Genomic DNA, 144,179 nt, shown 5'->3' on the forward strand with positions numbered 1-144,179 from the left:
CTAGTAAAGAAGGCTCCGACCAGAGGGAATCTTTGGCTTTGGAAATTTTCCCCCACACAGCACAGGAAATATTCTGTAGTCCCAGCTGAGCCATCAGTCTGCGGGTCACATATAAGGTTGCTGTACCAGTCATCAAATCTCTAGGAGCTTTTGGATGATAAAGAATGATTCCACTGATATGAAAAATCAAAATAGTCCCTAAAAATCTGATATCTTTTAAGTTCTTTTATTGCTAGCTTTTTTTAAAACATAGAAATGAAGAGCCATATCTCAGGCTCTAGCTCCAGTATTTTGAATTCTATTATTCCTAAATTGATATTTGCACACATCATAGGAAGTTCTAAATATTTTTGAACATTTTGAACCAAGTTTGAGGTTCATTCTTTTTTATTTTTATTTTTATTTTTTTCTGCGACTGAGTTTTTTTCTGTAACCCAGGCTGGAGTGCAGTGGTGCAATCTCAGCTCACTGCAACCTCAGCCTCCTGGGTTCAAGCGATTCTCCTGCCTCAGCCTCCTCAGTAGCTGAGACCACAGGTGCGTGCCACCACGCCCGGCTAAATTTTTTGTATTTTAGTAAAGACAGGGTTTCCTCATGTTGGCCAGGATGGTCTCATTCTTCTGACCTGAAGTGATCCACCTGCCTCAGCCTCCCAAAATGCTGGGATTACAGGCGTCATCCACCATGCCTGGCCGAGGTTCCTTCTTCACAATCATTCCACTGTGATCTTATGATTCTATCCCTGAGGTCTTAGCCTCATTTTTGCTAAAGATCTAGGTCAAAGCTGACCTTTGTCTATAAAGCCATAATTTTCAATTAAGGTTCTACCTTTTTTTATTTTAGGAAATGCAAAAGATCTTTGCCAAATAGCAACTTCAGTTCATTCATTTTTATCTTCTGGGAACACTGTGATGAGAATACTTGTGGAGGTTCAATGTTGAAGCCTGCTTTGATGAAGAAAAGATATCTGTCACTCAGTGTAAACAGTAGTATGACACATATTTGCCAGCTTTATGTTGTAACTTCTCTTGAGCCTCTATTAAAATAATATAAAATAATATGTTATTATTATAGCTAATGAAAATGCATTCAGGCCTAGTTACCAGTTGTTAAAGCATTGTTACATGGGAAAAAAAGCTAAGAAAAGAAATGTAAATAAGTAGAGAGTTTGGGAACAATGCAGCTCCTGCTTTACCACTGAAAATTCTTTTACCAGGGGAATTATTTTCCAAGACTCTCTTAAAAACATTTATTCAACTCCTTCTATTACTAGGTCTCACTCTCCTTTCCATTCTTCCCAAATCCTCCTGCCTTTGTCATTAAACAACCTAGCAGTCTATACCTAATAACTTGCCATTGACTAATAGATTTATCTGATTATTCTATAAATCAGCAATCAAACAAGGACTAGGATGCCAACTCGTTTAAGTAACGTCACTTCCCATATAAACACAGAGTCAACATAATTGAACTACCAAGTATAAAAATACCTATTAGTAGTTAATATAGTAAAAATAGACAAAAATATTTTTGTCATTTCATGTCATTCAGAATGGTCTCAACATTTGTCAGTTAGCTGAGAGAAAGAAACATAAATACATTATGTATTTACTCTGCTGTTCTGTTATGGATGATGTTTATTTTTGAATATGTACTATCAGTGGTTGTTTACATGGTTAATTTCTTTTTAAAACATTTTCCCCACAAGCTTCAACTGTAGCAAAGTGACACATAAATGGACCTCTCCGCCAAGAGAATATAAAGAGTGCAAAAGATCGATGTGTCAGAAAGCTGACTTAACAGATATTCAAAATGAAATCCTCAACAAAACTCTGCATAATGCTCTCATACAGCCATCTGCCATTTTTTATAATACGAATGTGTCAATAAACATGTAAGTTTTTTTTTTTTTTTTTTGAGACGGAGTCTCGCTCTGTCGCCTGGGCTGGAGTGCAGTGGCCGGATCTCAGCTCACTGCAAGCTCCGCCTTCCAGGTTTACACCATTCTCCTGCCTCAGCCCATACAGTCATTGATTCATGTATTAAAATTTAATATTTTTATGTTTTTTGATTCGTAACGTAAAAGACAGAATTTCCAATGTTTTTATCTTCAACACTCCACTTTGAAGACATCTATCTTAGTATAACCATTAATTATCCAACATGTTTATTTTTAGAAAATAAAGTAAGTAATGGAAAAGTACACCCAATGATTTCTGTTAGGTAGTAGCAGCTGTCTTAATGCAATTGTCTTCAGACATCCTCCACAAACCACAGTGCAACAAGGTGAACAAATAAAATCACAGAAGCTTAATGTAAACAGTATAACTACGAGAGATAGATGATTGTATAAACATCAATTTACAGATTAGTTAGGAAATAACTGTCTGAAACCATTAGAGACACTCCTGAACCTGTGCCAGAATGGATCAGCAGGGAACGTCTGTACAAAAACGAGGAGATGGTAGTGGGCGCCTAGCACTGTTAAATACAGGTAAAATCACCCTCAGAAAAAGTAACACCCTGGTTGAGAAATACTGAGAATGGTTGTCCTGACAGTTATAGAATGGGCATGACTAACCTCTGCTGGATAGAAAATCAATCAGTCTGGATGGAGGTAGGGATTGCTTGAGAACAGTCATGAAAGGAATTTCTAGGGTAATGATAATGTACTATATTCTGAATAGCTGGCTAAGTAACATAGTTGTATGCATTCATAAAAAATCATCAAATGGAACACTTGATGTCTGTACATTTTATTTTACATAAATTTTACCTAAAAATGCAAATGCATATTGAACGCTACTCAATTAAAATTACTCAGAAGTAGTTAGCAATGGTATGCTTTGATTTCAGCAAGAAACCTGCTGGTAAATGAATCCAAAAAAAATGAAGATGGAGAAGAAGAAAGAAGAAGGAAGAGGAGATGGAGAAGAAAAAGAAGGAGGAAAAACGAGGAGGAGGTGGTGGAAGAGGAGAAGGAGAGGAGTAGATAAGCTGGAGTAAAAGATTGATTATGATTTTGTGATTAAGACAATATAGGAAAGCATTAACTGAACAGTCAGATTGTGGTATATGGATATTATGTGTACTTCCTTGAACTTTTTGTATGTTTGAAATTTTTTCTAACAAATTCTTGAAAAAAGTCCAAGAAAGTTTTGCATGTTACTCTATATTTGTCTGTTTAGAAACATACAAATGCTTACAATGATCAACTGTAATGAGCAATGAAAGTTTTCTACCTGAAACATAGCTTCATGGGAAAAAGGCCTTGTGCATTAGTATGTATTAATTTTAAGAAACTGAGCTCAACTCTAAAAATTGTACCACTTTCTAAGAGGATCAGCAACTTTGCAATTTTTATTTCTTTTTTATAATGATATTGTAAGAAGCCATTGATATACAAATTTATGCATTCATTTGTTTATTCACTTAATTAATATTTATAGAGACTGTTCCACATATTTTGCAAAGCACTAAGAAGACAGTAGTAAACACTAAAGAGAGAATCCCTATGTCCTGAAGAATGTGTCTGTAATGGAGAAGGGAGCAATCAGACATGTAAATATAATTAATAACTTAAGCATTCTGATAGCCAAAGGTCCCAGTGCTAAAGACATGTAACCATTCAAATAACACTTTTATCCCTATATCTGAGTTTTTACTAAGAAGGAATGCATTTAGTGCAGTAAAAGAAATAGTTCAGCAATTGAAGAGCAGCTGATATTTTCAGGCTTTGATGGTAGACATTTAGATTAGTGAATCTTCTTGCTAAGAGTTCAGCTAACTTGTGTTGGAAGCAGTCCAGCCCAATAACTATGAGCCTGATTCTAAAGGACCCATTCTAGCACTTGCTAAGTTTAGCGCCCTTACCACGTTATTAAAACTCTCTGTGCCTTGTTCCTAGGTTAAGACTTTATAATAGTAGCCACCACATATGGCTATTTGTTTGTTTGTTTGTTTTTTGTTTTTTGAGACAGAGCCTCACTCTGTCACTTAGGCTGGAGTGCAGTGGTGCTATCTTGGCTCACTGCAACCTCTGCATCCTGGGCTCAAGTGATCCTCCCACCTCGGCCTTTCAAAAAGCTGGGATTACAGGCATGTGCCACCACACCGGCTATTTTTTTTTTTTTTTTTGGTAGAGACAGAGTTTTGCTATGTTGCCAGACTGGTCTCGAAATTCTGGGCTCAAGTGATCCACCCACCTCAACCTCCCAAAGTGCTAAGATTACAGGCATGAGCCACTGTGCCCAGTCCACATATGGCTATTTGACAAAACAAATGAAAAATAAAAAAAGATTGGATTCATGTGATGTGCTTAGAGTGGTCCCTGGTCCAGAGTAAACATTCAATAAATATTTATTATTATTATTATGTGGTCATTGACTCTTTCATATGATTCTTGAAGAATTTTCTTCAAATTTAATTGAGAATGTTAAACATTGTCAGTAATCCAACAGGAAATATTATTTTACTTAGATATCGAGACTTGCATGAAGGGCATCTTTGGAGGAAAGAAGAAGGGATGTTTAGGCACTCAAAGACTGGCAGTGGTAAGAAGCCTAAAGGAAGCCTAAGACTAGTGGAGCAAATGAAGGAGACAGTATTGTATAAAAATCCCAATGCGGGCTGGAGCCTTGGTGGTGGGATGCCTGGGAGGAGCTGTAGATGCCTGGGATCCCTGCTAATGCCAGAATTTCAGTGCCCAAAGCAGGGAAAGAGCAGGGATGAAAACATATCCTATTGCCCTCCAGTGCCTCCCGTTGGCTAAACCTAAAAAAGAACCCAGCTGGTGAGGTAGCTTGGAGATGCAGGGGCTGCTTCCTAAGATCAGAGCAAGAAAGAAAAAGATGGAAAGTGGATCTGAGGAAAATCAACATAGTAACCAGCTTCCTAGATACAGATAATACCAACATCTCACAAATGGGTCACATGAAGAAATGTATCATTTTGACTGCTATATTGAACACTCCAATAACAGCAAGATAGCGATTTCTTAAGAAAAGGCAAATGTGGAAAATTCAGTGGTTATTTGCATGTCTGGGATTTGCTATGATCTTGTTGCAAAGATACACATCTGAAGATTTATATAGAGTAGATTTGGCTTCACCTCTGCACCTGTTCATTCACTTTTTCTGTCAAAAATATATTTATTGGTAGTTTTCTATAAAATATTTTATAATTAACTCACTTTCAAAATTAATATAACAACACATTTAGAAATAGAGTGAAAAGAGACTTTAAAATTTTTTAATCATACATTTTCAGCTATAATCTAAACATCTCAGTTAATCTTGCTTTTACTACCTAGTATCTAAATAATATTTTTAGGATCAGAAAAACATGTCATTTTACCTCTGCTTCTATAAAACTATCTTTTGGGAATGGAAACCTGGTACTCAGTTTCTCTCTCTTTCTCTCTCACACTTGCTCTCTGGTTTTCTTTTTTAATTCAAAAATAGATTGGGGTTATCTATAGGTAAAGTCTTTACCAATTTTTTTCTAATTACTGAAGCTTCAACTCCTAAGGCAAACTTGAAAAACCTTGAAAAAATTTCAAACATGCTTTCACTTGCTTATTTGATTTTGCTTTTCATTGTATTACACCTAGACAACACTTTCTATTTTTGTTTGCAAAAAGCTAGTAATTTTCTTCCATCATTTTCATTTTGTTTTTTAATGTGTGTGCAAGTGTCATGGTCTTACTGAGTTACTACTTAAAGTTTATTCACAAAAGAGGCCTAGGTTTGCTTCCATACTAATAACAAAAATTACTTTTTAATATTAGTATTTAAGTACAACCTGCAATTATTAAGTTAACTATTTATTTGCCTGTATCTGTGAAGAGAGGCATATCACTTTCTTGAGTGGAAGAATTAGAAGAATTATTGTCTAGATTCTTAGGGGAAAATCTCTTCTCCAATACTTGACTTTATAATTATTTCAATTTTACTTTTATTATTTTTATTGGTTTTAAATTTTATATTTCAAGTTTTATATTTGTATCCAAAAATATATGTTTCTTGTGGAAATATAGTTTGAAACTGATACATTTGAAAAAATAAAAATGAAGTAAAACGCTAAAGCCATACTCATGCACACACAAAGACTTTACCAACAATCACTTAATAAATGTTTCAGTAATTATATATTTCATAAAGCCACATTTTCACTATAAATTCTTATAACTTACATCCCAATTTATATCTGTTTACTTCTTTGTCTTTCCTTCTGGATATCATATAATTCTTAATCACCTACTCCCACTGCCAAGTACTTTTATTGATATAAAACTGGCACTAAATATATATTTTTGCAGGAGCCAATGCATAATTGAATAAATGAAAGTAGGTAATTGAATGACCAATTTTAATTTTTCTATGGGCTATTGATACTCAAGGAGATAATTCTTTGGCCTAATATTCTGTATACAATGCTCTCCCTAACTAATATATGAGCAAGTGAAGGCTAAATACAAATAGAATTCTTAAAATGTCCAAATATTAAAACAATGTCCACCAAAAAATCAGAGCACATCTCCCCCTCCAAAGGAACGCAGCTCATTGCCAGCAACGGAACAAAGCTGGATGGAGAATGACTTTGACAAGTTGAGAGAAGAAGGCTTCAGTCGATCAAACGTCTCAGAGCTAAAGGAGGAACTATGTAACCAGCACAAAGAAATTGAAAACCTTGAAAAAAGATTTGACAAATGGCTACCTAGAATAGCCAATGTAGAGAAGTCCTTAAAATAACTGATAGAGATGAAAACCATAACATGAGAAGTACATGACAAATGCACAAGCTTCAGTAACTGACTCGATCATCTAGAAGAAAGAGTATCAGTGATTGAAGATCAAATAGATGAAACGAAGCGAGAAGAGAAGTGTAGAGAAAAAAGAAGAAAAAGAAATGAACAAACCCTCCAAGAAATATGGGATTATGTGAAAAGACCAAATCTATGTCTGATTGGTGTGCCTGAAAGTGACGGGGAAAATGGAACCAAGTTGGAAAACACTTTGCAGGATATTATCCAGGAGAACTTCCCCAACCTAGTAAGGCAGGCCAACATTCAAATTCAGGAAATACAGAGAATGCCACAAAGATACTCCTTGAGAAGAGCAATGGCAAGACCATAATTGTCAGATTCACCAAAGTTGAAATGAAGGAAAAAATGTCAAGGGCAGCCAGAGAGAAAGGTCGGGTTACACACAAAGGGAAGCCCATCAGACTAACAGCAGATCTCTACGCAGAAACTCTCCAAGCCATAAGAGAGTGGGGGCCAATATTCAACATTCCTAAAGAAAGAATTTTCAACCCAGAATTTCATATCCAGCCAAACTAAGTGTCATAAGTGAAGGAGAAATAAAATCCTTTACAGACAAGCAAATGCTTAGAGATTTTGTCACCACCAGGCCTGCCCTACAAGAGATCCTGAAGGAAGCACTAAACATGGAAAGGAACAACAGGTATCAGCCATTGCAAAAACATGTCAAAATGTAAAGTCCATCAATGCTAGGAAGAAACTGCATCAACTAGCGAGCAAAATAATCAGCTAATATCATAATGACAGGATCAAGTTCACACATAACAATATTAACCTTAAATGTAAATGGACTAAATGGTCCAATTAAAAGACACAGACTGGCAAATTGCATAAAGAGTCAAGACCCATCAGTTTGCTGTATTCAGGAGACCCATCTCACATGAAGAGACACATATAGGCTCAAAATAAAGGGATAGAGGAAGATCTGCCAAGCAAATGGAAAACAAAACAAAACAAAAAAGCAGGGGTTGCAATCCTAGTCTCTGATAAAACAGACTTTAAACAATCAAAGATCAAAAAAGACAATGAAGGCCATTACATAATGGTAAAGGGATCAATTCATCAGGAAGAGCTAACTATCCTAAATATATATGCACCCAATACAGGAGCACCCAGATTCATAAAGCAAGTCCTTAGAGACCTACAAAGAGACTTAGACTCCCATACAATAATAATGGGAGACTTTAACACCCCACTGTCAACATTAGACAGATCAGCGAGACAGAAAGTAAACAAGGAGATCCAGGAATTGAACTCAACTCTGCCCCAAGTGGACCTAATAGACATCTACAGAACTCTCCACCCCAAATCAACAGAACATACATTCTTCTCAGCACCACATCACACTTATTCCAAAATTGACCACATAGTTGGAAGTAAAGCACTCCTCAGAAAATGTAAAAGAACACAAATCATAACAAACTGTCACTTAGACCACAGTGCAATCAAACTAGAAATCAGGATTAAGAAACTCAATCAAAACCGCTCAACTACATGGAAACTGAACAACCTGCTCCTGAATGACTACTGGGTACATAACGAAATGAAGGCAGAAATAAAGATGTTCTTTGAAACCAATGAAAACAAAGATACAACATACCAGAATCTCTGGGACACATTTAAAGCAGTGCGTAGAGGGAAATTTATAGCACTAAATGCCCACAAGAGAAAGCTGGAAAGATCTAAAATAGACACGCTAGCATCACAATTGAAAGAACTAGAGAAGCAAGTGCAAACACATTCAAAAGCTAGCAGAAGGCAAGAAATAACTAAGATCAGAGCAGAACTGAAGGAGATAGAGAACAACCCTCCAAAAAATCAATGAATCCAGGAGCTGCTTTTTGAAAAGATCAACAAAATTGATAGACTGCTAGAAAGACTAATAAAGAAGAAAAGAGAGAAGAATCAAATAGACACAATAAAAAATGATAAAGGGGATATAACACCCCGACCCCACAGAAATACAAACTACCATCAGAGGATACTATAAACACCTCTATGCAAATAAACTAGAAACCTAGAAGAAATGCATAATTTCCTGGACACTTACACTCTCCCAAGATTAAACTAGGAAGAAGTTGAATCCCTGAATAGACCAATAGCAGGCTCTGAGATTGAGGGAATAATTAATAGTCTACCAACCAATAAAAGTATAGGACCAGATAGATTCACAGCCAAATTCTACCAGAGGTACAAGGAGGAGTTGGTACCATTCCTTCTGAAAGTATTCCAATCAATAGAAAAAGAGGGAATCCTGCCTAACTCATTTTACGAGGCCAACATCATCCTGATACCAAAGCCTGACAGAGATACAATAAAAAAAAAGAGAATTTTAGACCAATATCCGTGATGAACATTGATGCAAAAATCCTCAATAAAATACTGGCAAAAAGAATCCAGCAGCACATCAAAAAGCTTATCAACCATGATCAAGTGGGCTTCATCCCTGGGATGCAAGGCTGGTTCAGCATACGCAAATCAATAAATGTAATCCAGCATATAAACAGAACCAAAGACAAAAACCACATGATTATCTCAATAGATGCAGAAAAAGCCTTTGACAAAATTCAACAGCCCTTCATACTAAAAACTCTAAATAAACTCGGTATTGATGGAACGTATCTCAAAATAATAAAAGCTATTTATGACAAACCCACAGCCAATATCATACTGAATGGGCAAAAACTGGAAGCATTCCCTTTGAAATCTGCCACAAGACAGGGATGCCCTCTCTCACCACTCCTATTCAACATAGTATTGGAAGTTCTGGCTAGGGCAATCAGGCAAGAGAAAGAAATAAAAATTATTCAGTTAGGAAAAGAAGAAGTCACATTGTCCTGTTTGCGGATTAAATGATTGTATATTTAGAAAACCTCATCATCTCAGCCCAAAATCTCCTTAAGCTGATAAGCAACTTCAGCAAAGTCTCAGGATACAATATCAATGGGCAAAAATCACAAGCATTCTTATACACCAGTAACAGACAAACAGAGAGCCAAATCATGAATGAACTCCCATTCACAATAGTTTCAAAGAGAATAAAATACCTAGGAATCCAACTTACAAGGGATGTAAAGGACCTCTTCAAGGAGAACTACAAACTGCTGCTCAGTGAAATAAAAGAGAACACAAACAAATGGAAAAACATACCATGCTCGTGGATAGGAAGAATCAATATTGTGAAAATGGCCATACTGCCCAATGTAATTCATAGATTGAATGCCATCCCCATTAAGCTACCAGTGACTTTCTTCACAGAATTGGAAAAAAACTGCTTTAAAGTTCACATGGAACCAAAAAAGACCCCGCATTGCCAAGACAATCCTAAGCCAAAAGAACAAAGCTGGAGGCATCACACTACCTGACTTCAAACTATACTACAAGGCTACAGTAACTGAAACAGCATGGTACAGATACCAAAACAGGGATATAGACCAATGGAGCAGAACAGAGCCCTCAGAAATAATACCACACATCTACAGCCATCTGATCTTTGAGAAACCTGACAAAAACAAGAAATGGGGAAAGGATTCCCTATTTAATAAATGGTGCTGGGAAAATTGGCTAGCCATAAGTAGAAAGCTGAAACTGGATCCTGTCCTTACTCCTTATATGAAAATTAATTCAAGATGGATTAGAGACTTATATGTTAGACCTAAAACTATAAAAGCCCTAGAAGAAAACCTAGGTAATACCATTCGGGACATAGGCATGGGCAAGGACTTCATGTCTAAAACACCAAAAGCAATGGTAACAAAAGTCAAAATTGACAAATGGGATCTAATTAAACTAAAGAGCTTCTGCACAGCAAAAGAGACTACCATCAGAGTGAACAGGCAACCTACAGAGTGGGAGAACATTTTTACAATCTACTCATCTGACAAAGGGCTAATATCCAGAACCTATAAATAACTCAATCAAATTTACAAGAAAAACACAAACAACCCCATCAAAAAGTGGGCAAAGGATATGAACAGACACTTCTCAAAAGAAGACATTCATACAGCCAACAGAAACATGAAAAAATGTGCATCATCACTTGCCATCAGAGAAATGCAAGTCGAAATCCCAATGAGATACCATCTCACACCAGTAAGAATGGCAATCATTAAAAAATCAGGAAACAACAGGTGCTGGAGAGGATGTGCAGAAATAGGAACACTTTTACACTGTTGGTGGGACTGTAAACTAGTTCAACCATTGTGGAAGACAGTGTGGCGATTCCTCAAGTATCTGGAACTAGAAATACCATTTTACCCAGCCATCCCATAACTGGTATATACCCAAAGGATTATAGGTCATGCTGCTATAAAGATACATGCACATGTATGTTTATTGTGGCACTATTCACAATAGCAAAGACTTGGAATCAAAACAAATGTCCATCAGTGACAGACTGGATTAAGAAAATGTGGCACATATACACCATGGAATACTATGCAGCCATAAAAAAGGATGAGTTCGTGTCCTTTGTAGGGACATGGATGCAGCTGGAAACCATCATTCTCAGCAAACTATCGCAAGAACAGAAAACCAAATACCGCATGTTCTCACTCATAGGTGGGAATTGAACAATGAGATCACTTGGACACAGGAAGGGGAACATCACACACCAGGTCCTATTGTGGGGAGGGGGGAGGGATAGCATTAGGAGATATGCCTAATGTAAATGATGAGTTAATGGGTGCAGCACACCAACATGGCACATGTATACATATGTAACAAACCTGCATGTTGTGCACATGTACCCTAGAACTTAAAGTATAATAAAAAATTTTATAAGAAGTCCACACAGATTATATCTTAATGAAAATCTCAAAGAAAGTGATCAATTAATTAGAATGATTTTTATTTGGTTCATCAATTTCACTATAGCCAATCAATGTTTTCAAATACTTTATAACACTTGAAAAATTGTGTTCTGTTAGGTAATTTAATCATTCTATTAGCAGTCTTACTTATATAACTAATTTCCTTAGGAGGTAAAATAAATTTATTAATAAAAAGATAAAACAACTTTAAGTGAAGCTGTTCAAATTGCCACAAATTCTGACTTACATATGATATTGTTACAGAATCTTGCATAAACACTTTGGAAGTTAACCACTGCATGACAAGGGCTACTAATTCCTTTATCTGAAGCAAAAACTATGTTAATATGACTTCCAGAGTTACAAGGAGGATCAGATGAGATAGCATTATTGAATAAGCTTTATAAAAAAATAAAAATTTTTATGTATGAAGTACTTGTTATAATTGATAATAATTTTTATTATTTCACAAAAATGATTTGTTTTTTGAACACTTCTCCCTAAAATTCACTATATACTATTCCAAATTTAATGCAACCCCTCTGTAGCTTCAATTACCTTTCATAATTCATAAAACAAGTCTGTTTTCTTGCTCTTTTGTATGTTTGGTGACATAAGAAGAAGCTATAATTTTAAACCAACTCCTAAAAACGTTTTAACAGTATCTCTATAAATCTTAGTTCATTTTAAGTCTTAGTAAAAGATTTAAAAACAGTATTCACATTTTGATTAAGAACTGACTCAATGCATGCACTCCAAAGTGCTAATATCTCTACCTTGATTTGGCACATTTGGTTTAATCCCTTCAGTGATAGAAAACAAATCATAATTTAAAAAAGAGTGGAAAGGGTTCCTTCAGAAGACTATTTCTTGCATACAGATGAATAATTAGAATGACCTCAATGTGGTGGCTTTCCTTTGTTGCTCAGAGACAAATACATTTGAGCAGCAAATAAACAAGCTCAGCTCAGCAAACCCTCAATGTGAACTGTCTCCCTGGAAGCCAGGAGTCGTCTTTGGTGTCTTTGCAGTTAGATGAAAGGGAGTAGATTCTGCAGTGAAATCAAGAGTGTGGAAGTTTAAAGTTTGACTTTGTTGTTACCTTACCATGCAAAGTTAGCTCATTAAGGGTTTGCTCTTGTCAGAAATCCACAATCTACCATACTTCTTTTAAACAAATACACATGGAAAACACAGAATACTTTGTTTAGGAGAAAACAAGGTATAGTTGGTTTGAATTTAGAATGCCCCAATTTAAAAACAACATGTTCTCATATTGAAAATTATGAGCCATTAGAACTTGGTTTTCTTTGACATTGATAGTGTATGATCAATGGTCAAGGACCATTTCAGCTGGCATGAAGCCCAAACCTAAAGAATGTTTGGTGTAAAAAGCAAACAGATTAGTCTCTGGTCTGTTTGCTTTTTTTGAGGATGGAGTATATAACACAGAATCCAAGATTTGATCACTAAAATAATACAATAATGCAGTTAGTTCAGAAATAATGACAATGCATATAATAAATGAGCAGATTTAATGGGAAATGTGGATATATACCAGGAAGAATATTGTCTATTTAATATTTCCTTTTTAAAGTTACAAGAAAATGATGCCTATATTATAATCACAGAATATTGGATATATAACCTTGTTTGCTGTTAGAATTTCACAAAGTGAAAATTAAGCTATTCATTCCTCCTATTCTTTGTTTTGTTTTGTTTTGTTGGGTTGTGGAATTTTTTTTTAACAGAGTCTTGCTCTGTCACCCAGACTGGAGTGTAGTGGCATAATCACAGCTCACCGCAGCCTCAAACTCCTGGGCTCAAGCAATCCTCCTACATAACTGGAACTACAAGTGTGCACCACCAAGTTGATCTTTTTTTTTTGTTTTTTTTTCTTTTTTGTTTTTTTTTTTTTTTGTAGAGATAGGATCTCCCTCTGTTGCCCAGGCTGGTTTCAAACTCGTGGGCTCAAGCAATGTTCCCACCTTGGCTTCCCAAAGTGCTGGGATTACAAGCGTGGCCACAGTGCCTGGACTACTACTCTTGATTGTCTCTAAGAAAAGAAATTTCCAAACTCCACCCAGCAATCTATTTATTGGTGTCACAAAATAGATTGTTTTTCCCAGCTATCACTTACATTGAGTAGCTTCCTTTACTTGACATCCTTTGCTGTGAGACTTTGCCATGCCTTCCAACACATAAAGTGTATGCCCAGGTGCCACTGACTTTGGGCTTGCCCATGTGGATTAATTAGACCAGTAGAATATGATTGGAAATGACAATGTATCAGCTTGGAGTGGAAGAGGTGTAGCATGTTTCTGATTCTATTTCTGCTATTCCACCCTCTGAGAGAAGAAAGGGCATGTCCTACATTGGGATTAGCTCTTCATTCTGTGTCCTCAAAGACATGTAGATCAACCCTAAACCTGGAAGTGAGCCCCGCAGGACCCCACAGGCAGCAGTAGAGCCATGTAATGACCTGGGAGCAGCAGGTAGTGAAGCCTAGGTTTTGGAATGAAGCAGCCTCGTTTCATGTCTTGGCTGTGCTACTCAGTTACACCTTGAATGGGTTACTTGACTTTTGCTTTTCAGTTTTTGTCATGGACATTCTCAGTTTGATAATGCTTTACTCACAGCTTGTTATGAAATGTTTGCAGCTCTCTCTAGCCAGAGTGAGGCTCAGAGTAAATACTTAAAAATTCTTACTTTCAGCCTCCTTTGATAAGGCCCTAACGCCTCTAAACCCAAACCAGCAACATGGCCCAAGCTAACGTGAAAGTCAACCAACTTAAAACCATCATCAACACTGCTGCTGATGAACAGTGAAAATATTACTAAAAAGGGTTTGATTAGTCGAAGTCTGTGCCACTTATTGCCTTGGGAGTGCTGTGAGGCTAAATTGCCTTTGGGGTACGCAAAAATTTGCCATCAAAGTCAGGTGTTAGAGCTGGAAGGAACTTAAATGATGACTTAATCTTATTATTGCCTTTCATGATTAGGGGAAATGAGGCCCAGAAAGTTGAATTGTCTTTCCCCAAATTAGTTAATGGCAAATCTGTCACTGAAACCAACAAAATGGTTTTATAGATGTACTGTCTGATATATTAAGAATATACTTCTTTCTGTTATTTTTTTCTAACAATAATGAAATGTCTATATCCCAGAGCATAACTTCTTTCTTTTCATGGAATAGCCCACAAATATCATTTCGTGTGAAATAATTGAAACTCAAGAAAGGAGATATGTTGTCAGCAGGGAAACATATGAAGTATTGTTTGCATGTGAAATCTAACTGCACTCAAACAGGCTTAGTGTCAGGTAACAGTATCCTTGCAACTAACATAATCTTTACATATTATCATCTGCACATCCATTTTTGTTTTTTTATCTAAAGTGACAGATTCAAAATTTAAATTCTGAAACTAATTTGCCCAGTTTTTAAAACACTAAGCTTCTAGGAACAAATGTAAATACTAAGACCAGAGCAGAAGTTCTCAATTTAGTTTCTTTTAAAAACTGTTTTAGTTTCTGGCCACGTAATGTTCAGTGAGACAAAAGCTCTTTCAACCACTTGCTCTCTTTGCCAACATCAAAAGAAACAAAAATATATCAACAGCATTAAATGTAAAAGAACATTTAATAAGACTCCATGTGGCAGCTAAAAAAGATGAAGAAAGTGAAAATAAAGGGGAAACTAAATTGAGTAATATAAAACAAGAAAAAAGGAAAAATGTGAGGGGAGGAAAGAAAAAGGATAAATAAGAGAAAATAAGAGAGTGGAATCTGCTTTATATTTTCATAACACACAGACCTTCCACTCCTTCTGGCCATTGGCTCAGGCCTGAAATCAGTCTTAGCTTTGGGCCCCCCTAAAGTCCCAGCCAATGTCCAACTGATTCTCAAGAAGCAACTCATTGGCAACTTGCTTAGCTGTTGAAACTACTGGGACCATGAGAGGTTTATGATGAAGACTCACTTGTGTGATCCTTTACCCACTCCATGCAGACCTGACTACAAGATGCAGGAGACAGAGAAAGAAGTGGTTCCATCAAAGGGAGTACCTTCCATACCTGTCCTGCTGCTCTCCCCTGAAGTATTATTCTGCAAGGAGAAACCTAGAAATCCAGGGTCCCAGACCATCCCTGTTGTTTTGAGAGTTTTGTTCCAGATAAGGAAGTGGCCTGAGCATAGCCAGGCTGTCACTAACACTCCTTAAGCCAAGAACCATACACATAAACCCATCTTAGGCTATGGCATCAAATATTACTCCTCTTGAAATTAGGCAAACTTGTACATCAGATTACATTACGTAATGTTACAGTTTTTTTTCCCTTCTACTATGGGAAGAACAGTATGATGAATTCATGGAAAACTCCTGCACTTTCTGTCATGCAGCCATGAAGGAAGAGGGTAATAAGGCAATGGCACTCAAGCATTCTAGCTCTGCCTGGATGGCTGGTAGGCAGTGATTTTCCCCAACTCTGTGAATCCCAGCAATCCATCAAGGAGAATTACTGGAGAAAATGAGACAGAAATGCCATAAACCTTGCTTTCATTTTATTCCAGTGGATGTGAGGACGTGTGCAGTTTAAGCAGATTATGCTTCCGAAGTGGAGCTTGGTTGAGTGATTAAAAGATAAAACAATTCAATTTAAATCTTTACCTACATTTATCGGCTCAGATTTTCTGAATTGTACTGTGAAGTATTGTCATAAAATGGAAATGTTTGATTCAAAGGTAATAAAAGCTATTGATCTACCGTGAAGCAATATTAATATTAACATATTGCTTTTATGATTAATTTGGTGCTGCATAAAAGAAAAACATCAGGATCTTTTAGCTTTGATGATTGAAAGAACAGTAGAATTTTGAAAATGCATGTACTTTAATATGCATGTACAATACGATGAACTCATTATAGAGACAGTATCCAAAGGGTTAGCTGTTAAAGTTGCATATTAAATGTCCAATCAGCAATTACTCAGTTAAATGAGAAGGCAAAACATGTATAGACTTTTGGCAAACTCCATTTAAACATGGGACACAGGAATATACCTTTTTGTGTGAGAACCAAAGAAGCATTCATCTGGTCTAAAAAATCTGATGGGTTGTATCATGAAGTACAAATGTCTGCTAAATCCCAATATTTCTAGAGTCCTTATCCAAACAAAAAGATGGCAGGCATAATTGAGAGGAGCATGGTTTAGTCTGCCCTCAAGGTCTTCATCAGTAATCTCACATAGTGAACACGGAACAGTATGAAATGACATTACTTTCAGCATCAACCTGCATTTCAGCGCAAACTTTAGCAACTCAGAATAGATACATGATCTCAGGAGCTCTTATTCTTTTTTTCCTCATGTACATAAAAAGAAAGAAAGAATACATCTATTTCAGAGGTATCTTAGTCTGTCTTGTGTTACTATAAAGGAGTGCCTGAGGCTGGGTAATTTGTAAAGGAAAGAAGGTTACAGGCTTCAGCAGACTATACAAGAAGCATGGTGCCAGAATCTGCTTCTGGTGAGAGCCTCAGGCTGCTTCCACTCATAAGGGAGGTGAAGGAGAGCCTGTGTGTGCAAAGATCACATAATGAAAGAGGAAGCAGAAAAGAGGGCTGGTGCCAGGCTCTTTTTAACAACCATCTCTCACAGGAACTAATGGGGCAAGAATTCATTCACCGCCCAGGGAGAGCATTAGTCTATTCATAAGGAATCCGCTTCCATGATCCAAGCACATCCTATAATCTATTAGGCCCCACCTCCAACACTAGGGATCAGATATTAACATGAGGCTTAGAGGAAACAAACATCAAAATCACAGCAAGGGGACAGTTATAAAAATGAAATACGTTTACAAATGAAAGTACCTAGCACAATCATGATATATTGCTTCTCATTAGATGCTCCTCTCTGTGTGTGTGTGTGTGTGTGTGTGTGTGTGTGTTCTTACTTGCCTATAAGTATCTTTATGTGACTTGGTGGTAGTGAGGGACAGAGGAGAAGAAGTGAGAAAAAAATCTGAAAGAGTAGAAGGAGCTATTTAGAGAAAAAAAAAAATTAAAAAGACTCTTTAGCCATCTCTTGACAACAAATTACACACATCCCTGTCAACAAAACTATCTTTTTAATCCCACTTGGATGTTTTCTTCAAGCAATAAAAAGTAGGTTTTCTAAAAATCCATGTATGTTGTTTACCATTTATATAAGAAATGTACAGCTGGATTACTTTTACAGCTTGCAATGGCATAGGATTTTGTTTCTTTATTTGTTTTCTTTTTAACCATAGGAACTCTCAGAATACGACTACTAAATGTGCATAGGTACTAAATCTGAAAAGTACAATCCTATAAGGGCATCATTTGCTCAGAGAATTGTGATAAGAACAATGTTTCTTAAAGTGATGTATACATATGCATATATTTTTAAAATGTATATATCTATGTATAGATATACACACATACGTACACATACTTTTTCCAAGTAAATATAATGATGTTCTGCCACAAATGCTTCTTTGGCAGTAAATATGACTATTTCAGGCTATCTACTGACTATAAGATGATAATAATAGCTAATATTTATTGAGCATTTACTACTTGAAAGATGCTATAATGAGGACCTAAAGTACATTACCTAATTAAATCCTCACAATTCCCTTGAGAGACGTTTTAGAATTGTGACCATTTTATTGGAGAATATATCAAAGTATGAATTTTTTTATAATTTGCTCAAACACATTCCCTTACAAATGGGCCTAAATCCAGGGATTTGAATCTATTTCTTACTAATTACAAAATTCAATCTTTAACACTCTATACAACTTAAAGAGCCAAACCTCACAGACAGCCCATAAACAATAGTTTTAAATCACTTTGAAAAATAGATTATTTACAGAAAGTTTGCTCTATTCTTTAGATAATTTCTGTTTTTATCAGGAAAAGGAATATGCAAAGGGTAGAATTTTCTTTGAGATGAAAATTTAAGAAACTAGAAAATTAGATTTATATCATAGGCTCTGCCTTTCTACATATTTTTGTGAGAAATTAGCCATTTTTAGAGAGTTATAGAGTTTGACGAAGGAATTGGTGGTCTTGAAGGGAAATTGCTACCAGACTCAATGACAATTAAGGACAACTATAAAGCTGTTATAGAGTGACTTAGATTTCCTAGGACTGAAGACTTGTATCAGTCAGGATAGAATAGGCTATTCTTTGTAATAAACAACCCTCAGATTATTGGTAGCTGCTAAGACAAAAGGTTTTATTTTATTTTTTTGAGATGGAGTCTTGCTCTGTCTCCCAGGCTGGTGTGCAATGGTGTGATCTCAGCTCACTGCTGCCTCCACCTCCTGGGTTCAAGTGATTCTCCTACCTCAGCTTCCTGAGTAGCTGGGATTACAAGCGCCTGCCACCACACCCAGCTAATTTTTGTATTTTTAGTAGAGACAGGGTTTTGCCATGTTGGCCAGGCTGGTCTCAAACTCCTGACCTCAGGTGATCCACCTGCCTCAGCCTCCCAAAGTGATAAATCCCCTTATCCTCCCAAAGTGATATGGGTGTGAGCCACTGTGCCTGGTCTGTTTTGTTTTTTATCGCCTATGTTACATGTTCAGCAATGATCAGCTGGGGGCTAGGCTCCACATTTCTTCACACTGAGACCTAGACTAAAGAGCACCCCATTGCAGTCTATATCAGAATCATTGTTGTGGCAGAGGAAAAGAGAAATGAGACTCTAGAGAACAACATCAACAGCAAGTAAATGCTCAATTCATAGATATGTCACTCACGCATTCAATACTCATTGGCCAGAATTAGGCTTGTGGCTTCACTCAACCTCAAAGGATCCAGAAAGTGAACGCTTTCAAGTGTCTGATGGTCAGTGAGGTACAGAGTAAGTAAAGGAGAATTTGTTGATGGAGTGCCCAAGGACTGGAATGGATAAGTTTTGTAATTACAAATATTTTAAACTAACTCTGTGGGGAGAAGTTTATTTTTCCTAACAGGAGAAGTCCCCTTGGGGTGATACCTGATTGTGTGAGATTCATACTAAGACAAGACATCTGGAACTAGTAGGACCACTGGTGTTCAGGGTGGTGGGGTTGGTGGGGCTGGGGGCAGAGAGAGAGATTGAGAGAGAGAGTGAAAATGAGAGAGAGAGAGAGAGAGAGAGAGAGGAGACACAGAGAGAAATATAAATAGCATTGAGGGGAAATCTAAGAACTGATGGGTGAAGAGGGACTTTAGAAAATATTAGAAGTGTTTAAAGGGAATTTAAGATGCTTCTCTTTGCTTTGTCCTCCCCATGAGGTTCTTAATTAAATTATTATGTTTGTCAATGCTTTGGGGAGTTGTGATGCAATAATGAAGTGCTAAATTCTGCAGCCAGGTTGGTAATGCCAGGTGAATACCTGATCTCTCTTTATTCTCCATTTCCAAACTACAGAAGAGCATAGGCACAGAACTGGGGCAGGAGAAACAGTTATAATAACTCAATTTAGGAGAGTTTCCTCTAAGTCCATACAAATGAGTGAGGAATGAATGAGGGAGATCGTTTTTCCAATTTTCAACATGTTTATCCCCTTGTTGCTGAGATTTGGTTGTGAGCATTCCAGCACCTACACAGGGTGTATGTATCTCATAGACTGTGCTGTGATTGTTCTGGATATCAAAATGTGCACTTCTACTCATTCAGGTTTGAGCAACTCCATACTTCAACTTTGTAAGTAGAATTGCCATTTTGTTTTATATGCCTTAAATATATGCACTTCCCTCACTTATATTACCTCATTTAATATTAGACTCAACTGTATGATGTAGGTAACACCACACATTTTCTTTTCTTTTTTTTAACTATACTTTAAGTTCCAGGGTACATGTGCACAACATGCAGGTTTGTTACATATGTATGCATGTGTCATGTTGAACACCACAGATTTTCTACTCATTTTATATATTAGAAAATGAAGGACTAGACCAGGGCTGTGGCTCATGCCTGTAATCCCACCACTTTGGGAGACCAAGGTTGGTGGATCACCTGAGCTCAGGAATTTGAGACTAGCCTGGGCCGTATGGTGAAACATTGTCTCCACCAAAAATAAAAAGAAAATTAGCTGGACATGGTGGTGTGGGCCTGTCGTCTTAGCTACTCAGGAGGCTGAGGTGGGAGGATCCCTTGACCCTGGGAAGCAGAGGTTGCAAGAAGCAGAGATTGTGCCACTGCACTTGAGCCTGAATGACAGAGTAAGACCCTGTCTCAAGAAGAAAGAAAGAATGAAAGAAAGAAAGAAAGAAAGAAAGAAAGAAAGAAAGAAAGAAAAGAAAGGAAAGGAAAGGAAAGGAAAGGAAAGGAAAGGAAAGGAAAGGAAAGGAAAGAAGAAAGGAAGGAAGGAGGGAAGGAAGAGAGAAGGGAGGGAGGGAAGGAAGGCAGGCAGGCAGGAAGGAAGAAAGGAAGGAAGGAAGGAGAAAGAAGAAAGAAAGACAAAGAGAAAGAAAGAAGAAAGAAAGAAAGAAAAAAAAGAAAGAGAAAGAGAAGGGAAAGAGAGAAAGACAAAAGATAGCAAGAAAACAAGCAAGCAAGAAAGAAAGCAAGAAAGAGAGTAAGAAAAGAAAACAAAATGAAAAGCTAAAGAAAACATACAAATAACTCAGTGGCAGAGCAAGGATCTGATTGCTCAGATGCCTTCTAACATTCAGGCCAGGACTTAGGTTTATTGTACCTCCTGCCTTGTCAGAAGCCAAACTCTGAGTTAGCCATGAAGCAGGGAAATATTTACCTGTTGGGTTACACTTGACAAAATACACTTGACCTCCTCTGATTTTCCTCATACTTCCCCCTGCTCCCCTCTACCTCTAGCAGTATCTATCTGCTCTAGGGCCAGTTCTATCCAGGAGAGGAGAATATTTTCACCACCTCCCTCCCAGACAGACCGGTGTATTTTCTGAAGTTACTCCAGGGAGAGGTGAAGTGCTTCTCATGCTGAAGACTTTCATCTCTTCTTGGCAGTTTTCTTGAAGTTAGCTTTCTCTTCCCCTAGTGGCTTTTAAAGGTTTATTTCAAAACTCCTATCTTTTCATTTTTTATTTCCTTAGATCTTAGTCAGTTTGGGGAGTTATTGTGAAAGATTGACCGGTTTCTTGTTGTTGTTGCTGTGGGACAACAACAATGGGCGAAAATGTTACTCTTTCTTTCTTTTTCCCTCATACCCTCTCCAACTCGATTATCAATCATTTATCCCTTCTTCCAGTGTATTAATTGACTCTTGGACTCGTGGAGTCTCTGGGCATGCCTACACTTTGACCTTGTAGTCACTGGAGGCCAGTGGTGTTCACCGGTTTCAGTCTTCCCATGTTCATCCCTATGCCCTAAAGGAAAAGTGCAATGAGCAAAAGCAAGCTACAGGAGGAAAGGCAGTTGCTACAACAAATGCGAGACTAGAAACGTTAGGCTTGCATCACTTCTAAAGAGTCAAAGTTTCAAGCCAGAGTAACCAATTATCTATACTAGCTTATAGGCACATGCCTCCCAGAGAAGAAGAGGGGCTCTTAGACCAATTAAGTGTCCATGGACCCCATTACGACTTCCTTGCCAGAAGGAAACTTCCCCCAGACAACTAAAAGACAATACTGGGGTTAAGGTAAAAAGGCAAAACACCCACTAAAATCCAGTACATTGGCTGCCACAAATAAAAATAAACCCAATTTTTTACACTTAAACTTTGGAAAATGTTTCAGTGCATAAAAATAAACAGTTCTGAAATGCAGTTATTTTTTCTATTACTAATAATGGCCCTTCCTTAAAGGGAGATGATCCAAAAATCTCACCACTTACCCTATGTAGCTTCTTGTCCAGAATCTCTGGATGTCCATTTATCTACTAATTTTGCCATTACCTCATCAACATTCAGCAATCTTGACTGCATATGAAAGTTAAATATGACCAACAAGTCCTATTTTCAATAGTAGGAAAAATGAAGAGGAAAAAGGGAGAGAGCTTTATAAAACTACATAAATATATGGTACTGCATGGAGGAGAAACAACAGCAATAAATAATGTTAACAAAAACCTTTCTAGTTAGTAAGTAGTATTTCTTACACACTTAATTTTGTACTTGTTTCTGTGTTGTATTATGTTGTACTGACAGCAATTTTAGAAGGTAGGCACCATTGTTATCCACATTTTCAGAGGATCAGAACTGAGGCACAGAGAGGTTAAAAGGCCACAGAGTTAGTAAGCCAGTGTGCAATCCACACAGCTGGCCCTCAGAGCCTGCCCACACCTACCACATGCTGTTGCTTCCCCTGTGCTTTTCAGTCCACAGTGTGGTTACAGTCCTCAATTCTGCAGCTGTACCCAAGGCAATATTCCTTCTTTACTATGCTTCTGTTTACCTTCAATTAGCATCTCAGATAACCTGGTTTCTCTACTCAGGAGAGAAGTGCAAACTTGTATTACTAAAGGAATCAGAACCTTGGACTTATGACCAGGGTTCTTGTTTGAAGTCGCATTCAGATCTCAAGGACTTCTACTTGTGCATGTAACAATGATAAGTGTTGCTGGTGATCACCTACTGCAATTCATGCCTTTTTCCCACCTTCAGTGGATAACAACACTATTTTCTCTTGTTAGTCTGGCTGAATCTACACAACCCACAATGGAACTTTTTCCTTGCCCTTTCATTGAGTAGCATAAGCAAACTTAAACTGAAGAGCAGAATCCTATTTCACTGGAGCAAGGATGTGTTCACCAATGATAGCATTCCTCCACTGGGCTCTAAAGCCTAAAGTCACTGAGATGGGAAGCAAATGTTTTGCTGTTTTAGGTGTGTTTTTTTGTGAGGAATTTCACTCAACTTCTGTGTTTTTATGCCTGAACCTGTATGGGAAAAATAGCAGTGTATATTGATAGCATGATTAGATACTGGGCCACGTGCTAAAGGCAACACCACAAACTCCTGGGTCTTGTCTTGCGGCGGTGCTGTAACCATGTCTTTAATAAGCTCTTCCACCACTCTCTAAGATCAGCTGCTTCTGAGAGATAAAAGGTTAAGATCTGTAAATCTCATAGGAATCCATTCATTCTCTAGCTTCCTTCACTGTAAATTAAGTCACTTTGTAGGACTTCATATAATTTGAGATTCCATTGGCATCCAGAAAGTTTCTCTCATATGATAGTGCTAGAAGATAAATGATTAAAAAAAAAGCAAACCCAGATCTAGAATTAATTTCTATTTTGTGAGGACAATTCATGGTACCCTCTCTGTGGTGAAAGAAGTCAATTTAATGACACTTTCACCAGGGAACTGTTACCTGGAAGTTCTGGTACCACATAAAGGCACAAGCTTGGTTTCACTGGTAGCACATTAGGGACTCAGAGCCAGGTCATCACAGACAAGGGAAAGCACATCTATCTCATCCAGTCCTGCCACAAGTCTGACCTTCAATGGATGTTTTATTCAAAATGACCACAAGTATAATTGTGTTAGAAGTTTTACTATAGCATGACTATGCCTTCAAGGGGCCCACCGTGAATTACGATTTCGGCAAGAGCTTCCCAGTGACTCTGGAGAACTCATCCAACAGTTGGAAGACTCAGATTATCAAAAATAAATGAATCAATAGTCAGATTTATTGCAATAATTCCTACTACTGCATTAATCACAGATAATGCTTAATTGATTGAAAACTGAAAATCACAGATACCTTTTAAAATATAAAAAAGGGACAGTTAAAATATATGGAATCATATTAATTTTAGTTAAAGTTATGTTAACAATCTTAACTAAAATGTTTACAACTCTAACTTATTTTTCTTCATACTGTTGGACAATACAATCTGCAGAAAAATTAAAGAAAATTACTTTTTAAAAGAAAAGAAAATTATAGAATGAATAATAAAGTTATTTCCCCTATACAAGTATGACCTCCCTGAGAGTGTTGCAAGCTTTTTTCACATTTAATCTTCAGTATTATTTGGTAATTATGCAGCAAAATTGCTTATTCTTACTTACTAAACCCTATTAAATAGTTAATAAAAAATTTAAACAATGATTTTCAATTGTTATTTATTTCAATAATATTCTCTCTAATCCTGACCTGTGGGTAATTAAGCATTCCATTTCAGTAGCACCGCATGTCAAACACTACTGCTCTTCCATTCTAAACTCGTGTGCATGCACAGGCCCATTAATGTGATCTGTATTCTTATTTGCATACTTTATTGTGGTAATATTCTGAGTTGAGAGCTTTTTGGAAAGTCCCAGATATATAGGCCAGACATTGCCATCTGTTATTCTCATGCTGGAATCACCCAATCCCAATCATATTTTGTCTTGGCAATGGTCATATTTTTGACGCCACAAAGAAAAGGGAGGGAAGGAAGGATTACGGAGGGAGGGAAGAAAGAATTGCTCACTTTAATAGTTGCTCTCATTGATAAATTTCAGACTGAAACTCCTTGCCTCCTCACTGGACACTGTAAGATAATGGATCTCTAGTTTCTTACATCATCACCACAGAGAAAAAGGAGTCAAACAGGGGCCATTTAAAAAAATAACACATGTGTGCTTGGTTTATCTTTTAACTTAGTATGTATTTAATTTATCTTTTAACTTAGTATGTATTTGGAAGACTTTAAATTATGAAACATAAGAAAACAAGCAATAATAACAAAATCTCTGTAATCCCACACTTAAAATATCTAACTTCAACTCTGCAATCTTATGCTTAATTATTGGGTGATTAGGGAAGATCTCATTATTAATTTACCCATCTTTACAATAAAAAAAAAATCTTAAAATTGCTGTGAGGGTTAAATCAGATGATAAATCTCAAATAACACAAAAGTGGATACATAGTAGGAACTAATTAAATGTTGCTTCACATTTAAATTCACTGACAGCCTAGGCAGGATGCTGTAAATGAATTGCTTTGAAATTGGTGACAATAACTTCAGAAAGAAATTTTCTTAAATGATTGAGAAGCAATCTTATACTTGTTTTATAGCTTGAGTAATAGCATAAGAGAAACAACAGTAAACTAAGTGGTTGATGTGAAAGCCTTCTGAGTTTCCATGAAAACAGACACTAAGACTGAATGTGAAGAGGCATCTTTTGTGATAAATTCCATTATTTAATTTTTTTGAACTTTCAAAGTGATATTGAGTTGTTGTATAGACTTTGTCTCAGGGACCCTTTCATTACTCATGGAAAGTCAACAGCATTTATAGAGTAGAAACTTTAGGCATTGTTGTAGGTACACAGGTTTTTTGTTTGTTGGTTGGTTGGTTTGTTTGTTTGTTTCTAATTCCTTAGGCCCCAGTGAAGGGTACCTGAGGAATTACTAGCAGTGAATACACTTCTCACAAGGCAGAAAAGGGAAAGAGATAAGCAGCTCCTAAAACCCTGCTGCTTACCCAAACCTGTGATTTCTAGATCTGGTTCATCTATTTATCCACTTGATGGGTGGTATTTTATGATAAGGCAAGGATGAGAAAAATATTTTGCCTTTCTATTATCAGATGCTGCAGATTGATGACAATCTCACAAACACAGAAATCAATTGCAATGATAAGCAGGATCATGTTAAGCAAAGATTTGTCCCTTAGGGAAAGAAGCCCCATTAATTTCGGGAGATGTTAAAAACCTTTTAAGACTTGAACAAATTGTAAATAATCTATATTAATTTAGATAAAAGGAAATCTTTGATTTTATATTTGATTTCAAGGAATGACACCTAATTTAGGAGTTTTATTCCATCATAATGTCAGTGTTTAAACTTGGCCTTGAAAAGAAGAAAGCTGGCAATTTTAAAGTCCTGCTGGTATTCCACTTTTTGAAGTTTTAGCATTTTATTTTCTAAGTTCAATTACTTAACATATTAAAAAAAGAAGGGAAGATGAATATCATTATTTTAATTGTTTTATATTTGGATACTATATTTCTTTTAAAAATGAGACTTCGTGGGGAAGGTTGGGATGGGGTGAGGGATAAGAAACTACATATTGGCTATAGTGTCCACTCCTCTAGTGACAGGTACACCAAAATCTCAGAAATCACCACTAAAAAACTTACCCATGTAACCAAACACCACTTGTACCCCAAAAGCTGTTGAAATAAAAATTAGAAGTTAAAAAAAAAAATTCAACCAAAGGACTTATGTGCAGACAATGAATCTAAGAAAACGTAAAAGTGAAGAAAAAAGAACCAAAAGAGAAGAGTTCACATCACTGAATAGATATCGCCAGGTATGTGATTGGGTCACAGTTATAATAATTCTGGAAGAGTGGACATTTTGTGAACTTAAAGGGCTTGAAGAATGTCCAATGAGGAAATCATTTCACTCAATTACATTAAAAAAAAAAATAACCATAGTCAGTAAATGTTTCTATAGACATAAGACAGCACAAGACCAGCCTGGCCAACATGGTGAAACCCCGACTCTACTAAAAATATAAAATTAGCCGGGCCTGGCGGCACATGCCTGTAATCCCAGCTACTTGGGAGGCCGAGGCAGAGGATCGCTTGAACCTGGGAGGCCGAAGTTGCTGTGAGCCGAGATCACACCACTGCACTCCAGACTGGGTAAAAGAGCGAGACTCCGTCTCAAAAAAAAAAAAAATTATTCTCCTTCGCCTCAAAATAGTCTCATATATGCACGCACTTCCATATACACACATAGATGCTTTATTTATTTATTTATTTATTTATTGAGATAGAGTTTTAGTCTTTTGCCCAGGCTAGAGTGCAATGGCACAATCTCTGCTCACTGCAGCCTCCGCCTCCAGGGTTCAAGCGATTCTCCTGCCTCAGCCTCCCAAGTAGCTGGGATTACAGGTGTCCACCACCACGCCTGGCTAATTTTTTGTATTTTTAGTAGAGATGGGGTTTCGGCATGTTAGCCAAGCTTGTCTCGAACTCCTGTTCTCAGGTGATCCACCCACCTAGGCTTCCCAAAGTGCCGGATTACAGGCGTGAGCCACCATGCCCGGCCCATATATGCATTTTTTGCTCCACAAAAGCCTGCCTTCTCTCCTTCAACAGGGAACTGGCCCTGGGGATGAGTCAGGTAGGATGAGAATCAGAGACAGTGAGGATACAGCACTGCTAATCAACATGACTTTTGCTTGGTTTCCATCTTCAGTATGGCAGCAGACACCAAGTAGGAACCAAGACTAAATATGAGGGGTGTGGACTATTGCTAATCAATTCCATTATCTTCATGTAAAGAAAATAGGCCTGACACCTATAGGCCTAAGTCCCAAATAAACCTTCTCAAAATTTTTATGACTATTTTGACTGCCTAGAAATTATATGTATTTATTTTAGGAAAAGAACTTTGAACTCTTAGAATAAATGCTTTTTAATCATAACCTGAGCTAGCTGTGGAGTGAGTATATAGTTAGGATTGGTTTCCAGGAAACAGAGTAGCAGTTCAACTGCAGCCTAGGCTGCCTGGAGTAGCCAACAAGAAACTACCTGTGTGAATGTTTTCCACTCTATGGCTGTCACAGTGGACTCATGATACTGCTAAGATTGAGCAGCAGCAAACTTTTAGCTTCCCATTTCCAGGTTATGTTCAGGACCAACATGGAAGTGTTGTAACCTCTACCTGTAGCTGTTGGTTAGCATATATTACAGCAATATGCACACAGTACTAACTGAGGCTGCTAGCATTTTGGGCCCTTGTTTCTAAGCCATAAGGACCCCAGTAAAAATATATGAATTTTTGTAGTTTATATTTTTAGTGCATTGCTAATACAAAAAAAAAAAAAAATCCACCTTACAATATGTTCTAAAATTTAAATATATATATTTGCCTTGAAGCATTTCTATGATTAAATGGAAAAGTGTAGATTGGGTATGCATGGTAAAAGGGTAAAGTCTGAAGGTTAGAACAAAGGCCACTTGTCAAATATCAACAAAGCACATTAAATTATTCTGTGGGAAATGAGCTGAGTTTCCAGAATAAGAGAGAGAAAACAGTCCATTAAGTTCTTAATACAAGTCTTTAAATTGGTGTAATTGAATTCTCATTGACTACAAGAATGATATTTCTATCAGCTTGTGCAATAAGACGAGTAAACGAGAAAGCAGTGATGTTTTTCCTTTGGTGTAAGTAACAGTAGATGACATGAGAATTTATAAGCCATTCTTAATCAGCTGAATGAACCTACTTTATGGTCAAATATGGCTGTACAAATACAACTCTGGGCTTTGAGTGGTAAAATTATTGTTCCGATTCAATTGATAATGGGAAAAGCTATTAGTGTGGAACATTAGCCAACTAGTTGAAAATTGCATTGCTTTTCTATAAGATTTTTGCAGTAGAAATCACAATAGTTAAAAGGAAGTGGAATTTTGCAGGGAAGATAGAGCTTTTAAAGAAAACAAAAAGAAGGAAGCAAAGAAAAAGTCAACAAACTATAATTAGATAAATGCCCAAGAGTGAAGACACGTATATTTTCCCCAGATTTTGCTAACTCTGGTTGGGATTCCCTTCTCATCTTTAAAACATTTGAAATTATGCCATGTGATCTCTAAAGTTTCTCCCAGCAGGTCAAAACTACTTAACCCTTATTAATAGATATGAAATAAATTTCACATAAACATTACCATCTCAAATTCCTTAGGGAAAACCTCCACAATATTTTATTGATTCGTCAGTTTGTTTTGTTTTTAGGTTTTTGTTTATCTTATGATTTGTTATTATTTTGTGTGTAAAGAAAGTCATGCATTCTTAATGGTGTATTTAAAGACAAGTTTGAAAAGGAAATCCAAACTGTGAATAGAATAAGGGGAACTGGAGGAACATAAGACACTGAATAAACACTTAGGCTAAAGGTTGTTGCTACTATTATATTAATGTTGAAAGCATCGACAGCATTGTTAAATATCACACATATTGCTTCAAGTTATATAATTAGAATAGCCTCAAAGCAAAAAAAAATTAGTTTAGGATATAGGAAGAAATTTTAAAAAAAGAAAGAAAAAAAGGAGGAGGATAAAGAGAAGAAAAGAAAAGGAAAGAAGAGGCAAAGAAGTGAGCCACTTGCTATAAATTCCAGTGAGCACCATGTGTACCAACAACCATATGAACTGTGTCTCTAGCATTTTGCAGTGAGGAGGCCCTGGACCAAAATCTCTTTTCAGAGCCACCATTAACTCCTATCAGAACTCAGAGAATCGCTTCCTATGTGGTCTCCTCACCATTCCACCTAACTCTCCCCTTCCTTCCTCCATTCTCCAAGAGGAATTTAGAATTTTCCTAAAATAAAAGAATGATCTAGTTGTTATTTTGCTTAAAACCCTTAGCAGGCTTTCCATTGCACTTGAATAAAATCCCAAGATCTCACTCTGTGAGGCCCTGTATGATCTAAATCATGCTTGTTTCTTTAGTCTCATCTTGTTCCATTTTCCCTGGCTCAACAGATTCTAGACACATTGGCCTTAAAGTTTTCAAACACAACCAGACTTTGCCTTAGTCAGGGACACAGTGTTTTGTTGGCCTGCAATGCTCCCACTTACTTCCCCATTTTCTACCAGCATCCTGCCTTTGATCTCTATTTCCACATTACTTTCCCACAAACCTTTCTCCCCACCTCTCCTCTCTGCCCTGTATCCTGCGTGGCATACAAAATTAATTATCCTACTATGCATGTTGATTTTTTCCACATCACTTTTCTCAATTTATACTTATTTGTAGCATTCATTGTTTCATTATTATTTCACTCACTAGCAAATAAACTTTGTATCTATTTCAGCCAGCTATTAATCCTATTAATTCAGAGGAGTGTCTAACACATAGACACTCGGCTTATTTGTTGAATAAAGTAACAGGACCTATTCTCAAGTTACAGGAAAAGTGAAATGTTGAATTGTTCAGATTTTCTTATTAGGTCGGAAACCTCTGATTATGAGAACTCTGCAGAAGAGAAGACTGGGGAATGGATGGTGTGACAGAAAACCTTTGTGTAATAGCAGGGTTGGAGGGGGATTGCCCCATAAGGGATTAACTTGTTGAATTCACAGAATACAGAAAGGCTTTCTCTGATTATGTGCTTATAAAGTAGTAAACATTATGCAATGAATGTGCTTCTGGCTTAGGTAAAAAAAGCAGGTCTCCTTGACGCAAAAATCAAACAAAATAAAAAACTAAGAAGATGGAGGAAAATGTCAAGAAAAAAATGATGCTAAATGAAGAGAGCTTAACTAAGTCAAAGCAAGAAATTGCGGGAGACAGTACTGGGTGAAGAATGAGGAAATAGAAAATGGAATTAGCACATCAGGAACTAAATGTGAGTTGAATTCATATGAATTCATTGAATGGTACATGTCATAATAGTTGGAGTCTTCAAAGAAAGGAAACTCTTCAGAGGAATTCCTTGAAAAGACAGCAGAGTGTAGCAAAAACAAAAAAGCACTAGATTCAGAGGCAGGGCAACTGCCTCTGTTTTTAGATCTGCCTTTGATTTGACATGTAACTTTGGTAGAGTGTGACATCACATGCTTATAGATAAAATGAGAAAATATAAATTAATCTGAGTTTGAGATTCCATTTCTGGCATTTCTAGCTCGAATATCCAGAAAAAAAAAAAAAGTAAGTCAAAACAGATTTCAAGACAAAAGCAAGTTTATTCTGGATAAATATGAAGATCTCAGCCAGTAAACCTCAGGGTGAAATGCAAAGCCCAGACTTGCTCACCTGTGATGCTCTCTCCTTATTGACGTATCACATCACTACTCTGACAAATCAAATGTGTGAAGCCTGATGAAAAGTTTGTGGTGCTAATAAAAATCTGTGTGTTCAAATACATTTCTAACTTTCTAGAGGGCTATATTATTTTTATTATTGCTGTTAAGAATTTCGATGGAGTCTAACTTAGCGGCTGGCTGAGGATGGTTTTTACTACCCATCACAACGATTCTAGGATGCAGCCTGAGGTGGTTATCTATCTTTTACATTTTACTAGGGTACCTTGCTTTGCCAAAATTAATACTGCTATTTTCAAATGAATGGAGGTTGTGCCAGAGGGATGGGATTATTGGACTTTTACAGTGACTTTGAGTTGGTAAGAAGATCACATCTTGAATTTTTACCTTTCTTTCAATTCATCCTGCTTAGCTCACAACCATAACATCCTCTGCCCAGATTATTTTAACAGTCTTCAAACTATTCTTCTAGCCTTTAGTTTGTTCTCCCGCCAAATCTAGCAGGCCACTTTCTATCCCCAGCATATGCTGTTAATGATGTACTTGTATCCCTCTCTTGCTTAAGAATCCTTGAGGATGAAGTTCAAATTCTTTGCATGACATGGACAGACCTTCACAATCAGGCCAGTCTCCTTTCCAGTCACCTCCCAGCAAATCAGATTATTCTTTTCTCTCCCATGTGCCATTTTATATCACTTCACCTTTGCTCATGTGTTTTGTTTATCCTGATTCATGTTTCTGTCTTGTAAACTCTAACTTATCTTTCAAGCTCCAACCCAACCATACCTTCCTCTCTATAACCTTCCCTGATATTATATATCCCATTGCTCCCATACCAGAATGAGTTGTTTTTCTTTCTGTGCTCCCAAAACACTCTATATATACTTCTCTGACGGTTTTTAGCATTTTATGTGTTTTACTATAATTGAAAGTGTATTTCTAGAAGGCATATTATGTTTGAACCCCTGGAATTGTATATGGTGTCATACAAGCAAGCATCCAACAGATGGTGATTGAGTTACTCTGAACTCAACTGAATTAAATTGAACTTAAAAGTAAGACATAGTCATTACTTCTGAGTATAAAAGATTGGGAGACCTTTTAAAGTCTGAAGTATGATGGCAATGTGCCCTTTTGAGTTCATGGAGGAATGGAGTTTATGCCTTTTCTCCAGAGCAGATATTATCTCTTCAGAAGCCAACTTAGTAGCCAAGAGCAGAAGAGCTGCTTCCTCTTCAAAGTGGATGTAATCTGGATCCACCAGAAGAAGTTGGATTGATAAGACGACAAGAAGATCTATGACTAGAGCAAGATGTTTTCTGATAATGTTATTTTTCCCACATACCACTCAGTAAAAGTCCATGGCTTAGAAAATCCTACAGATAAAACTATCTGTGTTGGAATTTTTACAACCTGGAAAAAATAAAGGAAATTAACAAAAATAAAGAGCATACAAACACATAAGTATAGGCAGGTGAGTATGAGAACCAGTGTCTAATTGCCAATTGTGCTTTACTAAGGACTATCTTTCATTGTGAGAATAAATGCTTTCTGATTTCTTCCTGTTGATTTTTCCTAGTATAGAAGAAACGATGACAATAGTTACATGTTTATTCTTTGATTGATATGTCTTTGTTCGTTGATTTCTTTTTTTGTTGTGGTTAATTTGGATTTCTATTTTTAAGGTTCTTACTTGGACAAATTAAAGTTTAGCAGCACTCTAGTAGAACTTAAAAGGGTGTTTGAAATTCAACTGATCCAAAAAAAAGCCAGTCTGGGAGCAAGAAAGTTCCTGAGAACACAAAGTAAAATTGTTGATAGGTACTGGGAGAACCATAGGTTGAGAGGCCAGAGGCCAGAGTTTAAGCCCTGATTCTGTCACTACTTGAATATGTGAATGCCTGAAAACTACTTTGTGTAACTATGGGAACCCAAGCTTCTGCATTTATAAATGAGGTTAGTGTAGCAGGCCATTGGTTTTTGAGATGTGTTATGAAGTTTCTGGGTGGCACATAGTTATTGCTAGAGCCACAGAAGGAGAGAGGTAACCATGAGTGGAGAGAGTGTTTCTCCACTGACCTCTCTTCTTAGTGTCTCATTCATATCTTTTACTTACTGTGTTTCCATAAGATTTCTCTGAAAACAAAAACAAAACAAAAAAAAACTTGTGTTGTTGACATCTTCACATAAATGTCAAATAGATCATCAAGTCCAAATCAGAGATTTGAAGTTTATCCCCAATCGGCTGCATCCATAGCCTACTGTGTCTCTGCTGATGGTAACGCCATGCATCTAATAGCTCAGACATGAAATCTGACCAGTCATTCTGATTCTTCTCTTTTTCCTACAATCCACATCAAATTTTTAAGTATATCATGTTGGCTATATCTTCAAAATCAATTTGGCATCATACCACATCTCACCCCCTCCTTGGAGGCTGCCTCCATTGTCCCTGACATGGATTCTAGGAATACATTCTTCTATCTGCTTTTATCTTTAAGCCCAACAGTCTATTATCCACATAGCAACCAGATACCTACCTGTAAAACTTAAGTCAAATTATGTCATTTATTTGCTCACAGCTCTCCAGTGGTTACCTCACCTAACTCAGAATAAAAGATAAAGTCAATATCATGAGATAAAAAAATTCGAGAGATCTGTGCTGCAGGTGGGCTGGGGCACTGCCCCATTGGCTGCTTCTTCCACTTATCTGTCTTCATCATCCAGTTCCTGCCCCACTTGCCTCCTGGCTGTTCTTTCAGCAAGATGGACTTGCTCCTGCCTTGGGGCCTTTCCATGGCCTTGGATGCTCTCCTATGCTCATGATTAAAATGACTAACTTCCCAACCTCTTTAAAGTCTTTGCTAACATTTTTTGTTGTTGTTTTAAACATTTCATTTTTTCAATGCATCCTGCCTTGGCCACTTTATTTAAAATTCAATCCATCACCTCCTCCAGCTGCTCCTATTCCTCTTATCCTATACCACTTTTTTTTTCTTACCCATCATTCATTTTAATTTCCTACATTTTACTTATTGGCTCTGACTTTTTCTTTTTCTTTTTTTTTTTTTTTTCTGAGATGGAGTCTCGCTCTTTCACTCATGCTGGAGTGCAGTGGCAGGATCTCGGCTCACTGCAAGCTGCCCCTCCCCAGTTCATGCCATTCTCCTGCCTTAGCCTCCTGAGTAGCTGGGACAACAGGCGCCTGCCACCACGCCTGGCTAATTTTTTGTATTTTTAGTAGAAACGGGTTTCACCATATTAGCCAGGATGGTCTCAATCTCCTGACCTCGTGATCCGCCTGCCTCAGCCTCCCAAAGTGCTGGGATTACAGGCGTGAGCCACAGCGCCCAGACAGCTCTTAGTGATTACCCACATATATTTGCTAGAATATAAGCTTCATGATGGAGGGCTTCTCTGCCTACTTTTCTTCATTTTTACATCTTAAATATCTAAAACAATGCTTCCAACTAACTAGGTGCTAAATTCATATTTATGAAATGTTAATAAAATCAAGAAGGAATTTGATAACTTAAAAAAAAGAAAGACTGTGAGGCCATATGATCACCAAGGGTTTTCCTAGTTCCTCTAAAATACTGTTATTCTACCAGTCAATAAATAAAATTGATTCTGTGATCTCCTAGGCATACTATCTTGACTGTGAAGCCTATCAGCTTCTAGGAACATTAATAAGAAAGCAAGTTTTTTCACGTTTTGGTTGGCCAAACTCACACATTGCTCAAATCATCTTGCACACCACTGGTAGTTGATATACTCTCTCAGCTCCCCATGTTCTTGTCAGCATCACTCATAGAGTGATTTTTAAACTCTCCTGGATTTCTCTATTGCTTATGACATCTGTGAGGTTCAGACACTGGGAGATATTATTTAGAATTTACACTGCTACCATACTCAGACCGGCTAGCCAACTAGTGACCAAAGAAGAGAGATGATTCAGCAAACACGATTCTTCATCTGAAAGTGTGTCTCCAGCCTGGGTCTTCTGAAAATAAGTGCAGCTGAGGCTTGAACAAGCTATAATGACTTCAAAGGAAATCAGCTTGTCAGAAGTTTTGGAGATGGGAAGCTCTCTCACTGACCTGATCCAGAAGGGACCTTTCTTCAAGGGAAATACGTTTTCTGCTTACTTTGCACAGGATATTTCTGTTTTACCTCCTTACATTATTAAATCCGTACCTAGGAAACACCTCTAAGTGCTTTCAGTAAAGACAAACGGTTTGCCAAGGATGCTAAGGAAGCAAGTTTAGATATGTGCTCTTCTGTTGCCCCCTCTCATAAATGTATTCTGTACTCATTCCAACAGTTGACTTTCTTATGTGTGTTCTCCTTTTTGTTTTGCTTAAATGAAATATTAGAGATAATTTTCACAATTCCCTTTCTGGGTAAGAAAACGGGTGACATATTAGAAAAAAATAAAAATAAAAGATGGGTAAGACAATGTAGCTTTTGTGGAAAAAAGTAAAAATGAAATTGTTTTTGTTTCTGTTTGCCGTTATCTGTTTTGTCTTTTTTTTCCTTTTAAATTTTTTAAAATGACTTTAAATTTTTGTTGCATTCTCTTTTTCTCAGAATTTTTATCACACTATAGAGGAAAATATTTGGAATTTAAAAAGTGAGCTTAAAGTATCTCAAGCTATTTCTTTAATTCATTGAGTGATTATGTCAGTCAACTTAAACCAGTAGTACATTTCTTATCTTCAAAATATGAGTACTAAGAATGCTGATTAAACAGTTTTGTGTGAAGATGAAACAAGATAGTGTAATGTACTACATTGCAGATATATGCATATATATGTATGTTAAATATATGTAAAATCAATTGCTTGGCAAGGTGATTAATACCGAGGATAAGAATTCTTCTATTTGTTTTTATTGTTATTGTTCCTCAAATCCTCCCCAACTAGCATGAAGTTTCAAGACTTTAGAATTTTTTTTCTTGTTCAACAGCCTATTGCCAATGCCCAGGACAGGGACAGCCCAGTGTAGGGCCCTGATACATGTGAAGAATAAATCAATGAATAAGGGGTCTTTTTAGGAATTTCTACCTCTTTTTATATTGTCTTGTGAGTTTGGTTAGAGATGGCAGTTTTGGGAAAATCAAGAAACTTTTGAGAAGTACATGACAATTAATTTATTACCCCTCTAGGAATTTTCTTCCTCTATCATTTCCCTATTCTTTATCTCTTGATAGATTTCTAAATGTAATTACTCTGCTATCTCCCTAAAAGAAAAATGAAACAGGCTTAGAACTATGTAGAATTGTTTTTCAACACACTAAATTATACTACATTAAGTGGCATCTATGCCAGTTTTGTTTTCTTTTATATTTTAGTTTTCAGGGCCCAAGATGTGAATGACAGAGAGACAAAGGTCAAAGCCAGGCAGTAAAGGGTGTAATTATACCAAATGAAAGACATTTCTTTATGTGGATAGAATGAAAATCTCTGACATTTTTCTTTTTTAACCTTGGGGAAGTGGGAGGATATTCATCAAATACTGAAAAGTACTCCTGTTCTTTAGACAGTAGTAGAGAGAATTCAGTTGGCTCTTTGAAAAAGTAGTGAAATGACAAAAGCTTGAGGTAAATTTCTTGTTAAGACTCAACAGCTGTAGAGTATACATTGTTATCATCAGCGTATGGGACATTCTCCAGGACAGACCATAAATTAGGTCATAAAACAAGTCTTAACAAATTTTAAGACATTGAAATCATATCAAATATCTTTTCTGACCACAATAAATAAAACTGGAAATCAATAACAGAAGGAAAATTAGAAATAGTACAAACATGTGAAAATTAACCAACATGCTCCTGAGCAACAAATGGGTTAATGAAGACTTTTTAAAAATACTTTACTGTTTGGATGAACGGAGGCAAGATGGTACACTTCCGGGTTCTTCATCACCAACTTTTCCTGCACGCACAAAAATGCAGCCGGCGCCCGGGAAGGTGCAGACCAACCGGGCATGCGCCAGGTGACATCAATCGGAAGAGACCAAGATTTACCTGGTCGCACCTGTGGAACACCCCCCCTACGTGCCCGTGCCCCACCTATTGCCCTCCCACTCCTAGAAAAGCCGCTCCCGGCCAGCGGCCCCGGGGACTTCCCAGCCTCCCCACTCCTGTCGGGACTGCAGGAACTCCGTCCCAGAGCTCCATGGGCGACTCTGTTGGCCTCCTTTGCCGGAGGCTGACAGACCTCTCCCCCTACACCTTAGGTGACCAAAAATAAATTTGCAGTTTTGCTCCTACCCTTGCCTACTCGCTGGTTCTTTTGTGCCCGCTCTGGTGGTCTTTAGAAAAAACAAATCATTTACAATACTTGAGATAAACGAAAATGGAAACACAGCATACCAAATCCTATGGGATACAGAAAAAGCAGTCATAAGAGGGAAGTTTATAGCAATAACTGCCCACATCAAAAAAAAAACAAAAAACAAAAACAAAACAGAAAGATCTCAAATAAGCAACCTAATGTTATACCTCAAGGAGTTAATAAACAGGAATGAACTAAACTTAAAATTATTTGGAGAAAAAATAACAAAGATCAGAACAAAAATAAACAAAATAGGTATTTAGAAAAATACAAAAACAGGTCAGGCGGGATAGCTCACACCTGTAATCCCAGCACTTTGGGAGGCGGGTCATGAGGTCAGGAGATCGAGACCACCCTGGCTAACACGGTGAAACCCCGTCTCTACTAAAAACACAAAAAATTAGCCGGGCGTGGTGGCAGGCACCTGTAGTCCCAGCTACTCACGAGGCTGAGGCAGGAGAATGGTTTGAACCCGGGAGGTGGAGCTTGCAGTAAGCTGAGGTCACACCACTGCACTCCAGGGTGGGCGACAGAGCGAGATTCCGTCAAAAAAAAAAAAAAAAAAAAGAAAGAAAGAAAGAAAGAAAGAAAAGAAAAGAAAATACAAAAACAACAAAACAAAGAGTTGATTTATTGAAAAGATAAACAGAATTGACACATCTTTAGCTAGACTATAGACATAAGACAGCACGAGACCAGCCTGGCCAACATGGTGAAACCCCATCTCTACTAAAAATACAAAATTAAACAGGCATGATGGCACGTGCCTGTGAATCCCAGCTACTTCCGAGGCTGAGGCAGGAGAATCGCTTGAACCCCGGAGGTGGAGGTTGCAGTGAGCCGAGATCATGCAACTGCACTCCAGCCTGGGCGACAGAGCGAGACTCCATCTAAAAAAAAAAAGAAAAAAAGAAAAATACAAAAACAACAAAACAAAGAGTTGGTTTATTGAAAAGATAAACAAAATTGATACATCTTTAGCTAGACTAAGAAGAAAAAAGAAGGAAAACATTCAAATAAATAAAATGTGAGATGAAAAAAGAGACAATGCAACCCATAATGCAGAAATTCAAAGGATCATCAGAGACTATTATGAGACTGTTAGCAACAACTATATGCTAACAAACTGGAAAATCTAGAGAAAATGGATAAATTCCTGGATACATACAATCTACCAAGATTGAACCATGAAGAATGGACACCCTGAACAGACGAATAATAAGTAATGAGACTGAAATAATAAAAACTCTCCCAATCAACAAAGCCCAGCACCTGATGGCTTCACTGCTGAATTCTCCAGTTAAAGAACTAACACCAGGCCGGGCGCGGTGGCTCAAGCCTGTAATCTCAGCACTTTGGGAGGCCGAGACGGGTGGATCGCGAGGTCAGGAAATCGAGACCATCCTGGCTAACACGGCGAAACCCCGTCTCTACTAAAAAAATAGAAAAAACTAGCCGGGCGAGTTGGCGGGCGCCTGTAGTCCCAGCTACTCGGGAGGCTGAGGCAGGAGAATCGCTTGAACCCCGGAGGTGGAGGTTGCAGTGAGCCGAGATCATGCAACTGCACTCCAGCCTGGGAGACTGCGAGATCCGTCTCAAAAAAAAAAAAAAAAAAAAAAAAAAAAAGAACTAACACCAATTGCTCTCAAACTCCGAAAAAAGTTAAGAAGAAGGAATATGTCCAAACTATTCTTTGAGTTGAGAATTAACCTGATTCCAAAACCCGACAAGAACACAAAGGAAAATGAAAATTCCAGGCCAGTATCTCTGATGATCACAGATGCAAAAACTATCAACAAAATACTAGCACACTGAATTCATCAATAAATTAAAAAATAATTCATCATGATCAATTATAATTCATCTCAGAGATAAAAGGATGATTCAACATACACAAATCAATAAACATGTTACATCACATTGACAGAATCAAAAACAATAACCATATGGTAATTTCAACAGAAAAAAAAGCATTTGACAAAACATACTATCTCTTCACGATAAAAACTCTCAAAAAATTAGGTATAGAAAAAACATACCTCAAAATAATAAAGGCCATATATGGCATACTAAAGGAAGAAAAGCTTTTCTTTAAGATCTGGACCAAGACACGGACATTCACTTTCACCACCCCATTTAATATAGTATTAGAAATTCTAGCCAGAGCAATAAGCAAATAGGGAAAAGAAGAGATAAAGGGCATCCAAATTGGAAATGAGGAAATCAAACTGACCTTGTCTGCAGATTACATCCTAATATACATGCTATAGATATGTAATTATGTATTATATCTTAATATGTAGTATACGTGTGAATATATAATTATATATCCATATATAATATAACATATATTCATATATATATATCTCAAAGAGTTTACCAAAAAGCTTCTAGAACTAATAAATTCAATTAAGTTATAGGATACAAAAGCAATAAAAAAAATCAGTAGTTTTTAAATACACTAATAGTGAACTACCTGAAAAAGAAACAAGAATGCAATCCTATTTACAATAGCTACAAAATAAATATGTAGGAATAAATATAACCATGGAGATGAATGATCTTTACATGAAGATTATAAAACACTGATGAAACAAAGACACAAATATATGGAAAGTTATCCTATGTTCATGGATTGAAAGAATAAATATCACTAAAATGTTCATACTATGCAAAGTGATCTACAGATTCAACACAGTTCCTATCAGAATACAAATTACGTTCTTAGCAGAAACAGAAAAGTCTTATAATTTGTATGGAATCATAAAAGATCCTAAATAGCCAAAGCAATCTGAAGCCAAAGGACAAAGATGGAGGCATCACACTACCTGATATGAAAACATACAACAAATCCATAATAACAAAAACAGCATGGTATTGGCGGAAAAACAGACACAGACTAATGGAACAGTCTAGAAAGCACAGAAACAAATCCACACATCTACAGTCAACTGATTTTCAACAAAGTTTGCAGGAATATGCATTGAAGAAAGGACAGTCTCTTGAATAAATAGCTCTGGGGAAACCAGAAATCCATATCCAGAACAATTAAACTAGACTCCTATCTTTCACCATATATAACAATCAACTCAAAATAGATTAAAGACTTAAGTGTAAGACCTTAAACTATGAAACCACTAAAAAATAGGGAAAATGCTTAATGACATTGGTCTCGGCAAAGATTTTTTGAATAGGACCTCAAAAGCACATGCAACAAAAGCAAAAATAGACAAACGTAATCACATCAAGCTAAAAAATTTCTGCACAGCAAAGAAAACAACAGAGTAAAGAAACAGAATGAGAGAAAACATTTACAAGCAATGCAACTGACAAGGGGTTAATATCCAGAATATAAAAGAACTCAAACAACTCAACAGGGGATACACCAAATAATCCCATTAAAATGTGTACAGTGGACATAGAATAAGTGTCTCAAAATAAGGCATACAGATGGCCAACAGATACACAAAACTGCGCTCAACACCACTAATCATCAGGGAAGAGCAAATCAAAACACAGTAAGATATCACCTTACCCCAATTAGAATGGCTGTAATCAAAAAATCAAAAATGAATGTTGGCAGGAATGTGGAGAAAGAGGAACTCTTATATACTGTTGGTGGGAATGTAAAGTAGTACAGTCATTATAGAAAACAGTATTAAATTTCCTCAGAAAATTAAAAATGGAACTACCATATGATCCAGCAATTCCACTACTGGGTATATATCCAAAGCGGAGGGAAAATCTGTTCATCAAAGAGATATCTGCACTCCTGTGTTTACTGTAGCACTATTAACAACCAAGAGATGTAATCAACTTAAGTATTCATCAAAGAATGGATGGATAAAGTAAATGTTATATAGATAGATAGATAGATAGATAGATAGATAGATAGATAGATAGATACCTAGTTGGTGTCAGATAATTGGAAAACAGGCTGTTGAAGTCGGAAAAGTTATCACATATTTGGTATGAGGGAGCAACAACAACATATATATGTGATATATATATATGTGTGTGAGATATATATATATATTTTCACAATGGAATACTACTCAGCTACAAAACAAAAAGAATGAAATTCTGTCATTTGTGGCAACATGGATGAACCTGTAAAATGTAACATTAAGCAAAATAAGCTAGGCACCGAAAGACAAACACCACATGACCTCACTTATATGTAGACTCTAAAACAAAATAAAATGTTCTTATAGAAGTAGAGAGTAGAACAAGTGATTTACCTGAGGCAGGAAATGGGGATCCCTAGATAGCTTTGAGGTTGGGAATAGTTGCCAGAGAGACCAAGCATTTATGAGTAGGTTGGAAGTTTTAGATCCACCTTGGATTTAAAACCCCATCTCCACAAAAACTACAAAAATTAGCTAGGAGTGCTGGCACACGTCTGTAGTCCCAGATACTAGGGAGGCTAAGATGGGTGGATCACTTGAGCCCAGGCCGTTGAGGCTATAATCACGCACGTACACTCCAGCCCCGGCAGCAGAGTGGTCCCTTGTCTCAAAAGAAAAAACAAAAACAAAAACAAAAAAACTGTGTAATCGCGTCCAGAGAGCTGGATTTGTTAACACACTGAGGTGTTGAAACTGTAGCACATCCAGGCCGGGCACAGTGGCTCATGCCTGTAATCTCAGCACTTTGGGAGGCCAATGCAGGCGGATCACAAGGTCAGGAGATCAAGACGATCCTGGTTAACACAGTGAAACTCTGTCTCTACTAAAAATACAAAAAAATTAAGCAGTCATGGTGGCGGGCGCCTGTAGTCCCAGCTACTCGGAGGCTGAGGCAGGAGAATGGCGTGAACCCGGGAGGCGGAGCTAGCAGTGAGCCGAGGTCGTGCCACTGCAGTCCACACTGGGAGACAGAGCGAGACTCTGTCTCAAACAAACAAACAAGCAAAAAACAACTGTAGCACATCCAGATAGGGCATGGAAGCTATGTGGCCTCCATAATAAACCAGTAATGGCAAGTACAGCACTTTGCTATGTTCTGTGACTTGTTCTGGGAATTAACAAACCTGAGAGGGGTCATGGGAGCTCAATTTGTAGTCTGCTGGGTAGAAATATAGGTGTCCTGCACACCTAATTTGCAGATAATGCCTGAGGTAGGAAAGTCTTCTGGGGTTCTGCCCTTAAGTTGTGGGGTTTAGGCTAACTCCAAATAGTTTCAGAATTGAATTGAATTGAATTGTTACCTAGCTGGTAACAGAAGTTTTTCAGAAAACTGGAAAACTTGTTGTTGAAGTTGGAAAAGATATCACATATTTGATATGAGGGAGCAACAACAGCAACTCTCTTCTACCTACTTCATGGACCTGGGCAAACCAAACAACTGTCTAAACTTCAGTTTCCTCAATTTTGAAATCTGCATAGTACTTGCAAAGTTGCTACAAAACACATAATATATGTATATATAGTTGAGAGGCTGAGGTAGGAGGATCACTTGAGCCTGGAAGGAGGAGGCTGCAGTGACCCACTGAACTTCAGCCTGCAGCCTGGGTGACAGAGCCAGACCTTGTCTTATTTATTTATTTATTTATTTTTTATTTTTTTGAGACAGAGTCTCCCTCTGTCACCCAGGCGGGAGTGCAGTGGCGTGAACTCAGCTCACTGCAAGCTCCGCCTCCTGGGTTCATACCATTCTCCTGCCTCAGCCTCCCTAGTAGCTGGAACTACAGGGGCCCACCACCACATCTGGATAATATTTTGTATTTTTAGTAGAGACGGGATTTAACCGTGTTAACCAGGATGGTCTCACTCTCCTGACCTCATGATCCGCCAGCCTTGGCCTCCCAAAGGGCTGGGATTACAGGTGTGAGCCACCGTGCCTGGCCCAGACCTTGTCTTAAGAAAAAAAAAAAAGGGATGAAAACTCACAGGCTTAGCATATAGGAAAAAAGGAAAGGAATGAGGTAATTCTTTTCACCTCAGGACTGCTTTGAACAACAGTAGGTAGATGCATTTCACATAAAATGATAGCTCCATGGCCAAGTTTGAACACCAAACAAGTCCTTCCTTCAAAATTAAAATGACATGACCCTACCTTTTGGTTTCAGGTGAGAAGCAGCAGAAACATTCTTTAGGATATGTTAGTCTATCAGGATGTGATAGTCTAGACCATCTATCTCTTTCTTTGGGTTCTCTAAAAGGGATAGCTTTGAGAAGTGAAAACCTTCACCCCAATTCATACTCCACCAGGAAAGAGAGGAAGAATAGTCCCAGAAATATCTCAAACCATGATTCTCAAGGGGAATTTTCAGTCCTTCTCCCAGGTCTCACCCTAGTCTTCAGCTATTCTGAAATATACTGTACATTCTAATGAAACCCTGGATTTCAGAATCAAACGTGAGCTTGGGTGTACCCTCTATATTCAGGAAATAAACTGTGTTAAATGGCTCCATGCTCCTAACAGATTCAAGGCAGCCACAATGAGGTCTCCCTGCTTGAGAACCAGTGACTTGGGAGATCACAGTCTCCTTGCTTGAGAACCAGTGACTTGGGAGATCATAACTCCTCATGCATGTGGGTGGGCAAAGAGGCTGTTGAGACAATTAGGCTATTTATCACCAGTGACCAAGCTACCCATGGTCCTCCCTTTTCTATGTCTAGATGGACACACTAGAGCCATACTCAGAGGGTTCTACATGATCTGCCTCCCATCTGACCTGCCATTTTGCCTTTCACATCTTGAGTCATGTTCCCATTGTGAAGGCAAAATGACTGAAATTCTGGACAGATTTGGAATCTAAGAAAGGATATGACTTATGCCCTTGTCCCCTGACCGCACCTTGGGTTGTAGCAATCTCCGTAAAGTCCCTTAGTCCCAGCAGATTGTGGTATGTCATGCAAAAACAAAGTGGCATTTATTTAGTTGGTGAATGAGGTTTTATACCCATTTTAGAGGTATTTCGTTCTATAAAAATTTTGCCTTTCATAAACTGTGTCTATTAGGCTTTATCCTGAGGTAGCCACAAAATAGTGAGGAAAGCACGGACATGGGCTTTGGCATCTGCCACACCTAGATTTAAATTATAGCTCTCTAACTTACTGTCTATGTGAGCTTAGTAAATGGACTGAATATCCCTGGGCCTGTTTTCCATGCAGAAAGGTGGGGAAATAACACCTGGATATCATGGAATTTGTTGGAGGTTACCCTGAGATGAGGTAAATGGAAACCCATAGCTCTATATGTCCTATGTGATCTATTGTGCTTTTGAAACCATTAGCACAGGTGAGGACAGGCTCAGCCCAGGAATGAGTGGGCCCTGACAATAACTAGGTCCCAGCATCAGATGATCTCCCATTCTAAATGAGACTGTATTAGGCCACTCTTGCATTGCTATAAAGAACTATTTGAGATTGGGTAATTTATAAAGAGGTTTAACTGGCTCACAGTTCTGCAGGCTTTATGGGAAGCATGGTGTTGGCATCTGCTTGGCTTCTGATGAAGCCCCAGGGAGATTTTACTCATGGCTGAAGGTGAAGCAGGGCAAGCACATCACATAGCAAAAGCAGAAACAAGAGAGAGTGAGGGGGCGGGGGTGCCATACACTTTTAACAACCAGATATGAAGAGAACTCACTCACTACCATAAGTGCATTGCCAAGGCATGAGGGATCCACCTCTGTGACTCTAACAGCTCCCACCAGGCCCCACCTCCAACACTGGAGATTACATTTCGGCATGAGATTTGGGTGAGTATGAACGTCCAAACTATATCAGGACTCTCCAAGTTCCTTTTACATCCAGAGTCAGGAGGATCAGGATCTCCTGAAAGAATGACAGAATGACTGGTCATCAGAGCTGTGTGGTGCTCTTCAGAGCGCTCCAGCTCTTCCTCAGGCCTGGTTAGTTCAGCTTCCATGGGGACAGCTTTCTAATCAAACTTATATCCCCATCAATTCTTTTACTAAATCACAGCAGCTTAAGTATCCTATTATCTTAATTCCTTTGCCTCTGAAAAAATGACTAATTAACTGAATGAGTAACTCATTTAATAAAATTTAGGCATTAAATAATTTCCTTGGTTCACCATCTTAAAATTACTTACCATGTGACAGTTACTGCACTGGCCTACAAGGATGCAAACATGCATAGAACAAAGCCCTCAACCTCAAGGACCTCAAAATATAATATAAAGACAAATACATACACAATCAATTAGAAGAACATGTGAAGGGTACAGTAAGAGAAGCGTTTTCAGGATGCAATGGGCTTGGCATAAATGTTAGGGAGCAGAGAAAAGATAAAACTACTAATTATTGACCACCTATGTGATTTTCATACCACCTTTAACAACAAAGATTATTGAATCCATTTCAGAGATAAAGACCCTGAGAGTTAAGGAGCTGGTGACATTTTTAAATTCAGTTGTCTAGCCAAACGCAAGGCTAAGAAAAGCCCCCGTGTCAGTCAAAATTCACTGCTTCAAGATCACTTAGTGCCTGCTTGGCAGAAAGCAGCTCAGAACCTTACATCTGAACTCAACTAAACCTCATGCATTTCCTCTGCAGTGCCTTCTACATCTGCCACCAGATAATTTCTGAAAAGTCCATGAACATCCATAGGAAGGGGCATTACATTTTTTTCAAGCACTCCATTATGAGCATCAGTATTATATCATATTTATGCCTTCTCTTGCCAAGTATATTAAATTTGACACATTTACTATACATTTGTATTCCTTCTCTAGATCTGATTGAAACAGAGGGATTTTCTCTAATTAGTTTAGGTATTAGAATTTATGTACCATTCTGGAACTACCCACAGACCTATTGGTGTTACAGGTAGAGTATAAATGCTAGTCGTTATCATGACAAAACACCAAGAAACACTTAGGCAATGTAAAGTTATAATTTGAAGAGTTTATAGAATAATTGAAAATAATTTGAATCATGAAAGATTCCACTATTAGCAGCTTCTGGGATGGTCTCAGCAACACATAATGCTTTGTATATTTCTCCCCTAGCTGTCCTTCTACATGACTCTATTTTAACAGGCAAAAGCAATTAAAAGTCAGTATTTTGGAACTTAGTTCATCTTCTTTGCCATTCCTCCTTCTTGTCTTCACCCTACATCCAATATGTCATTAGTACACACCACTCAATGCCGTGGCCTTGAGCAAGTCTCAGCAGAGCTGAAGAGAGAGAAAGAATTTCTAGGAAGGAGGGCCACCTACCAATAGAGTGTGAAGGACTTTGCACCAGGATGCAAGGATCCCAGAGACTGCTCGTGCTTTCTGGCCTTTGAAGGTGTATATAGTAGCAACTTAGCCACAAATACAAGTGTGTATTCTCTAATAAGAGCCATTATCATCAAAGAAGTAGAAAGCTGGCCCTTGGTTAAAGGAAGGGGCTTTATAAGATGCTAAAACAAACTGCTTTCAGCTCTTTATAAATGCTGAAAGCCTCGGCAGGGCCAGATGGAAAGAAATTACTCTTGTGGCTATATCAGGGCTTTTTCTCATGTTTATGGAGTAATATGTTGCACATGCAAACAGAAATAGGCTTCTACAGCAGGAACCCTGTAACACTGACATGGGTGTTGGAGAAGAGAAATTTTTTTTTTTTTTTTTTTTTTGAGGCAGAGTCTCGCTCTGTAGCCCAGGCTGGAGTGCAATGGCGCAATCTGGGATCACTGCAAGCTCTGCCTCCCGAGTAGCTGGAACTACAGGTGCCCACCACTACGCCCAGCTAATTTTTTGTATTTTTAGTAGAGATGGGATTTCACCGTGTTAGCCAGGGTGGTCTTGATCTCCTGACCTTGTGATCCGCCCGCCTTGGCCTCCCAAAGTGCTGGGATTACAGGTGTGAGCCAGCACGCCTGGCCGGAGGAGAGATATTTTACTTGGTTTAACTTACCTGAGCACCAGAATCTTGGCTATAATAGGTATGTTCTAACAAACCAAACTAGCTACATATTTAATTTCTGGACAGGGTGATCTTGTTTTCACATTTTTCTCAAGTGATGTCAAGTATACAAATCTTAAATGCACAGCTTGGTTCATTTTTCCGTATGTGTACACCTGTGTATCTGCCACCTTCTTAAAAATACATATTTTCTTAAGCCCCAATGTGTCTCTAGCTCCTCTTTCTGGAGGGATTCTTTACTGTATGATTGATTGCATAAAGTTGATCTTATTTTTGAATAATAAATAATAATCTCTCATTCAAAAATGATATCTAGAAAGAAAAATACAAAGTAAAGATAATCCTGATCTTTTAAAAATTTTATTTGTTTTAAGTCACCCTACAGATCCTTGTTACCAGGAAACCCATAGCCACTCAATCAGGGTTACAAAGGGAAACATAGTAGGAATTCTCATCTGTCGGACTTTCTTTTTACCTCTGTACCAGTGAGTCAGTGTCTTGAATCAAGGTCTCTCCCAAAGAGTTTTTATGCATTGGTTCAAGATGAATTTCTTAAGTTCCAAGCCTTTTTTCAGTTGATTTGAATGAAAAGAGTTTGTTTCGTTAATATAACGCCCCAAATACTGGAAATGGCCATGGAATGTTGTATCTCTCTCCCCCATAACATGAATAAGCAGTGTCTTTTCTGTGTTCCCTATGACAGTAATGTTCTGTCTGTAGGATCAACATAATCAATGCCTCCTGAGGTGATGAGTAGTATTTTATCCTCATTTGGCAGGAAGTATTCTTCCTGCCTGGACCCTCCATCTTCAGAGTGCTATAAGACTCCATGTGTGATTACATTAAATCCACTCCACCCATCCCACAGCAATAACTTCTAATGATAAGCTGGTTATTTGATGCCAAATACCTTGTGAACTCATGAGGCAAAGACGACTATAATTCATTTAACCAGAGTTTTATATTTCACCAGGTAACTCACCATACATTATTCACACAACTTTCCTGTGGAATAAGGTATTCTCAGTAGCTTCATTTAATGCATGAACTGTAGGAGACTTCAGAAAGTTAAAGAATTCTTCCAACACAAGGCAGAGCTAGGGTCTGAAGTATTCTAATTCCAAACCCTATTCACATCTCATACATAAATGTGCTACTCTATCTCCATCCAGGATAAATTTTGGAGATGTTGAATCTAGCTGGATGAAATCAGTCTTCTATCTTTATTTCTGTTGCTTGTTGGTAAATAGATTGTGCTGTTGTTTGTTTTCATTTACCTGAGGTTAAAATGCATGAACAAAGTTTTTGGCGAAACCGGTAAGTTTCAAGGTTTAAGGAGAAGCAACGATAGATGCAAAAACTCCTTGTGACACTGTTCTTTCTGCCCTTGTATTGAAAGTGTCTTAATGAATCACAAAGGTGACATATTAGTCTCTTACTTAGTGCTGCTGTTATTCTCTCGTCTTCCACAGACGGAATTAAAAATTCGTAACTAAGCTGAAAGGAGCTTCATGCTCTAACACCTCTCCAGATTTATCTACCCTCTTAATGCACTCACATACATTCTCTCAAAAACTGTACTTTAGTCAACCTAATCACCTGATCTTCTTCTTTTTTTTCCCCACCCCCGAGATGGAGTCTTGCTCTGTCGCCCAGGCAGGAGTGCAGTGGCATGATCTCAGCTCACTGTAACCTCCACCTCCTGAGTTCAAGCAATTCTCCTGCCTCAGTCTCCCGAATAGCTGGGATTACTGGCATGTGCCACTGCACCCAGCTAATTTTTGTACATTTAGTAGACACGGGGTTTCACCATGTTGGCCAGGCTAGTCTCGAACTGGCTGCTCTTGAACTCCTGACCTCGTGATCTGCCCGCCTCGGCCTCTCAAAGTGTTGGGGGGTTACAAGCATGAGCCATCACACCCGGCCAACCTAATATTCTTTTATTTCCTCACACAGTATGTTCTTTCTCATTTCCAGGCCACTATGCATGCACTTTTCTCTACCCTGTTCATTTCCCCTACTCTTTGCTTAGTTGGCTTTATCACATCTTAGCTTACAAGTCCTTCCTTTGAGAAATTCTCCCTTCTGATTGGTTGTTTTTGGCTTGTCTAATCATTCCTAGCACATACTAGGTTCTAAGTAAATTTTTAATAAATAAAAGAAAATTATCAGGTATAGAATAACATGGGAAAGAGAAGTACAGATAATAAGTCTGGATTTTTTAAAATTATTTTTAGAAAGAAGGAATGCTAAGATTGAAAATTTGGCAGATGTAAAAAGCTTTTTATAGTTTTCATTCTACTTTTTTAGCCATTTTCTCCCTCTGAGGACCACTCTCTAAACTCCAATAAATCAATACAGTGTCCCATTTCCTCACTATTCAACAAAGATATACTATGCATTCCTGGACTTGGCACTGATCTAGAGGTTGGGGATATGGCAGTGAACAAGACAGATGAAACGCACCCCATCATGGAGCTTAGTCATGGGGAATAGGAGAGACAATGACCAAGTGCATAGTTTCAGATAGTGGTAAATATTATTAAATAAAGCAGTGAGGGGAAGAAAATATGATTGATACGGAGTCACTTGGGTCACTTTTAAAGAAGGCCCTTCTGAGGAAGGGCCAACAGATCAAAGACCTGAATCATGTAAGAGCATGAGCCAAGCAAATATTTGAAAGAAAGCATTCCAGGAACAGGGAACAGCAAAAGCAAAAGCTATGAGAGAAGAATGAGGTATATGGACGCATCAATCAGAGTGCTATGAGAAACAGAGCAATATTACAAATAGGCTTTATGTATAATAATATATATAAAACCTATGTATAATAGTGTTCTATTTACATATTGCACTCTCTCTCTCTATATGTGTGTGTGTGTATATATATATGAAAATGGTGCAAGCCAATTCCTTGAAAGAAATCAATCGCTCGCTCTCTATCATTCACATTTCATGCATACACACACATATGTGTATATTTGTGTATACACGTGTGTGTGTGTCTATGAAATGTGAATAGAGGTTGATTTCTTGCAAGGAATTGGCTTGCACCATTGTACACACACACACGCATACACACACACATATAGAGAGAGAGAGAGAGAAAGAGTGCAATATGTAAATATGTAAATAGAATAATATTTTACATAGGTGTTATATATATAATTACACATAAAACCTATATATAATGTTGCTCTGTTTCTCATAGCACTGATTATTAGTGTGTGTGTGTGTGTGTGTGTGTGTGTATGTGTGTATATATATATATATATATATATAGAGAGAGAGAGAGAGAGAGAGAGAGAGAGACAGAGAGAGACAGAGAGAGATTTATTCCAAGGAATTGGCTTGCATTAGGGCCTGGCTAGGTGAGTCTGGAATCTGTAAAGAAGACCATTAGGAAACTCTCTGGTGAGAGTTGACTGTAGTTTACAAGAGGAATTTCCTCTTCTTACAGAAACCTCAGCTCTGCCCTTGAAGCCTTTCATTGGATTGAATCAGGCCCACACAGATTATCAAGGCTAATAGCCCTTACTTAAACCCAACTGATTGTAGATGTTAATCACATCTACAAAATACCTTCACAACAACACCTGAAATGTTGTTTGAGTAAATGTGTGAAGACTATAGCCTGCCCAAGTTGTCATACAAAATCACAATGAGATGATGTATACCAGGAAGAGCAGTAAAAGGACCTGTAATGCCAGTGAAGCAAGCCAGGAAGAATCATGAGATGAGATAGAAAAGGTGTACAGGGGCAAGATTATGCATTGCCTTGAAGGCTATGGTAGGGAGTTCATATTTTGGGAAAATGTTGGATTTCAAGTAAGAGGTTTCACAGTCTATTAAATGTTAAATTTTCAGGCCAAGAACAGTGGCTCATGCATGTAATCCCGGCACTTTGAGAGTCTGAGGCAAACAGATCACTTGAGGACAGGAGTTCGAGACCAGCCTGACCAACATGGAGAAATTCCATCTCTACTAAAAATGCAAAAATCAGCCGGGTGTGGTGGTGTGTCCCTGTAATCCCAAGTACTCAGGAGGTTGAGGCAGGAGAATTGCATGAATCCAGAAGGTGGAGGTTGCAGCAAGTCAAGATCGCGCCACTGCGCTCCAGGCTGGGTGATAGAGTGAGACTCTGTTTCAAAAAAAAAAAAAAAAAAAAAAAGTAGATTTTTAAAAGATTGCTGTGGCTGTAATGAGAAAAATAGGAAAATAGCTTCCAACAGACAAAGTACTTACAAGACTATTGCTTTGGTCTATGATACAAATGTGGATGGTTTGGATTAGGGTGGCAGAGGTGGAAGTAGAAGTATATTACTTCCAGGATATAATTTGAAGGTAGAGACAAGCCTTACTGATAGATTTGGTGTGCTAAGTAAAGGCGAAAAATAAAGAAGCAAGGATGACGTCCAGATTTTGGACCCAAGTCATTAGAATGAAGAGATCATAACCAATACAGGAAAGACTAGTGAAGGATGAATATGTGGGGATATCAGAGGTTGAGTTTTTGATATACTATTTTGAGATGTCTTTTAAGCACCCAGCTAGTGATGTTGAGTCAGTAGTTTGATATATGGATGTGAAGTTTAGGAAGGGTGGTGGTGGAAGGTGAATTTAGGATTATCAGCAAATTCTAAGCCATGAAACCCTCTAAGAATAGAAGGAGAACCTAGCAAAGGAGGCTGCTAAGGAACAAAGAAGGAGAGAGAAGAGTCAAGAGAGGATGCTAAGTGGAGAAATGGTCCATGAAGGAATAACAAACTATACAAACACTAAGACGTTAATAGATTTCTAAACTAGCTGACAACTGTATCCCAATTTATGACTCAGACTAAAACAGCTCAAAAGTGTGATAGGCCCAGAAAAAACTGGGGTGGGCTGAAGACTTTTAATGGGTATATCCTTCACACCAAAGCATCCCTTTCATCACTATGTCCATTGCCTATTACTTTTCCCTAGCTTATCTCCTCCCAACCTAAAACCTCTATTATATCTATACTTCTTTAAACACTCTAAATATAATAAGAAATAATATTCAATTGGGTCCCGTGGCTCATGCCTGTAATCCCAGCGCTTTGAGAGGCCACTAGAGGATTGCTTAAGCCCAGGAGTTTGAGATTAGTTTGGGTAGCATTGAAAGACCCCCCATCTCTACAAAAAATTTTAAAAATTAGCCAGATATGGTGGTATGTACCTGCAGTCCTAGCTACGGTTGAGGTGGGAGGATCACTTGAGCCCAGGAAATCAAGGCTGCATTGAACTATGATTGCACAACTACACTTCAGCCTGTGTGTGTGTGTGTGTGTGTATACACACACATATATATATTTGTTATTAACTCTACATATATATGTTATTAACTCTAACAAATATATATATTTGTTATTAACTCTACCTCTATCTATGATTTTGTGTATGGAAGAGAAAGCCGGGGGAGCCTGAAATCTTGGCAGATTGAGAATGGAACCATTGATGGTGGTAAGGAAGAAGAGTAGAAATGCATGTTGTTATGGGATGGATAGTGTGAGACACAAGGGAAATTACATAGAAAACATGTGTTAAATATATGTAAGCAGTATGCAAACATAAATCAGTGTTGTAATTCTACTGCAGTGAGCTCTCCAGCAGATTCTCACCTCCTTGACACAGGGCTACCTAATGATCATATTTACAATGCCTTATACAGTACTTGGCACACTCTATGCTCTCAATGTTTTTCAGATAAATTAGTGAAGGCTTTGGCATGGTAAGAAGCACACCATTTGGGAGCTGCAAGTCATCTTACAGACTCTCTGGTACAACTCCTTTCTTTTATAGTTATAGAAAATTGGTCTTACAGAGATGACATAATTTGTGCAACGCCATCTAGTAATATTGAAAGAAGACAGATTTTATAAAATTTGACTCCAGAAATGACTTAGCTATTCAACAACAAGTATTTGTGGCAATTAATTATGACATATAACACTTGAAAAAGTGCCTCTTGAAATTCTGAATTTATTAAAAAGAATAAACCAGGTTGTATAACCTGACTTTCAGATCCAAGACTGAGGCAGTTTGAATTGAAAGAGGCGGCCGGGCGCGGTGGCTCAAGCCTGTAATCCCAGCACTTTGGGAGGCCGAGATGGCGGATCACGAGGTCAGGAGATCGAGACCATCCTGGCTAACACGGTGAAACCCCATCTCTACTAAAAATATAAAAACTAGCCGGCGAGGTGGCGGGCGCCTGTAGTCCCAGCTACTCGGGAGGCTGAAGCAGGAGAATGGCGTAAACCCGTGAGGCGGAGCTTGCAGTGAGCTGAGATCCGGCCACTGCACTCCAGTCCGGGCGACAGAGCGAGACTCCGCCTCAAAAAAAAAAAAAAAAAAAAAAAAAAAAAGAAAGAGGCTCCAACACCTGTTGTTTCCTGACTTCTTAATGATTGCCATTCTAACTGGTGTGAGATGTTATCTCATTGTGGTTTTGATTTGCATTTCTCTGATGGCGAGTGATGATGAGCATTTTTTCATGTGTTTGTCTCAAAAGAAGACATTCATACAGCCAACAGACACATGAAAAAATGCTCATCATCACTCGCCATCAGAGAAATGCAAATCAAAACCACAATGAGATACCATCTCACACCAGTTAGAATGGCAATCATTAAGAAGTCAGGAAACAACAGGTGTTGGAGAGGATGTGGAGAAATGGGAACACTCTTACACTGTTGGTGGGATTGTAAACTAGTTCAACCATTATGGAAAACAGTATGGTAATTCCTCAAGGATCTAGAACTAGATGTACCATATGACCCAGCCATCCCACTACTGGGTATATACCCAAAGGATTATAAATTATTCTACTACAAAGACACATGCACACGTATGTTTATTGCGGCACTATTCACAATAGCAAAGACTTGGAATCAACCCAAATGTCCATCTGTGACAGACTGGATTAAGAAAATGTGGCACATATACACCATGGAATACTATGCAGCCATAAAAAAGGATGAGTTTGTGTCCTTTGTAGGGACATGGATGCAGCTGGAAACCATCATTCTTAGCAAACTATCACAAGAAGAGAAAACCAAACACCGCATGTTCTCACTCATAGGTGGAACTGAACAATGAGATCACTTGGACTCGGGAAGGGGATCATCACACACTGGGGCCTATCATGGGGAGGGGGGAGGGGGGAGGGATTGCATTGGGGAGTTATACATGATATAAATGATGAATTGGTGGGTGCTGATGAGTTGATGGGTGCAGCACACCAACATGGCACAAGTATACATATGTAACAAACCTGCACGTTATGCACATGTACCCTAGAACTTAAAGTATAATAAAAAAAAAAAAAAAAAAAGAAAGAAAGAGGCCCACAGGAAATAGTTTTCTGATAAAAAGTAAAGATGGGAAAGGGGATCGATTTCTTAAAACTTCAGATTATTAGAAATGAGTAGTATGATAGAAAAGCCAAAGAGAGGGAAAGAAAAGGTTGTGTTATTTTGTTTTTTTGTTTGTTTCAGCAGTAGTGATTCAATACAGTGTAAGTTAAGGCCTTTGTCAAAAGTTCCAAAACATTTTTTCCATGTGTATACCTATTATATCTGTCCTTGAGATATAAGCTATGTGTTGTTATTCAGACTACTAAACTTTTAAACTTCAGGGTCTTCCTCTGGAAAGCTGGAAAAAATAATGGTATCCACTGGCGAGGACTGAATGTGACAAGCTAGGTGAAGTGCTTTATTTGTGAAGAACTCACTCCAGGTAACATTGTAAACAACATTAAGCAAAAAGTAGCTGGCCGCAGTGGGAGGAACATGGGCATAGACCCTGACATCCTACAGCCTGGGTTCCCATGTTGTCTCTGCTTCTCCAAGTAACTGTACATGTGTCATGTTCGGTCTTTGAAGTTCAGTTTTTCATATGAAATATGGGTGTGGTAATGACTAAATCCCAGGTTTTCTGCAGGAATTGATAAAATGTACATAAGAGAAACTAGCATTTAGTTATTCTTTATGTCTGTTGTCTCCTCTGTCACCCCATTTTTGTCCCTCCCTGATCTTCCTAGCCCCCTTTGTCCTGGTGGATCACCCATGCCTTATTCCCAAATGGCCTGCCCCTTAAGAGATCAGTCAAAACTTCCTCAAATATATGGGCAAAAAACACTCTAATATGTTATTCCTCCCCTCAGGTTTGCATTTTAATGGCAATCCTTGAAAACCTAAAAGCCTTAGAAACCAGAAGAAATCAATGTTTAATGATGGAACTTGAAACATTATGACAAAGGAGAAGGAGCTGAAAGGAATTTTTAGACTTCACTGAGTACAACCAATTCATCTTCTGCATGAGCAAACTTAGAAGGAGAGAGAGAAATGACAGGTGTCACACTACAGCCCCAGGTCAGTAACTCAGGCAGGGATTCAGGTTATCAGACTTATAACAGGATGCTCTGCCTAACGTGCCATTTGCTTTGAGGGAAGACTCAGCAGTAGCTACCTTACTACCAGCAGCCAAGATTTGCTGTCCTTTCTACCGAATGCTCATATCCAATAGCAGCTGGATAAGTTCCTAAGCCCAGCACTCTCCTGAGCCTCTCATCCTAGAGAGCAGTATACTAAATTGATATTTATCACCTAGAAATAGCAAGGGCACTGACAATGCCTTACTAGGAGAATACTCACTAATCAATTACTATCAAACAATTAGCCCTTCTTCTGGGACCATCCTATTGCAGGAAGGGATTAATTGGCTTTATTTATTTATTTTTGAGATGGAGTCTTGATCTGTCACCCAGGCTGAAGTACAATGATGCAATCTCAGCTCACTTCAACCTCCGCCTCCTGGGTTCAAGCAATACTCCTGCCTCAGCCTCCCTAGTAGCTGGGATTACAGGCACATGCCACCACGCCTGGCTACTTTGTGTGTTTTTGGTAGAGATGGGGTTTCACCATGTTGGTCAGGCTGGTCTCGAACTTTTGACCTCAGGTGATCCTCCTGCCTCAGCCTTCCAAAGTGCTAGGATTATAGGCATGAGCCAGCACGCCTGGCCCAGCTTTATTTTTATTTTACCCCATTCTGAAGAAGCAGCCAAGCTTTAAAAGCAAATATTTTAAAAAAGGAAAAAAGAAACGTAACAAGTTGTCTACTATATTTTTTCCCCATCCCAAGTTAGCTCAAAGGTTGGAGAAGACTCTCTTCACTCTAATTATAGTCTTTATGTTAACTTAGAAACTTGGACTTTAGTTTCTAATGGTGAGAGAGAAAATAAAAGATGCCAGGAACCTGCTGGGTTCTCTGATAATTGGGAGGTTGAGGTGGGAGGGTGAGAGGCTGAGGTGGTAGGATGGCTTGAGGTCAAGAGTTACCAGTCTGGGCAACATAGTGACCCCATCTATACAAAGTAGAAAACACTAGCTGGGCTGTAATCCAGCTACTCAGAAAGTTGAGCCCAGGAGTTCGAGGCTGCAATGAGGTATCATTGCTCCACTGCACTTCAGCCAGAGGAACAGAGCAAGATAAAAATTTTAAAAATGCCAAGAAACTAGAAATCACCTGTATTTTGGAGGGCTTATTTAGAAAACTATGGAATGTAAATGGCACATATAACCTACAAAATGATAGAATTTCGCCTGAGTTAAACCTCTTCTTTCAAGTCATACAGCTGCCCTTCAGATCTGACCCTCAATTAGTCATCTCTCAGACCTTGATTTTTGTAAAGCTTTAGGTATTTGGCAATATCAGTTTGGTCCTCCTTTAAACAACTAAGAAAGCCATTCTGGGTAAACAATTCTTTTGTAAAGGACCAATTCCAAACAAAGGAAGGGGGAGAGGCAAAAAGATGAGGTAAGATAATGAATTATTTTAAATTATAAGGCCAAGAATGGGAAAGGGGACATAGGAGTGGAATCATAGAAACAGTAAAAGGGAAGTGGGAGGATCATATTACAAAGACATAAAAAAGAGTAAAGATGATGAGAGAAACTGTAATAAAGTTGTCAAAGGAAGATCAGAGACAAGGGAAGTTAAGAGAGTTAAATAAAAAATAGGATTTGCATAAGAAGGGATTTAAAAGACTTGAAAAAATACAAAGTAGAAGATCTAATAAAGATTATTGGAAAACAAATGAACATGGCAACGACAAGGTTCTGCAAAGAACAATAAATGCATTACAGATTATAAAAGTACTGCGAGAAAAACATCAGAGAGAAACCGCATGGTGAATTAAAAAAAGAAAAATCAAGTTCAGCCACAGAGGAACCAACATGATGAAGACAAAAAGGATAAAAGTGTTGAGGAAGTGACAGATACTAAGACAACACACAGAAGGCATGAGAGTACTACTCATAGCACAGAAAAGCAAAAGTGGGTGATGGGTGTAAGGAAAATGTAAACTGCAAATAGGCTGAGTTTTGTTTTTGTTTTTAAATCTACTGCAAAACCATTCGATATTGCTTGAAAGAACATCAACAGGATGATAAAAGTATTCTTAAGCTGTAATTAAGAGTTATTTATATATAAAAGCAGCTATTGCAATATTAGAAAAGTTATGTCAGGGACCCTTATATCACCATAAATATCCAGCGAGATGATTCTGCCTGTATTCACAATTTAGCTACATTATCAACCTCCCTGCAGAGGAGCAAAAGAAAATAGTTGTGAACTCTTTCTTTACACATATGACATGAGTTTTTGGACATTTGAAAGAACAGGACTGAGTTCTAAGTACATTGCTATCAAAAACAAGGTAGCATGTTTTCATCTACATCATCCTTCCTCCAACTCCAAGAACTAAGCAAAATTATAAAGTCTGAAGAATTGCCTGCTCCACAATGCTCAGACATTCCTGTCTCATGTACCATGAGCGTTGACACCTATTTATCCAGGGTCTTTCTCTGGTACCCTTTACTTTGGACAATGCCCACATCAGTGCAGAATATCAGATGTCAAAACTGTAGGCCATTGCTTCCAGACAGAATATGAATTCTCTCTTTAATTAACAATGGGTGGAGAACTCTCTTGATTCTACCATCTGATGGCCTTCTAATGATATTTTAAGAATCTTCCAAGTTTATAGTATTACGGAATTCTAGATTGTAAACAGAGTGGGAATATCAACTCCTAGATTTTAAAGAGACTGGGAATATCAAATAATATTGAATTATTTCATAGATGTGGAGAGATCAAGGCCAACAGTGGTGAAGTGACTTAATCCAAAAGGTGACACTCATATATCAGAACCTCTCCTGGGTTCCCTATGAGAAAAATGTATTTTACTTAGACAGATTGTACCAAAAAAAAAAAAAAAAAAACCCTCTTAAAACTGTCATAGGACAGTAAAGGAATTGACATAAAAATTAAGCAGATATAGAAGATTTGGCTTATGGAAAATCAAACATATTTCATTGCACTAAGCAAGTAGCTCCCAATCTTTCTTGATCCACAGTGCTCACAATGTCTCAATAATTTTTTACAGCACACTTGGGCAAAAATGAAGACCTAACAGTTCAGTTTATTAAAGTAGATCCAAACACCTTAGCAAGTATTTATGTCTTAACAATTTATTAGCACTCTGAAAATATAATACACATAAAATAAAAATATATTCTTATTTCATTCTTAGCCCCAAAACTATAGTGGCCTCTTATCCACAGTTACACTTTCGCAGTTTCAGTTAACGCCATCAACTGTGATCTGAAAACATTATAGTATTTTGAGAGAAAGAGGAGGAGAAAACATTCACATACTTTGCATTACAGTATGTTGTTATAATTGTTCTAACTTGTCATTAGTTACTGTTTCTAATCACTTACAGTGCCTAACTTATAAATTAAAGTTTATTAGAGATGTATATGTATAGGAAAAAACTCAGTATGTGTATGGTTTTGTACTGTCCACGGTTTCAGGCATCCATCAGGGGTCTTGAAATATATTTCCTGTGGATAAGGGGGCACTACTCTATTTGGGGTTGGCATGTGAGCACTGTTAGGTACTGCACGACTTCTCAAACCTTAGAATCAGATTGCATACAGCCATCTTCATTTCCTGTTCCACCCCAATTTTCATCCAATATTTGCTTTTTATCAAACCTCCTACAAACTCAACTTCACAAAGATATGTCATTGAAAGGAAGGTGCCATGACATGGTATGGAGTACCACTGCACAGTGTTTGGGAAACACAGGTCAAAATCCTCGCTTTGATCTTAGAGGAGTATTCTCTTCATTAATGGTGACAAAGAGGAAGGGATTAAACCCTAACAACACATCAAAAGTATTTTTCTATTATATTATATTACATTATGCCAAAAAACCCTTTGGGGTCTCTATTTTATGAGGTATGTAAGAATTTCCCAACTAGCCTGCTCAGTTGTCTTTAGAACTGGAGTCAGCCCAGGTTTGGAGCAAAACTTTAAAAATCTCTAATTAGAGTCAAACCATTCAGTATATATTCAGGATTTGTTTGTTTTCTTTGTTTTGATGAAATTCTAAAGCAGGAGACAAAAAAGCATATCCTGTAAAATAAAGAACAATTTCAACCGAATTTCTCTTAATGACCTAATAGGTCTTCGTAACTTTAGTGGAGTAATTTCCCCTCTCACACCTGACTTGATCCTCACAGCAATCATGTAAAAGGCAAAGGCATTATTAGTATTTCTATTTTACTTACCACGGTTTTATAAGAATGATAGGAAGTAATCAGTCCATTAATTGATAAATCAAAAGGTTTTATTGGGTACAATGCCAGTATTTGGCATTATGCCAAAAACTGCTACATTCAAGAGGAGTATGAAACATGCTTTCACCCCTAAAGAAGACCTATACTAACTGTCGAAAGATGGTCTATATACATTCAACAATTAATAAGTTTATAGAAAGCAATAGTGACAGTAACACTGTAGAACAATTAATGAATGAAACAACCTGGCAGTTGTGCAGTGCTGGCAATAAATACAAAGAGTTAAACCACAGAGAGAATAATGTGGCTGCAGTGCTCCTGCAGTACCGAGCTTTATGCTCAGTACTAAGGTCACCAGTAAAGAATCTCAAGGACACTCCAAGTTCACTTACCCGATTTATATCTGGAATGACTGGGAGGACTCAAATGAGCATGGTTTTTAATTTCAGTTGTTATATTGCTGCAGTAAATAATATAGTGTAGTAGACAAAGTTGCTTGTCACTTTATCAATCTTCATATTGCAATCAAGAAGTTCTAACCCTAAGAAAATAGAAGCAAGTAGATGAATTCTTCCCAGTAATCGACTAAAAATATCTTCAGACTTTATTTAATATAACTAAAATGGGGGCAGGAAAATGGGCAAATATACTGGAATGATGAATAAAAAAAATCTCGGAATTGTACCTTATTTCAATGAAACTTAGCAGGAATATTGTATCTTAAAGCTCAGGGATGAGTAATGTAGAACAGGCAATAAACAAGTGCAGGGTCACTTTCAGACACAATCTTAGTCAGCCTCCAGGTGGAAAGGAAACAGCATATAACTCAGGTATACTTGAGAGAACACATTTTGGCTCACCACCAAAATGGTGAGTGAGGGGCTGAATGGTTTAAGGTACAGGTATAAAGTCTTCACACCAAAGATTAGGTCAAAATACAGTCATGGAAAAAAAAAAAAAAAAAAAAAAAAAAAAAAAAACCTTCTCAAATACTCTAAGCTGAGTGTATCTGCTTCTTCTTGCCACTTAAATGTGATATTTTCCACAGTTAGACACTTCGTGCTCCCTTTCCTCCTCTTATTCTACACTGTCTTCCTTGGCCATATCATATACTTTCACATCTTTAGCTACTACCTGAAATTTAGATTCTGGTGAGAAAGATGCCAACTTTGACCTTTAACCCATACATACTGATCTGAATATTTGACATCTCATTTTATTTTTTCTCTTTAAACACCCTTCTTTCTTTCTATCTTTCCTTCCTTCCTTCCTTCCTTCCTTCCTTCCTTTCTTCCTTCCTTCCTCCTTCCTTCCTTCCTTTCTTCCTTCCTTCCTTTCTTCCTTCCTTCCTTCCTTTCTTCCTTCCTTCCTTTCTTCCTTCCTTCCTCCTTCCTTCCTTCCTTTCCCTCTTATTACCAAGATCTCTCTCTCTTCTAGTCTCTTCTGGGCTTTAGACTCACAATTTTCCCCCTCACTTCCACCATGGCAGTGTTTATTATTGTTTTTACTATTTTCGTTATAAACTATTAAAATATATGTAATATTAATCCATATATTTATTTATAAATAGTTATTTTTGCTAGCAAACAAATATAAAAAATGCTAACATTTAGCCACATTTGCTGCATATCTTTTTTACACAAAAATTAAAGTAGCATGGTTTTTATTATTTGATTTTAAATTTGAATTCTAAAATTTTAATGATTTGAGTATTCCCCTCACAAAAACTTAAAGATAACATCACAAACTCTTTTTTTTTTTTGAGACGGAGTCTTGCTCTGTCACCAGGCTAGAGTGCAGTGGCATGATCTCAGCTCACTGCAACCTCTGCTTCCCTGGTTCAAGCGACTCTCCTGCCTCAGCCTCCTGAGTAGCTGGGATTACAGGCATGTGCCACCACGCCCAGCTAATTTTTGTGTTTTTAGTAGAGATGACATTTCACCATGTTGGCCAGGATGGTCTCGATCTCTTGACCTAGGCCTCCCAAAGACTGCTGGGATTGCAGTCGTGAGCCACCGTGCCCGACCAACATCATAAACTCTTTCACATAACTTACCACCCTATCATGATCTTTCTCCCCTCTACTTCCTCCTCTCTAGCCTCACTTCTGCCCACCGCCCAGGTGCTCTATCCTTTTACCTACCAAGCCACTGGCAATGCCTTTGCGTGGGCTGCTCCTTTTACTAGAAACATTCTTTCCCACGGTATTCAGCATACCTTTCAAAACTTAACTGACACCTACATAACATAACAAGTGGTATAAAACATATACACATCAAATCTTTCTACTTCTAAACCTCATCTATATTTGTTTCAACATATCCTAGAGTAAGCTTGTGTGATGAGGATGGAGCAGATACAAAAGGTCATCCAGTGCAATGGATACTAAGAAAAGAAGGTACTTGATCCTGTGCGCATATAAAAATATCAAACAGACAAAAAAATTCACAGAACTCCTGGGACATCCGGGAACCAAGGACGGGGTCAGGGGGCTGAAGGAAGACAACATCTATAACAATGATCAAGATAGCAATCTCTAAGGTCAGACTTTCAGAATTCAATTCTAACTCCACCACTCTCCTGTCAGATAAGATTAGGCGAGTTATGCAACCCTCTGTGCTTTGGTTTCCTCATCTAAAGAGGATACCTCCTGCATATTGTTGTTGTAATGGTTAAATATGATAATCCATATCAAACTGATGAAATAAATTGACACGTAGTCAACTTTAAATAAGTATCAGCTAGTATTTTCATTACTCATTAGATAGCCAAAGATCAGTAAAAGAATGACTTGCTGTGGAACAAGCTAGTCTGATAAAATTCAGATCTTAGACAACAAAAAAACGAGGAAATCATGCAGAACCTTTTTGGAGAAATACAGTTTTCAAAATAATATGCTGGAAATAACTTATAAAATGGTATATGATGGAAAGGGCCCCCGTGAATTAATATTAAAAAAGAAAAAAGAATTAACCCCGTGAATTAATATTAAAAAAGAAAAAAAAAAAAAAAGCTAATGCAAGGCGCAGTGCCTCGTGCCTGTAATTCCAGCACTTTGGAAGACCAAGGCAGGGGGTTTGGTGGAGCAAAGGAGTTCAAGACTAGCCTGGGTGACAAAGTAAGACCTTGTCTCTACAAAAAAGAATATAATTAGCCAGCAATTGAATTGCATGTAACACAAAGGATAAATGCTTGGAAAGATGGATACCCTGTTCTACATCATCTGATTATTTCACATCGCATCCCCATATCAAAACATCTCATGTACCTGGTAAATATTTACAACTACTCTGTACCCACCAAAATTAGAAATTTAAAAATTTTGAAAAAGTTAGCCAGGCCTAGAGGCACACACTTGTAGTCCCAGCTACTCGAGAGATTGAAGCAGGAATATAGCTTGAGCTCAGGAGTTTGAGGCTGCTGGGAGCTATGACCAAGTCATTGCATTCCAGCCTGGGCAACAGAGCAAGATCTTGTCTCAAAAAATAAAATAAAATAAAATAAAAAGTTAAATTCAAAGAGGTTTTAAAAGACATTTTCTAAAGGAAAATGTAAAAGATAGACTTTTAGCTTGGTATTGATGACACAGTGATAACGAATGAATGAAAGCTATCTGGACAAATTTGTCAACCCCTCTTTGGCTTCAAAACAGGGTAAGCTTCAAGATAGATAGATAGACAGATAGATAGATAGATAATAGATAGATAGATAGATAGATAGATAGATAGATAGATAGATATACAAGAATCATCGTTAAGAGGACATTGGAGTCCAAGAAAAGTAAGGAGTTGAGCTCAAAGTACTGAGATCCCTAAAATATGAGCAGGAAACTTTGAAAATTCATCGTCATGACTGGGAGAGAATGAAGTTGAGGTAACACAATTTCAAGGAGTAGAAAAAGGTAAATTGTTGAAATTATTAAAAGTGAGTTTGATACCCATTCCGGTCCACAGTTTAGAACTCACCGATGGGCCAGGCGTGGTGGCTCACGCCTGTAATCCCAGCACTTTGGGAGGCCGAGGTGGGCGGTCATGAGGTCAGGAGATCGAGACCATCTTGGGTAACATGGTGAAACCCCATCTCTAATAAAAATACCAAAAATTAGCCGGGCGTGGTGGCAGGTGCCTGTAGACAGAGTGAGACTCCGTCTCAAAAAAAAAAAAAAAATACTCACCTATGAAAGAGTGTTCTGTGAGCATTTAGAGAGGAAAGCAGGATTTACCAAGCTATTTGACTGTATCTGTAGAGGAAGACTAGGACAAGGGAAGAGACAGAAACACTCCATCCTAGGCCATAAATTCACTCTGGGGCACCATCTCTTTAGTGTGATAACCTGGAGGTCACTCAAAATAAAATATCAAAACAGTGAACATATTCAAAGCAACATTGTAAGAGAAGGAACAGCTTAATCAAATTGTTGATGTTCTGCTATTTTTTACAGATTGTTATTTTTAAAATGTAAATTTCTGTATAATTTAAAATATTAGAACTAAGCATTTATGGGAATCAATGTTCACTTTTTCCCACCTTTCTTTGTTTTCATTTTAAACAGCTTCATTCAGATGTAATTAATATGCCATACAACTTACCCATGTAAAGCGGATAATTCAATTTTTTTAGTGTACTCAGAGTCATGTCACCATTACCGCAATAAAATTTAGAACATTTTTATCATATATCTCTTGTTTTGACAGAGATCTCACTGAATAAGTAGGTCAATATGAAAAGTATTGCCATTTTGACAATATGGAGTCTTTCCATCACGAACATGGAATATTTTCTTTATTTATTTAGATCTTCTTTAATTTCTTTCAAAAATGTTTTGTAGTTTTCAGAATAAGTTTGCATTTTTTTCATTAAATTTATCCCTAAGCATTTTATTCTATTTTTTCCTCAATTCCATTTCCAGATTGCTCATTGCATGTGTATAAATATATAATTGATTTTCACATACTGATTTTGTACACTGTAATCTTGATGAACTTGTTTATTAGTTCTAATATATTCGTAGTGCATTCCTTAAGATTTTTCTGCATACAAGATTATGTCATCCGATTTTGGGGAGAAAGCATGCAGTCTTTCACCATTAAATATAATGTTGTCTATGATTTTCTTATTTCTATGGTATTATTATTACACATATGATATCTAATAATGGTACAGATCCGACAATGTATTGTTATAATTATTACTGTGTATAATTTTATGTCTCAAAGAAGTTGAGAGGAGGAAAGAGATAAAATTAAAAAAAAACCTTAGTAAGAACTATAAGTTAGAGATTTTTATATGTAACATTCTTATTTAAGATTTCTAATTATCTTCATTACTTCTTGTGGATTTTAAAGTTGCCATCTGGAGTCATTTCCTCAGCCTAATACAACTTTGCTCCCACCTATTATATCTTCCTTGACTTGTTCAATAATGGTTTCCTTTAGTTGTTTAAACATATTTATAATGGCTACTTTTGTTGTCTTTTTTCTTTTAAATCCAACTTCTGTCACTTTCATAGGCAGTTTCTGTTGCATGCTTTTTTTGTTGTTGTTCTAGTATATAGGTCTTAGTTTTATAGTTGCATAGCTCATAATTTTTTGTTTTTGGAAACTGGACTCTCTATATATACACACATGTATATATGTATATACACACATGTATATATATGTATATACACACATGTGTATATATGTATATACACATGTATATATGTATACACACATGTATATATATACATGTATATACACACATGTGTGTATATACACACATGTGTATATATGTATATATACATGTATGTATATACACACATGTGTATATGTATATATACATGTATATATATACACACATGTGTATATATGTATATACATACATGTATATATATACACACATGTATATATACGTATATATACATGTATGTATATACATACATGTATATACGTATATATACATGTATATATATACATACATGTATATATGTATATACATACATGTATATATACACACACACACACATATTTTGTTTTTGTTTTTGTTTTTGAGGCAGAGCCTAGCTCTGTCACCCAGGCTGGAGTGCAGTGGTGGATCTCGGCTCACTGCAACCTTCGCCTCCCAGGTTCAAGCAATTCTCCCACCTCAGCCTTGCGAGTAGCTGAGATTACAGGTGCCCGTCAACACGGCTGGCTAATTTTTGTGTTTTTAATAGAGATGAGGTTTCACCATGTTGGCGAGGCTCTTCTCGAACTCCTGACCTCAAATGATCCGCCTATGATCCGCCTGCCTCAGCCTCCCAAAGTGGTAGGATTATAGGAGTGAGCCACTACACTCTGCCTAAAATATATTATTTTGACAACTCTGGGCATTGCCTCTCCCCTGAGGCTTATTATTTTTGTTTGCTTATTTATTTTTTCATGACTCATTCTTTTAGTGACATAGCTTTTCCTTCCACAGTGTTAAGCTTCTGATGATGCTCCTCAGTGAGGTGCAGCTTAGGACAGGTCTCAGAGTTTCCAGATAAAAGTATTTCCCAGCCAAACCTTGCTGTCAACCTTGTGGGACCTTAAACAATGAATCCAGCTGTATGCTTTGTCGGTGTCTCCAGCCAAATCTTGTCTTGAATTCCCACATGTTGTGAAAGGTAATTTAATCATGGGGACAGATCTTTCCTGTGCTGTTCTCATGATAGTCTCATGAGATCTGATGGTTTTATAAGGTGGAGTTTTTCTGCACAAGCTGTTTTTTTGCCTGCTGCCATCCATGTAAGGTGTGACTTGCTCCTCTTTGCCTTCCACCATGATTGTGAGGCCTCCCCAGCTATGTGGAGCTGTGAGTCCAATTAAGCCTCTTTCTTTTGTAAATTGCTCAGTTTCAGGTATGTCTTTATTGGCAGCATGAAAACAGACTAATACACTGGCCAAACCCATTGCAATTTCTTACTGGCAGAACTGTGAGCTAATACATGGGTTTTGTTTAAGTCCCTTGTGCATTAGTAGTTATTTTTCATCCATTAACAGAAAATGAATGCAATGATTAACCAGTCTTCAGTACTATCCTCCTCTAATCTATTCTCCAAGCTGCTGTTAGAGAATTCTTTCAAAAAACAAAATCTGATTGTAATCCTTCCCTGTTTCCCATTAGCTTTAAAAGAAAATTTAAACAGTGTAATGTCCAAGGCCTTACGACATGTCACCTATGCTAAAATCACATGGTAAAGTTAAGCTCTCATTTACCTCCATGTGACTGCACCTAAAATATCTTTATCCTGCCTGCTTCAACTGGCTCTCACTTTTTTCTAAAGGCTCAGTTTACTCATGATCTCTTCTGAACTTCATGATACCCATAGCATCCTTTACATATCTATAGCATAACACAAGATATTGTGTTCAGATTTTCTGTTGTTACTACAATCAGACTAAGAATAGATATTTCTCCTTCTGTGTTTTAATTACTAGCATAGTGCCTGACCTCAATAGATGTTCAATAAGTTTCCATTGAATGTTTAATATATATTAATCAAATATTGAAAAAAATTAATTATAGCCTCAATCACCCCTTGAGCCCCAAATATGCTTATCAAACAGCTTACTCAGCAACTCACTTGAGTATGTATCTAAAAACAGCGTATTAAGCTTAGTATATCTAGAAAATAACTCTATATTCTACCCATTCAACACCACAAACCTGCTTGTACACTGGACTTTTCTATGTCAGTAAATGACAAAAAAGTTTTTTTAGGTGCTTAAGATAAAAACAAAGGGTGCTGGGTGCAGTGGCTCATGCCTGTAATCCGAGCACTTTGGGAGACTGAGGCAGGTGGATCATCTGAGATCAGGAGTTTGAGACTGGCTAACATGGAGAAATCCCGCCTCTACTAAAAGTACAGAAATTAGACGGGTGTGGTGGCACTTGCCTGTAATCCCAGCTACTTGGGAGGTTGAGGCAGGAGAGTTGCTTGTACCCAGGAGGCAGAGGTTGTGGTAAGCCATGATCATGCCATTGCACTCAAGCCCTGGTGGCAGAGCGAGACTCTGTCTCAAAAAAAGAAAAAAAAAGAGAAGGAAGGACGGAAGGAAGAAAGGAAGGAAGGAAGGAAGGAAGGAAGGAAGGAAGGAAGGAAGGAAGGAAGGAAGGAAGAAGGAAGGAAGGAAGGAAAGAAAGAGAGAGAAAGAGAGAGAAAAGAAAGAAGAAAGAAAGAAAGAAGAAAGAAAGAAAGGAAAGAAAGAAAGAAAGAAAGAAAGAAAGAAAGAAAGAAAGAAAGAGAAAGAAAAGGAAGAAGAAGGAAGGAAGGAAGGAAGGAAGGAAGGAAGGAGAGAAAGAAAAGGAGAAAAAAGATAAAAACACAGGGGTTGGTTTTAATGCCTTACTTTCTTGTATATAAAATATCTATCCTATATGTAGGATATTAGCATATTCTATTGTCTGTACCTTCAAAATATATCCTGACCACAGCCATGAAGAGCATCCTCCACCATGCCATCTTTATTTCTCACTTGGAAAACAGAAGCAACTATTAACTGGTGTCCCTGCTGGGTATCCTCTATTACTCTATAACCAGAGCATCTTTTAAAAAACATCTGTCAGATCATGTCATTCCACTGCTCAAAACGCTCTTATCCCTTTATACAGTGTTTAAAATAAAATCTTAACTCTTTACTCTTGTTAGTTACTACACAACTTGCTCTTCATCTCTTTAATTCTATAACTTTATCTAGTATCACTTTTCCTTTGTTTACTAAACTCCAGCCACACATGTTCTCTTCATACAGCCTTGGGACTTTCTGTTTCTTCTACTTAAAATACTCCTTTCCAGAACATTGCTTGCTTGTATACTTCTTATCATTCAGATCTTAGCTTAAATGTCACATTTTCAGGAATACAATTCTTGACCACTTAGTCTAAAAGAGTCCTTGAATCACTTACACATCATACCATTTTATTTTATTCATATCACATAAATAGCTGATATATTTTCTTGTTTGTTTATGTATATCCCTCTGGCACACATGCACAACATACACACACATATGCTGAAATACTTGTTCTATGAAAGCAGACACCTAGGCCATCTGGTTTAATGATGTTCCTATCTTTTAGAAAAAAAGGCACAAAATAAGCACTTAATGTTTGAATTAAATAATTATAGTCATCAGTGTGGATGCAAGGTCATTACACATGGGAGCACAGTGCAGAACCTGTTCAACCATTCTCAGGACGCAGCTCCCCAGAAGTAAAGCACGCCAAGCAAAACCCTTCCTTATAATCATGATTTAACATCTTAAGAACGTTATAAAGCCATATATAAGGGGTGAGTGGAAAATTTTCATTTTAATTCATTTTCCCCATATGCTCAAGATTACATTATTTATTACCTTGGCAAAAGTCTTGATCACTCTCATATTAGAACCGTGGCAAGTATTATATTTGCAGAAAGGCAGGGTGGGAGATGAGTAGTTGATTTATTCAGGAGGATAATATAATTACACTAATTATTGTCTTATAATAAATTAGTAGCAATCAAGTTTTATAATGAAGATGTTCAGTCCTTTTAGTCTGGGAACCAGAGGAATGAAATTCATTGAGCAATCTGTAAAACAGACATATTCAGTATTTTTTTCTGAAAGCATACCTAGCTAACGTTGGCATAAGAAAAAACTGGTCATTAACACCAGTGTGAATCACTCAAATTATACAACGTGAGTTTTAACTCTAAAAAGACCCTCTAAACTCTAAAACAAATGAAGTGACTACAGTCATAGGTATATAGATTACCAAGAAAATGTGTATTCTCAAAGAAGGGCTATTTAGTGGATTAGGAGTTCCAGAATCATTGGCATAGGAGTGGAAGGTTTTATTAGGGAATATTTTCTTGACAAATGTAAAAAAATGTAACCTCAATCATCATTTAGTAATATTGTCTAGAGGAAGACATTAGTGGATCTGGTGTTAGGTAATCAGTTGGTGCCTTCACAGTTTTGTACGAGTCTATTAAATTCTAAAAGCCTTAATATCTCCTTCTATAACACAAAAACAAAACAACAACAAAAAAGTTCCTTCCTATCACTTATGAAAGGTGGGGACTCAAATGAAAAAACATATGATATAATAGTGTAAGTTGCAATGCCTTATTAAAGGTGAGCTATGAATTTTAGGTAACAATGATACGCAGATTTGCTAGACATTGAGCACCCATATGCACAGAAATAATCCAACCCATTTATGATACAGCAGAGATTGCTATGAAAATTAAATAAAAATTACATGGAATAACAGCTATTCTAATATTACATTTGAACCTGCTAATTTTTACACCCCAGAGACACTGAGGCCCTGAGATCAAAGGCTAGCATGAATTTCAATAGTTACATTAAAACAACAGATCACAAGGCTGTAAACCTTCAGACCCCCATCTTCAGCTCTTGAGAGTACTGTATACATGAAGAGATCCTCCCTGCTCCTGAATGTGTCTTTAGCCATAAGGTTATCCCTGTAATGTAGCCTTTTCTTTTTTCTCTCTCCATTTTCCCTCCATGTGGCATTTCTGTTGCTGCATATAAGTCCCTAGAGGCCTAAGCATCAGTAGTCACAGCTGTCATGAGTGATTTCTATAAAGCATTTCAGGGTGAAAGGTGCTTCATCCACCTACAATGCTATCATTATCAGTCATCTCAGAAAAATCAGAGCTGAGCCTCCTTCCTGTGTGATAGCAGCTGAAAACTGCTGATATCTTCTTGATATGGATTTCTTGATTGTTAACCTAGAATACAATGTATATTGCTTTGATATTAAATGCATGCAGAAAAGCTTCTTATTTAAAGGATTAAAAATAAAATCTGGTTTTGTTCTCATTTCCTTCTGTTCTATTCGAACAGCAGGAGTACAGACTTCTTTTTACTATCCTTCTGCTTAGGGCAATGGGATTTTGATATTAAACAAAAGAAAGGATTTATTTTAAATATCTAGGTCTAAACCAAGCAAGGAACAAAGGCTACGAGTCAGTGACATGAAAATTGGACTTTGTTACATTAGAAGCAACTCTAGATATTTTTTCCCTAATTGGTTCAGCAACTGCTGAAAAGTTCATTTACTATAATCAATATTACTTTACATTGTACCTCAATCAAAAACTACTTTTCCATGGTCAATAGCAATTAGACAAATGGATAGAAATGACAACACTGATGGTGATGGACTTCAAGATTTATACCTGCCATTCTTTTAAAAAATAATGCCAGGGAAACAGCTAATTGCATTATATTGAATTGGAAACCTTTTAGAAACAACCTAGAAAGGGCTTTGAAAATAAGTCAGAAATATCCTAGGTCAGGAAGCTGAGAAAAAGAAGATACATCTAAATCTTTCTCACTGATGTTTTATTAAGTTAATCAAGATCTAACAAATGATAGGAAACACATGGAAACAAAACCAAGAAGGACACAAGTGCGATATAAATGGGTGCCTTATAGGAATGTTCTAAGAAATGAAACATTTTCACCTGAAAGCCCTTTATAAATAGCAGTCTGTGGTTTTCATGAAGATCTATGGTCTGTGTCCCAATGGAATGGTAGTAAGGAAAAAAGGCAAACTATAGCAGGAGGCATACTAAACATAAGTCATAAGAAATGAGTGTGCACCTGTAAAAACCAAATGGCTTGTCTGAATGAACAGAAAAAAGGATTTACCTTCTGGTGCAGTGCATGTCAATCCAGCTACGTGTATGCATCCCACATCTCGCATGCTGGCTGCTTTGTGATGGACATTCTCATTTTTCTCTTTGATGCATTTCAAAACCTATGGTGGATGCTTTAGACCAATACTTCCAGGAGAACAAAATTGCAGTAGTACAGAGGAAGTTCATTCAGCATTGTTAGAATCAAGATGGGGTGAGTTAAACTAAGGATAGTACTGGCAGTGGAAGCCAGAGAAGCACTTGCAAAGGTGCATGAGGAGTTGCAGCAGAGAGAGATGGAGGCTGGGGTGGAGACCTCATTGGCACAAGAGGTCATCAGTGTGGATGTAAGGTCATTAAATACGGGTGTACGGTGCACACCCTGATCAACCATCCACAGGAAGCAGCTACCCAGCAGTAAAGCACACTCAATACAACTCTTTCCTACAGTCATGATTTAATGTTATATCACAGTTTAATTTGATCAAAACACTATGACAGTAAGACTATGTGACCAAATCTAAATTACATAAACACTGCAGTTAGTAAAGTGGCAAGGTCCTGGGACTGGGTATGAAGATGAAGTCTGGTGGATAGTATATCCCAAATTACTATAGGACTCTAAGCCTTGGGGAATATTAATATTAAAAGAGCATAACTGTATCACAACCAATGTAACTTTCTTATTTTTCTGAGGATTTGTCTCTTCAAAATAGTAGTCCTTCCAAAAAAGACCTGGTGGTTGGTATAAAATATTACATATTATATATATAATATATATAATATAATAAAGTGTATATTAAAATAAAAAATAATCTGGTAGTTAGTATATCCCTCCAACCCAAATTACTACAGGATACTAAACCTTGGGGAATATTAATATTAAAAGGGCATAATTATATCACAACCAATTTAACTTTCTTATTTTTCCAAGGATTTCTCTCTTCAAAATAGCAGTCCCTCCAAAAAAAAAAAAAAAGAATACCTGGAAACACCAACCTCATACTTTTGCTTTCTGATTTGTAGAAGTTTTTGGACTGTGTTACAAATGCCTACAAAATATTTGCACTTTCTTCTCTCATCTTGCTGAAGCGACCCCTGACTTTCTTTGACCATATGCCTTTTAGCATCTATCCTCACCATCCTTCTCCATTCATTACCCTCATAGTGCTCAGAAAAATCCAGCATATAATGAATTGGCTAATACTATTGTCCTATCTGAACCATTTCGATAACTTTCAATTATACTTCAATTTGGTTCCACCATTGTACTAACGGGTCTGAAATGACCTGCAAGATACCCTTCCCCCACAGCCTTAGCTCATACTATTATCCGTAGTTTATGGTTCTCAATGCACTAAGCACTTTTTTTACCTGAGGAACCTATCCTCTTAATCTCCCTTTCCTGTCTTTCTGTTAAGAGCCATCCCCAGTATCTGAGAAGCTATGAGACAATCTTTCTTAGCATATGATTTATGGGTATTTGTCCTGGAAAAGAGCAGAATTAGCCAGAAGCCCTGATAATCTCCCATATTTCTTTTATTTGATGTAAATAATTATCTATGAGCACTCCACTTTGATTCCTAATAGTGTGGTTCATTGATGAGATTCCGATGAGATTTTAAGAAGCCCCAAGAGGCAAGAAAGAAGGGAGACAGATGGAAAACAAGCAATTAAAAGTGTAGTGATGAGTATGAAAAATGAGAAAAGATCCATTTAGAAATAATAAGTTTTAAAAAGCTAAGGAAAGAGATTGTTATCTATAGCAGGAGAAACCTAAGGAAGTAATGAATAAAAAATTCCAAAATTAAAGTACGAGTGGACCTAAAAAGTCAAAGAAGAACTACTAAACATGACATAAACACACATAGAGAGACAGGGAATGCAAGCAAATGAATGAGAAAGTCCAGTGTGAAATATTTTTAAATAATATCTTGACTTACATTATATAAGAATAAGAGAATTAAAAAAGCTAATTTTGAATCTTTGTAAAAGTTGATTCCTAAAATTTTGACCTGTTATAAAATTAGCGTTGATTCCCAGTTCTCATTGGTCCAAGACTCTGCCACATGAACTTTCTTGTTGTGTCTCAAAGGGACAAAATAGATGTTAGTACTTCAAGCAGGTTTGTTTTCCTTCAATTACGCTATTTACTTTCTGCAATGCAAAGACTTTCATCAATGATCTTCTGTTAAAAATAAAATGCTATATGTACAATGCACACACATCTTGTTGAAAACAGAACAGAGCTTTTACTATTTTAGCTTCACTCAGGCATTTAGTACAAGTCTGCTCTTATGTTAAGCTATATTGTGTTCCTACCTTCTCATTTAAGAGTGACATGGAGATCCAATTTATAAGCATCTAGCTGAATGCTGAGGCATTCATGTCTTGTGAGGACATACACAAGTGTAGTAGGCATGAATGGGTTTGCTGAGCTAGTCACAGTTCATTGGAAGCCGAAGATGAATGAATAACAAAGAGGACATTTTAAATTATCATTTTGATTTCAATTTACTGCTACACCCACAAGTCTCTCTAAGTAATAGAGCAAATAACCACTCTATAAAAGGAAAACCACTCATCCTTTACACAAACCAAGAGGACTGTAATAATTACTGGGGACTTGAATAGGGCTAAATTGTCAACTAAAAATGATAACAAGCTGTATGAGTATTACAACTCCAAAATTGAGCTTGTAGAATTTTTAATCTTGCTTACGTTTGTTTTTTTCTTCTACTGAGAATTATGAAACAATGTGATCAGAACAGAGTTCTGATATAGTTTCTAAAACAATTCACTTGGACAAAAACTAGAATATGAAAAAGTTCTCTGAACCAGAATAACCTTTTTTATTCCAGTACTTTCAATTATATTTTATATAATCAGAATATATTGCTAAACATACACATATGGATTTCCGTGGGTGAATAATTTTGTGTGTATTTGTTCACCAAAGTTTTGGGGTACCTGATATACAACAGATATCAAATATTTAATTTACTCTTTACAATAAACCAGTTAAATGGGTATTACAATTCCTAATTTAGAGAAGAAGGAAGAGAGATTTTGTTAAAATTAGACTCAATGAACACAGCTACAGGTTGATGAAGGTGATATGCAATTTGTACCCAGGAATTTTGGCCCTTGTTATGGGTTAAATTGTGTTTCCCAAAAACAGATGTTGATGTCCTAATCCCCAGTGCCTGAGAATGTGAACTCATATGGAAATAGGTTCATTGGCAGGGTGCGGTGGCTCGTGCCTATAATCCCAGCTACTCGGGAAGCTGAGGCAGGAGAATCACTTGAACCTGGGAGGTGGAGATTGAAGTGAGCTGAGATCGTGCCATTGTACTCCAGCCTGGGCAACAAGAGCAAAACTCTGCCTCAAAAGAAAAAAAAAAGAAAAAAGAAACAGGTTCATTGTAAATGAGTTAGATTAATTAATTAAGATGAAGTCATAATGGAGTAGGGTGGACCATTAATGCAATATGACTGATGTCTTTATAAAAAGACAACAAGGGACACAGAGACAGACACACAAGGACAAAACAAGTAGTGAGATTAAAAAAAATCCATCATCAGTCCATGATACTTTGTTATTGCAGCTCTAGAAAATGAATATAACCCCCTGAACCCATGTTCCTTCTCCTGTGGCACACTGCCTCCACTTCTTAGGAATGTGGGACCAAAGAAAGTTTGAAGCCATGGAAATGATTTTACTCAAAAGTTTTCTATGACTTTCAAACGCTCATCTTCTCTCTTCGTTCTCCCTATCTTCCACTTCTTTCACTTTATTGGTCAGACATCGAGATAAACACTATACACACATTATTTTGTCTTATTTTAGCAATAGCCAAAGAACAAGTACTACAATTATTATCTTTATATTATAAATGAAGAAACTGAGACTTAGAGAGTTAAACTTGCCAAAGGTTACAAATAAAGTAAGTTATGGAACGGGGATTCAGAGCGGAATCTAACTGATTTCAGAACCCAAATTCAAGCCATCTTCTCATACTGCATTATTTCAGTCTAATTCAGGCCTTGATAGTATACAATTCACTGTTTATACTTTCGAATAAAGGTAAACAAAAGTAAATGGAAGCAACGTCTAAAAACAATGTCTAACAAAATTATACCCTGTGGAACCTTAGGGAATACGATGAAGAAAGAACAAATATTTGGTGCCAGCTTACACTATATTAGGTAAAAGGTTAAATTGAATTTACATATTTTCTTATTTAATTATCAGAATATAATTTAGATCCATTGTGCAAGCAAAGCAGTGAGGCTCACAGGATTATATAGAGTGTACATGACAGAGGCAAGATTCAAATCTAGTACTTTATGCCTCATACTTTCCAGTTCCCACTGAAATAGATGAGAAGTTTGTCACTAAAAGCAACTGAGTGCATTGTTTCTTTTTTATCTCCATCTCATTTTCCATACATATCTCTACAGTATTTATAATTTTAGGTCTTCCAATGAGCCCTTTCACTTTATGTTTTCTTTTTTTTTTTTCAGAGATTTCTAAAATACCACTGGTTGCTTTTCACAGATGTCACATTCTGAAGAATTGGGAGGAATGTCGATACGCATAGGGAAAGATGCCCAGCATACAAGGCAGTGACTGTGCATGTTCTCCCAGGCCATAGGCATCAGCATTCCTTTCCAGAAAGCAATTGGAGAGGATCAACAGAACACTATTTATATAAGGAAACAAGATACCCTGGTACCTACATTTCTATTCTCCCATCTATCAAAGACTGTAGAAATGGTTCTTGGTTAAGTTAGGAATGGAGGAAAGACTGAGAAGTATAAGTAAAATGATTCTGTACTCTAACATATCACTGACGGCTGTGAACTGAATTGTGTTCCCATGACATTCATATATTAAAGCTCTAACCTCCAATGTGAAGGTACTTGGAAATTAGTCTTTTGAGATGTTATTAGCTTTATAAGAGTGGGGCTCTCATGATGAGATTAGTACCTTTATAAGAAGACATACCAGAGAGCTTACTGTCTCTCTGTTTCTCCTCCATGTGTAGACTCAAGAAGGCAGCAGTCCTCAAGCCAAGAAGAGGGGTCTTGCCTCTGGAACTGTGAGAAATAAATTTCTGCTGTTTAAGTCACCAGTCTAGGGTATTTTGTTATGATAGCCCAAGCAGACTAAGACACCACCCAGTAGAAATTTTTGTGGTGATGATGAAAATGTTATATATCTATGATGTTCAATATTACTGTAACTAGTCACATTTGGGTAATGTGGATGAAGAACTGAATTGTTAATTTTATTCAACTGTATTTAATTAAAATTTGTCTAGCTGTGTTTGGCTAGTGCTTACCATATTGGACAGTGCAGCTGTACAACAAAACACAGTATTGTTGCAATTTGTCCCCTAAAGAAGACTGCAGTATAGCTGTCTGGTCGCATCATTCCCATACATACTCCCATCTGCCCCAACAGCTGGTCCTACAGTGACCATGTCCCACTGACAGACCACTGCAGAGTCACCCAGCATGAAAGGTGACCCAACAGCAGCCTCATCTCCTCAGAGAGACAGATGCCTGCCTAGCTGTGCCCATACATGCCAAGCTGGTCATCACATAAGATAACCATAGCACTGTCATCACAAATTCTCACAGCCTAGGCCACTGAGGCAATTGCAGACATTGCTGACACAAAAGATGCTGACACAGATTATAGCTAAAGAGACTGCATTATGCTATTGAGTCTACTCAAAACCAAACTAAATGCAACATAACCAAATAAAACCCTAGAACCCATCTACAGCAAAGAGCCTTCCCATAAAAGCTACTCCATAAAGATCACACCACAGCACCGCAGCCTGGGTAATAGAGCAAAATTCCATTCGAAATTAAATAAATAGGTAAATTTTTTAAAGGTACTGCATAAAATTGTAAAAAGTTTTTATTCCAACAGATATGCAGATATCAATGTAAGGACACAAGAAACATGAATAATCAAGGAAACATGACACCTCCAAAGGACACAATAAGTCTCCAGTAACAGACCCCAAAGAAAAGAACACTAACAAAATGCCTGAAAATAAATTTAAAATAATGATCATAAGGAAACTCATCGAAATACAAGGAAATACACACAAATAATTCAATGAAATTAAGAAAACAATTCATGGTCTGAATGAAAATCAACAGTCATAATTATAAAAAAGAATTAAACAGACACGTTGGGGCTAAATAATGCAGTAAATAAAATGAAAAACACAATTGAGTGCTTCAACAACAGAATAGATCAAGCAGAAGAAAAAAGTGTTTAAACTTGAAGTTAGCTATTTTTGAAATAACCCACTCAGAATATTAAAAATAAATAAAAGTAATAAAAACTAAAGGATGCCTACAGGACTCATGGGACACCATAAAATAAACAGGAGTTACAGTGGAAGAAGAGAGGGATAAACGCACAGAAAACCTATTTAATAAAATAATAGCTGAAATCTTCCCCAGTATAGGGAGAGAGATGATCATTCAGATTCAGAAAATTCAAATATCCTCAATTACCTTTAACCCAAATGGATCTGCTTGAAGGCATTTTATACTCACTACCAAATTCAAAACAGAGAGAATTCTAAAACATGAAAGAGAATAGCATCAAGTCACATAGAAGAGAATCTCCATTAGACTACCTGCAGACTTCTCAGCAGAAACCTTGCAGGCCAGGAGAGAATAAAACAATATATTCAAATTCTGAAAGAATAAAAAGAACTGTCAACTAAGAATACTACTTTCAACAAAGCTATACTTCAGAAATATAGAAGTAAAGACTTCCCCAGACAAACATAATCTGAGAAAATTTATAACTACTAAATCAGCCTTACAAGAACTGCTTAAGAGAGTGCTACAACTGGAAACAAAAGGACAATAATTACCATCATGAAAATACAATAAAATAGAAAACTTGCCAGTAGAAATAAATCCATAAATTGAACTCAGAATACCCCAGTGATGTAACAGTGTAATGTAAATCTCTCAATCCTTTAGTATGGAAGGTTCAAGTCAAAATAGTCAAAAACAGTAAGGTATCATTAGCAGCTAAGGAACACATAATAGATTTTTAACAAAGTAAATTAAGACAACAAAAATATAAATTGTGGAGAGGAGAGAAAATGTCTAGAGTATTTTTATGTCACCAAAGTTAAATTGCTCTCAACTTAAAATAGGTTATTACAACCACAAGACTTTTTATGTTATCCTTATGGTAACCGCAAAGAAAGAAATTGTAGCAGATATACAAATAATCCAAAAAAGAAAACAAGGCTCAGCATGACAGAAAACCACCAAACCACAGAATAAAAAACAAAGAGAGGAAGAAAGAAACAAAGGATCTACAAAATATTCAGAAAAAAATTAACAAAAAGGAAGGAGTAAATCCTTAAGTTCTTATCTATTAATAATAACCTGGAATGTAAGTGGATCAAATTCTCAAATAAAAATACATAGAGTAGCTGAATGGATAAAAACAGCAACAAAAACAAACAAAAAAACAGAAGACCCAACTATATGATGCTTGTAAGAGATTCATCTCACTGTTAAAGACAAACAAACTGAATGTGAAGAAATGACAAAAGACATTTCATAGAGAAAAAGAGTAGCCACCTTTATATAAGGTAAATTAGACTTTAAGTCAAATATTGTATAAAGAGACATAGAAGTCATTATATAATGGTAAAGACAATTCAAGAAGAGACTATAATAATTATAAATAAATGTGCACCCAACACTGAGGCACTCAGCTACTAAAGCAAATATTAACAGACCTAAGCAGAGAGAAGGACAGCAATATCACAAAAGTATGAGACTTTATCACCTAACTTTCAACAATGAACAGGTGATCTGTTCACAAAAAAATAGACAAAGAAATATTAGATATAAATCATATCATAGACAAAATGAACCTAACAGACATTTACAGAACATTCAGGACATTTCATGCAACAGCATCAGAATACTTATTTTCCTCAACTGCATATGGAACATTCTCCAGGATACATCACATGTTATGCCACAAAACAAGTCTTAAATTTAATAAGACAGAGATAATATCAGGTATCTTTTCCAACCACAATGATATTAAACTATATAAATGAACAATAAATAAAACTTTCTAAACTTTATGAAAACATAAAAATTAAACAACATACTTTTGAAAGATCAAGGAGTTAATACATTTTTTAAAAATTGAAAAATTTGAGACAAACAAGAATGGAAACACATCATACCAAATCTACGGGACCCAGCAAAAACAATTCTAAGTAGAAAATATATAACAATAAATCCCTACATCAAAAAAGAAGAAAGATTTATAATAAATAAGCTAATGATTCAACTCAAGGAACCAGAAAAACAAGCTCAAACTAAACACAAAATTGGTAGAGGAAAGAAATGCTAAAACTCAGAGTAGAAGTAAATAAAACAAAAACTAAACAAAATGAAGAGTTGGTTTATTGAAAAGATAAACAAAATTAACAAATCTTTACCTAGATTAAGAAAAAATGAAAGAATACTCAAAAACAGTTTAAAAGGAGACATTACAATTGATATCACAGAAATACAATGAATCATAAAAGACTATTATAGAAACCTAAATGTCAAATAACTTAATAATAGAAGAAATGGATAAACTCCAGGATATATACAACCTATGAAGATTAAATTATAGTGAAACAGAAATCTAAACAGACCAGTAATGAGTGACGAAACTGAATCTAATAAAAAGTCTTTTATCAAAGAAAAGCTCAGGATATGATGACTTCACTGCTGAACTCTATTGAATATGCAAATAATAAGAATATCAATGATCCATAAACTATTCCAAAAAATTGAGGAAGAAGGAATACTTCCAAACTTATTCATGAGGCTGGGATTACCCTGTCTGCAAAACCAGAAAAGGACACACACACACACACACACACACACACACAACTAAACAAAACAAAAACTTATAGACCAGTAGCTCTGATGACCATAGATTAAAAAATTCCCAACAAGACACTAGCAAACCAAAGCCATCATCACATTAAAGAGATGATTCACTATGATCAACTGGGAGTCATCCCAGGGATGCAAGGATGATTTACAGAAATCGATAAATGTGATGGACCACATTAGCAGAGAGAAAGATAAAAATTATATGTTTATTTCAATAGATGCAAAAAAATCCTTTGACAAAACCCAATATCCCTTCATGATAAAAATTATAACAAATTAGGCATAAAAGGTGTGTACTTCAACACAGTAAAGACTATATATGCCACACTCACAGTTAACATCTTACTGAATGGAGAAAAGGTGAACACATTTCCTCTGAGATTAAGAACAAATGAGAATGCTCACTTTTACCACTGCTATTCAACATAGTATTGGAAGTGCTGGCTAGAGAAATTAGCTGAGAGAGAGAGAGAGAAAAAAACAAAACAAAACAAAAACAACAACAACAAAAAAACTCATCCAAATTGGGAAGAGGAAGTCAAATTGTCCCTTTTGCAAATGACATGATTTTTTATAAGAAAACACTAAGGATTTCAACAACTAAACTGTTAGAACTAATAAACAAATTCAGATAAGTTGCAGGACACAAAATCAAAATACCAAATTCATTATATGCCAACAGTGAGCTATCTGAAAAATAAATAAATAATAATTTCATTTACAATAGCCACAAAAAATAAGCTACCTAGAAATAAACAGGTTAAAGATCTCTACACCGAAAACTATTAAACATTAATGCAAGAAATTTAAAAAGACAGAAAAACATGGAAAGATGTCCCATAGGAATGGATTGAAACAATTAGTATTATTAAAATAGCCAATATAATGGTAGTTAAAACTACCCCAAAAGATCTGCAAATATAATGTAAGCCCTATCAAAATTCTAAGAACACTTCACAGAAATAGAAAAAAAAAAAAATCTAAAATGTATGTAAAACCACAAAAGACTCTGAGCAGCCAAAGCTATCCTCAGCAAAAAGGAACAAAGCTGGAGACATCAAACTACCTGACTTCAAAATATACTACCAACATATAATAGCTATGGCATAAAAACAGACATGGAGGCCAGGCGCAGTGGCTCACGCCTGTAATCCCAGCACTGTGGGAGGCCGAGGAGGGTGGATCACAAGGTCAGGAGATCAAGACCATCCTGGCTAACATGGTGAAATCCCGTCTCTACTAAAAATATAAAAAATTAGCTGGGCGTGGTGGCGGGCGCGTGTAGTCCCAGATACTCGGGGGGGCTGAGACAGGAGAATGGTTTGAACCTGGGAGGCGGAGCTTGCAGTGAGCCAAGACTAGGCCACTGTACGCCAGCCTGGGTGACAGAGTGAGACTCCGTCTCAAAAAAAAAAAAAAAAAAAAGACACAGATATGGGTCAGTAGAACAGAATAGAAAACCCAGAAGTAAATTCAAGATCTTCAGCAAACTGATTTTCAACAAAGTTTCTAAGAACACAGGCTGTAGAAAAGCTAGTATTTTCAATAAACAGCGCTGGAAAAATTGGATATCTACATGCAGAAGAATGAGAGTAGACCCCTATCTGTCACCATATAGAAAAATCAACTCAAAATGGAATAAAGACTTAAATGTAAGATGGAAAATTATGAAACTACTAGAAGAAATCACAGAGGAAAGGTTGCATGACATTGGCTGAGCAAGGATATTTTAAACAAGACCTCAAAAGCACAACAATAGACAAATGAGATTACATCAAACTAAAAAGTACAACAAATGAAGCTATTAACAGAGAGAAGAGAAAACCTACAGAATAAAATAAAATGTTTGCAAATTACACATCTAACAAGGTGTTAATATCCAGACTACATAAAAAACTCAGACAGCAAAAAGACAAGTAACTTGATTTAAAAATGAGCAAAATACCTTAACAGACATTTCTTAAAAAAAAAAAAAAAAAAAAAAAATCGCCAACAGGGATGTTTTTAAAATGCTTAACATCATCAGGGAAATGCAAATCAAATTCACAATGAAGTACCACTTCACTCTAGGTAGAATGATGATTATCAAAAACACAAAAGAAAATAAATATCAGTAAGAATGTGGAGAAAAGGGTGTGTGTGTGTGTGTGTGTGTGTGTGTATGAATACTATTCAGCCATAGAAAAGAATGAAGTCTTGTTATTTGTGACTACATGGATGAACCTGGAGGACATCATGTTAAGTGAAATAAGCTAGGCACAGAAAGACAAATAGTGCTTGATCTCATTCATATGTGGAATTAAAAAGAAAGAAAGAAAGAAATAGAATAGAAACAGAGTACAAGAGTAGTTACCAGAGACTTGCAAGGGGACAGGTTAGGGAGAGGATGGAAAGAGGTTGGTCAATGGGTACAAAGTTGAAAGTAGATAGCACAAATAAATTCTGGTGTTCCATTGCACAGTGAGGGGACTATGGTTAACAGTAAACTATTGTATATTACAAAATAGACAAGAGAGGCTTTTGGATGTTCTCAACAGAAAGAAATGATAAATGTATGAGGTGATGGATACACTAAAGACCCTGAAAGATCATTGTACAACATAGATATGCATTGAAACATCAAATTTTACCCCCTCAATATGAACAATTACAATGTCTCAGTTTAAAAAATTAAAAATTAAATTTAAAAAGACTAAAGCTAAACAGAACATATGCTAAATTATCTTCTGGAACAGGTGTGGTACCTTAGGTGTAGGCCCAAGGGAAAGAGACTCTAGGACAGAGACATGTACCCAAAATTATTGGAGGATGCCCTCAGGACTGATGCCTGTCTGGAAATAGGATTAAGCCAAAGGAGAATTTTAACTGAAATGTTGATCCCATTAGATCTCTGGTGCCAACGTGGTCCTTCAGAAGCATCCTATCCTGGTGGAATGGGGGCTGAGCCTTTAGACCCGTTATCGTTCCCCACAATTGACCTGCCATTGTTTGAACTTTGGCCCCAGTGAAGATCATGATTTAGGCAAGAAAGTTCTCTTCCACAGAGGGCATTGAAAGTGACTCATCTGTGCATGGTCATCTGCACAGCTACTCTCATATGTGGGTGGAATGTTTGTCTCAGTCCTGAAGGAGTAATCTGGGCTGTACAGCATAGTATCAACTATGCTTGATTTAAAATATTATTTTACTTTATTGCCATAAAGATGTTCTTACCTATCTGTTCATAGTCCCAGTTTTTTGTCTCATAAAATAGATGTGTCTCCACAAGGGCATTAAGTGTATACTGCTAATCCTTTATGTAGGTTTACCTCCAAAGCAAGCGTTGCATAGAATAACTTTTTTAAAAAAAAAAGACTTATTTTCAGAGCTAGTTATGTTAAATTATCAAAGACTGTAAGGGACGATCTTTTCAGAAAGACTTTCTGGAAGGTTGAGAGGTCCAAACTTTAGTGTTCTGCCTGTTTGTTCTACTAATCAAATGCTAAAAGTGGCTAAAAATAAAGTAAGGCTTTCATTTTAAATATTAGGAAAGTACAGCCCAGAAATATCGGGAGAAATGCTTAGTATTTTTATTCGTGTGTCTATTCAATGTGTTATTCATTGAATTTCAACTATGTGCCAGGTACTGCTAAATACCAGGATATAAAAAAGTAAGTGGTGAGTCTTGCAGTTGAGGGACTGTAGTCTCATAGAAAAGCCAAGTGAATTATAAAATAATGTAATAACTGCTCTGTATTAGGCTGAATTGTGGTCCCCCAAAGATATGATCACCAATATCATCAGGATGTGATTTTATTTGAAAAAAGAATGTTTGCCGATGTACTTAATTCAGGATCTTCATATGAGATATTTTTGGTTTTGGCGGTCTCTAAATTCAATGATGAATGCACTTTAAAAAGACAGAATAGGATGATGTTGGCTTCGTAAAATGAGTTAGGGAGGATTCCCTCTTTTTTTACTGATTGGAATAGTTTCAGAAGGAATGGTACCAACTCCTCCTTGTACCTCTGGTAGAATTCGGCTGTGAATCCATCTGGTCCTGGACTTTTTTGCTTTGTAGGCTATTAATTATTGCCTCAATTTCAGAGCCTGCTATTGGTCTATTCACGGATTCAACTTCTTCCTGGTTTACTCTTGGGAGAGTGTAAGTGTCCAGGAAATTATCCATTTCTTCTAGGTTTTCTAGTTTATTTGCATAGAGGTGTTTATAGTATTCTCTGATGGTAGTTTGTATTTCTGTGGGGTCGGTGGTGATATTCCCTTTATCATTTTTTATTGCGTCTACTTGATTCTTCTCTCTTTTCTTCTTTATTAGTCTTTCTAGCAGTCTGTCAATTTTGTTGATCTTTTCAAAAAACCAGCTCCTGGATTCATTGACTTTTTTGGAGGGTTTTTTGTGTCTCTATCTCCTTCAGTTCTGCTCTGATCTTAGTTATTTCTTGCCTTCTGCTAGCTTTTGAATGTGTTTGCTCTTGCTTCTCTAGTTCTTTTAATTGTGATGTTAGGGTGTCAATTTTAGATCTTTCCTGCTTTCTCTTGTGGGCATTTAGTGCTATAAATTTCCCTCTACACACTGCTTTAAATGTGTCCCAGAGATTCTGGTATGTTGTGTTTTTGTTCTCACAGGTTTCAAAGAACATCTTTGTTTCTGCCTTAATTTCGTTATGTACCCAGTAGTCGTTCAGGAGCAGGTTGTTCAGTTTCCATGTAGTTGAGCGGTTTTGATTGAGTTTCTTAGTCCTGAGTTCTAGTTTGATTGCACTGTGGTCTGAGAGACAGTTTGTTAAAATTTCTGTTCTTTTACATTTTCTGAGGAATGCTTTAATTCCAACTATGTGGTCAATTTTGGAATAAGTGCGATGTGGTGCTGAGAAGAATGCATATTCTGTTGATTTGGGGTGGAAAGTTCTGTAGATGTCTATTAGGTCTGCTTGGTGCAGAGTTGAGTTCAATTCCTGGATATCTTTGTTAATTTTCTATCTCATTCATCTGTCTAATGTTAACAGTGGGGTGTTAAAGTCTCCCATTATTATTGTATGGGAGTCTAAGTCTCTTTGTAAGTCTCTAAGGACATGCTTTATGAATCTGGGTGCTCCTGTATTGGTGCATATATATTTAGGATAGTTAGCTCTTCCTGATGAATTGATCCCTTTACCATTGTGTAATGGCCTTCTTTGTCTCTTTTGATCTTTGTTGGTTTAAAGTCTGTTTTATCAGAGACTAGGATTGGAACCCCTGCTGGTTTTTGTTTTCCATCTGCTTGGTAGATCTTCCTCCATCCCTTTATTTTGAGCCTATGTGTGTCTCTGCATGTGAGATAGGTCTCCTGAATACAGCAAACTGATGGGTCCTGACTCTTTATCCAGTTTGCCAGTCTGTGTCTTTTAATTGGACCATTAATGCATTTACATTTAAGGTTAATATTGTTATGTGTGAATTTGATCCTGTCATTATGATATTGTCTGGTTATTTTGTTCGCTAGTTGATGCAGTTTCTTCCTAGCATCAATGGACTTTACATTTTGACATGTTTTTGCAATGGCTGGTACCTGTTGATACCAAAGCCTGGCAGAGATACAACAGACAAAGAGAATATTAGACCAATATCCCTGATGAACATCGATGCAAAACTCCTCAATAAAATACTGGAAAACCAAATCCAGCAGCACATCAAAAAGCTTATCCACCATGATCAAGTGGGCTTCATCCTGGAGATGCAAGGTTGGTTCAACATACACAAATCAATAAACATAATCCAGCATATAAACAGAACCAAAGACAAAAACCACATAATTATCTCAATAGATGCAGAGAAGGCCTTTGACAAAATTCAACAGCCCTTCATGCTAAAAACTCTCAATAAATTCGGTATTGGTGGTATGTATCTCAAAATAATAAGAGCTATTTAAGACAAACCCACAGCTAATATCATACTGAATGGGCAAAAACTGGAAGCATTCCCTTTAAAAACTGGCACAAGACAGGGATGCCCTCTCTCACCTCTCCTATTCAACATAGTGTTGGAAGTTCTGGCTAGGACAATCAGGCAAGAGAAAGAAATCAAGGGTATTCAGTTAGGAAAAGAAGAAGTCAAATTGTCCCTGTTTGCAGATGGCATGATTACATATTTAGAAAACCCCCATTGTCTCAGCCCAAAATCTCCTTAAGCTGATAAGAAAATTCAGCAAAGTCTCAGGATGCAAAATCTATGTGCAAAAATCACAAGCATTCTTATACACCAGTAACAGACAAACAGAGAGCCAAATCAGGAATGAACTCCCATTCACAATAGCTTCAAAGAGAATAAAATACCTAGGAATCCAACTTACAAGGGATGAAAAGGACCTCTTCAAGGAGAACTACAAACCACTGCTCAGTGAAATAAAAGAGGACACAAACAAATGGAAGAGCATACCATTCTTATGGATAGGAAGAATCAATATTGTGAAAATGGCCGTACTGCCCAAGGTAATTCGTAGATTCAATGCCATCCCCATTAAGCTACCAATGACTTTCTTCACAGAATTGGAGAAAACTGCTTTAAATTTCTTATGGAACCAAAAATGACCCCACATTGCCAAGACAATCCTAAGCCAAAAGAACAAAGCCGGAGGCATCACACTACCTGACTTCAAACTATACTACAAGGCTACAGTAACTGAAACAGCATGGTACTGGTACCAAAACAGAGAGATAGACCAATGAAACAGAACAGAGCCCTCAAAAATAATACCACACGTCTACAACCATCTGATCTTTGACAAACCTGACAAAAACAAGAAATGGGGAAAGGATTCCCTATTTAATAAATGGCGCTGGGAAAATTGGCTAGCCATAAGTAGAAAGCTGAAACTGGATCCTGTCCTTACTCCTTATACAAAAATTAATTCAAGATGGATTAGAGACTTAAATGTTAGACCTAAAACCATAAAAACCCTAGAAGAAAACCTAGGTAATACCATTCGGGACATAGGCATGGGCAAGGACTTCATGTCTAAAACACCAAAAGCAATGGCAACAAAAGCCAAAATTGACAAATGGGATCTAATTAAACTAAAGAGCTTCTGCACAGCAAAAGAAACTACCATCAGAGTGAACAGACAACCTACAGAATGGGAGAATATTTTTGTAATCTACGCATCTGACAAAGGACTTATATCCAGAACCTACAGAGAACTCAATCAAATTTAAAGAAAAAAACAAACAACCCCATCAAAAAGTGCGCAAAGTATATGAACAGACACTTCTCAAAAGAAGACATTCATACAGCCAACAGACACATGAAAAAATGCACATCATCACTTGCCATCAGTGAAATGCAAGTCGAAACCACAATGAGATACCATCTCACACCAGTTAGAAAGCCAATCATTAAAAAATCAGGAAACAACAGGTGCTGGAGAGGATGTGAAGAAGTAGGAACGCTTTTACACTGTTGGTGGGACTGTAAACTATTTCAACCATTGTGGAAAACAATATGGCGATTCCTCAAGGATCTAGAACTAGAAATAACATTTGACCCAGTCATCCCATTACTGGGTATATAACCAAAGGATTATGTCATGCTACTATAAAGACACATGCACACGTATGTTTATTGCGGCACTATTCACAATAGCAAAGACTTGGAATCAACCCAAATGTCCATCAATGACAGACTGGATTAAGAAAATGTGGCACATATACACCATGGAATGCTATGCAGCCGTAAAAAAGGATGAGTTCGTGTCCTTTGTGGGGACATGGATGCAGCTGGAAACCATCATTCTCAGCAAAGAACAGAACAGAAAACCAAATCACAAGAACAGAAAACCAAATACCGCATGTTCTCACTCATAGGTGGGAAGTGAACGATGAGATCACTTGGACACAGGAAGGGGAACATCACACACTGGGTCATATTGTGGGGAGGGATGGAAGGGATAGCATTAGGAGATATACCTAATGTAAATGACAAGTTAATGGGTGCAGCACAGTAACATGGCACATGTATACATATGTAACAAACCTGCACATTGTGCACATGTACCCTAGAACTTAAAGTATAATAATAATAAAAAAAATGACAGAATAGGAAACACACAATGATAAGGGAAGAAGGCCACATGAAGACAGGCAGAGACTGGGGCTATGCTTCCCAATCTAAGGAATGCCAGGAATCCCTGGAAGCCAAAAAGAACAATAAAGTATTCCTGCCTAGAGCCTTCAGAGGGAGCGTGGTCCTACCAACACTGATTTTGGAGTTCAGACCTAAAAAGTGTGAGAATACAAATGTCCTCTGTCTCCAGTTAGTAAGTGGTGGTTTGTTGGGACAGCCCAAGGAACTCCCTACCTGCTGTAACAGAGAGAGAAGCAAAATATGTGGTGAAACAGTGTAGAACCAAGCTCTCTGTGGGGCAATGTGGTTTTCCAATGGACATGATATTAGACCCAGAGCTTTAAAAAAGAGTCAGTATTTTCCAGGTGAAGTTAGTTTAGGGCCAATCTACCATTTCATTCCTGTTGACAGAGCTTAAGTTGGTCATGCTGGTGATGTTTGGGAATGATAAGCTCACTGCAGTTGACCTTTGAATAAAACAGATTTGAACTACACGGGCCCACTTACACAGATCGTCTTCTACTTCTGCCACTTCTGAAACAGCAAGACCAACCCCTCCTCTTCCTCCTCCTCCTCAGCCTACTCAACCTTCATCACAAGCATGAAGAACTTTATGATGATCCACTTCCAGTCAATAAATAGTAAATGTATTTTCTCTACTTTATGATTTTCTTAATCATATTCTGCTGTCCTCTAGCTTACTTTACTGTAAGAATATAGGATATAATACATATATAAAATATGTATCAATTGACTGTTTATGTAATCAATAAGGTTTCCAGTCAACAGTAGACTATTAGTAGTTAAGTGTTTGGGGAGTCAAAAGTTATATGCAGATTTTTGACTGCACAGGGTGTGGGGTTCAGCAACCCTGACCTTGTTGCTCAAGGATCAACTGTGGCTATCTTAAACTATGCAAAGTTTATTTTAAGGATAGACATGTAAATAAGTAAACAAGGATTTCAACCATATGCATAGATTTCAAGGGAAGCCAGGCAAAGCAAAGCATCCAAGCTAAGAAGGAGCAGAAACAGTAGCAAAACTAGTCTCTGAGCTTGGAAAAGTCAGTCATTTGAATCCTAAGCAGCTCTAGAAATATTTGCAGCAAAGCTTCTAAATTTTTATTCTAACCCTTTACTATTAATTCAAATCTACCTCTATATCTGTCCACTTACTTTTCTGTTAACAATTTGATGATTTCCCTCCAGATTTCCTAATACAAACTGCAGGGAAAGAATCATATTGAGTCACCTAGTAATCTACCAAACCCTGTCAGAGGCTACTGTCCCTCCTATTCCACTTTTCAAAGCCTGTCAAAGATGACAAAGATGACAAACAAGTGATAAGACTCTAGAAAAGGCTACAGTTGTGAAGGGCCTTAAATGTCTATCTGAACAATTTTAATTTTATTATTTGTTTTGAGGTAATTAAAATATTCTTTTGTATGGGGAAATGTCAAGATTAACTTTGCTTTTTAGAAAGACAACTAAAATGCAATGAGACTCATGGTAAAGGTGTTAGCGAGAAGCTTTTCTAGTGTTCAAACCAAATGAGGGCTGAGATAGAACTGGAATCCAATGTTTTTCTGCCATCCACTCCTTAGTAGTTTCATGTAGAAAGCTGTCTAAAATATGAAGCACACAGATCTCTTGAGATTTTCTGCTTTGATCTTTGGTTTTTTATTTAGCTTCATTTATCACCAGTGTAAATCAGTGGAAAAGGGGATTTGATGACTTCAGGTTCGTAGATGGCGATGTACCATGCTTCCACACCGGAGGGAGGCAAAACTTCAAAATCTTGGCATTTCTATCCATGATTTTAACAGCTTGAGTTATATAAATGCTTTTTGCTGTAGAAAAAAAAAAAAAAAAAAAAAAAAGCCAGGCATCAACCAAAACACCTTCCACAAAATGACTAGGTAATAAAGATTAAATATAGAGTAAATCCATTTCACTTTAGGTAAAAGACAACCCCGGATATTTATTATTGCTGTCTTTTTTAATGTTTTCCTTTTCTTTCTCTTTCAATTAAGATACAACTTTGAGTACTAAGCATTCCAATTGTGTCATTATCCAGACACTTTGGAGAGGGGAGGAAGGAGGGTTGGCAAGATTTATACATATACAGTGCATGCAGGTACAATAGGCACAGAGTAGAAAACAAAGGCTTGTGTCAACCAGTCATTTTCCATCTTACATTTCAAACTGTCATTTTAAACAAGCAAATACAAACATTCCTGAGCAATGAGAAAAAGCAAAGCAGGCTGTTATTTTTATTTTTATTTTTTTTGAGGGGGGTTCTTTTTTTTGGTTCCACTTTTTATCTTTCAGCGAATTTCCTAATAATGCCTTTGACAAGTAACATGCTTTTTCCATTTGCAATAAAACTCACTAAAGAATAAGCGGCCCTCCCTTCCTTTATCAGCTTCCTTTGTTGCTGCTGCCCCAGGAGGCTTTTTTTTTTTTTTTTTCCAAATAAGGCCTCAACCAAGAGGGAGATGTTTTATAGTGAGTAATTACACCAAGATCATTTCATTAACCCTTTATTGTCCTCAAGTCTGATTTAATCTGCTGAAAAAAATAACATAATTGAAAATATAGGAAATCCATAACAATAAATGACAGAGCTGGAAGAGATATGCTTGCATAGTATGTGATGGAAAAATGTACCTTCAGGGACACTGCCTGACCTTTTCAAGAAACCAGCAGTCATAAGTGTGTTCTAGAAGCACACTGAGTTTTCAAAGATACCAAAGGAAGAAGAGAACAACATATTACAGTTAAATGCACTTACCCTCCATTTACACTGAGTATTATGTGCAGTTGGGAAGAGCATGGGCTCTGCAGTCAGATGGAAAGTTCGGATCTAAATTTCCCACCAGGCAAGATACCTAGCCCATGATATATCTTCCTGAGATAATGGAGATTATGTTGGTTCCTAACTCATGGAAGATTGCAAAGAAGAAATGCAACACTGTATATAAAGCTCTAAGCATGAGGTCTGCTTTATAGTAGTTCCCTGAAAAATGTTAGCTGTTCAAGATAAGATAGACAACAGCATCTTTATGCTCTACATTAAGTGACTGCCCTCGCACTAAAAGAATTTGTCATCTAATATAGAGCATAAAGAGTCCAGAGATATTACTGTTTTCTCTGATGAATTTGGTAGGTTGGTTTTAATTATAGGTCTGTTTGGAAGTGTTCATGTCCTCAATCACTCTTCAATTTGTTGTAATATCACACAATTATTCTTGGCCTCTGTTGTCTATCTAAAGCAGGAATATTTTATTACTATTGTCTGTACCATAAGTAAAAGAGATGACCCAGAGCCCATCTAATTTTAGAATTAAAAAACCAAGGAAAGATTTAGCAGTGTAGTATATTGAAAATACCTGTTCATAGTAGTAGTCAAAAACACTTGGATCCAGCATCTCATTTGTTTAGCAATCTTAATGTTGGTGCTTTCTCTTTGGGTTACAGTTTCTTCATTTATGAAGTGGGGGTAGTAATATCTACACAATAGTGTTAATGAGAGGATGAAGTATAGAATATTTTAGAATTTTATTTTGAAATAATATTAGACTTACTAGAGAGTTGTAAAAGTAACACAAATTTTCTTCATCCAGCTTCTCCTGATGTTAACACCTTCCATAGCCATACTACAATTATCAAAACCTGGAAGCTAGCATTGATATCATTCAAATTTAGAGATTCTTAACTAATGTATGTGTATTATACAAATTTCATCAATTTTCTCATTAATGTCCTTTTTTCTGGTCCAAGGTCCAATTCCAAATTTGGTAGTGCATTTAGTTTTCAAGTCTGTTTAGTGATTTCCAGTCTGTGGTATTTTCTCAGTCTTTCTTTGTCATTCATGACCTTAACACTTTTGTCTTGTATGGTACTAACAATTTATCTTTTAGACTCTCCTTCCATTTGGACTTGGCTGATTTATTTTTATAATTAGGTTGAGATTACACATTTCTGTCAAGAATGCAGCCTAATGTGTAGCATTGTGATAATTGTGTGATGAGTCCTCCTCAGTACAACAAAACAGTGAGAACATGATGTTATGGCTTGTTATTAGTGATACTAATTTTGATCACTTGATGAAGATAGGCCCGCCAGATTTTATCACTGTAAGGTGACCATTTATTCCTTGTAATGAATGTCTTATGGTGAGATATTTTGTGACCATACAAGTGTCCCTTTTCTCATACTTCTGTCTACTAATTTTATTATCTACCCATGATTCCTGCCTGCAACCCTTATGTGTTGATTACCTAATGGTCACTTGTTATTCATTATTCCCGCAAATTAATTGGAATTTTACTGTAAGGAAGAGCTATTTCTTCTTCCCTATCTATTTATTTAATTGTTTACTTCCATCAATATGGACTCATGTATATCTATTTTATTGTATGGGTTATAATCTCTTTCCATCAGTGTATATTCTTTGCTTGACTCTTCCTAGATTTGACCATTGAGAGGTATGTCACATTAGGCTCTGAGTTGTTTGAACATGGTCCCATCATTTTCTGAGTAGTTGTTTACTTTCTGGAACCACAAAAATTCCATGCTTAACTTGTACTTTTCCTGCTCAACTTTGGAATCAACAATTTCTCCAAGGAGTCCTAGTTTCTTTATTGGGAAATTGCATTTAGAAATCAAGATCCAGATGCTAGGTGAGCTGATGCTTACTAAGATATTATTGCTTCTAGGTGTTTGCAATAAATACTCTTAGGAAATATGTGTATAATACAAACACATACATACGCACATGCACATATACACATGGCTATATATATACACACACATATACACATACATATGGTTATATGATTTCTCCAGCAATGAGTTAATTTCATTCATTCATTTTTTGATATGTTCTACAGGTTAGAGCTATAACAAAAGTTGTAGTCAGCAAAGTATGACTCCTGCCAATCCTTTTATCTCATTTTCATTTACTCATCCTTTTTACCTTAATGTCATCTTCCCCACCTAGGTAAGCTATGTCATTAGTCTCTGGGTTATCTTTCCTGTATTTATTTTTGCATATATTATCAGGTTATATATATATTTTCTTGTATTCCTGTCTCTTAAATAAAAGTAGCATATCGTAGATATTTATATGTGTTTTGATTTTTTTTCACTTAACAATACATCCAAGAAATTCATCCATCTTACTTAATAAGATATCTTCTTATTCATTTTTATTGCTGCATAGTTCTCTATTGTGTGGCTATACGTTAGTTTATTCAAACGCTCTTCTATGTATGGCACTTGGGTTGTTTCTAATATTTTGCATTTACAAAGAATGCTGCAGTGAATAACCTTGTGCCTATGTACTTTTGTATTTGTATAAGTATCATAACATTTTTAAAGTGTTGTATACATAGCAAAAGTAGTCACTAATCCTTCCAAATTTGTAGAGGGCCTAGGCTGACATCCAGAAGTGTTTGAGGTATCAATGTTAGGAGGAGGTTATTATTGACTGTACATGTCTGGTATATGAAGAGGAAGAAAAAGCCTCTGACTGATAAAGCTTGAAAATCAGGAGATGGTTGAAAGCACCAAGTGTATTGGGAAGAAAGAGCTGGACAAAACTTGACCTGACACAAGGGATCTGCACAGTCAGCTAATCAAGAAGTTTTGGAAGAGGAAAATCAGAGTCAGAAGAGAGGGCCTGAGGCCATCAGGAGCAGGATTGTTTTCAGTGCATGGAGAACCAACTAGTATTAAAGATGTAACCAGGGAAGCAAATGACTCTCCTTGCAGAAAACCTGGCAAGTGTGGCTACTTTTTAAAAATATGTAAATTTCTTCAAACTGTTATTAATGAAAATGTAGCAGACAGAGGCTATAGGAAATAAATGACAGTTTGTTCTCAGTCTTACATTTCTTGTAAATGCATGTAGGGTTTCCTGACCTACATTCCTCCATTTGAGAATTCTTTCTTAAGACCATTTTCTAACTTTCATAACTTCAAATTAAAACATATTAAAAAGAACAATTTCTGATTGTGTGACTGTTCCTTTTAATTTTATCCTGGTTTGCCTGAAGTCAAAAAGTTATTAAGACTCTATTAATGTAGCAAAAGAAAACAGAAAATCATTGAAATTATCTTTATGGTATTGTCTTGGTTCATTTTGTGTTTCTGTAAAGGAATACCACAGACTTTGTTCTTTCATAATCAGCATTAATCTCTGCATGAGGGTGGATCCCTCAGGACCTAAATGCCCATTAGGCCACACCTCCCAACACTGTTGCATTGGGGATGAATTTTCCAGCACCTGAACTCTGGAGGACACATTTAAATCATAACAGGTATCTAAACATTCCATCCACAAGGTGAAAGAAGTGTTGTGGTATCAATAAATACATCCATCCTTCTTTTCCAAATTCTAAAATCACTGAGAGAAGGAGACACCAGAGAGATAGAGAACAAAATAGTAGCTTCATTACTACAAAACTGTGCAAATCTGGAGAAAGTGATGTAATACCTGTGATACACTGATCTTGTTCATGCTTCATCCCCATGACAGGAAAAACAGGAAAATCAAAGTTCACTTGTGAGGAACTGTCTATCAGAAAATGGAAGTTTCTTGTTGACAAGATCAGCCCCAAAGTGGAGAGCAGGAAGAGCAGAACCAAGCACACTCAAGCACTTCTTCCAAATTCATCAATTAAGAAAGTTACATCTCTTCCCATTGGGTAGGGGTGGTTATATATAGGAGGAGAGGCTAGAGTTCCTCTGCACACGTAAGTTGACAGAAGGGAAATAATTTTTTTTTTTTTTTTTTTTTTTAGAGATTGAGTCTTGCTCTGTCACCCAGGCTGGATGGAGTACAGGGGCACAATCACAGCTCACTGTAGCCGCGAACTCCTGGCCTCAAGTGATGCTCCCTCCCTCCTCAGCCTCCCAAAATACTGGGATTACAGGCATGAGCCACCGTACCCAGCCAGGATATAGTTGACTTTTTTAAATTTTTTAAATTTTTTGAGATGGAGTTTCGCTCCTGTTGCCTAAGCTAGAGTGCAGTGACATGATCTCAGCTCACTGCAACCTCTACGTCCTGGGTTCCAGCGATTCTCCTGCCTAAGCCTCCTGAGTAGCTGGGATTACAGGCATGTGCCACCACGCTCTGCTAATTTCATATTTTTAGTAGAGATTGGATTTCACCATATTGGTCAGGCTGGTCTTGAACTCCCAGCCTCAGGTGATCTGCCAACCTGAGTCTTCTAAAGTGTTGGGATTACAGGTGTGAGCCACCACCCACCCTCACCATTGAGAACTCCCAACCTACACACTTCCAAAGATGAGATTGGAGAGCTACTTTAATACTCTGTATGCACTCATTTCCAAAGGCATACTTTCACCTTCTGATGTGGCCCTCTGTTAGGACCCTCAGGTTTATTGTATACATTTGGTGGATCAGGACTTGCTAAGTCCTGACCTCAGAGGCATGCTTGGTGGCAAAATTCTTAGCAAGGGTGCTATTTAATGAAAATTAAGCACTCCAGAATCCTACTGCTTCCGTCTCTTTTTTTTCTTTTTTTAATCTGACGCTGCTTTTACATCTTGAATTAATTATTCTTCCAAAGCTCCTTGATTTGTTTGTATCATGCAGGGAGAGACAGGTAGGAGAGTTAATTAAATATCTTCTTGTCAGACAGCTGATGAAATCTTCAGTGACACTAGCCTTGGAGTGTGTTAGGTATATATGTGTTTATGTGTGGTTGTTCTTAACTTATTTTTCTGTGAAGAAATTGAAAGTCAGTAATGGTCTCCTTACGTATTTTAATGGCTGGGTGGAGTTTGCTTTGAAAAAGATCAGACTACAGCAGCACAGAAGCCAAGTGGCAGTAGGGGTCTAACTGGGTGATTTATCAGACAATGCTCATAAGCAACTAGGGCCATGTCATAGTCAAAACCTCTTTCCTGGGCTTTGCACTACATGGTACCTCAAGATCTATTTCACTGCATCCTTTGTGTTAATAGGGTTGGACACAGCCCATTGCCTATAAGGATATAGGAGGTTGTTGGAGAGAATTGTGTTGCTGTAAGAAGAACAAGACTATTACAAGAGCAAATATCTGGGTGAGGAACAGGGAGTGAGCGATTGGGGTGCTCGCCGGGCTTAAATATCATCTGGGAGAAGAGAGTACCATTTTTGGTAACAAAGAATAATTTCCAGGTCTTTTGCATCTACAGTCACAGCTATTTTTTTTTTATTTTAGACAGTTAGTTTGTTTATATATTCAAAAATACTGTGTATCTTGTCTTTGAGGAGACAATCATTGGGAAGAAGAAACATCGGATTTAAGATTCTTTGAGATTATCCCTTCTATTATTTAAGCAACAATCTCCTGTCCAAGGGAAGTAAAGCATGGTTTATTATAGGTAGCCAAGTATTTGATTATATGCTATATAAGCTATGTGATTATGCTCCTTTTACAGGAGAATGTAATTTATTTTTGTTTTTTTTTTTTTTTTTTTTTTTTTTGGAAAGAGAGTCTCACTCTGTCACCCAGGCTGGAGTACAGTGGCCGGATCTTGGTTCACTGCAACCTCTGCCTCCCGGGTTCAAGCAATTCTCCTTCCTCAGCCTCCCAGATAGATGGGATTACAGGTGCCCACTACCACGCCCAGCAAATTTTTCTTTCTTTTTTATTTTATTTTATTTTTTTAATATATATTTTAGTAGAGACAGGGTTTTACCATGTTGACCAAATTATTTTGAACTCCTGAACTCAGGCAATCTGCCTACCTCGGCCTCCCAAAGTGCTGGGATTACAAGTGTGAGCCACCGTGCCCTGCCAACGGGTCGTTTTGTTGTTGTTATTGTGTTTGTTGTTGTTGTTGTTGTTATTTTGAGACAGAGTCTTACTCTGTCCCCCAGGCTGGAGTATAGTGGCGTGTTCTCCCCTCACTGTAACCTCTGCCTCCCGGGTTCAAGTGATTCTCCCGCCTCAGCCTCCTGAGTAGCTGGGATTACAGGTGCACACCATCATGCCTGGCTAATTTTTGTATTTTTAGTAGAGTCGGGGTTTCACCATGTTGGCCAGGCTGGTCTTGAACTCCTGACCTCAGGTGATCCACCTACCTTGGCCTACCAAAGTGCTGGAATTACAGGAGTGAGTCACCATGCCAGGCAATGTAATTATTTAAAATAAGTTATTTATTTACTGTTTTCAAATCTTTAAGAAAAACTGCCTTGAATTTCTTAGTTTGAATGATGGGAAATATTTTTGCCACATAATGAAATAAATAATAAAATTCTTTGGAGGGCCTTGGCTACCTCACCTGGTCTCTGTTCCATCATTCTTGGATGGCAGCTTGGGGTTCATTTTCAATATGTCTTGAAAAACATTTGCCTATGCTTTAGCCTGAGTGGAATAGTCCCCTTAAATCACCCTCAAGCCCAGATCCTTTGTCAATTAAAGGATCACCTCGATCACAATGCTTTCCTTATTAATTGTAACTAGAAGTCGTCTTTCCTTGACCTCTTCCAATCTGTGGCTCACCTTCACTTATAGTATTTCTTGCACATTGTCTTTCATACCTATTTAGGTGTATTCCCTATTTGCTTTACTACATATCTTTCTTAAGAGTAGGGACTATATCTTAAGTACACTGTCACATAAATGTGAACATTAAACATAGTCTTGTTTTCCTGGAATGCATTTCTAATTGAAGGTGGGGTAGAGAAAATAAAAAAATAAAGACGCAAATAAAATAATAAGATAAACATATTAACACTGTAATCATTTTTAAAAGAAATAAAACAGTCATGTGGTAGAGAGTGACCAGGCAGTGGAGGTGGAGTGCATTGTTATGCATGAGGAGGTAGATAGTAGAGGAGTTGAATAATCAGAAAAAGCCTCTGGGAAGTTCAAGCTGAGGCCTGAAGGAAAAGAAAGAACTGAAGATGCAAATATCTCTTATTAGAGTGCTTTATGGACAAGCAACAGAGACCAAGTCTCTTTCTTAGATAGTTATGACCTTAGAAGGCATGGTAAAGAAAAAGTGGCTAGTATGTGGGTATGTGTTCTCGGTCAACATTAAAGGATGGATAGAAGTTGGGGAAACCATCATAAACTCTAGTGGGTCATGAAAAGGAGCGTCTTAAGCAGGTGGATAACACAGACTAAGTTTCATTGCTAAAGACCCTTCTGAATGTTGTGTAGAACAGGATTATAAGCGTCCCAGAATGGCAAGAGGAAGACCAATTACAAGGAGGATGCATTAGTCCAGGTGAGAGTGAATGCGTCTTGAACCAGGGTGGATTATATCATTTCACCCTGGGGTTGTTGAGGACAACATATGTAGGCAATTAAATGAAACAAAGAGGAAGTCTCCCTGGAATGAGCATATGTCTTTATTTTGGCAACCTCTATTTATAAATCAGGAAAATGTGGGGCAACATGAATTCCAATCCTTACCTAACCCAAACTCTAACCCTAACACAAGCTAATGGGATTAGCAGGGAAAATTATACAGAGAAACGGCTTTATTCTCTTTTGGAAATTTTGATATAGGTTTGGTAAAGTTGTACTTTTTAAAGATGAACAAAGACTCTGGACTTCCTTCAGAGCAATAAATCTAAACTCTGAGTCTCAACTAGTATTCTTGCAAATGAGGGGCTCACCTCCTTCATTTGGATGAAGCAGAACTGAACTGAAGTGGGATTCTAAGTGGGCACAGTGTTAAGTAAATTAGGCCAAAATGTATAGAAATCAAGAAAATTTCTGTTTTATTATCCTATAGTGTCCTTAATTATATCAGTTGTAGACTCTTAAAACACCCATCTCTTCTCAGTACTTCCGTAAAATCGATTTTTCTCTGATACCTGGAAATTTTGTGCCACCTTGAAAAAATTATTTTCCTGTTTACCTACGAATTTTACCTTCAAAAATGGAGTGATATCCTCAGGAAAGCACAGACTGGGTCTTATGATATCATTGTACACTCAGTGCCAACAAAGTCATTCATATAGTTAGACTTCAGTAAGTATTTGGGGTGTTACTAATGACAAAATTGTTCACCATCCCTAAAATGACTATTCTGTGCCTTGACATGGGGACAAATTTCCTGATGAATACATGCTTACTAGGTAATCTCTAGTCACACCCCAGGTCGGTAGTTCTTTTTATAGGATTGTAGAAAATTCTTCCTGCTCTTGATTCCAGATCCTTGTTGTTGATCTTGTTTACACTGAGCTTTCTTGACAACCCCTGCTCTGTCCAAGGGCAGTGACAGGTTGATATGCTAATAGCTGGTTTCTTCTTGTGCCTGCATTGGTCTTCATTGCGAAGAAGAAAGATGCCATGTCAGTAAAATACATTTTTATATCTTTTGCATTAACCAGTGAGAATAAGATGAGCCAAGTCACTTAACTGCCTCAAAGCTGTGCTGTTCAGTGACCCTGACTGCTCCTTTAGCCTGGGCTGAATGTGAACAGCGACCTCAAGGTGAAAACTTTCATTGGCTCCTCCTAAATTCCTAACACTTCAATTCCCCTAGGATCTTGAATGTTTTGCTTTGCAGATAGAAATGTCGAAAGGCCCATCTATAAATTTATATTTAGTGACCCAGTGAAAAATTCTGGCTAAGGATTTATTTACTTAGGGAATCATTCTAAGCTGTGAATCAGCTGGAGGGGTGTGGATACCTGTGTGAAAGATGGCACTGGTTTCCTAAAAGGCACTGCCTTCTGTCTTCTGTCTCACCTTGCTGGACATGCTGGGCAGTACCAAGAGCTGCAAGATAAGCAGCGCGGTTTACTCTGCCTTGGGACAGCATGATGAGAATCAGCTCAGAGACGGAGATTTAAAAGATGTTTTATTAATGTGTCCCTTGACGGTTCATTTGCTAAGGGTTTACAAATGCTTTATCAATTTTTAATGGTCTTTATACCTGGATTTTAAAAAATCCTTAAAGTTGGGAAGGATATGGGCATTGAATAATTCACACTCACTGCTACTTCTACTAAACAAATGCCTTTTAACAGATAAAATCAGGATAATCTGGAACAAGTTTGTTTATCTCTGGGTTTGTTTCCTTTTCATTCCTCAGTGAATGAAGGAATGCACCTGGAAGAACAGGACTTACCATCTAGTTATTAAAATTGGAACCTAGGAACCAGGACATTCATGGTTTCAAGCCAATGTTTCTCCTGACCTTGGATAACAGTTGGAAAGTCATTTAATAGGTCTCTCTTCTTGACATTTTCAGATTTCTCGGGCTCTATTCTGCTACTTATATCTAAATGAATTATTGAAGATGAATTTAGCCAGCCACCCATTAGTTTGCACTTTTCTCACTCTCCATATATCACTTTTGGCCTGGCTTTTTTCTTGTAAAGATGCAAACTATGGCTCTCTCTGTATCCTGTACTCTCAGTAGATGCGTTTTCTGATTCCTCGATACTTCACACTCAGATTTTGTTGCTTTTAACCAAATGCAGTTTGAAATCAAAGGTCATTTTGCATTCCCTGAATGTGCATGTGTGTATAAATGTGTGGATGATTCAAGGTCAAGAAACACAGTGAATTTTCAGACAGGCCAACTTCAAAATAGAAAGGAGTTAGAGTAGCAGAGCATTTAGAATGGGCAGCACTCAGTGAATCAAGGTGGAGCCTGTTGGTCAGAGTCCTTTTCTCTGAATTTTATGACACAGTTCTGAGACAATTAACCTGGCTATAGAGATTGGTCTACACAACTACAGCTAGAAAGTCCAATACAATGAGTTTGTTCCAGGAGATTCATTTCTGATGAGAAAACATACCAATCTCAGATAGAAGGCAAGAATTTACAAAATAAAGCATGATGGTAAATTTTATATAATAACTACTGGAACCAACGTGTACTCAGATCAAATATGTCTGTGTGTGTCTGTAAAGGTGTTTCTGGATGAGATTAATATTTGAATTAGTGATCTCCATAAGTAGATTGCCTTCCCCAATGTGAATGGCCATTATTTCATTCATTGAGGCCCCAAATAGAACAACAGGCAAAGGAAGAAGGAATTATCCTCTTTTGTTTCTTGCCTGCCTGTTTTAGATTAGACATTGATCTTCTTCTCCCCTTGGGTTAAGATTTACACCATCAACACCCTTGGTTTCTAAGTCTTTAGACTCAAACTGAAATTACACCCCTGGCTTTTGTGGATCTCTAGCTTCCAGATGACATCACTGGAACTTCAGCCTCCATAATCAGACAAGCGTTTTCCTAAAAGAGTTTTTCTAAAAGAAAACTCTCTCTCTCTCTCTTCATATATATATACACATATATCCTATTGATTCTATTTCTCAGAACTCTGACTATATAGGAGTTGTTGCATTTTAGTTATTGGATGTTGTGATATAATAGGACTTCAACCAGTAGTTTAGAATACAAAGAATGAGGACTCAACACAGTGGGGTAGGGAAATAGAAGGGATTGGTATAGTATCTGGTGGATACTATGGACTTAGATGGAATTTCTTCCAATGACCTGAAAAAATCTCAAGAAGACAGTTTCAGATATGTATACTTCAGTATCACACCCAAGGCAAGGCAGAAGCAGACTTATGGGTTAACTCAGATCCAGCACAACAGACACGTCACATTGGACCTGAAATTCTTACACTCAGTACCCACTTCTTTCTGTCTTAGCACAAAAATTGTGCTCTTCTTTGATTCACCAGATCAAATTCCTCCTCATCTTGTGCTTGGCCTAAAATCAAAGTTGATCTATTTGTATTGATCCTTGGATTGCCAGTTGTATCTCTCAGAGATTTCATCTCTGCCTTCATTTCTCTGATACTATGCTAACTTTCTGATAATTCCTTCTCTTCAGAACTTCTTGAGAAACGTTTCCCAACATGCTGTGTGACTCAGAGACCTGTACAGTCAACATTGACTACTCTTTATTGTAAACTCTAACCTTACATTGCAGGACTAATCAGTAATAAAACAAATGCTAAGGTTCATAAGACATTGATTTTGAGCCTGCTGATGCCAGTTCTGTTCCTGTAGGGTTTATTCTGAGAGACCAAGTCTTCGTTAGCCTAAGCGTCAACAGGAAACTGATCAAATACTCAAATTAGGACATGTCAATAATGATTCATTCTCAAAACATTACCTCCATAGATGGGGTAGGGAATCACAAGAAAGAGATTGGTCATCTAGAGTTTATTTCTCATAAGCTCAAAAGTATGAGGTCAAAAAGGAGTGCATAAAACCAAAGAGGAAGAGTGCTGTAGTATGTTGCTCATTTTGAGAAGAATAGTACTTCTGTGGAAGAACACAGGCACCCTGGGGTAGTCACAGGAAGGGAGTTAGAGGGCATAGAGAAAGAAGTACCCTGACCTCAATTCTCTTTTTCCTTTGATCTCTAATTAGGATCCCTATTGAATGAACGTAACTGAAAGCTAGAGGATGTGGAAACCCAGTCATGTAGTCCCCGTGGGCTAGCATCCAACCTCACCACTCTCATCATGCCAACAGATGTGATTTCAGTCTGTGGTCTGGCCCAAATCTCATGTTGACTTGTAATCTTCATTGTCGGGGGAAGGGCCTAGTGGGAGGTGACTGGATCATGAGGGTGGATTTCCCCCTTGCTGTTCTCATGATAGTGAATGAGTTCTCATGACATCTGATTGTTTAAAAGTGTGTAGAACCTCCCCCTTTTCTCTCTTTCTTCTGCACTGACTGTGTAAGACGTGACTGCTTCCCCTTCGTCTTCCACCATAATTGTAAGTTTCCTGAGACATCCCCAGTCATGCTTCCTATACCTCCTGTGGAATTGTGAGCCAATTAAATATCTCTTCTTCATAAATTACTCAGTCTCAGGTATTTCTTTGTTGCAGTGTGAGAATAAACTGATACCAAAAATTGATACCAGAAGTGGAGTGTTGCTATAAAGGTACCTGAAAATTTGGAAGCAACTTCAGAACTATGTAACAGGCAGAGGTTGGAGGGGTGTGGAGGGCTCAGAAGAAGACAAAAATGAGGGAAACTTTGGAACATCCTAGAAACTTGTTAAGTTGTGTCCAAAATGCTCATAGTACTATGGACAATGAAGTCCAGGCTGAGGAGGTCTGAGATGGAAATGAGGAACTTGTTGGGAACACTTTTGCTTTATGTTACCAAAAACCTGGTGGCATTGTGCCACTGCTTAAGGGATCAGTGGAACTCTGAACTTGAGAAAGATGATTTAGGGTATCCAGTGGAAGAAATTTCTAAGCAGCAAAGCATTCAAGATGTGGCCTGGCTGTTTCTAAAACCTATGCTCATATGGGTGAACAAATAAATGACCTAAAACTGGAAGTTATATTTAAAAGGGAAGCAGGGTGTAAAAGTTTGGAAAATGTGCAGGCTGCTCATGTGGGAGAAAAGAAAAACCCCTTTTCAGGGGAGGAATTGAGGCAGGCTGCAGGAATTTGCATAACTGAATGAAAGTAAAGGAGCAATAATAGCCAAGACAATGGAAAAAAGGCTATAAAGGCATTTCAGAGACTTTCAAAGCAGTCCCTCCCATCACAGACCCGTAGGCCTAGAAGGGAAGAATGACCTTGTAGGCCAGGTCCAGGGCCCCATACAGTACCCCGTACAGCTTCAGGACACTTCTCCCTGCATCCCAACTTCTCCAGCTCCATTCATGGCTCAAAGGGGCCCAGGTTCTCAGGTTGCTGCTCCAGAGGATGCAAGCCCCAAGCCATGGTGGAATTAAGCCTGCAGGTAGGCAGAGTGCAAGAGTTGAGGCTTGGGAGCTTCTGCCTAGATATCAGAAGATGTATGGAAAACCCTGGATGTCCAGGCAGAAATCTGCTGCAGAGACAGAGGCCTCATGGAGAACATCTATTAGGTCAGTGCAGAGGGAAAAGGTGGGGTTGCTGTCCTCACACAGAGTCCCCACTGGGTCACTGTCAAGTGGAGCTGTGAGAAGTGGGCCACCATCCTCTACACCCCAGAATGGTAGATACACTGACAGCTTGCAGTATGCAACTGAAAAAGCCATAAGCACTCAATGCCAGCCAGCCCTTGAAAGCAGCCTTTGGGACTGAGCCCTGCAAAGCCACAGAGGCAGAGCTGGCTGAAGCCTTGGGACCCCAGCCCTTGCATCAGTATTGCCTGGATGTGAGGCATTGAGTCAAGGGAGCTTATTTTGGAACGTTAAGATTTAATTACTGCCCTCCTGGGTTTCAGACTTGCACAGGGTCTGCATCCCATTTCTTTTAGCCAATTTCTCCCTTTTGGAATGGGAGTATTTACCCAATTCCTGTACCCCTGTTGTATCTTGGAAGTAACTAACTTGTTTTTTATTTTGGTTCATATGTGGAAGGGATTTGCCTTGTCTCAGATGATACTTTGGACTGTGGACTTTTGAGTTAATGCTGGAAAGAGTTAAGAATTTGGGGCTGGGCATGGGGAATCACACCTGTAATGCCAAGGTGGGTGGATCATCTGAGGTTTGGAGTTCGAGATGAGCCTTACCAACATGGAGAAACCCCATCTCTACTAAAAACAAATACAAAATTAGCTGAGTGTCATGGTGCATGTCTATAATACCAGCTACTTGGGAGGCTGAGGCAGGGGAATCACTTGAACCTGGGAGGCAGAGGTTGCAGTGAGCTGAGATAGCACCATTGCGCAACAGCCTGGGCAATAAGAGTGAAACTCTCAAAAACAAAAAAAGAAATAGAACTTGGGAGACTGTTGAGAAGGGATGATTGTATTTTGTAATGTGAGAAGGACATAAGATTTGGGATGTGCCAGGGGCAGAATGATATGGTTTGGATTTGTGTCCCTACCCAAATCTCATGTCAAATTGTAATTCCCAGTGTTTAAGGAGGGGTCTTGTGGGAGGTGATGAGATCATGGGGTGAACTACCTTCTTGCTCTCCTCATGGTTGTGAGTGAGTTCTCATGAGATCTTGTTGTTTAAAAGTGTGTAGCACCTCCTTCTTCGCTCTCTTCCTTGTACTCTGGTCATGTAAGAAATATCTGCTTCCCCTTTGCCTTCTATCATGATTGTAAATTTCCTGAGGCCTCCTGACCATGCTTCCTGTACATTCTGTGGAACTGTGAGCCAATTAAACCTCTTCTCTTTATAGATTACTCAATCTCAGGCATTTCTTTATAGCATTGTGAGAACAGACTAATACACTAACCCAACAAGATTGTTGAAGTGTGAAGAATTGATCTGGAGGGCAAAGAAAGGGAGTCGACAAGCGTCCAAATCTATAGTTGGGACTCATAACTTAATCCTCCATGGATAGAGTTAGAAAACATAGAGGCAGGGAAGAAAGCAGAAGCTGATATTAGCGACTCTTTACTCTGCACCAAATCATAGCATGTGCAGTCAACAGAGTTGCTCAAAACTAAAATAAGTGTCTTTGATGCTCTGAATCAGGGGTCACCAAACTATAGCCTATAGGCAAAATCCAGCCCAGGCTTATTTTTCTAAATAAACCTTACTGGAACACAGTCACATCTACTTGTTTACCTTTTGGCTTGTGGCTGTTTTCATAATGCACTATTAGATGACTACAGAGACTGTATAACCAACAAAGCTGAACATACTGAACATATATGATCTCTTGACTGTTACGGAAAAGTTTGCTAACCCATACTCTTCACTGATGCACAAAAGTGAATAATGTGAAGTTTCTCAAATTGTGTCCAGGGTGCTATGAAAGGGGTAGATGGTACTTCTGTGACTCATAAACAATATTTGCTTTGTTTTCAAACAAATACATTACAATGCCAGTCTATACATGTTTGATTCCACACTAGTCCTTCACTTTGCCTTTCTGGGGATTGTTTAAGTAGTGAGTAGGTTGGAAGATGCTATGGTTAAAATAGTATGGTATCCTGGCAGAAACCTATAACAATAACAACAAAAATAATAATAGCAATAATAAGCACACACAATGTTCCCTGTGTGCTAGGCTTTATTCTAAATGTTTTAACACTTTGGCAGGCCAAGATGGGCAGGTTGCTTGAGCCCAGGAGTTCAAGACCAGCCTGGGCACCATGGTAAAACCCCATCTCTACAAAAAAAAAAAACTAGATGTGGTGGCATACTCCTATGGTTCCAGCTACTCAGGAGGCTGAGGTGGGATAATCACTTCAACCTGGGAGGTTAAGGATTCAGTGAGCTGAGATGGCACCATTGCAGAGAGTGAGACCCTGTCTAAAAAAAAAATTAAGTAAATGATTTAATATAGAGAGTAATTTCTCAAATCTTAAAATAACTTTATGAGTAGGTGCTTTCATTGTCATCACTACTATTCTACAAATGATGGAAAAGAGGCACACAAGGGTTATGCCATGGGCCCAAGATCATGAAGTGGGTGAGTGACAGCTGAAGTTCAAAGCCAGATAGCATGGCTCCAGAGTCTCTGTTCCTAACCCCTATACAATGCTATTTTAATTTTTGAAGTCTACAGAATGGCTATGAAACAGTATGTTCTGATGATAAACATGCTTCAACAAATGCAAGTAGAATAGAGCAAATGAGAATTGCTATTTAAAAAGATCTTCATAATGAAATCAGAACCCAAACTATACCAATTACGCAAATTACTGATTTTAAAGGTATATCTAGAGCTCACAGTTTCGAATTATAAAAATAAACTACTGATTTTTGGCGACATGGCAAGTCCTGCCTAATAAAGGCTTTTAAGAAGGAAAATTGGAGCTTTAACTTAGAGAAGATGCATAATTATTTTTTTGTCATATTCCCTGCATTAATAAAAACATACAGTGGGGTAGAGATGTGTATATATGAACAAATGACTAAACTAGTGATTAACTATGTGAAGAGGGATATAGAAACCTCTTCTGGAAATTCACAAGTGTATCCTAAACCAATGCACTGGGCTAGTTCCTAACTCAATTTATGCAATATTCCTGACAGGTCTTTTTTGCTCCTTGTCTTATTTAAGTTGAAATAAATGGTAGACAAGCATCATTGTCCCTGCAGCATTCTCAAAAATGTCTATTACAATGCAGTTGCCAAACTTTTCTTTTCTGTATCGGATTTTAATTTGTTCGCCTCTTGTCATTGAGAAATCACTTTTGTTTAGAATTTTGAAGCACCTTTTATTCTTTCTCACACAAATATAATTTATACTTTTTGTTCTCATGCAACAGCATTAAATATAATTTTTTTTGCTGCTCTGAAATTACTAGTTTAGTAGTGAGAATAAATTATGTAACTTTAAAATGCTTGCAATGGAAAAGAAAACGTTTTCTGGAGAAATTGAATTTTCATTTGTTTTTACTTTTGGGTCTTTAACATCCCCATTCCTGTTTCATCAGTGACTTGTAAAACAATGCTGGAAATGATTCCCTAAGTAGTGTTCCAGGCCCTGTCCTTGCATTCAGAAAGTACTTTATGTAGACCATCTTGGAAAGATCCATTCATTCTTTTATTCTTTCAATAAATATTTATTTAATGCTTAACCATAAACTGACTGCCCTGTTCAGCCCAAGTGACACAAAGATGAAAAGACATTGCTTTTTACCTTGATGAGCTCACTGTATAGAAGGGAAGACAGATTTTTTTTTTTTTTAAATAAAAGACATTATAATGAGAATTTGTTCAGATAGCTGAGAAAACTCAAAGAACACAGCAATTTATTTGGTCAAAGGGAGTCAGGAGCTGCTTCGTCAAGGAATCAACATTTAAAGGGGTCCAAATAAGGCCATTATACAGCTTAACTTTTTTTGAAAATTATATATTTAAAATAAAGAAATGATTAAAAATTAAATTTTCAATTTTAAAAATCAAAAATATGTGTTTTAAAAAACACTGACCAAATAAATGGCACCCACATCTGTGACATTCACTGGAGAATAGAACTCAAGATTAAAGAGATCCATTTTACCTAGCCAAGTACTTACAACTTTTGTAAAATTCTAACAACATTTTGTAAAAGTTGCTAGTTGAAATTAGACTTTCGCTCCAAATTAGCTTTATATTCTTTCTCTAACATGGACACAGAAAGATGTGGATCGGATCTCAGGTCCATTGTCTATCCTTCTGCCTAATTTATTTATTCCTGGGCTCACGACCTTAGGCTATTATAAAAGCTTTATGAAAAGTCCTAAAAGCAAGAACCTTTTTCTACTTCTTTTTGAAAAGAATAGCAAGTTCTTAGCTATCATTGGCACTTGGCTCTTCCAAATAAATTTAACAATCATAGAATCCAGTTCATAAAAGACTTTTGAGAATTTTTTAGAATTGGTTTGAATATATTGATAAACTTGGGTAGCGTTTATATTATCACACTATTCTTCTCCATAAAATAATATATATTTTGCATTTATTTTGATCTTTTAAAATATCCTTAGTACAGTTTTGTTTCTGTGTTTTTTGTTTTTTGAGACAGAGTCTCATTCTTGTCACCCAAGCTGGAGTGCAATGGCGCAATCTCGGCTCACTGCAACCTCCGTATCCCAGGTTCAAGTGATTCTCCTGCCTCAGCCTCCCGAGTAGCTGGGATTACAGGCACTCGCCAACACACCTGGCTAATTTTTGTATTTTTAGTAGAGATGAGGTTTCACCATTTTGGTCAGGCTGGTCTTGAACTCCGGACCTCTAGTGATCTACTCGCCTCAGCCTCCCAAATCCCCCTGCTGGGATTACAGGCGTGAGCCACCACTCTCGGCCCTTAGTATAGTTTCATAATTATTTTCTCTTCCCTATTCTCTGTTCAGAATTCTTAAAGTAATCTCAAGACAGCAGAGATTTTGCAACCACATCTACACACCTGATCTTCCAGGCTCAGCTTTCTGCTAATGCCTGAATTCAGTTTGACCTTAATGTCTTTGGTTTTCTTCCAAAGCCTTTCCTGATAAATTCTGTCTCACTATGATCACTTCCTTGCCCTTTTTCCTTCTTCATTTTTTTGCTTACCTCTAGTGCGCATTTGTTATGAGGTCTTTTCACCACTCTTGAGTCATTTCCTGTAACGTGTTTTGTCTCTCACTAAGAGCCTATGCCTGTTTTCCACTTTGTTACTCCTCCACTGTGCTTAGTAAAGGCCTTGACATTAAATTAGGCTTGTATTCAAAATTATTTATTAAAGGAATAAAAGGCTTCAACAAATGATCCTTTTATAAAAAGAGTGTTTCATTTTCAGAGTCAGCCCCACTTCCTGATGTATCATGAGGACAGAAATTTCTCCCCTCCCACTGTTAGTCCCTCCTCTGATCTTGTCAACGTGGCTTTCTTCACGCTGAAGAAAAATAATCTATCACTTGGTATCAAACTATTTGCTTTTCAAACTGAATACCTCAGAATAATAAATTATAAAAGAAAGGCCATGAATCAAAAATGCCACCGGACACATCCTCTACTTTTTTCTCAGTATAGCCCAAAATGACGGCTGCATTAGAATGAATCATCAGATAATCAACACAAAAGGCCTCATTTAAGTTCATTATTCACAGTGAGAGCCTGGCTTTGAGCCCTGATACACTTCAGAGCTTTGGTTTACAAAGATAATAAAAACATTCAAAGATATGTCAAACTAACCTGACTGTTCCCATCTCTGTATAAGTGAGATGATCCCTCCCCAAACCAGCTTCTGCCTCACCAGGGAGTCACTCAGGACACATCCCCTACCATAAACAACCTATTTTTCTTGGCTGAGCCACCATATAGGGGGCTTACTCTGTGCCTCTGATGGAGCAACACTGCTTCTCACTCAGATGTTCTTTATTTACTCCTCTGTCAAAGCAAATATTGCACATTATTAAAAATTCCCATCCCACCCTACCTAAGGAGAAAAAGTAGGATTATTTGGCCATGTGTTCATCCAGCAAACACTATTGAAGGTCCAATCTGTCTGCAATAGTGTGCTTAGTGCTGCGGGAATACGGGGTGAACCAGATCATATCTCTGCCCATAGGCAACTTACACTGAAGATGACATGTAAGAGGAAGGGCAACTTTATATACAGGGATGCTTAAAAAATGTCACCAATTATTTGGTGGCACAAAAGATGTCACCAATCAGCACAGGGATGGCTGCCTCCCCTGTTCTTGCATAGACACTCAGAGCAGTTTGTACTCAGAGGGTAACAGAAAATACCATGGAAGCGAAGCAGTGGGAGAGCATGGTCTCTGTAGATAGGAGAACTGTTCTAATTTCATCCCTACTACTAACTAGCTCAGTGACTGATGAAAAGACCCTGCTGTGCTCAAGAACTCACATGCTCAAGTTTCCTCATGTAAAATGAGAGGATTTTAGACGATGATTTCTAACTTTATCTCCAGCTTCGATTTTTTATGATTCTGGGAAACTGCATTTTACCATTGACCACTTTAATGATAATGGAACCATTGGATGTTGCACTCCTTGCCATTCATTCTATGTTACATAAATCAAGACTAGAAAGAATAAACTAGCAAATGCAAACTCTAAACCTTGGTAATCATTTAAGGCAGTAAAATTATAATCAGAGTCCATTAACTGAAATGTGAAGGTACAGCATTCATGGACTATGCGAAAGAACCAAAAATAATACAAAAGGTACAGACTTTGAATACATTTAATTACTTTTTAACAAAAGCATTAATTTCTACATGCATTATATACCTAATATACAGTATTTTCCCTGTTCTTTAAAAGATACTTGCTTGGAAAGATGAAAATACCAGTGATTAAAAATTTCTTCTTGATGCATGTCTATATTTTATAAAATGTATATTTAATTTAGACATAAGACTAAACATTTTAAACTGTATTTATTTTTTAAATATGTATTTTAGCGTAGAATGATTTGAATGGGTCTAATATCAGCCCACTGGTAGTGAGTGATGTCTCCAAGTTCATGGAATCACCATCATCAAGACAACTAACCAGTGAACCTCCAGCTGTGATTCTCTCTTCATCCAGTCTCTGATACATGTGGAGTCTCTACCTTCAGGATCTGCCATCACTTCATAAGAGTGAGAAGTTCCCAGGCCATTATGTCCAGGGTCCATCCAAGTCAAGGTGGCTGTAGAAACAAAATGTCCCTTCCCTTGCTCTCTGTTTTCCTACTGTTCCCATTCATCCTCTCCCCCATGATCATCTCCATATTGCTCTGAAACCCTCCCTCATCCTGGCCTCTCTGACTTCCTAAACTTTCTCTCTATGAAATCACACCTCATGGACCAACAAACATCTCAGTCTTTAATTTCTTTTCTCATTACCTTAACTGACACCTGCTGATCTTCAGAGGGTAATGATTCCTCTAGACTCTCTGAGATGGTGGCAGTTTATTTTCCCCAATCTTCTATCTTCAAACTAGAAATTGATCTAGATTTATCTTTGCTACTCATTGCTGCTTTCAGATCATCACCCCACCAATATAATCTTAAAAGCCTATATCTCTAAAGCTCATGATATTCAGCCATATCCTTCTCTCCTGTCCTCTACTGTTATAATTTGCCATGCCTCTGATAACTTCTAATTCATGAATAGGTTCAATACCTGGGATGTACTTTCTCCCTGCTCCAAACTCTGCTGTCATTTGGAACAGCATTAACATGAATTTCTGAGACTTAATCACACGTGTCTCAGCTTCTCACCTCATGTCCACGGACATCCTCTGGCATGCCTTGGCTACTTCATTATTTATCATTGCCTCACCTACCAAATCCCAATCTAAGCATCTCACTTCAGCCACAGCCTTTGTGTTATCCAGATGCTTCTTTTGCAACTACTACCACCACCCACTTTGACAAATTTTTTTTTCCTGGATTATCCCAACTCTAAGAAAGACTTCTAGGTTCCATCTAATAGCTAATCTTCCCTTTGTACTCAGTAACAGAACGTTTGAATGTTGTTTTGGCACATGGAAGTCTGGAATAAACACCAAAGATGTCAACATCTCTTTTAGTTAGTGGTGACTATGTGACTACATTGTGTGAAATTTCAGGAAGTATCATTGGAGAAAGAGCACATGCTCTGCTCACTCCTTCCCCTTTCAAGCTTGTTAAAATTTAGATGTAACAACTGGAATTCAGAAACTCTTTTGCTTCATGATGTGAATGTGGAAAAAAGCCATACACAGCAAATGAACTAGATAGAACACTGGAGCATGACCAACATTCAAAGATAGAACATCCCCAAAGTCAGTGAATGTTCCGGGAGAGAAAATTTCTCTTTTTCTTAAGCTACTGTTATTGTTATCATAGATTGTTGTTGTGGTTTTGGTTTGTTTTTTTGTTTTGTTTTTTGGTTACTCACAGTTGAACCTTATGATAGCCAAGGTATCAATTATCCACTCCTCCATGCCTATCTCTTAGTAGCTCATTGATCTTGCTAGTAAGAGACAGACAACACAGAAGATGGCATGCATTGTAAATTTGTGATTCAATCTCAGATGATCTTTCAACACTACTCAAAAGTCCTACCACATTTCTGTTTACTCACTCTACCACCCACTACCTCTTAGACTATTTCTCCTTAAATTATCCATTTAGTTTTCTCACCTTCCTGTTTTACCAATAAAATACAATCCGTTAAACAGCAACTTCTTCATTTTCTTTTCTTTTTGTCTTTTTTTTTTTTTTTTTTTTTTGACGGAGTCTCGCTCTGTCGCCCAGCCTAGAGTGCAGTGGCTCGATCTCGGCTCACTGCAAGCTCTGCCTCCCGGGTTCACACCATTCTCCTGCCTCAGCCTCCTGAGTAGTTGGGACTACAGGCACCCGCCACTATGCCCAGCTAACTTTTTGTATTTTTTTTTTTTTTAGTAGAGACAGGGTTTCACCGTGTTGGCTAGGATGGTCTCCATCTCCTGACCTCGTGATCCACCCACCTCAGCCTCCCAAAGTGTTGAGATTACAGGCGTAAGCCACAGTGCCCGGCCTTCATTTTCAAGATACCAAACAAATAAATCCATGTTCTCTGTCACTCTTCTATACAAGCCTAACTTTATTCAGTTGTTTTCTCAAGAACAATTTCACAATCAGTTACTGCTTCTCTATTTTATAGTCAGCCTCTCAATCTCTAATAGATTTTTTCCCAATGTTTGTGTTGTTGTTGTTTTGGATATGATTACTGTTGCTGTTGTTTTACTCATTCGAAACTTTCTCCTTTTAAAAAAGAAAACATGCTCACTCAACTTCTCATTTGTGTATCTATTCCTTTTTCTCTCTTCTCCTCTACATATTTCCTTCAGTTTGGAGTAAAGTTTCTCAAAGGAGCAGTCTATTCTTACATTCTTTTATTTCTCACCTTTCTCTCACATATCTACACAATAAAAAAAGAATCTCATCTACCATGCCTCTGAATGAGCTCTTACTAATGATACCACGGGCTGTGTCTCACTACAATCGACAAATATTCCTCAGTCCTCATTTTACTTGACTTCCTGGTAGCACTGGGTGTTGATAACCATTTTGCCTTTTTTGAAGCATTCTTTTCCTTTAGTTTTTCTAAAACAACAGTATCTTGTTTTCCTTTCTACATTTTTGGCAACTCCTCTTCTCTTTCCTTGTTTTTTTAAAATTCAACCATGAGGCATTAAAAATTGGAGTTGTTCAAGACTCAATCCTAATCTTTCTCTTTTCATTCCATATTTTCTTTCTAGGTAATATTATACAAAATCTTAGATAAATTTACCATCTAAATGCAGGTAGTTCATACATTTGTATATCTAGCTAAGCTCTCCTTGGATTTCCAGAACACATTTGAGTTGATATACTCAATCACTTGAACATGGAACATGTTAAATGCTTTATAAGTATTAACAATTATTTTTATTGTATGTACAACTGCACGGATGATGCCTTCTTTTGGATGTATCAGAGGTATCTCAAACTGTATGTTCAGAACAAATCACCTGTATGTTCTCTGCCACCAATACGGTTTTACTGCAATGTTTCTGTTTCAGCGAGAGCTACCACCTACCATCTAGCTACACAAGTCAAAAACCTCATAGTCTTCTTTGATAATTGTTGTTTATTAATTTACCCGTTAAAAAATATTTTGAATCCCTCTATCTCTATATCAATCTTTAATTCCCCCATCTTCTCTTGCCTAAATTATGGCAACAGTGTCCTAACCATTTACCCCAAAAGCTCTTCTTCTTCTTGCAACTTTGCAGCTGGAGTGATCTTTTGAAAATTAAAATTAATTTGTGTCACTCTTCCTCATATCTTACACAATTAAAAATAGTTCCATGATCTTGGGATAACAACAAGTGCCTCCTCATGGCCAGGAAGGCTTGTCATTGGCATTGACTTCTCCAGGTTCCTCTTGCCCTTTGCTGTTCTTCACAATCATTCTCACCCATGCCACTGACCTTCTTTCGGTTCATCGTAATTTTCACATTTCATCATAGCATAGACCTTTGCACATGTAATTTTCTCTACCTAGAAAATCTCCACTTCCTTACCTAGGTAATTACTATTTTGTTTAAGAAAGCATTCTATGTGCTTCTGTTCTAGGACAAAGTCCTTAGGGCTACCATAGTGCTGGGCACCTTTTACAGCTCTTGACATTATCACGAATTCATGTTTTTGTTTTTGTTTTGAGATAGAGTCTTACCCTGTTAGCCAGGCTGGAGTGCAATGGTGCGATCTCAGGTCACTGTAACCTCTGCCTCTCAGGTTCAAGTGATTCTCCTGCCTCAGCCTCCTGAGTAGCTGGGATTACAGGCGTCCACCATCATATCTAGCTAATGTTTGTATTTTTAGTAGAGATGGAGTTTCACCATGTTGGCCAGGTTGTCTCAGATTCCTGACCTCAGGTGATCCACCCTCCTTGACCTCCAAAGTGCTGGGATTAGAGGCGTGAGCCACAGCGCCTGGCCACCAATTTCATGTTTTTTAATAAGATAAGTTAATTAACATGTATCTTTCCTAATAGCCAGGAAGCAAATGGGTTATTCATCTTTGTGCCTAGGTTGGAGCCAAGTTGCTTTGCATCTAGTTCATGTTCAGTAAATATATATTGAATGGATAAATGAATAACTGCCTAAGTTAATTTATCTCTTATAAATATCATCCACATAAATTTCAGCTATCCTCTTTTCTTTCATTTTTATGTTTTCCTCGAAGAAATCTTTTATAACCTGTTGAGGCTTTTAGATTTATTTTATTTGCTTTAAAACTAAACTTAAAACTGGATATTATTTTATAAAAGGCATAGAAGTATGAAAATATTCGATGGTTCATTACTTGAATTATATGTATGTGGACAGATGTTTTCTCTCTTTTCCTTTCTTCTACTTTTTTTCTTTTCCTTCTCAACATCAAAACCACTTTTTCTTGAAAGAAAAAATAACTCCCAAGGGAGAGTCAAAGAATATATGTGTAAGGAGAATGAGAAGGGCCATCAAGAGCCTTGAAATGTTGGCAGATAGCCAGATATTCGTCAGATTCCATGGAAATGATCTTCAGGTACTAAAATGAATGAAGTGCACCAACTAGTATTGCTCCTGTCCAGTGTCTTATCCAGGTCTAGTTTCAGAAAGTGGTATAGTACTAAGTAAAGTCTAGCAAAGGAGAGCATAATTCTTAGTTATCTAGCACTGAATGAACCAAGAATTAACACTACTAGGGAGTATTGCAGATGGCAATTCTTATATAAGATTAATTGCCAAATGAGGGGTAAAAACAATAAGTGCTGACTTTGGATGAGAAACATCCATTAAGGGCTCAGGGATACCATAAGGCTTTGTGGATGAAAGACACTACTAGATCTGGGCCTTGATGGATAGAGCTTTGTTAGATCGACAGAATTAGAAAGAACATTCTAAACAGAAGCAGCAGAGAGAAACACTGGTCTGAAGAAGCATATTTTTAAGCAACCATTAAGTGTCCAAGTCTGACTTGGAATTTGAGAATTTACATAAGAGATAGTTGAAGATCTAAATATAGAGATTGTATTGTTGATAAAGAAAATCTATTAAGCATTTGACTAAGTGTATTTTAGGGATATGAACGTAGTCAAAGTTATTGTCAAAAGAATAAAGCAGCCAAAGAATGCAAACAGAACAGGGAGCATTTGACCACGTATTGTTCTAATCTATGCTGAATAAATTGTGAAAGGAAAAGGAAACTCATATTTATTGAGTACCTACTAGGCATTCCATCACACTAGATATTTTACATACACTATGCCATTTTATTTTTAAAAAAACACTTTAAAATAATCAGGTATTAACACTATTTTACAAAAAGCAAATCAGTACTTAGGTTTAAGCTGTAAAATATTACATATGTAGTAAGTAGCAGACTGAAGATTTAAAACTAGGTGTGTAGGATTATAAAACCTGTATTCTTCCGATTTATGACATTTTGCAATAGAAATGTAAAAAGTGAGGCAGGAAATGTATTATAAAATGTAATATAGAAAAGTATGTTAAATGTTGAGTAATCTGAAATGAAAGTAGAGTTGATAGATAATTTTTAAGTGATGTTTTGAGTCTTCAGAGAAAGAAATATTCAATTAAGGAGTTATATCTAATGGTTTTGGCCATATATCCCTCTAATGTCCAGCTCTGTGATAAGAACTGAATCACCAGCTATTGACTTAGCCCTGTCTTGGGTATAGGTCTCTTAAGCTGTCTCTTGACTGGAATCAGAATTGGTAGTCCTAAAATTTAACATTGAGCTGGAATTTTTGCTGCTATTGCTCTGATCGTTTGCCTCTAAACTTGTGCTTCATTTCTAAAACATTTTTTTGCTTCGTGTCCCAGTTCCAGTAACTTGAGTCTTCTTATGATGTGAGCCCAACCCCTTGCTCTAATTTCTTGCAGGAGTCTCATGTTTTCCTAAATCAGCAATTTTACTTCCTTCTCCTTTTGTCCTTTCAGGATCAGATATCCTGCACTAAACCCAAACAAGTAGGCTCTCATCTTTCCATGTGCTGACAGTCCTTGCTGTCCACCTTACTGTTAGCAGTTTTGTTTTCCTAAGGAAGTTCATCTACTGTATTATTTCCATTAGCATCTCACATATTTAACTAGCTCCATCTTAAACAACATTAAACAAACAAAAACCCTCTCAACTCCACCTCATATATCACTTTTTTTTTTTTTTTACTTTTCTTTGCAGCAAAAAGTTTTTAGACATAATAAAAATTTACAGCTCAAATTTTGATATAAAACAATTGGCACTTTGATTCAGTTCTCTGACCAACCTACAGTCTCAAGATGGGGTAGGCTAAAGTTCTTTACCTTGGAATGAAGAATAAGAAGAGTGTTTAGGCTGAGGAATGGCAGGATTGAATTTGGATTGCGGGGAGTAGACACTAAATCCCTAGAATTTTTCCATCACAATTTCAATCACTCTAATATCAGGATACATCACAATCACTGCAGATGTCATGGGAGTCCAGACAGCCGCAGGATCCAGAATCATCCCTGTCTATATTTGAACGAGAGTGGACAACTGTTATGTGGTTGCAAATTACAGCCAGAACTTAGATGAATGTGAATCACACAGCTGGACCCTTACAACTACCAGCATGATTGCTGCACAGGTCATTTTATTAACCTTGAAATAACAGCCCTCCACATTTTATACAATTGAAATTTTTGGACCAAGTTCATTGGATTGTGGTAGAGTTTCTTGAAACCATGCTCTGTTTCCATTACTCTTTCACCCTCTGTAATCTGGTTTAACTCCCTCTCACTTCACTGAAACTGCTTTTGTTAAGGTCGCTTGATGATAATCATAGTGCTAAATTGAATGTACAAATTATTTGTCTTCATTTTACTTGACCTGCATTCAATATACTTGACCACATTCTCTTATTTCTAATACACTCTTCTCTTGGCTTCCATGACAACATGCTCTGTTTTCTTCTTTCCTCTAAGGCCATTCTTTCTTAAGTTTCTTTGATTTCTCAGCCTCTTTCATCTGACCTCTAAATGTTAGAGCCTCACAGGGTTCTATTCTAAATACTTTTCTATGCCTACATGATCTCATTTACTTCTATGAATTTAAATAGCATATCTATGTGAATTATTCTTACATTTATCTTTCTATTACAGAATTCTCTTTTGAGTCTTAAGGTTGTATAGCCAGTAGCCATCCACACTTAATTTTTCTCATAGATACCTCAAGTTTTATTAAAATAAAGTTTTGTCATAATCAATCTTGTTTTCCCACTCTTTTCCCTACCTAACCCCAGAAATATCCCCTATTTCTAAATTTTTCATCTCAGCTTTTACAAGGGTGTTAGATCTAGAAACTAAGGGTCAACTTTGATTCTTTTCTCTCCCTTTGCCCTCTATTTAACACATGTGCATATCCTGTTAATTACATGTGCATGTAATATTTCAAAATCATCCACATCATTTATTTCCAAAATCATCCCCTTAAACCACCATCATCTCTTATCTGAAATAGTGCAATAGAAAACAGACTGGTCTTTCAGTGACTCATTCCTCTCCAATCTTTTCTTCACATGTTAGCAAAAGAGAGCCTCTTAAGAAATAAATTAAATAACAATGTCACTCCCTTGCACGAAACCCCTCAGTGGCTTCCCTTTCAACTCAGAAGATAACCCAATTTCCTGAGCCCTCCCTGCAGGATACTGACTCAGAACTGGGCCACTAGCCTCATTTTTCACTGAATGCTAGCTCCACAGGCCTTCTCTAAAGTCCTCTGACATGCAAGATCTTTGTCAACTCAGAAACTTTGAATTTGTCATTCTTTCTCTATAGGATCATTTTCCTCTCTTCACTTTGCTGTAGGTTTCAGCATAAATGTCAGCTCTTCCAAAAAAAAAAAAAAGGTTTTGATAATCTTAATTAAAATTGATTTCTTTTTCAGCTGGTCCTGGTGAAGTTAACAAATAAACAAATAATAAAATTAGTTTCTCCAGAGATTTTATATCTCATGCCTTTATGTTTCCTTCTTAACACTAAGCATTATATGTTAAGTGTTTATATGGCTTATTTATTTGAAGACATAGACTAAAACTGCTGTCTATAACTGTGCCCTTAACATTACCACAATGGCTGACATAGTAGATATTGAATAAATATCTGTTATATCAACGAATTGCAAAAAAAAAAAAAAGAGCTATTATGTAGGGAAAAATGTAGGAAGGAATACTATTAGAGAGAAAGAAAGAGGAGATCCCTCAAACCAGGAAATTTTGATGTATGGTGTTTTCTTTAGAGTATATAAGAAGAATCAGACCTACAGTTAAGAGATAATCTAGAAAAGTTAGAAAGTTACAATCACATTTAAGAGTCTGTGTCCATCTTATTTTCTCTATATAACTAAACAAGAACAAGGATTATGTAATCTCACCGGTCTGTAGAGGACTTGACCATTACATACCAAATCTTTGCTTATTTCTTTCTGGGAGATACTATGGTGAGAATGGTTAGATAAAATGATTTTGAGTGTTAGGTGTCAGTAGTCGTGTGACTTTACCAAAGTTATGTAACATCTTCAACCCTGAAAAAGGTCTAACTCATTCTTTAGGGGTGATAATAGCATCTGTTCCATGGTCATATTGTAAAAAAATTAATGAAGTAGCATGTATAAGTATATACATGTATAACACAGTGTCTGGCATGTGTTAAGCACTTAATAAGTGTTACATGTTAGCCACTATTATTCTATTTATAGTATAAGCCACACTTATGAATTAATCTAGCTTTTCCCTAGGTGACAGTCACAGCCTCAGCTAAGGTCTACTCTATCTCAACTCTCCCTTTGTCAAAGCACAGGGACATCAAACTGTAGCATGTGTCAGAGTCATCATATGGGGAGATGGTTTAAAATGAGCATTCTTGGCCGGGCACTGTGGCTCACCCCTGTAATCCCAGTACCTTGGGAGGTTGAGGTGGGTGGATCATCTGAGGTCAGGAGTTCCAGATCATCCTGACCAATATGGCAAAACTCCATCTCTACTAAAAATACAAAAATTAGCCAGGTGTGGTGGTGGACACCTGTAATCCCAGCTATTCGGGAGGCTGAGGCAGGAAGATTGCTTGAGACTGGGAGACGGAGGTTGCAGTGAGCCAGGATCACACCACTGCACTCCAGCCTGGGAGATAGAGCAAGACTCCTTAAAAAAAAAAAGACAAGTGCATTCATAAGATGCACCCCAGAGATTCTTTCATACTAAATTTGGGGTAAGATCCAGAAATAAGTGCTTATACAAAATATTCCAGGCTATTCTTCATGAAGAAGCTGTTCTGGGACCTCATTTGGGGATAAGCTGACATGGAATAGATAGTTCTATTTTCTCCTTTTAGATGGCTAGTATTGTGGAGTTGAAAAGATATACTCTTTGCCAGTTGAAGTTGAAAGCAAACAAATAGGGAGGAGATTTCTTAAAGAAAAACTTTAAATGTATGAAAAGAGGACTTGAGAGGGCCATGAGACAGGGAAGTCCACTAGGGAAACTCACTGAACATCTGAGCATTAGAGCTTTCTCAAAATAAACCTTAATACTTTTTTTCTATTTCAGTTTTTGATTATGCATTGGTCTTTTTGCTGATATTTGTTTAGTGGGAAATAAGTATTTGTTACACCAGTAGCATCACCTTGAACACAAGGAACAATCTCTCCATGTTGAAAGGCAGCCCAAGGGATCCTTAGTTCATTTGTTGAGGCTGAGCGTGTTTGTAGGGTTCTTCATCCTAGTGGGGGCAGCAGTTACATGAATCATGAATATGCTGTGCTGCAAACGAATCTTGAAAACATGAGAGATGTCTATTTAATTGCACTAGCATTACTATCTATATTTTGCCCTTTCTTTTTCTGTACTACTGGGTGGCTACAGCGAAGTAAATGACAATGGTAAACATAGCAATTATGTATTAAACATAACATTAACAATGTTAAAAATATCTCATAGTAATATACCAATTTTTAAAAATACGAAACATAATGTTCATTACACAACAGCCTTTAAATCATGCCTTTTGAGGTATGAATCAGTGTATTCTCTCCTCAAGTTCATTTACTTCTAATTTATTCACAGACAGACTTGCTTTTATCTTATGGGTTGAATGACATTTTTTTCTGAATCGACTTTATTTAACAGCAACAACAACAACAACAACAAAGATCAGATTTGGTGAGCATTTCTCCATGTGTTTAGATGTCAAATACGACACCCTTAATTTGAAAGTAAAGTAGATAGGAAACTCTTTGTTCTCCAGCTTTCTTAAGGAAGAGATGTGCCTGTTGATACTTCTTTAGTTGTCTATGATCACAAAGATGTTTGAGGGAGACACAAACAACCCGTCAAATTTTAACCTTCCACTTTTAATATGAATTTCTGCCACCTCTTTTGTGTTTGAGAGTAATGAATACTTTCTTTTTAAGTGCAATGGAATATGCATCTTCAATAAAGAAGGTTTCTTTGTTCTATTTACATCAAATCTTACCTCAATTTTTGCCACTTAGCTGCCAGCGTAATTGCAGATGATATGCTGTGTCTGGATGCCACAGAATCAAAAATGATTAGAAGTAATTGCTAGCTATCCTAACTTTCCTTGCTAGAAAGTTGCCAATAAACTGACCAGAGGGCCCTCAGGTGAAGGTAACTTAGGAAAGGAGGTATCCCCTTATTGCCTGCAGCAACTACAGTAGGATTCAATCCCTCAAATACATATCCTCAAATTATCTTCCTTGCTTCCTCACTACTGATGTTTCCTATGGACCTGATGACTAAAAATGAATCAGTCTAACCTGTCCCAGAATGTACTGAGTCACTGAGTCTGTGGAGGCTATAGTAATGTACTTACTTATTTGATGAATCGTTTTTTGTTCCATCATGTTCCAAGTATTATGCTAAGCACTGGAGATAGAGGGATGAATAAGACATCTGTGGTAACTACTGCATGAACTTTCAGTCTAGTAGAAATGAGACATAATTAAACAATCAATGATAATAAATTCTGATAACTACTACTTAGCAAGTATATAAGGAACAATTAGAAAAGTTAAAAGAGCAACTCCTCTTATCTAGTCATAAGAAATGGCATTCTAAGGGCAGTGGGGCTTAGATTGAAGCTGGCTTGAGGAACTGAGAAAAGAAAAAAGTAATGTAACTTCAGGGTAAGGAAAAAAACACATGTTCAACTGCCATGAAATAAGGAGTATAGAACATTTGAATGTCAAAATGAATACAACATGATAAAGTGTAAAATATAAGAGTTCATGGAGCTTGATAAGAGAATATAGAGTTAGGTATAACATAGATTACGGGAGAAATACTCCCACAAAGTTTCAGTTGCATTCCAAGAGCAATGCAAAGCTGTAGGAGAGTTTTAAATAGGAATAATCAAATTATCATTTTCTAACTGTTAAAATGTTCACCCTGAAAACAACATAGTGGGTGACCTGTAAGAGAACAAGACTAAATCTGAGAGGCTTGCTAGGGATTGATGCCATTAACCAAACGAGAGCCAAAGAGATCCCTGAAAAGGATGACAGCAAGTGAGTACTAGAGAAAATGAATGCATTTGAATGATACTTTGTCATTGAATGCAACAAAATGACAATTTCATGTAGAACAATAAAGATTCTGTGCCTAATAGGTGAATGGCTTAGTCTATTGAAGTTAGAATGGTCATAGAATCTTCAGCCAACCAGGCATCATGGCAGGGAGGTAAGTGCCATCCCTACTTGCACTTGTACTTCCACTCCTCTGTCCCCACTTCTGTCTCCTCTTCTCTCTGCCATTGCCTCAAAGTGGCCTAGACTGGTGCGTGCCCCATCTGCATTAGAGGCAATGAGACAACAAATTTATTATGACAAAATGAAAGGGTCATGAGAATTGAGGGTACTTTTAAAAGACTTGTTGAATTAGTTGACTCAAAATTGAATAAGGAAAAGAAATCTAGGAGGAGGCTGAGAGACAAGGGGTAGAAGCATGTAGCGAGCTTAAAATCCTGCTATGACTAAAGAACAGGTAGACTGACAGCAGTAACTAAGCAAGACAGAGATGGCTAACTCCATAAGTTCAAAAACAGCTCTTCATAAGGTACAAGACATGGCCAGGAAAAGAAAGGCAAAAAGGAGTAAAGAGAAACACCAGCCAGGTGGGCTGGATGGTTCCTGCTTTAAGACAGTTAAAAAGAGAAAAGCATAAAAAATATTTTCAATCAAAGTTTTACCTGACATAGGAGCCCCAAAAAGTGAAATCCAAAACCCACAGAAAACTTTCTATTTTTAGGCTTAAGTTTGATGAAGAATGCACAGCCATGTAGAAATGTGATCGGACAAAATGTGATCTAAGGGTAGCAGACTGAGGGGAGGGGAACCCAGCGAGGCCTCTCTGTTCAGATTCTCCTTGGCCTCTCTGTGTACCATTTCTCCTCCCAGATAGTGGGAAGGACTCTGAAATGAGGGTCCTTCTCAAGGGAGGAGGGAGAAGGGAGAAAGTGACCTTTCTAAGCTGTATGGCTTGCTTTGGGGAAAGCAGTTCTCTTTTCAGCAACCTGCCTTAAGGAAGAGGAATTGTGGTTTCCATGACTGCCTCCAGTGGAAGAAAGAGGAGTAGAATACAGGAAAGCAGGAGAAGGTCAGAGTGACCTTGTTTCTGAGGCCCTTCCAATGCCCTTGTCTTCAAAATGCTCAATATGACCAAACACCATTCTTTAGGATGTCATGTTCTGAATCTCAACATTCCCCTGACTGAAACTTACCCAAGAATCTTATAGTCAAGAAGTTGGGATGGTGGTGTGTCTCATAAGCCATTGAACCAGTCTCTCAGTCCTGAGAGAGCTAAGTCAAGTTCGACAGTTAATAGCATTTGTGTCTCATTTTAGGAGGTGGTGTGGCAGATGGGCTTCTACCAAAGTCAGGCCTCTATATAGTTTGAACAATTGGGTATTTCATGACAAGCATTTCTATGAAAAAAAAAGAAAAAAAGGTTAATGGTTAGAACCAACTATGAACTCAGTTTTGGGTTCTAGAGGGCAACCAGTTAAGATTTCTATATGTTGGGCTCAAAGCATTCTTAATCAGAGTGAGGATAGGCAGTGATATTCTGACAGTTTTCTGATTTGCAATTTGTTTCTGGTGTCCCAGTAAATATTCTGAGTAGTTCATATAGCAACAAGCACAAAAGCTGTTCAATATAAGTGGTTGGAGTGACTTCTTGGAAGTCTGTATCAGTCATTTAGCTTTAGTTTGTGGGACTTCAGGAAGAAGGCAGTCTTAATTTCAATGGCCAAGCTAGAAGGGTGAGAGAAAAATTACAAATATTAGTTTAAAGGATCATAGCAAGATATAAGAGGAAACTGGAAGAATTTGAGATCCAGTCAAGATTTCAGGTGGATAACAAATCCTCAGAAACAATGAGCTAGAATCTAATAATCAGTGTATTTTTTTAAGGTAATTTTTCTCTCTACAATTACTTCCATTTCTGCCAAAGATAATCAAAGTGACATTAATTTGTTTGCAAAGTAAGTCTAAACTCATTAAACTTTGTCTGATCATTTATATAAGTACAGCAAGAATAGTGATTGATCACACAGGATCTCTTTAAGTTTGCTTTAATGAAAATTTTCATAAGGAATTTCAGATTAAACTTTCAAGAAGTCTCTCAAGGATAGGAAGTCAAGCAAAAAACTGATCATCAAACTAATTCATACTGCAGCTGACAAGCAATACTTTTTAAAAAGAATGAAAACAATAACTGAATTACAAATATTTAGAATGACTATGGTTGAAAATCTGATGAATTTATCAAGTTAATGGTGCAACTCATGAGGAAATTTGGTTATTTTCATGGCATATAATAACATTTTAACATAATAACCAAAATTATGATTGATAACATATCAGATTCCCAGGAATTTTATATAAACTTTGAAACACTCATATCAATGGCAGGCATCACTTATTTGGCAATGCTTCTCACATAAGTTAACATATAAATAAGCCAAATTCATTTACTATTGCTCTTGTACAAGGTGAGACACACATCCTTTCAGCTTTTCAGTGGCAAAACTGGGAAATTCCAAAGTTAATTCAAGGTCAAAAGACTAAATTTAGAATTGGATTAAGGGAAGTTTGTCAAAAATGTAAATAGGTTTAAACAATGAAATAGGGTCTTCTTGTTTATCTGTTTAATCGAAGCAACAACAAAATATTTTAAAGGCAAAAACAGAAGATCACGTAGTTGCAAAAAACAGCTTACCTCTTTTAACACTAAGAAGACTCACTTTTCTTAAGTAATCAAAGGCCTAATAAAAGACAACAATAATTACAAAAAAATCTTGATAAAACACATAATATTTGTTTCCTAAGCAACAGCTTGTAAAAAAAGAAAACTAAATTTTCAGACCAATACTCTGTTTTAACAGACTAAGTTTGACTTCTGCATCTGTGTAATATTAATACTAAAGCTAATTTTAATGAAATCTTTTAAATAAATTCATTCAATCTCAGTAAGTTTTAATTACACAATATAAAATTTACACAAACCTTTTATAACCTTTTTTCATATGCTTAGCTTTGTTTTTTGAAAAAAACTAATTCCTCATACTTTTCCTTATCAAATACACCTTACTTTTCTCACTTACGTAATTGTTTCCCTTATAATTTCTAGTAATGTAGTCACATTACTTAATTATAATACTTAACTCTTAGTTATCTTTACTTCTAGTGAAAGCTAGCAAGCATTGTGAACTGTATTACATCTGCATTCACTGTTATAATTTTTAGAAACTCACTTTATCTCAATTTTATTAATAGAACCAATTATATTTAGCTTCCCTATACCATGTGAAAAGAAGAGATGCCAACATATATAAACTTAAGTTTATGCTTAGCAATTTATGTTTCAGTATTTTAACTTACTTAGAAATGACCCCGATAATGAGTATCTGTTAATTTCACTTCAAGGTTTTAAGTTACCAAATACATTTTTGAAACAATTTTTAAATATATATTGTGTAAAATAATTGTCCTCCAGCTGGTAGAAATCAGAGTGTGTTCTCACTGGTCACAAACTCAAACTCTCAGGACACAAAATGAGACAAACAAGAAAGAAAAAGCTGTCCCTGAGAGGGAAAGGACCAATAAGAAATGGGTATCCCCAAACCAAAACCAGATTTACAAAAGACTCATGATCCACACAAATGATTTTCTCAAGCTAACCTGAATTTAGAAAGGGAGGGATAAAGAGAAATGTTTACTTTCTATTCTCAACCAGGCGCTACAGTCTGAGATCCAGGAGAGCTGACCTTAGTACAAAGTTCTTACCTTTTCTTGCCTGGCTATTTGTCAGTTGTTCCAGATTCTCATCTGCAGGCTCTGGAGCAAGTCAGGTGTCTCAGCCACCCCGGGTTGTGTGCCAAAACTGCAGGGTTAGAAAGATGTGATCCCTTTCCTCGCCCATCGTGTCACAGCCAACAGGTATATTACAAAAGACGGGCTCTCAAGAGAAAAGCATAACAAATTTATTTAAGCAAAATTTTATGTGACATGAGAGCCTTCAGAAATGAATACCCATAGACCCAAGAAAACTGCCTAGCAGTGATGTAAAAATGTGATTGGAAAAATCAATATGACCTAATGGTAACAGATGGAGGTAGTGGGGAACCCCACCAAGGCCTGTCTGTTCAGATTCTTCTTGGCTGCTATGTGTAGCATTCTTTCCTCCTGGGTACAGGGCAGGACCTCTCTAGAATGACAGATTCAAGGGAGAATGGAGTAGCAGAGAATGGCCTTTCTAGGTTTATGATTTCCTTTGGAGGAAAAGGTTCTAGTCTCTTTGACCTTGGGGAAGAGGGATTCTGGTTTCTACAACTGACTTCGGAGAGAATGAGGGGTCAGAGATAGGAGGGCAAGAGAAAGTCAGAGAGGCCCTTCTAATCTCTTTTCATTTTAAATATTTAGCAGGCCAGAGCACCATACTTTGGGTATTGTGCCATGAACCCCAACATATTAATATCTCTTGATAGATTTTCTGCCAAGATCAAGGGAGACACAGATTTTGGCTCACATGCCAACTTTTATCAATTGATCGTCCCTCCCTAGAGTACTGCTTGTTGAGATTTCTTCCAGGCACTGCAGAAAAGAGCATCTTAATGGCCTTAGGGCCCATGTCATTGGTTCAGGATTTTGGCATGATGCTAATTGTCAAACATACTTGCCCTTTAGAGCTTTTACACCTATGTTAAAGTGACAATCCTAGTGTCCTCAGTAGAGATATTGGGCTACTTTACCATTTTGAATGTTGTATCTACATTCCAGTTCTCACTAATCTTTCATTTGTGGAAATTCTAAGAGATAATATTGTCTAAAATGTATGATCTAGATTATCAATTACTGTCTATTGCTCTGGATTTATCTTCCTTTACCGACTAGATTGTTAAGCAATGTGAAAGCAAGAATCTTCTTTCCCCAGTTATTAACTATGTGACTTCAGCCAGCATAACTGTATCTGTCAACTATTGTTACATAAAAAACACCCCAAAACTCAGTGGGATGCACCAGTAAACACTGGTTATTATGCTCAAAAGTCTTTTGGTAAATTGGGGTGAATCTGTTTCAAATTGCAGGTCTGCAGATTCCTTAGGTTGTCGCAGTTACCAAGGATTCCAGAGACAGTCACCTAAGGTAGCTCTGCTCAAAATATCTCCAATTCTTTGTGGACAAATGAGCTGCCAAGGTCACATTGTTTTTGTAGCAATGGCAAAAACACAGAAAGATGGCTCTAATGGAGAAGCACATTCCAAGTCTCAGATTGAATCATGTTGTACAACACCTTTTGGCCAAATCAAGTCCATGGCCCAGCCCACTCTCATCAGTGAAGTGGGAAAATAAACTCCACCCACAGTAGAACAGAGAAAGGGTGACTATTTGCTGAATCCAAACCCCAATAGGATTCATTTCCTGCAAACTAAAAGCAGTGATAATATGCAGAACTCTGAGGTTGCTTTGTGACAAGTAGAAAGAAAATGCTTGACATACGTTGGCATTCAACAAGCATTTGTTGGCTTATTGAATTTCTTTCTACCTCACACTCTATACGATGTGTGATACACAGTTGGATTTTAGTGATTTACTAGACTTTGATCCAGAAATGGTTTCCAGATTTTATCTCTGTTTCAGGTTGTAACCTTAGGCAAATTTAGAAATGCTTCACTTGATTTCATCAGGCAGTTAAGTTCTATATTTCCAACATACCATTATCAGAGAATACTTTGGGTTTCTGTAAAATATATAAGTTTCACCAAGTATTCAAATATCATAACTTCTAATCATATCTTAGCAATAATTTTGTGGAAAATGTCACCTATTAAATTACTAATTTTTCTAATTTTAAGTACAAACTACTTTCCACTAATGAAATTAATCTTTCCATCATTCAGACACCAATTCTTGTACCACATAAAAGTCTCAAACTCAAAACCTTTGGTTTTTAAGCTTTATTTTCTTTGAAGCTTTATAAATATAAATAAGTTCTCATGAAGTATTAATACATCCTCTCCAGGCCACAAGAAAATGAGTCATAATAAATAAAATATAATATCTTTAAATCTATAAAAGAATGCATTTTAAAAGGAATAATCAGAAAACTAAGTTACCAGTAATTTATCACTTAATATTTTCTGAAAAGAAATGCTTTGCCTGACATCTTAGTCACCTATGATAAAGGAGAGTGCAGTGTGATAGATATCAGTTTCTCTAAGCAAAAAGCACCTTCCAAGAGACTTTATTTAGAGAAGTAACAAGAAGGCAAGAATTTTCACTCTGTAGAATGACTGCTGTTTACAACAGAACCTGTCAATATTTTTTAATGTTGCATTTCCTAAAACCTGGGACAGATTTGTTGACTGTATTAGGATATTAATAAATATTTGTTCTGTCATCCCACTGTATTTTCACATTTTTCTCAGTATATCTATATCTATTTTGTTTGAGGGAAAATAACAGTAAATAGTAATATTCATAATGTATACATCAGACACTCTTTTAAATGTATTACTTATAATTTCTAACTACTGTAAGGGGGATATACTATTATTTTCTTCATTTTACAGATGAGAGTATTCAGATACACAAAGGGTAAGTAGCCTATTGAAGTCACAAAACTAGTAAGTGTCAATAACCAGGATTAAAACGCAGGCTTTCCGGATTCCAATCTATGCTCCTAACCATTAAGTTACCAAGCTAACTTGGAAAATGCATACATTTTTAGAATGGCACCACAGCATGTTGAGTAAGAACATAAGTTTTAGAATGAAAACATCTCCATTAAAATCCTTTTTCTGCTCTTTATTAGCCCTGCAACCTTGGGCAATATTCTTAACATCTCTAAAACTCTGTTTTGTGTGTGTGTGTGTCAATGAAAGTATACTTACTTCAAAGGATTATTAATGGTGTGAGAATGTATTTAGCAGTGTATTGGCATATAATAAACTGGAATTATTAACACTATTTAGTCTAAGTATCCTAAGAAATTAAATGGCTTGCCCAAGGTCACACATCTAGTTATGGAAAAGTGAAGTCTAAACTATGGATTTCTTCATTCAAAGTTCAGTGCTTTACACTTGCAATGGCCACCCCACAAGGATTTCTTACATTCCTTGACAAGGCGAGATGATACAGAAAGAAAATATACCGCCTTAAAATGTGGTGATAAATCATAAAGTGTGGTTAGGTTTACAAATTCATTGCAACACTTCGATCACTGCTTGCAGTTATCATGGTCTATTGCTCAATAGACCAGAAAGGGTAAGTAACAGAATATTTACAAAAGTCAGATTTCTTCATGGGGGGGGGGTGGGGGCGGGGGCGGGGGGGAGGTTCCATTCAAATTTGAGGCCTCAGTTAAATTTACATCATCAATATCTACATCATTTAGCAAATGCTTCTTTATTTCCAGCTCTAAATCCTAACCTTTATCATTAATCACTTAAGAATTCCAGGTATCTGGCCGGGCGCGGTGGCTCACGCCTGTAATCCCAGCACTTTGGGAGGCCGAGGCGGGCGGATCATGAGGTCAGGAGATCCAGACCATCCTGGCTAACACGGTGAAACCCCGTCTCTACTAAAAATACAAAAAAAATTAGCCAGGTGTGGTGGCGGGCGCCTGTAGTCCCAGCTACTCGGGAGACTGAGGCAGGAGAACGGCATGAACCCAGGAGGCGGAGCTTGCAGTGAGCCAAGATCGCAGCCACTGCACTCCAGGCTGGGCGACAGAGTGAGACTCCGTCTCCAAAAAAAAAAAAAAAAAAAGAATCCCATGCATCTTCAGATTTTTTTGTATCTCAACATTTATCTGCCAGTTTCTTGCTTAGCATAGTTTATATCAAGGATTTAAAAAAATCTACTTGTTACCAACCCATGACATTTTTTTTATCCTCCCTAGTTTTGATAGGAGTCAATATATGTATAAGGGGCATATTTTATTTGCCTGGCATTTGGGCTTTTTTAAAAGCTATTTACAGGCATTAGAGCAAATAAACTATTTCGTGTCCTTGTTACAATTTGCATCACTAAAATTATGTATTTTGCATTTAATTTTTAGGAAGTCAATTAATTCAGCACACTCAAAGTGGCTTTAGACATCTCTGTTCTCTGTGGTTTGCCCAGAATTATTCCAGAAATACCCTAAACACTGCTTTTTAAAGTCATATTTTTGACAATCTCCCTGCCCCCACCAATGCTTTCTGCAAATATTTTCTGTACATTCTCCAAGTCAGATTTGATTTAGCCCCACAGCTTTATAAATGTCCCTGAAACACATGGGGTATAACTGTAATTGATGACTCAGCATGTTTCCATCACATCAGAATCCAATTTCCAGTGGCACCACTTACTGTTTATTGTGCTGAGATCAATAGTTGAAAGAACCCTTAACCCAGACGCCTGCCCCACTACCCAACACGTATTCATAATATCAGTCTATAAATTCAATAGAAATATTAGGTTACAGGGGCATCCATGCTCGGAATAGCAAGATTTCTTGAGTTTTTGGAGTATGCTTCAAACAAGTTGCTCTTCTGACTCACCAAAGTCTTTCAGAATGAAAGTGCACCACAAAGCAGGACTCTGAACCACTAGAATTGTGTGTAGCTGAGTACATGGGCAAGGTGAGTTCTGAGGTATTTTTAGGACATAAAAAAGCTCCTGCTTTCCCATCTATTAGGTTGGTGCAAAAGTAAGTGTGGTTTTTGCCATTTGAAAGTAATAGCAAAAACCGCAATTATTTTTATTTATTTATTTATTTTTGAGACGGAGTCTCACTCTGTCGCCCAGTCTGGAGTGCAGTGAAGCGATCTCGGCTCACTGCAAGCTCTGCCTCCCGGGTTCTTGCCATTCTCCTGCCTCAGCCTCCCGAGTAGCTGGGACTACAGGCGCCCGCCACCACACCTGGCTAATTTTTTTGTATTTTTAGTAGAGACAGGGTTTCACCGTGTTCACTAGGATGGTCTGGATCTCCTGACCTCATGATCCGCCCGCCTTGGCCTCCCAAAGTGCTAGGATTACAGGCATGAGGCACCGCGCCAGCCTACTTTTGCACCAACCTAATATTTAGTTGACTTAAGAACTGACATTCTTCTATGTGTGAATGTTTCCTATTTGCCCAACCTTTTCAAATCACTTGTTGAGATTCCCTTTTCTTCTGGGTCATAATGGGAGTCTGCAGCACGACTGTGCAGGGGATTGCCCAGAATTGAATATTGTTTTTTTTTTTTTTTTTTTTTTTTTTTTTTTTTGAGGTGGAGTCTCGCTCTGTCGCCCAGACTGGAGTGCAGTGGCGCAATCTCGGCTCACTGCAAGCTCCGCCTCCCGGGTTCACGCCATTCTCCTGCCTCAGCCTCCCGAGTAGCTGGGACTACAGGCGCCCGCCACCTCGCCCGGCTTGTTTTTTGTATTTTTAGTAGAGACGGGGTTTCACCATGTTAGCCAGGATGGTCTCGATCTCCTGACCTCGTGATCCGCCCGTCTCGGCCTCCCAAAGTGCTGGGATTACAGGCTTGAGCCACCGCGCCCGGCCCAGAATTGAATATTGAATGTAGATTCAGAGCTACTGATTTGCTTGAAATCGCTTTTCTTTCCTTCTTCTGTGTGTGTGTGTGTGTGTGTGTGTGTATGTGTTTGTTTTTAAAGAAACAGAGTAGTCTTGCTCTATCACCCACACTGGACTGCAGTGGCACAGTCTTGGCCCACTGCAGCCTCAAATTCCTGGGCTCCAGCAATCCTCCTGCCTCAGCCTCTCCAAGTGCTGGGATTACAAGTTTGAACCACCACGCCCTGTCATTGTTCTTGTATTCCTTATATATTCGTGGCAAATGCAGCTGCAAATATTTTTTAGGCCCCATGTCACGTCTAAACCCTAGAAAAATGTTAAACTGCACAAGATGTATTTCATGGAAACTTTCAAAACACACAAAGCTTGGAAGCAAGCACTTTTATTTTCTTTTTTCTTTTTTTTGAAATGAAGTCTCACTCTGTTACACAGGCTGGAGTGCAGTGGCACTGAATCAGTGAGTCTACATTCAATTCGGTGCAATCCTCTGCACAATCTTGGCTCACTGCAAGCTCTGCCTCCTGGGTTCAAGCAATTCTCCTGCCTCAGCCTCCGGAGGAGCTGGGACTACAGGCATGTACCAGCACGCCCGGCTAATTTTTGTATTTTTAGTAGAGATGGGGTTTCACCATGTTGGATAGGCTGATCTCAAACTACTGACCTATGATCCACCTGCCACAGCCTCCCAAAGTGCTGGGATTACAGGCATGAGCCACTGGAAGTACTTTTGAACCTTTGGTTTCTTACAATAAGAGAAGCAACTTTACGTAAATTCCCCCAGTGGATTTTAATGTTTTCTGACTTAAATTGTTTTAAAAAAAGTAAAATAAAGTAGGCAAAATTTTCTTTGTATGCTTTGCTCAAGCTAGTTCACTGGTTACTGAGCTAAATCCCATGTGTTACCCCTCAACCCCACAGGCTGTGAAGAGATTTTTTACTGAATTTTATCCCAACTAAGATTTCACCCAAAGACTTTATTGTTTTAAAGCAGGAAAATTAGTTTGAGGAGAGAGCAATCTTTTGTTTGCCAAAAAGATTCAATGAGCCATTTTGATTTTAGATTTCAAAATGTGACTAGACAAGGGAAATAAGACCAGGGAAAGTTAAAGCACTATACATAATAAAATAAAGGGGAAAAATGACTTTCTAGGCATTGCTGGAAAGAGAGGATGAAAAAACCTATAAATGGGGAGAAGATACGAAAACCAGTGAGAGGAGGCCGGGTTAGCCCTGCACAAAGACCAGGAATCTGAAGGGCTAAGACAGCCGAGAGATGGACGTGAGGATGCCTGAGGATTTCGTGAGAAAAGGCATGGTAATGCTAGATTTCAAGTTGTTGACTCTATGAAGACTGTGTGCAGTCTCATTTATTACTCTTGATCTTCATCAAAATGTCTGCTACACACAGCTGGTTGTGTGAGTGACGTTTTGAAAAGTCAAGAAACTTTAAGCACCTGGCTGGGCACCGTAGCTCACGCCTGTAATCCCAACACTTTGAGAGGCTGAGGCAGGTGGACCCAGAGGTCAGGAGTTCAAGACCAGCCTGGCCAAGATGGTGAAACCCTGTCTCTACTAAAAATACAGAAAATTAGCCTGGCGTAGTGGTACACGCCTGTAATACCAGCTACTTGGGAGTCTGAGGCTGGAGAATCTTGTTTGTACCCAGGTAGCGGAGGTTGCAGTGAGCCAAGATTGCGCCACTGCACCCTACTCTAACCTGGGCGACAGAGCAAGACTGCGTTTCCAAAAAAAAAAGAAGAAACTTTAAGCACCCAAAATGTAGCTTTGAGAAGAGCTAAGGGGTGTGGAACAGAGAAGATGAGTCAAAATTAAACAAGGATGAATCAGAAACAAGAGATGAGAGAAAAAAATTGGTAAAGAAACTGTAAACCCTCCCAAAATACCTGGCATCCCAAAGGAAAAGGAGATGAGATTATAGGTTTTCTTCCATAGACGGTAGCATGAGAGTCCAAACCAACTTATTTGCTTTATATGAAAACAAATTTTGCATAGGTTAATGAGCCTGGGGACACGTGGGCTATCGCATGATCATACAAGGATGTTTACAGATGAGAGACAGAATTTAAGGATGAAAATACAACAAATAGAATTACTTTTGGCCAGGTGTGGTGGCTCACGCCTGTAATCCTAGCACTTTGGGAGATTGAGGCAGCAGGGACACTTGAGGCCAGCCTGGGCAACAAAGCAAGACATTGTCTGTATGAAAAATTAAAATATTAGACGGTGATGGTGGTGCATGCCCGTATTCCCAACTATTTAGGAGGCCAAGGCAGGAGGACCACTTGAGCTCAAGAATTAGAGATTATCGTGAGCTATGATTGCACCAGTGCACTCCAGCATAGATGACAGAGGGAGGCACTGCCGCAAAAAAAAAAAAAAAAAAAGAAAAAGAAAAAGAAAAAAAAAAAGAATGGCTTTCCTTTCTCTTTCCTTCCTGTTTCTTACGTTCCACCTATGCCACCAAATTTTTAGCTTCTCTTAACCCTGATATTTCCAAGCTTCAAGTCCTGGAAATGAAAGGAAGAGGAAGAGTCTTAATGGGGGCTGGCAGATTAGATTAAGTTTGCAGCTGCAACTGCCCTTCCCTCACCCCTTTGTCCCCTGCCCATATCACTACATATACATCCACATCACACATCTACAGACTTCTACATCTTCTAACTCAATTTTTTTAATTTACAGAATTTTATGTATCGGACTTGAAGTGGATCTTGCCATGGTATTGAGACAATCGAAGCAAATTTAAGGATCAATGCCCTGAGACGGAATAGAAACAATTCAAGAATGGCAAGGCAGGATGCTGATCAGTGTCTTGAGAGCCTAAAGGCAGTTCCTGCTCCTCTAAGGATAGGGTAGGATTATGCGACTGAAGAAGGTGACAGTCTTCTGCTTTACCTATATGAGTCCATGGCTTGCCTTTGTTTCCTCACATTTGAGAAGTGATCAGTTTTTCTAATAATGTTCCAGGGAAATGTACACATGAACTGAAAGTTGCTTCTGTAAAGCCATCTCTAAAGCACAGTCAGAGTTACTCATTTAAATCAGTGTTATGACCAGGAAGGTGGAGTGATGCCTTGTGGTTTACTTCCATTTGGAAAACATATGGTTCAAGTTATACTTCTGCCCACAACCACCACCTTACTTGGCATGCAGAAAGATGTTTTAGAATGTATACAGAGAATGTGGAGATCAAACAGATTCCACTACTGACTTCTTGTGAAATTTTGGGCAAATTTACCTACCATGTCTGAAACTCCTTTTCCTCATTTGAAAAACAACAGATTAATCATAATCAAGAATGATTTGTGGTAGTTCAAATATATTATTTTCAAAGTGCCTTTTAACAAACAAACACATAAATGGTTTAGCGTGCCAGTTAGATTTCTTTCTAGATAGCATTCTGGCTAGATTCCTCATGCTGCTGCCTCTCCCATCCTAGCAAGCCGTGGCTTCTGCCATTTGAAATCAGTGGCTATGCCAAACAGCTTCAGAGGCTAAATGCATTTTGAATGCTCAGAGTCAGCAGTCCTGCTTCTGACTGCATTGAGAGAGATTTTTGGCTCTGCTTGATTGTGGAAATTATGTTTGGAAGAATGGAAAGACTCGAAGCCAGTGTATCCACCAAGCAAATGCCACAAATGACCATCTCTTTTAAAAACAGTTAAAAGCTGTATTTTCTAAGGAAATACACACACACGTACACACATAGCACCACCACCATCGATCACCACCACAAAGCATTAGCCATTTGCTTCCAAATGCCAAATTAAACTATGTACATTTTACTCTTATTGTTGCTTTCTTATCATGTTTTTCTACAGGAGCCAAATACATCTGATTTCCTTCCTAACCCACACAGACCCTCACCTCTTCTTTCATGACTCTGAAAGGACAGCAGCTAACCTCACTGAGTACTTGCTAAGTGTTGGACTTTCTCGGTTCTCAAAACCACATTGTGATACTTTACAATGATTGGTAATTTATAACTACAGAGAAGTTAAGTAACACTTGCAAGGTTCTATGGATGGCAAAAGATAAATACTTTCTCACTCTGTCTGACACCGCAGTCCATGCCATTAATCATCATTCCATCTTGCCTTCCAAGTTCTTTACCACCAAAATATTTTGACAGTAGTTAACATTATTTAGTATACTTCTGATACTGGTGAGCTAGGGAAGGTTCCCAGACACCAGTAGGACCTTGATCCAAGCCAGTGTCCAGGCTCTTGACACCATAATGAGAAGGCATTCAAGGACAACTTGGAAAATAGTGAAAGTACAGAGATTTATTGCAAAGCAAAAAGTACATACTCAAGAAAGGGGGGTGTAGGTGTACTCAAGAGAGAGTTGGGCAATGATGCTTGGGGCTTCTAGATTTATGGGTTTCTTTAACCAAGGGGTAAATTACTCATGAAGATTCCTGGAAAAAGGTGGAGATTTCTCGGAACTGTGTTGCCACCCATTTTTACACCAAATAAGAGTGTTCCCAGAGCTGTCATGGCACGGGTGGGTGTGTGATCTAAGATGTTAATGAGTGGATAATGAGGTCCTGGGTGAAAATCTAGGTTAAGTCCAGGGCTATGTTGCATCCAGTGTTTTTAGCCAGATTAGTCCATGTCAGGCCTCTGAGCCCAAGTCAAGCCATCACATCCCCTGTGACTTGCACGTATTCGCCCAGATGGCCTGAAGTAACTGAAGAATCACCAAAGAAGTGAAAATGCCCTGCCCCTGCCTTAACTGATGACATTCCACCACAAAAGTAGTGAAAATGACCTGTCCTTGCCTTAAGTGATGACATTATCTTGTGAAATTCCTTTTCCTGGCTCATCCTGGCTCAAAAAGCTCCCCCACTGAGCACCTTGAGACCCCCCACTCCTGCCCACCAGAGTACAACCCCCTTTGGCTGTAATTTTCCTTTACCTGCCCAAGTCCTATAAAACGGCCCCACCCTTATCTCCCTTCACTGACTCTCTTTTCTGACTCAGCCTGGCTGCACCCAGGTGATTAAAAAGCTTTATTGCTCACACAAAACCTGTTTGGTGGTCTCTTCACATGGTTGCACATGACAGTCCACACCCTGGTTTTCATGGTTTTATCAGCCTCTAGCTTGTGCAGTTATTTCAACAGTTTTTTCTTTTCTTTTTTTCTAATCATGTAAAACTATTGCCTGGATTTGTCTGTTATTCTACGACCACCATATATTATTTCTGTCTCACTTCTAGGTGACAGGCCCTGTTCTAAGTTCTTCATTTCACTATCTCTTTAAAACCATACCATGAGTTTGAAATTGTTTTTATTATTCTCAATTTTCAGATGAGGACACTGAGGCACAATTAAGGAATAACTTGTCAAAGATCACAGTGCTATTAGTGGTGAGAAAGAATGCAGATCCAAATCCTCCAACTCTGTATTCCCTATGTGCCCCACACCCTGCCCCCCGGCCACACTGAAGACAGAGAACCACAGCAACCTGGTCGCAATCTACCTTTTCAACCCTCACTGTCACCACACTAGATGCTGGGCCGCTACTCCTGGAATGCTCTACTCACTCCATGCTTTCTCCATTCCTGGGGTTTTCCCCTCCCTCCCTCCCTCTCTTCTCTGGGCTCACCTGGAGAAACTCCTTCATCCTTCAGAGTCTCCAATGCCACTCACTTCCTGTGGACTTCCCTTCCCACCTCCCTGTCCTTCCCTAGACAATGTGTAATTATTTCCACAGCACTAGGATCAGGTTTCTATTGTGCAGTTTGCATGTTATGTCACAGCTAATTGTTTACTATTCTGTCTCTTCTTCCAGATTAAGAACTCTTCAAAGAAGAAATGTCATTTTATTCATCTGTGTTCTCTAATGTCTAACAAAGTGACTGGCATATAATAGATACACATTTAATTACATATTGAATTGAATTGGATACAACTGCTTTAGCTGTCCATTTGATTTCAACCCAATAAGGATAACAACAAAATAAAATCAGAAACTCTTTCACCTAGTATAGGACTTATATAATAAAAGATTTTAGTCAATGAATTCACAGCTTTGGTCTTGATTTGGAATAGTTTATTTTATGATTTTTTTTTTTTCTGTGAGGGAATTCTAGTTTAGTAAAAATAACTGTTTGATGTGTCAGGTTAGTACGGGTGAATGTAGAGGGCTTGAGCCTGTGGTTTGGTTGGGTTCTATTCTCTGACATTGCTTTATCTCTCATTTCCTTTCCTTTAATGGTTGATTTCTAAGCCTTTTACAAATTACTTTTGGCTATTAGTAAATTTTACCAATTTTCCTTGAAAGTATCATGTGTTTTGATTAAGTTACCAATTTTAGAACCATCTACTATAAAATCTTATTTTAAGCTTCTCTGTATGATGTTAATGTTATTTTCTTCATCTGTTCCAAATTTTCACTCTTAATATTGTTTAGTTGTATTATAAGATGTAAACAGAGATCAAACGTGATGTTTGATGTGTGAAAATCTAACTCAATATACTGATCCTGCAGCAATCTCTCAAATTGAGGTCCCTTTAAAGAATAGGGGGTAGGGATAGGGACGGTGTCCTGCCCTAGAAACAAGCACTTATACAGGTCAGATGGAGCAACAGTGCCCATTTTATGGAATTTTGTTGTAAGGGTATTGCTTGCATATATTGATCTAAACACCTGGATATTCCCTGTAGTATTTTGTGCCTCACAGTTACCTTGACTTCTACCTCTCTGTCTCTCTCCCCAGATGTTAACCTACTTTTCACCACCTAATCCATGTTCCCATTAAGGCTGTGATTATATATGCTACTTGCACCACATTAAATTATACCAGTTAAATCCTTTGACTCTCCAATGCTATCCAAATCTAGATCATCTCATCTGTGCATGGGTCTTTATCTTTGACTTAATATTTCATCCTGAGGGTATGACAATACAGGAGTGATGATACAGTCACAATTTTTCCTTCAGTAACAATTACTGGATATAATATACCTGGCTTCCATTCTATAAGTTGTTCATAGTAAGGGCTATAAACTTAGGGAAATGATCAATATGATCAATGAAGTATGTGAATCACTATAAACTGTACAACTTTTTTACTATGTAAACTCTTGTGCTCAACCTTTGACTTACTGAATGGGAATCTCTGAAAACAGAATCCCAGGAATGTATATTTTTCATATACTAGGTGATACTAATTACCACTGTTGGGTTAGAACAGCAATTCAGTTCTGATATCTCAAATGTTCCTTTCAAGGGTAGAACATTTCCCTATCCAAGGTGTTTATCTCCTAAGAATTTTGGAGAATCAGACAGAAATATTAAAAACCAGAATTCATATTATTCTACAACAAATTAATTTTTTTTCTAGAATGTACATGCTCCTTAACCTTGTTTCAGCACATTGTTTCAGGAAATTAACATGACCAAGTTTGCATTTTTATTAAAAACAAGAAATGCAGAATTTGAGTCAGTAGGAAGAGTAACACCAAAAATAATTCCTTATTCTGACTAATTGTTGCATTGCTTTCTCAAAATCATCAGAACCCAACATCAATTGTCATTAATGGCAATTAACGGCACATTTTATGACTTCTGAATAACTTATTTTACCTAAAAGACCAATGGGATTGCACCTCATATCATGCCTTATACATTAAATCACTGTTGTCCCAAGACAAGGTAACCCACAATTTGAGGCATAAAAATTCTGAACAGAAAAACCACTGGTATAAACAGAGCTGCTTACTGGAAGGTGGAGAGGAAATGTTAAAAGGGAAGGAGAATAATTAATTTGCAATTTAGCAATTTAGGAGGGAAAGTTGCATCAAGTCATTGACTTCTCCTTAGTGGTGTGGGTTTTTTTGCAGTTAATACTAAAGTTGAAAATTATTTTCCTCCTGTAAAAAGACAAGGAAGTTTGTGTAATATCTTCAACCATCACATCACAGAGCACAGCAGAGAGAGAGCTGTCATTTAATGATATCGAGTACCTACAACAGTCATTTTGTAGTGAGGGCATTGAAAGAAACAAAGCTTCTGACATAAAATAAGAAATCAGAAGAGAGATAAGTAGGGCTATGAGTTTATAATTGATGAAGAATGGCTATCCTGAAATTCTGACTTTTTTTTTTTTTACAATTGCAGATTGAGAATTCTCTACATTTATTTTAAAAGCCAAAATAATGGCTTTTATACTTTGCTAAAATGCACTTTAGCAAAAATAAAGACAGCACAGATAATTGACAAATGAAACTGAACCAGAATAAGGTCTAGAATGGACTAAAACAAAGAGAATTCATTACAAATGCCCCTGACTAAAGATTTCACCAGTCATTAATAAGCAAGATTTCAGGCCAGGCATGGTGGCTCACTCCTGTAATCCCAACACTTTCGGAGGCCAAGGCAGGTGGACAACTTGAGGTCAGGAGTTTGAGACCAGCCTAGCCAACATGATGAAACCCCATCTCTACCAAAAATACAAAAATTAGCCAGGTGTGATGGTGCATGTCTGTAATCTCAGCTACTCGGTAGGCCAAGGCAGAAGAATCACTTGAACCCAAGAGGCAGAGGTTGCAGTGAGCTGAGATCACGCCACTGCACTCCAGCCTAGGTGACAGAGGGAAACTCCGTCTCAAAAAAAATAAAATACAATAAATAAAAAATCAACATTTCACATTAATGCTGCTCACTATATATAGTTTATATTTATATTCTTTTACATGTTTAATTTTAAGTAAACTGAATATAACTAATTTAATGATGTGATTTCATATTTCCTTATCAATTTTGTTATTATCTATGTGCATTGTGAATAAAGGAAACACTTTCCATAATCATGCTGAAGCACTGCCTTGTGTTACTTTCTGTTTTCTTGTGTTGTGTTTTCTTTTTGGGAGGTTAAGTTCTCTAAAAGGGTAAAATCTTAAATGAAGAATAAAATCAGGTTTCTTGCTGTAAATTTGTTCTGTTTTGCCCTCCTTTCCCATTCCTCTTTCCCTCTTTAATTCTCTCCTTTCCTTCCTTCCTTCCTTCCTTCCTTCCTTCCTTCCTTCTTCCTTCCTTCCTTCATGGCTTCTTTCTTCTCTTCTCTCCTTTACCACTTTCTATGTCCTTCCATTTCTAACATAAGTATCTCTTGAGTAGCAAGCACAGTGTGTATTTTACTGCTTTAGTTTCCTCTGTGCCTAATGAAAAATGTCCAAAAAGTATCATTCGCAGTGGGTTCCTGCTACCAAGCCCTGTCTCCCAGGCCTGAATGATGTTCTACGGTGCATAACTTTGCTGAGTTGGACACACACAGCAGCTCTAAGATAACAGGATATGGCAACTATACTGTCTGGTGAACTGAAGTGAGTCAGCTGCAAGTAAGAAGGGTGAAAAAACACTTTAAGGATGTACCGATGCGTGGAGATGAGCAATCCAGCCAGCAGGAGCTCCTCGGTAAGAGCAGAAGCAGAGAGAGTGGCCTGATGTTCACAAATTACAAACTAACTTACTGTGGGCTGAATATGAGTCTATATTTCTGAGTTTTATAAGTCTGATACTGAAACTCCACAGGACTGATTTTTTTTTTCCTAAGATGGAATGCTCTCCTAATTGTCACCCTCTCTAGCAATAACTGCATCCTGATAAGTCCTGCAAATATTTAAAAGACAGGTCAGTTTGAAAGATAGCTACACAGCTGACTATGTATTACCAAAGAGTCTTAAGAAGATGTATGAATGTAATGTTTCAGAAATATCAAGACACAGCAGATTAATCCTATTAAAAGTGACCTTGTTTCTTATTTGTCGTGTAGGATACATCGTGGTATACTTGACCATGAAACTGTTTGTGTGTGTGTGTGTGTAATATATATATATGTGTGTGTGTAATATATATATATATTACACACACACACACACACACACACACCCCTATGTTCATTCTTTCTTTTTGATGCCAAAACCCAGAAATGAAGTACGGGAGGAACTGACATAGAAGACTGGGAATCATGGCCAAGTACTCTGAAATGCAGACATAATAGTGGACTCGCCATTGCCATATACCTGTAGAATACCACTGTAGGAGATGAGAAAGCCTCTGGCAAAGGCTAGCCATAAGGGATAGAGGCACAGGCTTTAGCCATTAGTTTTCAGCTTCAAACTCATAGTGCCACATTTTCAAGTGCATTGAAAACCCAGCAGTTAAAGTAGCTACTTTAAAGGAAAGAAAAGTGATGCATTGGAAGTTAAGATCATTATCACTGCACATTAATTTTTTTATAAATCTCTTTCTTCAAGACATTGTGAATTCAGTTTTCATAATGATTCAATAAATATAAACTGAAGAAAAAATTCCACCAGAATCCCAGAAGCAGAAATAACATTACAATGCTAATACAGTCAGTAGGAGGCCACAGTAATCCAGATTATCATACATAACTGTCTTATGGAAACTAATTTGACTTTTATTGTGCTGCTAAATGAAATTATTACATGATCTATAGATTATTGAGCCCTGTGGCAATGCCGGGGAGTGAGGCACTGAGCTGCATCTTTTACTTTGATGGTTGCAAGATTTTTAAAGCACTTTACACATTAAGAGTGAGTAAAGAAGACTATAATACTCAGAAACAACACAGCTACTAAATAAATTATTACTTGCCAGAAACCATAACGATGGCAGGAAGAATGCAGCAAGAAAAGCATTTCCTCATTAACCATGTGCATCCAATGAAGACAAGGTATTGAAAAGAACTTTCATGTGAGGGTTAGATAATGATGAAGACACAGTTTTCCCTCTGACAGGCATGCCTAGAACAGTGCCCCCAGCTGTTTCCTAAGCAATCCCCCTAATGGACACTGAATATTGTGGGAACTTTGTTTTTTGTTTGTTTGTTTGCTTGCTTGCTTTTATTTGTGTTTTTTTGTTTGTTTGTTTTCTGAGACAGAAGGAGTCTCACTCTGTCACCAGGCTGGAGTGCTGTGGTGTGATCTTGGCTCACAGCAACCTCCGCCTCCTGGGTTTAAACAATTCTTGTCCCTCAGCCTCCTGCCTGAGTAGCTGGGATTACAGGTGCCTGCCACCACACCTGGCTAATTTTTTGTATTTTTAGTAGAGACAAAGTTTCACCATGTTGGCCAAGCTGGTCTCGAACTCATGACCTCAAGTGATCCGCCCGCCTCAGCCTCCCAAAGTGCTGGGATTAGAGGTGTGAGCCACCATGCCCAGCCCTTCTGGGAGCTTTGCCATCTTACTTCATGGTG

At 37.5% G+C, this 144,179-nt stretch overlaps 1 long non-coding RNA gene across 1 annotated transcript; it reads left to right on the forward strand.

Annotated features, from left to right (window-relative positions):
* The first annotated feature begins 46,768 nt into the window (after positions 1-46,768).
* On the forward strand, positions 46,769-90,678 carry LOC117092217. Its single transcript, XR_004440673.1, has 3 exons — positions 46,769-46,944; positions 55,748-55,955; positions 90,162-90,678. It is a non-coding gene; the product is annotated as an uncharacterized LOC117092217 (long non-coding RNA).
* The last annotated feature ends 53,501 nt before the right edge of the window (positions 90,679-144,179 follow it).

The sequence above is a fragment of the Trachypithecus francoisi genome, unplaced genomic scaffold, assembly GCF_009764315.1.
Source record: "Trachypithecus francoisi isolate TF-2019V2 unplaced genomic scaffold, Tfra_2.0 Contig01440, whole genome shotgun sequence".
In the NCBI taxonomy this organism is placed as follows: Eukaryota; Metazoa; Chordata; class Mammalia; order Primates; family Cercopithecidae; genus Trachypithecus; species Trachypithecus francoisi.